Source organism: Drosophila serrata, unplaced genomic scaffold, assembly GCF_035046125.1.
Source record: "Drosophila serrata isolate PLE 108 unplaced genomic scaffold, ASM3504612v1 contig_160, whole genome shotgun sequence".
In the NCBI taxonomy this organism is placed as follows: domain Eukaryota; kingdom Metazoa; phylum Arthropoda; class Insecta; order Diptera; family Drosophilidae; genus Drosophila; species Drosophila serrata.
Window position 1 is genome coordinate 860314 of NW_028257058.1, and position 110385 is coordinate 970698.

General features: G+C 37.5%; 5 protein-coding genes and 2 long non-coding RNA genes across 43 annotated transcripts; 3 read left to right on the top strand and 4 right to left on the bottom strand.

Annotated features, from left to right (window-relative positions):
- Positions 1–11898: 11898 nt before the first annotated feature.
- On the bottom strand, positions 11899–22237 carry LOC110185443 (uncharacterized). Of its 2 annotated transcripts, none has more exons than XM_086826558.1 (4): positions 22044–22234; positions 21614–21787; positions 20337–20390; positions 11899–12873 (listed from the first exon to the last, which is right to left on the bottom strand). In XM_086826558.1, the coding sequence occupies exons 2-4, from the start codon at positions 21774–21776 to the stop codon at positions 12545–12547; spliced, it is 546 nt and encodes a 181-aa protein (XP_086682684.1). In that variant the 5' UTR covers positions 21777–21787; positions 22044–22234; the 3' UTR covers positions 11899–12544. The 2 variants fall into 2 exon arrangements, with proteins under 2 accessions (XP_086682684.1, XP_020809927.2); XM_020954268.2 differs by lacking the exon at positions 11899–12873 and adding an exon at positions 13040–20049 and having other exon boundaries at positions 22044–22237.
- A 296-nt stretch (positions 22238–22533) lies between these two features.
- Positions 22534–37293, bottom strand: anne (polyamine-transporting ATPase anne boleyn). Of its 7 annotated transcripts, none has more exons than XM_020954175.2 (10): positions 37063–37293; positions 35439–36787; positions 29785–30009; positions 28955–29024; positions 28662–28747; positions 28243–28604; positions 27672–28175; positions 25888–26088; positions 23934–25770; positions 22534–23500 (listed from the first exon to the last, which is right to left on the bottom strand). In XM_020954175.2, exons 2-10 carry the CDS (start codon positions 35863–35865, stop codon positions 22896–22898), a joined length of 4317 nt encoding a protein of 1438 aa, XP_020809834.2. In that variant the 5' UTR covers positions 35866–36787; positions 37063–37293; the 3' UTR covers positions 22534–22895. The 7 variants fall into 7 exon arrangements, with proteins under 7 accessions (XP_020809834.2, XP_086682687.1, XP_086682689.1 ...); XM_086826561.1 differs by lacking the exons at positions 35439–36787; positions 37063–37293 and adding exons at positions 30126–30165; positions 30803–30920; XM_086826563.1 differs by lacking the exons at positions 35439–36787; positions 37063–37293 and adding exons at positions 30126–30165; positions 30579–30640.
- Positions 30470–32977, top strand: LOC147644544 (uncharacterized). The gene is made up of 3 exons (XR_015270313.1): positions 30470–30976; positions 32141–32266; positions 32341–32977. It is a non-coding gene; the product is annotated as an uncharacterized LOC147644544 (long non-coding RNA).
- On the top strand, positions 37269–55072 carry LOC147644545 (uncharacterized). Of its 2 annotated transcripts, none has more exons than XR_015270315.1 (3): positions 37269–37485; positions 53452–54082; positions 54156–55072. It is a non-coding gene; the product is annotated as an uncharacterized LOC147644545 (long non-coding RNA). The 2 variants fall into 2 exon arrangements; XR_015270316.1 differs by lacking the exons at positions 53452–54082; positions 54156–55072 and adding exons at positions 38783–39030; positions 39094–39711 and having other exon boundaries at positions 37348–37485.
- A 10435-nt stretch (positions 55073–65507) lies between these two features.
- On the bottom strand, positions 65508–79923 carry gw (trinucleotide repeat containing adaptor protein gawky). Of its 21 annotated transcripts, none has more exons than XM_086826584.1 (11): positions 79784–79909; positions 79678–79718; positions 77468–78111; positions 75893–77334; positions 74604–75041; positions 72504–72815; positions 72255–72442; positions 71952–72120; positions 71672–71889; positions 71322–71610; positions 65508–67162 (listed from the first exon to the last, which is right to left on the bottom strand). In XM_086826584.1, exons 3-11 carry the CDS (start codon positions 77937–77939, stop codon positions 66455–66457), a joined length of 4236 nt encoding a protein of 1411 aa, XP_086682710.1. In that variant the 5' UTR covers positions 77940–78111; positions 79678–79718; positions 79784–79909; the 3' UTR covers positions 65508–66454. The 21 variants fall into 21 exon arrangements, with proteins under 21 accessions (XP_086682710.1, XP_086682717.1, XP_086682713.1 ...); XM_086826591.1 differs by having other exon boundaries at positions 77468–77996; positions 79784–79903; XM_086826587.1 differs by having other exon boundaries at positions 77468–78108; positions 79784–79903.
- Positions 79075–102211, top strand: Ank (Ankyrin). 9 transcript variants are annotated; one of them, XR_015270318.1, is made up of 13 exons: positions 82616–82716; positions 83015–83136; positions 84737–84844; positions 86900–88010; positions 88137–88240; positions 89940–90887; positions 91730–92060; positions 93215–93308; positions 93370–93594; positions 97863–98283; positions 98345–99469; positions 99561–99665; positions 99741–102211. XR_015270318.1 is itself a non-coding variant. In XM_086826576.1 (12 exons), exons 2-12 carry the CDS (start codon positions 83035–83037, stop codon positions 99758–99760), a joined length of 4755 nt encoding a protein of 1584 aa, XP_086682702.1. In that variant the 5' UTR covers positions 79075–79323; positions 83015–83034; the 3' UTR covers positions 99761–102211. The 9 variants fall into 9 exon arrangements, 8 of the variants coding, with proteins under 8 accessions (XP_086682702.1, XP_086682704.1, XP_020810007.2 ...); XM_086826576.1 differs by lacking the exon at positions 82616–82716 and adding an exon at positions 79075–79323 and having other exon boundaries at positions 97863–99469; XM_086826578.1 differs by lacking the exon at positions 82616–82716 and adding an exon at positions 80334–80356 and having other exon boundaries at positions 97863–99469.
- On the bottom strand, positions 80907–82500 carry Zip102B (Zinc/iron regulated transporter-related protein 102B). Its single transcript, XM_020954329.2, has 3 exons — positions 82219–82500; positions 81896–82160; positions 80907–81797 (listed from the first exon to the last, which is right to left on the bottom strand). Exons 1-3 carry the CDS (start codon positions 82315–82317, stop codon positions 81289–81291), a joined length of 873 nt encoding a protein of 290 aa, XP_020809988.1. The 5' UTR covers positions 82318–82500; the 3' UTR covers positions 80907–81288.
- Positions 102212–110385: the final 8174 nt, after the last annotated feature.

The window sequence follows — 110385 nt, forward strand, 5'->3', positions numbered from 1 at the left end:
TCTTCTTTCAATATGTTTTTAATGTTTGACAGGAAATGCTTTGATTTGCCTGTAGAGGGCGCAGTAGTAGGGGCACGGGGAAACGCTAAAAAAATAGATATATTCGCAACCGCAGATAAGCTATCAACATCAAAAGTAGTCAATAACCGAGCTGGAACCTCAACGCATGTTGTGTAAAAATTTGGGCTTAAACGGTTCAGAACTTTTCGAGTCTATGAAGGATGTAGACACGAACAGAGCATTTTTATATATATAGATATTGTATTAATTCATATTGATCGAAGTTCTTGATTATTTTTTTTTATCTCATAATTTTATATTTCTTTTTTCAAAGTTATTGGTTGCGTTCTACCGATAGTCCTGCTAAACACATATGATCACTAATCATAATAAAAGGTTTCGTACATTTGATCAGCCAAAATAGTATGTTACCTTTTTGCGATACTGATGGATTATATCGATAAGAATAAAACTAACAAGAAAGGAAGCTAACTTCGGCACGCCGAAGTTTATATACCCTTGCAGATAGAACTTCGATGACTAGGAATCCATACAATATTAATTATATATACTTTTGTTAAAAAACGGTGAAGTAATACCTGATTTTATTTCATTCACCTATACATATTATATTTGCAGTTTTACATTCACAGATTTGCATTTTGCTCTACATCAAACGATCGTTTGTATGGATCCTATATGATATAGTCGTCCGATTTTCATGAAATTTGACACAAAATTTAAGACTAATATAAAATGGCTATCCTCAAATTAAATAAAAAATTGTTGAAAACTAAAAATATTATAATTTTTAATTGTATTAATTTCTCGATAGTGCCTATGTTAAAATTAAAATAAAATTTTACACAAAATTGTAGAGTATAATAAAATGACTATGTCTCAAATTTGCAAGTCTGCTGAAAACTAAAAATGTTAAAATTTTTTTGTAAAAATCTTCCGATCATTCCCATGGCAGCTATATGATATAGTCGTCCGATCTGGCCCGTTCCTACATATATACGAGTGAGAGTATATAGAAGACTAACTACAAAGTTTAACTCAGATAGCTTCAAAACTGAGAGACTAGTTTGCGTAGAAACGGACAGACGGACAGAAGGACAGACGGACAGACGAACAGACGGACATGGTCCTGATCAAGAATAAATATACTTTATCATATATGATCGGAGGTGCCGCCTTCACTGCGTTGCAAACTTCTGACTGAAATTATAATACCCTGGAAGGGTATAAAAATAGGCATGTAAGCATGAGGAAATAGCGTCATCCTTAGTTACTCTTTAATTATTAGTTTTTATTCATTGAATATCTTTTTATTTATTAATTAGTTTCTGTAACCATAAATGCAGGTGCTTTTTAAGAAAAGAAGGAGCCACATTAACCACCATAATATTTTATGAGGTGTCTGGTTAAAATCTGCCGCTTGGACAATTTAAGAAATATTTTATAATGACCCTAGCTGTTTTTCAGGGATTCGTACAGTTATCTTATAAGCAAAATGAAATGAATGTTGGCGGAACCCCGATAACGACGACATAAGAGGTAACAAACAGAATATTGATTTCAGCATATATGAAACTCGCTTGCTTACCTGCAGTATAAATTGAACAATAAAAGAATCATTATGTTGCGTAGAAATGACCGCTTTCAATTGAACATTATAATATATATCTCGAAGGTCGGATTGCATTAGCATACGATCAGCGGCCTCCAATAATATCATATCATTTTTAAATATATCGATCAGCCGCAAGTTATTTTCCTCGAAATTGGCTTGAATCTGCATTTCATATGTATAGGTAGCTATAAAATACGATATAATACATTTATATTAATAACTATATATATTTTTAATTGAACTAAATACTTACGCTTACAGGGTCGATCCGGAAACATTCGTCCAAAACTTGCGCGACACACACACTGAGTTTCTTCCAATTTAGTGTCATTATTTGTTATAGACACACATATTTCATTCTTACTCGACTTACAGGATGGTCGACAATCATTGTCGGAGCTAGTTTTCAAATAACTTTCAGCCCTTGGCGGGTAATTAATAAGAAAAGCTTCGTATTTAGTTTCAGTATTTGTGAAGTTTTTAAATTCTTTTTTATTCACATTTCCATGAATGTTTTCCATTAAAGTGCTTGTTTGTTTAATAATATCCGCGTTCTGTGGTGTGTAATCTGAAGCTATTAATTCACTATGATTTAAGGTTACAGTTTTGGATAATACCACATTTTGTAAAGGATTATCTACTGTTATTTGATTACCGTTTTTATTTTTTGAAATTTGAGACGATGAATGTGGTTCGTTATAATTTACAGTTTTATTTTTATTATTATTGTTATTACTAGGACTATAATTATTATTATTTTTATTTCGACTATTTTTATTATATTTATTATGCGTGTTCAAATGAATATTTTTTAACGCTTTTGTTAACAAACTTTGAGTTGTGGTTGGTTTTAATATTAATGTGCTTTCCATACCGATCGTTTTCGTAGGCTTTAATATATTATAATATCTGATAGATTTCCATGTATTTTGTACCTTTGTCGTAACTAATAAATTCAATGAATCCTTTCTTGATAATTCATATGATAGGTTTTCAGAGGGCTCCAGTAATTTAAAAGTTTTTACTGATGAAATAATTTTTGTTGAATTTGGCACAACTTGTGGATCCCAAATAAATAATTCCTTTGTGGATCTAAGTAAGGCTGCATCAGTTACTGGCCTTACTTTCAAGTATTTTGCATTATTCTCAACTGTTTCAATTAACGGTATTTGCATTTCGAACACCTTATTCGAAGTCAAATTTTTGGGTTTTATTGTTTTAATGGCGCTTAGCCTGGTGAAATTTAAGTATGGCAAAACATTAGAATTCCCAACTGCATATTTTTTACTTTTTTGTTGAGTGTCTGATAAATTGGTAATGATAATCGTATTTGCTTTGTTGTTTTTTTGGACTTTTTGACTCAGATTTGTGGTTATGGAAATCCAATCATTTAATAGGGGTTTCTCATCCACAAATTTAATTCTATTTTTCAATATTGAATTCATAAAGTGAAGTGAATCATGAGAGTAATCGGCATTTTGATCATCATAGTTTTCTCTATGAGTTTCTGGAATTTCCTCCAGTTTCGACAGATATGGATAGGTATACTTGGTTATACCTATTCCTTTAATTGTATGTTCAGGACTCCTTATATTACTTGAGCTTGTTTTATATTTAAGAGAAGTTGCTAAGTCCTTACTTTGAAGAGTAATATCATAATTTTTCGGTGCCAACAGTGGCGTTTCGAAACTACTTATGTGTTGACCACTAACATCTGTAGTGTGGGGATCCATTTCTCTTTTAAATGTTATGGGCGCCGCATGCATATTAATTGTATGACTAAGGACACCATTTTTTAGATTTACCCGCTGAAGAAGTGTGGATATAGTGGGGCTAAAAGAATAAGGGGTAGTACTTTGTACTCTTGTGCTCAAAATTTTTGAAACTCGATATATATCAAGAATTTGATTGTTATAAAAGGCGGATTTCTCTTTAACAGACGCATATGGATCCATACTTTGTTGTATAAAACCAAGGGATGATTTACTTAATGCAAGAGGTTGTTTAAAAATTGGAATTGGTGGTGGCTTCAATTGTATATCATTGCGAATAGTAATAGATCGTAGATCCATAAGGGGTATACTGGGTATAAACGTGGCTAAATGACGATTGCTTAAGGATGAATAATACCCGGAAAGAACTGTTCGTCTTCCAAAAATAACATCTGCACTGGCTGTTATCACTTCACCAGGTCTTATGGGTATTCCAGTATTAAGGAAGCCATTTCCATAAGCTAAATCCAAGGCAGGGCTGTTTTTAGAGTCGTGCCTATGGAGCTTGGGTGGTTCTATATGTAAGAAGGTATTAATTCTTAATTTATTTATATTCTCCCTTCGCCTACTGGTTACATTTAAATATGGGTTTTCTACTTTGCTTTTATCTTTTATGGTTTGTTCTAAAGGTATATAATAAAGCGTACTTTCCGGCATTATATTTTTTGTATTCTTTGAAATTGTTTTATGAGGCTTTTCCTTGACGCTCGTCTCTACCATATTTATATACATTAATGGTTTCTTTAATAGTAGCGCCGCAGCAGTTAACATGGGTCTTAGTTTTGCCAAATTAAAAGTGCTTATAATTTTAGAATGTGAATTTAACAAGTTGTTGTGCAGTTCGGAAGGTTTTATTTCTGTTCCTAATGGGTTATTGTGTTTAATAAGGTTGGTGGCATTATTTGAAACAAAAGTATGACTTTTTCGAATATCCTTTGGTAGTTGTAAACTTGATAAAGAAGTGGTACTTAAATATTCCTTTGAACTTTCAGTAATTTTTTGCTTTAAGTTTAAATCTAATAAATAGTTATCACTAACAGTAAAAACATTTCTAATAACCGAAGTATCAGTTTCTGTAGGAAAACTTTCATTAAGTTTATTATAATTGATCTTACTAGTTATAGAAGTTGGTTGAATATCCTGTTGATATTTGTTAGGAAAAAATTGAGTTTCCGTAATAATAACTTGAGTGAGATAATTTTCACCCGTAACAGTTGTCAGCTGTTTTTGTGATACATTATCATCATATACCGTTCGCGTAAATAATATCCGACTATAATAGGTATTTGTATGAAATGATGGTAACAAGCTCTCGGATTTATGTAAATCAGAACCCGTTATAGTATTTGTTATAGTATATTTAGAATTGATCACTAAAGGAAGCGAATCCTGGTTCTTATCAAAAGTGTTATAAAAGTGATATGTGGTAGGAAACACGCCAACAATAAGCTCCGGAACCTGTGTAATATATATAAGGGGCATATAAGTCCGAAATAATATCTCAATATATATACATTTTCTTACCTTGGAGAAAGTAACATCAGGAATTAAATGGCTATACATTTTTTCTTCTGTCAGGCTATTTGTAACAACCATTTTCTTGCTCTCAACGTGTGTAGTGCCATTTTTTACAAAACTTGTACGATACGCATAGGTTGTTAAACAAATTTTGGTAACAAATGAACTATCATTTTCGGGAATTATCAAATTGTTCTATATTTTTGGATTAAAAATGCAACACATTAGTTATCCGAAAGACATATATATATTTTTTAAACATTTTCCCTTGCTAAATTTATTATAATTTTAGGAGAAGTAAAGTCTTTTCTAACACTTAAACTAAATACATTCTTTATCAGTGTCAATAGTCGAGCCGATATAGCCATATCAGTTTCATGCAAATCAAGTCTGTTTGCCCTAACAAATAATAAGAAACATTAACTAAGATCTATCAAACTATTTCAACTTAAAGCTTGATACTGAAATAAGGTAAATCTAATTGAAGAATGGTGGTAGCGAAATGGCTATGCTCTTGGCCCTCGCGTTACACGGACTCTTTTAGCCCGAACTCGGTCTTACACGGGTACAGTCAGTCAGTTTTCAACAGGTTTTTATTAAATTTTAAATATAGTTATTTTATAATAATCTAAACTTTTGTGACCGTTATTTATTAATTTAATTTATTTATTTATTTATTTATGAAGTAAATAGCAATGACTGCCATTCTTAAATTATATTGTACCCTTACCTCTGCACAACAAAAGGGAGTGTTTTTTATCGATGCTCCGACTCACATCAGATGGGCAGAGGTAGGGATAGGTAATTTAACAAATTATGAACATTAAACTCGATGGACAATTCAACATGTAACAGAAAAGCATACTTATTGTACATGGAACATAGAACACGGAATGGATCATGCTCGTCAATGTTCGTCTTACAGACGTTAAGGGCTATTGGACGAAAATGACGAGAAGGCCTTACAGGGACTGCGGGACGTAATTTGTTTAATAAATACGTGGAGCAAATTTGATCATTGAGTAGTTTAAGGGTGGGGAGGCTTAAAAGTCTTAGCCTGTCGGCATACGATGGAAGTCGACGGTCCCAGCTTAATCCACGCAGAGCAAACAAAAGAATTGTTTCTGAACAGATTCAATAAGATCTAAGTTTCAATAATACTTCGCATATTGAGGTGACCACACACACGAACAATAATGTATAAGGATCATCATCAAACTCCTTTGACCATCGCTTAACAAAGGCGAAAACCCCTCGAGCATTACTAATAATTAGACTAATGCGGTCATTAAAATTAATGGTGGACTCCGAGATCTGTTACCGTATAGATGCGTTCAAGATCGCACGCACCTATAGAGTAATTGGCGAGCAGGCAATTCTTCCGGTAAAATGACATAAATTTGCATTTGGAGTTGTTGAGAAAGAGGAGATTATTAATGCACCAGGATTGCATGTTATTAAGGTCAGTTTGCAAAAGGTTGTGTGAATGAGAATTCGTCAATGGCAAACAAAGTTTGACGTCATCTGCGTACATCATCACACTTGAGTGTAGAACCACTTCAGGCAAGTCATTGATAAAGAGGCCGAACAGAAGTGGCCCAAGGTGGCTCCCTTGAGGAACGCCAGAAGTACCAAAACCCCGTTTTGAGGGAGAGCGCTTAAAGGCAACACGTTCACTACGGTTGGATAAATATGTTGCAATCCAGTTAGTCAATAAAGCAGGGAAATCCAAAAGCGTAAGTTTTCTTAGTATAGTAGGTGATTTACCGAGTCAAAAGCTTTGCTGAAATCGGTGAAGGTAACGTCCGTTTGAATTTAATTTGCAACCGTTTCTAATGACAGCACAAAATTCTAGAAGGTTTGTAGACGTTGATCTGTTTTTCATAAAGCCGTGCTGAGAGGGGGACATAATTGACCGACATTGGTGCTGCAGCTGCGCTGTAATCAGAAGTTCGAATAACTTCGGAATAGCACTTAGCTTTGCAATTCCTCTGTAGTGTTCGATATTAGACTTACTGCCCTTTTTATGGAGCGGAATAATGAAAGATTCCTTCCAACTTTCTGGGAAAAATGAAAGACGAAGCGACATCTGCAAAAGAATTGACAGAGGTCGGCATAAAGCACCAGCACAGTGTCTCAAAACACAGCTAGGAACGCAATCAGGACCAGAAGAAAAGGAAGGTTTTAGTGTCTTGAGTATATATAATTTATTTTGTATTAATTCCTAGTAATCGAAGTTCTATCTGCAATGGTATATAAACTTTGGCGTGGACCGCTTGGGCAAAATAAATTTCGTTGCTAGTAATGGATGGTTCGAGAAATTTAAAAAGAGGTCCTTTATTCATAGCCTCAAATTTAAGGGCGATGATGTAGCTGCGGCCATTTATCCGTAAGAAATTCAGGGGTTCATTATAGAGATTGAATTCCTGCCCGACCATTAAATGCGGATGAATCTGGGCTTTCTGGAAAAAAATGCCAAATCGAACTTTTTTATCAAAGAATGAAAAGTAGCTGCCAGCTTAAGGCACAAAAATATAGTTTTAGACTTATGCTGTGTAAAACTGCACCAGGCGACTTTCAAGTAAAGACAATGTTTATAAGTCTAGACAAGAGCAAATTACTCGTTTACTGGAAAGTAAATTCCTAAGCTTTGGTAACTACATAATTATTTGAAGACTGGTTCTTGATTTGTCTTATACCTAAGATCAGTGGTCGGTTTCATAGGCCAAAAATAAAAAATCAATTTTTGAGTTTTGAGTTCAAATGTGGCGCGCCTATTAATCGATAAAACAAAGCTTCGAAATCGATTATTTGTTTTGTTTTGCTCCATAAATTCGCGAAGAAAGAAGCGCGCAAAGAGACAGCACAAACGAAGCGTATTTTGTTTATTATAAAAGTTAAATTTAAAACACTTAATTAAAATGAATATTAAAGTTTTTATTAATTTTGTATGTTATATGTGACTATAACATTGAATGTTTGTCGACTGTATTTTTTCGAGCTCCGTTCAATTAAACATTACTCTTCTGCAAAGGTAAAAAATGTAAAGTCACTCTCGGCTACTAATTAAACTTTTTTGTAAAACATAAATTAACATTAAGTTAGTCTAATTTGCGATAAATCTGCTGCGAATGCGTTTGGAATCCGTTATAGAAGACCCCACACAGAAGCAGAAACTTTACTTAAATACAATTGTAAAAGATTTTCTGTGTATTGGAAGACATGCAACCGTAAAAAAGTTTTTGTAACTAGCAAATACTCCGATTGGTTATCAAAAAAGGACAGCATTTCTCTAATCTTGCAAGCAGAAGAATTAACTTAAAATCGAGGACGGCCTAGAATCAATTTTGTACAGTGTTCTCAAAGGACAAAACGACGTCGTGTTGGTGAAGGTAGAGAATTAAGTGAGTCAGCTGTAAATGATTTACTTTCCGCAAGCCTACAAGAAAAGACCTCAATTAAACCTGCTAAAACTTCTTCTGTAATCGACCTTATAACAGATGCAAATTTAACAGAGCACAGTACCTACTTATAAGAAGTTTCATCAACACAACAATAGATGCAGAGTTTTTACCGTGTTATGAAAGGAAGCTAACTTCGGCACGCCGAAGTTTATATACCCTTGCAGACAGAACTTCGATGATTAGTTATCCATACAATATAAATTATATATATTTATGTTAAAAAACAATGAAGTAATGCCTGCTTTCATTTCACTCACCTATACATATTATATTTGCAGTTTTACATTCACAGATTTGCATTTTTGCTCCACATCTAACGATCGTTTGTATGGTACCAATTTGATATAGTCGTTTGATTTTCATAAAATTTGATACAAAATGACTATATCTCAAATTTGATGCAAATCTGCTGAAAACTGAAAACGTTTTAATTTTTTATTGTATTAATTTCTCGATCGTTTCTATGGGAGGTATATGATATAGTTGTCCGATTTTCATAAAATTTAACGCAAGATTTTAAAATAATATAAAATGGCTATATCTCGAATCTGATTAAATTCTGTTGAAAACTGAAAGTGTTATAATTTTTTTTGTAAAAATCTTCCGATCATTCCCATGGCAGCTATATGATATAGTCGTCCGATCCGGCCCGTTCCGACATATATACGAGTGAGAGTATATAGAAGACTAACTACAAAGTTTTATTCAGATTGCTTCAAAACTGAGAGACTAGTTTGCGTAGAAACGGACAGACGGACATGGCTAGATCTACTCGGCTGTTGATCCTGATCAAGAGTATATATACTTTATATAGTCGGAGGTGCCTCCTTTACTGCGTCGCAAACTTCTGACTGAAATTATAACACCCTGCAAGGGTATAAAAAGAAAAGCTACACCGATAACATAACTATCACACAAAAATTCAGAAGCCAACACACACGCAAATTGTCTCGTGTTTTGACAAATACCGACTTCTTCAATAGATTATTATTAAGTTCTGATCCGTATATATCTGGGCAAAGAAAATTAAAAAGCAAAAGGTCAATTTAAGATGAATCAGTTTTCGATTTGCTTGAGTAACGATTTTTAGTTTATATTACCTAACATATTTTTTCTTTAACATACATATTTACTTATTTTTAACTACCATATTAATTCATCTGTATTTGTTAATCATCCTTTGTTCATTATTTAATTAATATAAAGTATTTCATAAATATAATCGTTGAAAAAAAGCTGATAAAATGTGTTGCGTGCATTTGTCAAATTTTATAGCTTTCACTGTTGATTCGATATTGGGGGATAGAAAGTGATTGATGGTGCTGATATTTTAAATATAATATTTTTACGCAATTATATTTCTACAAAAAAATTTCAAGTCGGTATCTCTACTAAAAGTATTTTTGGCCACCATCTCCACACGTCACCGACCACTGTACTGAGGTTGAAAAATACACATTAAAATAAAAGAAATTACACTTTAAAGCACTATTACTGATGGACATCCAAAAGATTTAATTCATCCGAATATTAAAATAAAATCTCGCCCAACTAATTAATACATCTTCACAAAGGTACAAGGTACCGCCATGGATCCCCCCAAAAATAAAGTCAACCAGGCTGACCCCGAAAACACAAGTTAAATACCTGGGCACTGTACTGGACAGCAAGCTGGCATGGAAACCCAATGTACTAGAGAGGGTGAAAAGGCCACCATTGCGCTATATGGATCCAAGAAGATGCTCAGCAGCACATGGGGTCTCTCACCCGCTCTGATGCACTGCTATACTCTGCTATACGGGGTCTTAGTGTGGTGCCAAGCCATGGAAAAGAGGACCTACAAAATGCTAATGGAAAGAACCCAGCGGCAGGCAATGCTCTGCATATCTGGGGCGCTGAGGTCAACCCCTACAAAAGCTCTAGAGACGATACTTGGAATTGATCCCCTGGACATCCACGCGCAACTGACCGCTGGAAAGGACACACAGCGCTTAGTAGCGCTAGGAAGTATGTCAACAAAAGGATACGGGCACAGTTCAATTGGTCGAACCATGAGCAGTGTATGTGACTACATGACGCCTAGAACTTGCCCGGATGTGAAAACATCAACATTTAGGGGACCTGAAGACTGGAAAACGGTTCAGGACCACGCTCGACACCTCAATATTTACACTGACGGCTCCAAGATGGAAGGAGGAGTTGGAGCGGGCATACACTGTACAGACGCCGAGATGAGGCTGTCGTATAAGCTACCAAGCCATTGCAGCATATTCCAGGCGAAAGTCTTCGCCATCAAGAAGGTGGCAGAGCTTGCGCAGGAAGTAGGCCGCCCATGTGAGGCGGTAAACCTGTTCGTAGACAGTCAGGCGGCGATTAGATCCATGCAATCGTCAGCGGTCAGTTCCAAAAATGTACTGGCAAGCAAGGACGCACTAGATAGAAGGAGTCGGACTGGCTATTGATAGAACAGAAAACGTCCCAGTCTCTCTAAGAACGCTCCAAAGCGGGCAGAAAAGCAGGTGGAGAGGAAACTCTGCGACTTGCATCTAAAATCATGTGCAAAGAGCGCAATGACAAACTCAGCCACTACGTACTGCATCTATCCCAAAAAAACTGCAGTGGGAATGCTTAAGGGTCACTGCCTGGCTGCCGCGCATGCAGTCATGCTGGGCATCACCAACAACGGCAACTGCAGGAAATGCGATGAATCTGAGGCAACCGGAACCTTGGAGAATCTCATCTGTAAGTGCCCAGCCCTAACGCAGGCAAGAGTAAAGCACTTAGGTGCCCCAGTACTGGCATCACTAGTAGATGCCTCCAAGAGGTCGCCAGGTGAACTACTTGCCTTCGCGAAAACTACCGCGATCCTAAAGGATTTCAACACCGCGTAAGATTCTCAAGGACCATGTGAAAACAACAACTGGATAAATAAGGGCCATACTGGCAAATGATTGGCCCCCTCAGCATGGCCGTCCGGTTTAACATAACCTAACCTAATTAATACATCACTTCTGCAGCCAATCAGGGTATAATTTACATATAGACATATTACACTATGCGCTCTATACGCTAGATTTGGGATACACTGATACTGACTCTATCGATGTAACTATTGCTTGGAAGAAGCTTTTTATGAAAGATAGCCTTGAGTTGGTAAACTTATCTTTAAAATAGATGAGGGCTGCTAGAGAAAATTATAGCCACAATTCGAAATCAGATTATCCGATCAATTTAACGATAGAAAAGCTCCAAACAAGATTCATTTAAAATTCAGATCCGTTCATTCAACGACGATTTAAGTTTAAGAGAGAGTTGAAAAAAATACTTTTGTCTTATAAGGGGTGCCATAAAACAGATTTCAAAGCCACCAAACAATTGAAAATTATGATTTTTTTTATAAGCAGCCACCAAAAAAGAAAACATGTTGAAACAAACTGGCTTAAAACATAAATGCCACCAAATGCATTTCAAATTTGATATGAATAAAAACATATGATCCTCCTACTTTTTAACATTTTAAAGTTTCTATAAAGGTGGGCAAGGGGGTAAGGTATTTTATGTTTTTTTTTTATTTATTTTTTTATTTTTTATATTGAATGAATTTTTTATATCTGAAGAATATTGTGCCAAAATGGCAAGGCAATTAAAACAAAATTGACGAAGTAATGACTATTTTTATACTTGCCGGATTTTCGTTTTAAACTGGAACTACTGCACCGACCCTTTTTAAATTTTAAACACTATTTCTGTACGTACGTAACGAGGTAACGCTGTCGACTTTTTCATCTTTATTAAAAATTTTGATTTTACAATGACAAATTAGACAATTTCTTCTCAAAAAATCGTGTTTTTCACTTCAAAGCTTTCGAAAAGATTCAAAAAATGGAATTAAAAAAAAACTCGACAAAGTTACCTGGGGTATTATATTATCTAATGAAGGAATTTCGGTTTTTTTTATTTCCGATGTTCCGGAACCGAGTAATGATTGGCACCACAATTTTCGATTCGAGATTTTTTTTTTAGAAACGTTCGTAAAATTGCCGTCCGGTTTAACCAAACCTAACCTACGAAGCCAAGTGACTTTGACTATGCTTTTCTTACTTATTTTACGGTTGTGTTCTTAATTTGTTTATTGTTTCTTATATACGTTTAATTTAAAAGTATTTTCGTACCTGATTGTTTAAAGGCAGCGTGAAGATCTTCATTTGATTTTGTAAAGTACTGGGCGATAGAGTCAACGGCTTGTGGTGTGCTTGTGTTATTAAAATGGGGTTTGCTTGCTGGCTAAAATTACTATAAATTTTTGGTAAATTCGCTTTTGACTTTTCCAAATTTTTTATTTTGTTATTATCACTAGCAATTATTAGTTCAACGCCGTTGGACATAATGTGAGTGGCTAGATTGTATCTCGCTTCATCCCAGATACTTTCATTAAGACGAACGCTGATGTCATCCTTGATGTACAGGAATTGCTTGCTGGAGCCTGTATTTATAAAACGTTACTGTTTACCTTATTAACTCAGTTTAAAAATCTATTTTAAAATTATATTATGCAGAATTGAAGTAAATTTTTGAGATAGTACCAAAAAAACACAGTTTTTTATATAAAATTCTTGTCCTGCCCTTGAAAGGTTTTAAATCACACAAACTTGGGTATAACTGAGTCAGCTTCTTTATTGTATATAAAAAAAAGGAATTTCAATTAAACATTTTTTTTTAATATATTTTTGTAATAGTTTATATTTATTTATTATAGTAAATATTAGTATTATATTTATGGTTATAAATATTTACAAAATACAAATTCAATTATATGTAAATGGTAAATGTATATTGAAATAACGTATTCTTTATTACTTCCAAACTTGGACATTATTACATATTACATTTACAAACCTCTTGTATATTTATTTATGTATAAAAAACTAATAAGCTAATAAACAAATTAAAACTTAAATAAGTAAAATGTAATTACAAATATTACAACCTACAAAATCATCGAATATACGTTTGAGAATGTTTGTATTTTCTTATTCGATGTTTTGTAATTTTGAAGTTATTTTTTTAAACCATAGTAAGAAATGTAGAAAAACCGTGTTGAAATAGAAAAATTTGCTGAGATGAGGAAATAGTGACAGAGCGATTCAGAAATTATTAAAATTGTAAATAGAATATAACTAAGATCTTGTGTGAATTTTGCTTTAAATTTTCTATTTTTTATCTGATTTATAGAACTACCATTATATTTGTTTTTTTCATTTAGAAATATGTAGTTGGTGTTTATGAAGGCTCCTGTAGGTATTTCCTTTCTGTATATTGACTAGTTTTATCGGACACCTTCCAAAGGGCTTGGGCAGTTTGCTGGCACTAATAATATTTATTAATATTTTTTAAAGTTATGTTCAAGCTTAAGAAATTGTTTTGCTTTTATTATTTATTAAACCAAGATTTATAATGGTTTTTTTTTCTGGTAGCATTGACTGTCGTGTCGATTGTGATAGCCAACGATCAACATCTCCCACAATGCTTTCTAATGATGTTGTTCTTCGGCTTAATTCAGTTGAATCTTCTTCGTTTGGGATTATCTCTTTGCGATCCCTTGATAATAGAGTATTTTCTGGTTGAAATTGATTCGCATTTGTTACATGACTGCTTAAATATGCTTGTCTTTTGTGCAATGAAGCCGAGTGATCATAGCCATTTACAGTCGATAAAACAGTGCTAAATTCCCCGGGTCTACGTCCGGATATATATAAAGTTACAATGCTTTGTTGGTCCGGTTCCAGTTGTTCTATAATCTCCATGTTTTGATTTTGTTTATGGCGTCTATTGTGACCTCCTCCCGACTTTCTAGACTTTTTTCGCGGACTTTTCGTCGGCTGCTCGGCTTCCGTTTTGATTAACAAATCAGAAAAATCTTCATTTATAGATCGCGTAGCATCCTCTAAGTCCTGTAAATTATTACTTAGGAATACCTGTGGCGACAAAGTCTTAGATATGGCTTGAGCTTCCTGCTGTTGTTGTTGTAAAAGTAGTTGCTGCAATAATAAATTATTTACTTGCTGAACAGACTGTTGTTGAATTTGACTCTGAATCACTGGAGCAGTATTAACAATAGTATCTACGCTATATTCCGTTGCTGTTATTACCTCCGCTGTTGTATCATAGACCGTTGTTAATATCTTTTTGCCTTGAAACGTCACTGGAAGTATAGTAGATTTTCCATCAAAAATCGTGGTTACATATGTGGAGGTGTGAGTTCGATATTCGGTAACGGGTTCAACAGAAGTCGGTACTATAGCTGGAAGGGCACTTGGATGTTGTATTATGGGATGACCTGGAAGGTTAAGGTTACCCAAAAGTAATTGGGATAATAATATATTAGCAAGAGGAGCATTTGCCGAGATTTGTGGCTGGACAGTCGTTACTAGATACTCAACCGAATACGCAGTGGATGGTAAAATGTGCGAAAATGAAGTCTTTCTGCCACGAATAGTTGTTGGTGTAAATATAATCGTACTTGTTATGGATTCATGTAGCAAAAACTTTGTATGCTCTGTAGTTCCAGCATTGTTTACACTCGTTTCTTCACGATTTAAATATAACGAAGTCAATCCATTCGGCCCTGCAAATTGTGTTACTTGATTTTGTCCAACAATTTCGGTGCTGGTTTTAGCAGTAACTATATTTTTATACTCGGTGACGTGTCCATTGATTACTGGTATCATTACTTCGGCAGGTAGAAAATGAGTAACTGTTATTGGTTGAGTTTCCTGATTAATGGCTGGTAGATCTGGGGAATAGTCATTACGATTACGACCTCGACTCCCTCCTCTTCCTCTGCTCAATGCGTTATTCGAGTTGGTATTACGGGAACGGGAAGTATTTATAGATAATCGGCCATTGTCAAAAGTTTTTTTATTATTTCCAAAGTTTCCATAATTTTTAAGTCTTCGATTATTTGAAGTTCCTGTACTTGTAGCTGTACGCCTCAAAGATGTACTTCCACTGGCAGGCTGACGACGAAAGTTGCTACGTCCTGTTGTTGTCCCTTTGGATGTGGGAACATCCGTCTCTCTCAACGTAAACTGTGGGCGCTTTGAGGTGGGTCGAGTGGGACGTATGGACTTATGATTTATAATTGCTGTTGTTGTTTCTGGCGTGTGAAATCTAGAACCAAATCTAGAACTAGTCTTCCCCCTTGGATTGAGTGTACTGTCGTCGAGGGCCTCTTCTACTTTTTGATTTGGACTTATAGCAGTAACGTTCTGGCGACGAAAACGAAAGCGACTTCTACTTAGAGGATCTACTTGACGGCGAACTCTAAGTTTAGTTGATCTCTTTTGGTTTTGAAACGTCTGTTGATTACCGTCTTCATCGTCTTCCGAAGAATCATCGTATTCGGAATCAATACCAGTTAAACCTTCATTTGTATTAGACTCCAGAGGATCAATTTCTTTTTGTGACTGGAAAAGACCTCGGGGTGGAAATAGGCTATTTTGGGGCCTTGATCTATTTTGAAGGCCAGATGGTCGTTGGAACGTGAAGGATTTTGGTTTTGGGGTTGTTGTTGATGTTGTAGGGCTTGTAGTAGGCGAAGGTTTTGATCGTAACGATAATAGTGGGTTCTTTCTTAAAGAAACTCCAGGGGAAACGCCAGAATTTTGTCTTGTTGTTGGACTGAAGCCACTGGGCTTATTTATTGGGCGTCGAAACCGGAGCAATGGATTTTGGTTGCTTCTCGTTTGCTTTTCCTCTTCGTCCTCTCCGCTTATTTCCTCCGTTAAGTTTCCTTCATCTTCGTTACTAATCTGACTAGAACTCGAGACCGCTTTTGATTGTGCGTTTATGGACAAAGTTGATCCCAAACTAGTTGGCCTTACTCGTAACTTGGGGTTATTAATTATACCAGAAGCCCGAAATCCTGGCGCTATTGATGGACGAAAAGATATGTTTGGGCGACGAGAACTTGTAGCGATAGGATTGGATCGTGAAGATGATACAAAACGGTTTCGAGAAGGTTGGAAAGAAGCCTGGCTACCAGATTGATCAATGGAATTACTTAACGATTTTGATGGACGACCGAAGAGGCGTCTTGAAGATTGAGACAAGTTGGATTCGCTTGGATTTATAGGTGCACTAGAAATAATGCCACGTCGAGAAGAGATATATCTACCTCCAGAAGATGACTTTAAAGCCGGAGTAGCAGTAATTGTTGGTGTAATGTCCGATCTGGTAATTATGGTGGCACTACTTGGGCTAAGAGTTTTCTGTTTTGGCGCATAAGAAGGACGATTTCTTGAGGCAAATGGTCTTATCACGGGTGCAAATGGACGCTGTGGCACGTCTCCTCTAGTAACCTCGTCATCTTCTATATCCGCAATATTTTCTTTATTTCCTATTAAGGACTTTGTTAATTCAACTTTTTGTGTTTCCGGTTCGATTGATGATTCTTCAACACTGGTTGCTATTACTAATTCATCAGTTTTAGCCTTTTCATAGAGAAAACTAGATGTACTCTCAATGATCTGTGCATAACGATTATCGATGATGGTTCCAATAACCTTTGATTGATATAATGTTGTTGTATTATTTTGAATACGTTTACCCTCAATAAGCCGAACCAATCCGGTTTTATACATTTTTGAGGTACTTGAACTATATATTTCATCGTCTTGTGTGCTTAAATTAGACTTTTTAGCTTCATCGACATGTAAACGGGAAGTGCTGCTCGTAACTTCAATATTAGAACCATCAAGGTTCATTGAAGAGACAACTTCAGTGGTAAAATACAAAGTGCTTACTTCATCAGCATCTATGATGTGTTTATAATCATACAAAATAACATTGGGATTTTTAGTGATAGGTATTATTTGCTGTTCGGTTGAAGTTACGGAAATGCTGGGTTCAATGTCTGATGGAGTTGAAAGGTAGGACGTTACCACATTGGTAACAGTCTCTAAGTTAGAAGCAATTATTGTAGAATTGGCTTCATAGGAAGTTGTATAATAGGTATATGTTGTATAATAAGTGGTAATATCAGTGGAGGAGCTGGAGGTATGAATTACATTACTAACAGCTTCGGTTGTTTCGTTTGTAGCTTTATAGGGATATGATATTTCAGTACCATTATTCTTGGGTTGTATAACATTATATAATGTCTCTTCCCGGCTTAATGTTGTAATCTCACCATCTTTTGCCAACTTTGTCCAATAAGTGTAAGTTGTAAAATAGGTAATAGGAAAGGAGGCATCTTCAACACTCAAATGTTTCGTCGGCTTCAAGGTTTCAGTAGCCACATTAGTCACAGTCTCCAAGCGACTAATAATATTTGTATCATCGCCCACATACATGGTGGTATAGAAGGTAAATGTGGTAAAGCTAGTTTGTAAAAGCAACGTTGCCGATGGCATTATTTCATCATGATCATTACTCTCAGAGCTAACCTGATCGTCCAGAGGTGTTTTCTGAATAACTCTGCTTAACTCTTTATGATTTTCACTTGTATGTTCTACAAGATTTACTTGACTGTTCTCATAAGTACTATTTTTTTCGATTGAACTCAAAGTATTACTATCAGTTAAAAAATTTGTAATCACTTCCGTTCTGGACGTTATTTCCGTATCATTATTGGTAAATATGGATGTATAATAAGTATATGTTGTAAGTAGAGTTTTGGTATATATATTATCATCTAAATCAATGTCAGTTATTGACTCTAAAGACATTCCAGTTTCCGAACTTAAAACGTTCACAATATCCAAAGGTATTGTATACTTGGTAGAAATTGATGAGCTGTTAATATCCTGCTCTTCAAGTGTATTTTTGATCGACACTAACTCCGTTTTTCCCACATCAAGTGTTGAGGAAATGATATTTGTTATAATCTCTGTATGGCTAGATACCGTTGTCTGTGAGCCCTCAAAAAATGTAGTCAGATATGTGTAGGTCGTGTATAAAGTTTTATAAATCAAATCAATCTCCTCATTATTGCCATCGTAATCATCATCATCCTCCGTCTCAGTCGTAACATCATAATCCTCAACATTTTTAGCTGTGGTCTCATCTAGATCATCTATTAACTCTGTGGGCATTAACTCTTCATGCATAGATTGTATTGAAGTATCTACGGATGCCATGATAGTATTATTCACGACTTCTTCTGCAGCTTGAATGCAATAGTATTTTGTGGTTTCAACAACATTAAAGGCCAAAAATGGATTGGAATCGTTACTAGCTTGGATTGATAATGATCTTGGTATTTGGGTAAGAAATACTTGAGATGTTAAATGATTGTGATCACACGATGGCTCATTCAAATCATCTTGGCTTGATTTAATAACTGATGAATCAATTATACTATTTTCCAAAACTGTAGTTATAATAGTTTCAAGCATTTCTTCTGTTTTTGTTATTTCAACACTCGCATTAGAGATTTGGTCAGTTTTAAGTTCTACGAAATTCGTGAAAGGATCATCATCAAGAAAAACAGTTGTAGCACCACCGTTTTTCTGATTAATTATTATGTGTGAACTTTTATCGCTTGGAATTAATTTTGATTCGGATTGTGTGCTTAAAATTTCAGTTGGCATCACATGGACCATTTCCTGTAATAATGATGTACTAGCCACAGGTTCTTTTAGCCAAAATGTACCTGAAACTCCGTCTTCTAAAGAAAATATACTAGCTACACTTTCTTCTGAAGATAATGTACTAGCTAAACTTTCTCCTGAAGAAAATGTTCCAGCTACACCTTCTTCTAGAGAAAATGCACCAAATTTATCTTCTTCCAAAGATACATTATTAACACTAGGTGTTGTAGAAAAGGTTATCTTCTCAGCTGAATTCGCACTGGGACTCGAGTTTAAAAATAAATCAGATTCCAGACTTAGCGTAGGCTTGCCTTTAATTGACGTTACGTGTCCAAAATTTAAGCTGCTTTGCGTGGAGCTCGGTGAAAAAACAATGACACTGTCTCCTACTATTGTAGTAAAATCGGCGAATCCATAATAGGTTACACTGGCCAAAACACGTTTTGAGCCAGGAGATTCCACATTTTTTGCAATACGGTGTTGTTGAATTTTTGATACATTTTCGTGGAAATGCCTAACATTATTATTAACAGTAAATGTTTCCAAGTGATCTGTTAATTTAGTTATTTCATCCTTCGAATTTTGTTCCGTCGATGTTGCAGTTATATTGTGGTTTGCAAGTGGCTTGTTGACTTGAACCGAACTAATTGAATCGTTAACCGAAGATAAATAGTTTGTGGTTTGGATTCCAACAAAATCCGTATTGCCCACAAACTCGTCAAGATTATCGTCTATATCCTGCCAGTCGACCACGTCGTCCATGTTGAATAGTTCGTTGTGATTCTGCAGAGACAGTGTCTCGCCCCCTTCGCCAACCCAACTGGTGACCACTGATGGTGCCAGTAAGTGTTCATTGTCATAAAAAACTCGAGAACTCTTTTTCAAATACTGCGCGTAAAGTTGGCCATTATTTAATTTGGTCCCAACCACTTTTGTGGCAAATTCCGTTGTTATTCCACTCTGTATGAATGTCCTTACTGTTGAAGTTAAAAGACCAATTTGGGGTCGTACAGTCAGGAATCGTCCATGGTGAGCACTATTATTTACCAAAAGTACAGTAGTTACATCTTATATTGGTATAGATTTTTTGCAAAATATAGGAATTAAGAGTAAACACACAGACCAAAATATTTACATAGTTTTAACAAAATGTACATAGATAAAAATATTTATGAAAGTTAAGAAAATAAGTGTTCCAGAATGTACATCCCAAAAAGATGGTGAAATCATAGAAAGAAAATAGAGAAAATGTGAATAAGAAATATATAGTTATTACCTCTATATTTTATTGCCGAAAAATATAAATAATGACTTAATTAAAGTCTGTATGTACGAAAATTCGTAGAATTCTTACCATCAGCGCCGAGCGCTGGCAGTATTGGTGTTGGGGTCACTTGATACGATTGATCTGAAAATAACATAAAACATTTAAAGAACAAAAAATAATTTTGGCGAATCGTACACTAAAGCTAACTTTATAGATTTATCTGGCAAGTAAAACAAAATATAGCACCCAATATCGAAAATAACGTTAGCGGAAAGTTCAAAATATGGGCAATTTTCCAGGAAGATTAAAAAATTATAACATAAAAATTTGTTTTTTTTTCGCGAATCTCACACAAAGATTACAAAAAGGCAATATAAAAGGCACAAGGACATATGCGATAACCAATATTCGTACAGTTTTAGTTTATAGTATCGCTTTCTAAAATGTCGCGTGCGACCGGGACTAAAAATTAATTTTTAAAATAACTGCTTAATATTTTAAAGTCAAACAAAATACATTATTCAATAAATTTATTACATAATTAATTACAAATTATTGCATTACAATTTTTCATCACGTTTCAAATATTGTAAAATTAAAATAAAGTCTTGGCACATGTTTTTTTTTTAGTTTGCAGACGTACGAATATCGCATTCGACATTAGAAAATTATTCATACATATATAATAACTTGTGTTATAATATTGAAAACTATAAGAAAAAAGATTACTGTTTTTATATTTACATATATTTACGACTATATATGGGTCCAACATATGTCAGGAAAATTAAATGAAAACTTATGAATGCGTTAAATTAAATGCATTATTTAAATTGTCCAGTATTTTAAAAACCTTGCAGAAAAGTACTAAATCGATCACAGGAAAAATGTTATGGGTATTGGAACGGAGGTAGTTAAGTGTTCAATGCATCTGCATTAAAAACTTTAAGGCACTTTTCTGAAATATGCCATTTTGAATCCTGTACCCATAGTTTTAAGTCTTGGCACACAACTTCAAGTTATTGTAACTCTAGAGTAATTCTCACGTCCGAATTAATTTTTTTTATTATATGTTTTATTTAAGAAAATAACTTCTTTTTAATAATAAATATGGGATTAGACTCAAAGTTTTATAGAGTTTGCCTTTGTCAAACTTAAAAGTTGATTTCCCATCTCTTGTGTTAAAAATTCCCATAAGTATTTACCAAATTGAGGTGGAAGACCAACGGTTCAAAAACCGGTTTTGCTTGTGTATATATAATGTGTATATGGCAAGTCTTTCTCCGTAAACCAAAAGTTCGAATATTGGTCTCACTCAATTTCTAAAAAAATTAAATTTATTTATAAGAGCGCAGTACACTTACCGTTTATTAGGGAAGCTGCACTGTGATGTCCTATAGTTAACATTAAGCTCGTTAACAGAATTAGCGTCACTTTATTACGCTGACTATTAAAATTTAATAATAGTTTCATTGTGCTGATTGGTCGATAACCAGTTATTCCTCTGGTTTCACGTGGCTCTAACATTTTTATAGTTTCTTTTCGAAATAAATAAAATAACTTTTAGTATTTATACTTTTTCATAAGTTAGGTAAAGGCGTAATCTAATCCACTATTATATCAGACAGGACTGCTTTGATAAATGATTTCAAAATTCAACTTATATTCGTTAAACTAGTTAGTTATTAACTTGGCTTTTATAAATGTATAAGTTATAGTGATTTGTTTTGGAAATGTGACTAGCAAGTATCTGTCATATATAAATAATTAAGTCTTGACACAAGCCTCTCTTACAATTTTTGGAGGAGGAACCACTCAACGACCATCCGTAGAAGCGAAAGCCAGAGAACTGATTTCCCTGAGACGAAAATACAAAAAAAACTCATCCGGTTTATTGCTTAGCTTGAAACCACAAATGTGGTTTGTCTGGTTTTGGCCAACCAAAGCTTTATACCTCCATTCCCAATCAAACAATTGATTACACTAACAGCTTTAACGACTTTAAGTTGCGTAAAAATAGCATATAACAATGTATGTATATAATAATAATGAACATGTATTAATTTATAAAAGATTCCTGTAAATGGCAAGTTCAAGAGAAAGTTAACTTTTATAGGATAGTATTCAGCAATAGACATTCCTTGTGACGAAATGACTTATAACACATTGTATATAGTTTTATTGGGTTGAAAAAAAGATGAAAAAAACGCCTTTGAGCTTATAGCAAATACTTACTATTGATCAGTTAATATTAGAAATCCATTCAGTAAATGTGAGCTCAAAGTTATTTGTGTGCATTTATTTTATTTAACAAGAAAAATCCCTACTTCTTAAAGTTAAATAATTAAAACTAATATTAATATGAATAAAAACAACTTTAATTTATTTTGTTGGTATTCATACATCCAAACTGATTTTACCAATATTACATTTAAGCCATTTCGTATTTACCTCAATAATTACCTGCCTTTAAGTAACACTTAACAAAATAAATTTTAAACACTAGCATATTTAAGTACAAAATATTCTTGATTACAATGGCAGAAGCTTACTCTAAAAATCATACAGCTAATAATAATACGTTGAATTCTTCTTCAAAATGAACTGTTTTCCACATTAACCTACGTATTATTTAGTTGACGATGCCTAAAAAAATCCTGGAAACTTGCAATTTTGCGGCGGATCATTGCTTTGCTCGGCTCCCAAATTAACGTAGTGCTGTTGTTCGTCTTCCCATTCAATTATATCATTGGGCTGCTCGTAAACCTCATTTATTGGCGGCCAATTAACATTATTCAATACATCATACTCAAGTCTCATGTACTTTTGTTTGGATGTTATCCAGTTCTGATCACGCTTCACTTGATACTTTTTAAACACCAAATATTCAACGAGAAAAGTCTCCACAAAAACATGACATATAAAAGCTGCCAAGCCATATAATAACATCACATAACGAAAACTCATTACCGGAGGTACGACTAGTTGAAAAAAATCGGCTATCCATTGGCTCGGATAAACAGTTAAATAGATAATTACACATAAATTTATAATAAATGCAAAACATAGTGGGTAGTTTGACCATAGTGGTTTACGATACGGTGCACCTTTTGAGAAAACAAAGGCAAGGATTATATATTGGAAACTGGAAATGCAAAACATGGTATAGTTTTCATAACATCCCAAATGCTCTTCATCCGACTGGGGCTGAAAGGGTTCGAACCAGGGCTGAAGATGCAAGTGGAACCACCCTGAAAAGAGAATGAAATTTAATTGATTATTAAATAAAATTCGATTAAAGTTAAAGAAAAAGAGAACCCATTACACCAAAAGGCGATAGTAAATCGAAACTATAGCCAAATGTTTGTATATTTACATATATGTATGTACAAATCGACTTCGCTGCTTCTGACACGTCGTTTCAAATATGCGTATACCATATCAGAACGTTTTCAAAGTATTTACTTGAATATAGTTAGATACATTAAATAAATGAAGTAAAATTTTAAAATAGATTTTTTTTAAGTTTATCTGGCGTATTAAATAAATGTTATAAAACCGACTCAGAGTATTTTGTATTTTGTACATTTACATTCCCATTTCCCAAGCGATCAGTTATGATATGCGTTATTTTAAGGACTGCATTAATTTTTTTTTAAAACATTAATATTGTATAATGCTTACCCGTTACCTGAAATCCGGTTACCACAGTTAGATGCAGCAAGAGGGAAGCCAATGGAGTTGAAGATATCAAGGAATTCAGAGGGACCTGCTTAGCCAAATTACCATCAAATGATTCCGTTTTGCCAAAAAAGAAGGCAAATATGGATATCAAGCCGAGATCCACATAAAGATACTGTTTATCCGTTAGATTCGAATCGATTGAATAGAGAATCATAACGGAAATAAATTGAACAAGCGAATAAGCGGCCATATATTTAAAAATGCCAAAAGATGTGACCAGCGCCGCTCGTCCTTCTTTAATCACATTTATGACAGAAGCAATTGTTGGACTTCGTGAGGTAAATGGTGATGCTATCGAAGATTCCGTTTCACTAAGGGAGATGCCAGCATGAGCAACCTTAAGAGCACCACAATCATTGGCTCCGTCACCGCACATGGCCACACAGTAATCCAAATTCTGAAGCTCCATTATTAACGCCTGCTTTTGATCCGGTGACATTCTGGCATAGATAGATCCACGAGTTAATATCATCTGCAATTTTTCTGGAAAATGCTCTTTTATAATTTGCCAAGTTTTGCCATCCATGGCGAAAACATATTGCTTCCTCCAGCTATTATCATCCTGAAGTTTTATACCCACTTCCACATCTGTTACATCGTTATGTGTCCAGGTTTCTGTGGTTTTAACACTGGCCAAACTTTCACTCGTGGGAAGGACAGTGATTGTGCTCGATGTACCATCGTTATCATCATTCTTGGCTAATGAATAAGATGATAAATTCATGGTCAGTTTTCCATTACATTCCACATGCGATGGTGATATTTTACTTCCCAGATCCAAGGTATACTGCAGCCTAAATTGCTGATGCAGACCTTCATTGGAATTATTAGTATGTTTAGAGGAACCAGCTCTCGCAGTTTCTGCTGGATTAACATTATTAGTGTGGCCCACTGCATCAGCGTGAACTGTTATAACAGCTTGCGAAGTCGTTACAATCCCACAATCCCGAGCTACACTGATCGCCGTTAAAATATTATCACCCGTAATCATTATAGTGCGTATCTTTGCGGCATTTAATGCATTAATAACTGGCGCAGTATCCGGTTTCAGGCGATTCTCGAGTATTACGAAACCCAAAAATATTAAATTCGATTCAACGTCCTCCCGGGCTAGTCTCTGAACTTTCGTATAATTCATTTTAGGTGATAAAGCCTTAAAGGCAATTGCAATAATTCGATAACCTTTTTTGGCAAAAGTCGATAGTTGTTGCGTATAGTCTTCAGGCAGACTCTGAGGTATACACAATTTCTGTAGCATCTCTGGTGAACCTTTGCAATAAACATTAAAAACTTGTGAGCTAAGACAGCGGGTAAGTACCGACATTCGTTGTAAACTGGAGGTGAAGGGAAATTCCCGTACGATTCCATGATCAAAGGTTCGTTGAGTATGGGAAATTCCAACGGAGGCCAATAGATCATCAACCGAAGATTGTCGCTTAATTTCTTTGGTAATGTTTTTATCATTATCGGTTTCGTTATCGTTTACTATTCTTGGTTGCCTTAAAATGGTTGGATAAAGCAAACCGTATTTCTCATTATCTGGTATATTGCTTGAATCTTCTAGAGTCCAACCCGTGGACTGGAACATCTTTAAGTCTAACGGATCTCCCATCATAGTGCCGTTCATTACGGTAATCGAATGACAAGTGACCATTCCAAAAAGAAAATGATCGTAAGGCAATCGTTCGATGTTCTTTAGTGGAATTTGAAATTGATTGGTTGATGATTTTGGTAAAACGCCCCACATATCTAGGCCATCTTCGGTTAGTGTTCCGGTCTATAAGTAATACATAATATAAAGATAAAAAATGTGTTAATGAAAATACAGAGATGGAATATCTCCTGTATTTCGTTTGGTTTAGATACAAAATGATGACTAAACTAGATTACTAACCTTGTCAAAGCAACAGCAATTGATGCTTCCAGCCACATTGATCGATCGTGGCGATATGCAAAATATTTCGCTAACCTTTAAACGTTTCTGTGCATAGAAACGTCCAACCGTCATAGCTGCTGGGAGGGCTGGAGGAACAACAATGGTGATCAAATCCAAAGATTCAACAGCTATTTTAACAGGATCTGTGCCACGTAATATCTGAAAATGTATTAAAAAATTTGTTTAATAAGTATTTCTTTAAATTGTGTTAGTAATATAAAATAAATTATAAGAAAAACAAGAAAGGAAGCTAACCACGGCACGCCGAAGGTTATATACCCTTGCAGATAGCACTTCGATCACTAGGAATTATATTTATGTTAAAAACTAATTAAGGAATGCCAGTTATCATTTCATTCACCTATATATTTTACGTTTAGCACTATAATTGGTCGATCGATTTTGGGCCCTTGTTCGTTTCCAAGATATTCACTAAAATGTAATAAATTTCGCACGCGACAAAAACTGATTTTGATTTAGCGAAGCGTGATGATATATGATATAGTCATCCTAACTGGCCCATTCCGACATGTATACGAGTGAGAGTATATACATATGTTGATACTGATCAAGAATACATATACTTCATTTGGCCGGAGGTGACTCACTGCGTTGTCTGAATGAAATACCCTGAAAAGGTATAAAAATTGGTGCTGTTTTGAGTTTATTAGAACGTCAAAAAATATTGTTCTTTTTATTCTGTCCTGTTTTATACTGTCCAATCGAAATATTGCCAAACAGATAAATCCAAGGGCATTTGGAAAAAAATTGAAAAGGAAAAAAGTTACTATATGTTTTAGCGATTAGCTAAATTGTAAGAATTGCTTCGAATTTGAATAAATCTGCCGCAAAGACTAATTGGCTGGACTAAAAACAAGCCTTTTAACTGCTCAGCGTAATATCAGAAATGTAGAACACCTAGAACACACTATACCTTATAGTCGAGAAAGGGAAATAATGGTGTGTGGCTATAGAGAAGAGCTGACATTATTTTTTCCGATCAGCAGATGAACGGGAATTTCCTCTTTAGACAATTCTCCCTATTCTTGATTGATTATTGATCAGCATTAACAGCACAGTAGAGCTAGCAGTGTTCGTCAATTGAACGTTGATGCACTACGGTCAGTATGTTCAAGTGGCCCGTATGACACCAGGCACGTGCCTGTTTGGGTTAGGTGTTAGTAGGCGCGATGAAATATATAGGACAGAATACGAGGAAATTGACTACCGGCGTCAATTGAAATTGAAATTGATTTACTAAGTGTGTTAGTATTAAAGATTTTAATTTGGAAAGACTTATATGAAACTTAGTACCTTAGTTTTAAATGAAATGTTTTAGTTAGTTTTAAATGAATGAATGAAACTTTACAGTCGGACCGGGATGAATTGGATGACTATGTCACAAGCTGTTATAACAACGATCGGATATTCAACTTTGTTTTTCCAAATATGTTTATCTACTTCGAGGCATAACTACATTTATTGTTTTAGAATTCTTGTTTTTAATGAACATCGGACGACTATATCATATATCTACCATAGGAGCAATCGGTAAATGTAGAGATGTTAAAATGGAAATATAATACATATGTATATGAGAATTTTATAATAGTTGGATTTGAAAATAAACATGTATAATTTATATTGTATTTGGTATGAAAAGGTTGTTGTAATCTGTAAGGCTACTGTCAGTATATGCACAGATTATCTACGACGGCAAAACACTAAATTGAGTTACTTACTTTGGTCACGAGCGTATAAATAAATCCAATGCAAGCGATTACGGCTAGAAACTGTATAAACTTGTACGAATCCTGCTCGAATTTATAATCCACAGGCGGCGGATATAAAATAGATCTAATTAGCTCTCCTTTGGCCGTTATATTTCCAGTATTTATAACAAAAGCCAATACTTTTTTTGATCCAATATACCGTGTTTGAATAACTTTAGTCCCACAAAAGAGCGTATGTCGCGCATGTTCCTTTTTGTCATATATAACATCACGTTTTGAGGGCAATGGAGTTTTAGTTACCGGCACACTTTCGCCAGTAAGCATTGATTCATCGAGTATGCAATTTCCAGACAACAATACGGCATCGCATTGCATTGTACATCCAGAGGATGGTATTTCAATAATATCTCCGGGTACTAACGATTCCGTTGGCACTGCCTTGGATGAACCGTGCGGGTCCACAACCCAAGCGTTGCCAGTATTGTAAACAGTTTTGATCAGTACGTCTTGATTCTGAGTGATGGAAAAGTCATTATTTATAATCTTCATTATATATAATAAGCATATATATAACATTTACCTTTTTAGTTTGCAAAACGGAAACAGTTATGCCAAACATGGACATTAATAGTATAACGCAAGCGTAATAATAGTAATCATATGTAAACCATAAGATCACTGAGAATATTTGAAAAACATAAAATGGATTTAAAACTTCCAGGAACAGCAAAGTCTTGGCATCGCGTAGCGGTACAGTTATAGCATTATCGCCAAATACAATACGTCGCGAGAGCTGTTCATCCAAATGTAATCCTCTTTGTTGATGATAATACGAGCAGGAAATATTCAAGTCCAAGCCATTAATCCGGCGAAAAGAATTTTGGGAAATATCCCAAGCGTAAACCAATTGTTTACATCGAAATATTCGAAGGGTTGAACATCCTAAAATCGTAATTTACATATATTATACAATTCACATTATTAATTAATGTGCCATACTTTTAAACTGCGCTGAAGTGAAATGGACAGAAAGGTCCAGGGAATTTTCCAAATCCATGCGGTTGTTTTCTTTGGGCAATAAGTTTCTGTTAAAAAAAGAGACAAACTGAGTTTTATTTATACTTAACGACAACAGTAATAAAACAGGCAAACAGGTTCATTTAACCTCAACTAGTAAAAAAAATTACAATGTTCAAAGGTCATAATACTTTAGAATACATTATTAGCAATGCTCATAGCCGAGTCAAAATATTTTTCTTCGTAATCTGTGAAACGTTAAATTATTAACTTACCTGAGATTGTGTCCGTTCAAAACCTGAATACGCTTCACATGATAAAGTTTGTGTTTGCCTTGATAGTCCTCTGGAGGGAAAACAAATGAAAAAGGATATATTATTGTTTTATTACCACTCTACAAGACAATTTCGACCGTTTCTTTCAATTTTTTTTATAGAACGAATATGTTTACCAATAAGTTAATGAAATTTGGCCATGTTTTTTGTTCAATATTCAAAATATCATAATTTATGCGATAGCGATACTTCTGACCCCCAGCCACTCCCAGTGTCACCATTTTCTTGCATATTCCTAGAAAGTTACTTAATAACTTGTTTAAAAAAAAGTTAAGCAAGAAAGGAAGCAAACCTTAACACAACGATGTTTATATACCCTTGCAGGTAACACATTCGATTAATAGAAATTAATACAATTCTACAATAATAAAAAAAAGGGATATATCTTAAATTTGAATAAAGTCTTTTGAAAACTGAAAGTTTTAATTTTTAAGTTTATTAATTTCAAATTATGGAATTAAATTTCCACTCGTTCCTATGGCATCTATATGATCTTTTGGTCCATCCGGCTTGTTCCGACTTATATACGAGTGAGAGTAGCTTAAAAACTGAGAGACTAGTTTGCGAAGAAACGAATCGACGGACATGGCTAGATAGACTCGGCTGCTTATGATGATTAAGAATACAACGTATTTAGAAAAACATCGAATTGTTATAGCTTTTTAAATTAGCTGATTTAAATATTAAAGAAAAGGGATTTTAATATAGCAAAACGAAAATCTGCAATGGTGCATTTCCCTCATGTGTAGCTTTGTTTGTTTTTTTCATACCTTTTATCAACACCTGTTCCGCTTCCTCTAAGGAACACTGGGAGCAAGTGGCAAATAAGTACAAATGACGCCACCAATGCAACACGAGACGCAAGATACCAGCGGTTAAAAATATACATATCCAGCACAAAGTGGTTCGTATTCGAGAGCGCCGGTAACCTGAAATTTGCATTTGGTCCTCCTGACCTGGATTTAAAATTCCGCCGGTTGTACATGGTTCAGAAGCTAAAAATATTAATTAAATTAAAAAAGTTAGCTTCTGTAAAGTTTAGGTATTTTTTATACATAAAATCTTTTCTTGAACATTTCAACTTTTTGCATTTGTCTGAAGAATTGAATACCTTTCAACGTGTTTCTGTTAATCATGGTACACCTGCCTCGCTACCAAAAAAGCAAATTTTTACAAAGAAATCCAACGATCTTTGATTTTAAAAAATATACACAGAACATGGATGGCATATGTATATATATATGTGCATATGTATGTATGTATTTATTACTGTTACTGTTTAACGGCAAGGTTATGTTACACGGGACTACTTTAAAAAGGGTATTACAATCAAATGGGTTTATTTTTTATGGAAAATAAGTGAATAAGTCTATGTAATACAAACAAAGGTAATACAAATAAAACATATGTATATACAAAGTCGACTAATTAAGGCGCCTTAAAGAACCGATCAGCGAACAGTTCGCAACGAGCTAAAGTGAGCTACAGCAAAGCGTTTAATCAAAAAGGCAACATCAATAGATAAAAACGGAATGATAAGAGTATAGAGCGAGCGCTAACGCACACACTTGTTATTATTTGCCAAGACACTTGTGTATTGCTTATAATTTTTTTTATTTCTTCTTATGTATACGTATTTATGTATGTACATATATACATATGTATACATATATGCATATGTATGTAACATGTATGGAGAAGAGGGACTGCCGACCATTTAAATATTTTATTAGTATTTTAAAACAAAATTTCTTTTCCAAGTCAAAATATGATAATATGTATATTAACCACAACAATTCAAAGGAACAATAAACATTTTAATAAAAATTAATCGCGCTTTATATACACACAACGTCGACAATAACAAAGCAATCGTATTTATCAATTAATAAACTAAAACATGCATATGTATATGTACATTCATATGTACATACATACATGTTAATATTTGTGTACGTTTGGGTAAGTGTACAAAACGCCGTTGATCACACCGAAAAAACTTTGACACAACAATTTTACATATGTATGTATTTATTTGTGAATAAACATGGCAACACTTTTTAATACTCTAGATGAGACTATAATAGTTATGGTATAGAAACTGCTTAGACGATATTTTCAGTCGTTCAGCTACCCGAAACCGCTGAATATATCGACTGAATTACTGAAAAGGCAGTGTGGCTTTTTTTTTTTTGCTAAGTTTGCGATAAAATGGCTATATCCCAAATTTGAAAAAAAAAAAAAATTAAAAAAAATTTCTAATTCTTTTTCTTGGGAAAATTTACCGATTATTTCTATGGCAGCTATATGATATTGTCAGTGAAGGATTAATCTCCGACCATATAAAGTATATATATTCTTGATCAGCAATCTAGCCAGGTCCGTCTGTCTGTTTATACGAAAAACTAGTCTCTCAGTTTTATAGCTATCTGAATAAAACTTTGCAGTTAGTCTTCTATATACTCTCACTCGTATGTATATATGTCGAAACAGAATGGATCGGATCAAAAATTTTTTAGAAAAATATCACTTTTCCAGTTTTTAACACATATTCATCAAGTTTGGGATATACCCATTTTACATTATTCTACAATTTTGTTAAAAACTCTGCAAGTCAGCTGTTTGCTTGCTCAACAAAAAATGAAAACTTGCAAGTCATTTGAGCTGCTACGACTCTGGTTATTCTTAAAATTTGTTTTCAGGCCCAGTCAGTTATTTTTCGTGCCCATGTATGTTGTAGATCATTGCTTCTGAGCACTCTGCGGACAGTTTCGGTGTATACATTTGCTCCAAGAAATGTGGCAAAAGCGATGTTAATTTTGGGGGCTGATAAATGTTGGTTTTTCCTGTTTTCTTTACGAATTTTTCTCTCTTCTCTAGTAGTAAAAGCCTTCGGAAGGCTACGTCGCTGAAGATTTTCCAGGGAATTTCGCGATTTCAGTCCTCTCTTACTCTCCTTATATGTATGTATAAATAAACAATATATTGTTAAAAGTTAAATCTATCTTTCTTTATATACATCTCAGCTCGCAAATCAGACCGGTGTTGAAAATGTTAACGAAAACGATTACATAACACGGTATCAAATGGGCCGATTGATCTGTTTGGCGTATCTTTGGTTTTCAGATACTCGAAAGAGACCCTGCTCTTATACATTTGGCAGTGCATCTTGGAAATTGACAGCGTGTTTATTTGACGGAAGAGACTGCTCTACAACGTGCATCGAAAACCACTTAAACTGAGTTTTTCCAAGTATGTAACCGTCAAGGTATTCCTGGTCAATTCGCAAAGACATTAGTGTATACTGATGTGCCACGATATTTTAGATGGAATAAGCAGTCAAAAAAGTGGGGACCACGAAAGCGACGTTTTCTGGTTGAAGGATAAAACGGCAATTAACGGGAAATACATAAATACAGTCCATCCAAAGCAACGCGAATGTTTCTTGCGGTTATAGTTAGTTAATGTCTCTGGACCCACTGGACCCTTCCAATACTTGCGAACAGTGAATGGCATTATGAACTACACATATCATAATGTGTGTTGCGAATTACATTTGCATTACATTACATTACTTGCCGATGTAGCATTAGGTTCCTCTTCTCATCAAATTCACCAATTATTTGCCATATTGACGACATGTCTTCCATCTCAAGCTTCTGTCCTCTGGGACAAATATAAAGATTCCATGAGCAACGACATTCCGCATCGCATTCGGATCGCTGATAAAGATCCTAATATCGATTTTTAGCAGGAAATGTATAACGAGGCGCTCATAAAGATTGAAGATATTTACGTTATGTTTTTGAATATGCCACTCATAACAATCCATTGGCACTATCATTCTCCGAGCAATTGCTCAATATCATTGCATAATAGGCATAGATAATTATGCAACATGTTCAAAACGGAAGATGGTTTGATTTAATATTAATATTAAAGCATATTTATATGTATATTTAATTTACAAGCTTATTAATTATATTTTGCTTCTAGAACGAGCTATTTTAGCTGCAAAAATACCGATGTTGACGCTATTAACTTCAAAATCAAATCAACAGTCATTGTTACACTTGGTACACCGCTACCGATCATGACGAAGCAGTCAACTATCCTGTTGAACATTTGCATTTAATAGATTTACCAGGAATGCCACCACATAGCTTGCAATTGAAAATTGGTTCATCTATCGTTCTGCTTCGGAATTTAAATGCACCTAACCTTTGCAACAATATTGAACGGTAAATTTGAAGGTGAAGTTGTTCTCCTGCCGCGAACTCCAATGACCCTTCAGACTCACCCCTTCCATTCAGATGTATGCAATTTCCAATTCGCTTGACATTTGCAATGAATATTAATAAGTTACAAGTTCCAACGATAATTTCAGTCAGAAATTTGCAACGCAGTGAAGGAGTCATCTCCGACCATATATATTTTTGATCAGAATCAACAGCCAAGTCGACCTAGCCATGACCGTCTGTCCCTTTTTAAAAAAACTATTCTCTCAGTTTTAAAGTTATCTCCATGGAACTTTGTAGTTAGTCTTCTATATACTCTCACTCGTATATACATACATAAATACATATGTCGGAACGGGCCGGATCGGACTACTATTTCATATAGCTGCCATAGGAACGATCGAGAAATTAATACAATACAATACAATTATACAGATTTTCAAGTAATTAAGGATATAGACATTTTGTGTAATTATAAAATGGCTGTGTTCATTTTTTGACAAAATCGAACGACTTTATAATATAGCCGTCATACAAACGATGAATATAAAACTGTACATATAATATGTGTAGGTGAACGAAATGAAAACAGACATTATTTTGATATTTTTTAACATAAATATGGATAAATTATATTGTATTAATTCCTAGTGATCCAAGTTCTATCTGTAAGGTATATAAACTTCAGCGTGCCGAAGTTAGCGTCCTTTCTTTTTCCAAAATGAAGTCACTTTCTCAGTATGGGTCTTTACAAAAACAACTAAGGCTTTTTATACCCTTGCAGGGTATTATAATTTCAGTCAGAAGTTTGCAACGCAGTGAAGGAGGAACCTCCAACCATATAAAGTATATATTTTCTTGATCAGAATCAACAGCCGAGTCGATCTAGCCATGTCCGTCTGTCCATCTGTCCTTCTGTCCGTCTGTCCGTTTCTACGCAAACTGGTCCTGGCTGGGCCGGATCGGACGACTATATCATATAGCTGCCATAGGAATGATCGGCAAATTTTTACAAAACAAATTATAACATTTTTAGTTTTCAACAGAATTTAATCAAATTTGAGATATAGCCATTTCATATTATTCTATAATATTGTGTAAAATTTTATGAAAATCGGACAACTATATCATATAGCTCCCATAGGAACGCTCGAGAAATTAATACAATCAAAAATGATAACTTTTTCAGTTTTCAGCTGATTTTTATCAAATTTAAGGTATAGCCATTTGATATTAGTCTTAAATTTTGTGTTAAATTTCATGAAAATCGGACGACTATATCTTATAGGTGCCATACAAACGATCGTTTGATTTAGAGGAAAAATGCAAATCTGTGACTGTAAAACTGCAAATATAATATGTATAGGTGAATGAAATGAAAGCAGGTATTACTTCATTGTTTTTTAACACAAATATATATAATTTATATTATATGGATTCCTAGTCATCGAAGTTCTATCTGCAAGGGTATATAAACTTCTGCGTGCCGAAGTTAGCTTCCTTTCTTGTTAATATTTGCATTTGACAGGAGCTGTTTCCTTCTGCCTATGTATAAAGCCAAGTTTCATTTAGCCTTATTGTAACAAGTTTCCTAGTTTCGAGTTGGTTTATCAAAAGTTTCAATCATTATTTTTGAGAGCAGCAGTGTCAGATTTGCTCTTTCGAACAATAGTTCTTTCCAAGCCCTAAGTCGTGTTCAAAGCCTTTGCTTTCGAATATTCTTTTGGGTCAAATAAAAATAACTTATATTGACTATTGCAATGACATTGTAATGCACTTAATAAAAAAAAATCCATGATTTCACCTATTTTAAATTGATTCCTTTAGATTACAAATAATCCTACCTATTTGAGCTTAAATGTAGTGAAAATAACATAAATAAATTAAATTACAAAAAACATAAAAATAGAAGAAATGTGATAAAATTAGCTTTTTACATACAAATTTGTTATCAAAGTGTGCCAATTATGTACCTTTAACCGAAATTTCCTGCACGAACTTAAATAAAACAATAACAAAATTTTTTTGTGCCAATTATACGATATACATACATACATACATATGTACATACACGTATGATAAGGCTTAAAATCCGATATGGACGGAGAGACTGACAGACTCGGCCGGTGATGTTCATATGTAGTTATTATTGAAAATTACGGCTAAGTACTCTAGAATGTACATACCATCGACAAGACGGTGCGAATCCTTTAAATATTCATATTCTTCGACATTTTGGTCTAAAATTTCTTCAACTTTGGATTCACTGTAGGCATCGTGATGATGTTCATCGTTAGTTAATAATGTTATTGGATTTGTTTTTGGCGTATTGTTAACACGTCCATTAAGTAAAGTATTATTATTTTCCAACTTATTCTGGTGTCCCACATCCCGCGTTTGAGCTGATGATGAATGCCACCAATTAAGCTTCAATAATTTGTTTTTTGTAGCTATTCCAGAGAGCTCAGGACTATTTTGTTCAGTGTCGAAGTCTTCTAAGTCTCCAAATTGCACATTTTTAGTGACGACTTTCGGCGGTATTGAATTCATTTGCAATGCCTCACTACGTGTAGAGGCAATGTCAGTGACACATAAGTCGTCATTAGTAATCATATTTTATAATAATATAATTATACAAAACTAGGAAAAAAAATATTAGTTTCGCTTTCTACGAAGCTAGCATTGTTAGGTATTTTTTCCTAAAGACGGACCAAAATTTTTTGACTGAACCGTAGTGTCAGCTGAACACTTGCTCTTCCGTAAATATTATTACTATTAAGCAGTTTAGACGATCGCCAACTAATTCCATAAGATTCATTTTAGCACTGTCTCGCTTACTTAATTTATGGAAGAGTATGAAATACTTCCAATGGACAAAATTCACAATTTTAAAGCGCGTTTTCTTGCGCTGCTTTCGTTGTCTCTTTCCACAATAATCTGGGGAGAGTTGATGATTAATCTGTGTTGGATTGTTGGCTGCTTCTGCTGCTAAGGGACTGCTACTGCACCAGCTCCTCCTTCTTAATCATCCCAAACATCATCCAAAGACTCCTCCTCCTCCGCTGCCCACGCGCTTCTCAAAATAAAACTGCTTGATATACTCCTTTTGTAAAATTGCCAAGCTCAGACTCGTCACGTTTGACGGTTGGAGTATCCCGTCGCTGCTGCAAGTCAAGTAGTTGACAGTTAGTGTGAATACACTATAATAGCACCACTTGAACAGCTTGCTTTTTTCCAGTTGCTGCGCCAAATTCATTACGATATTCGATATTCGGTGGAATATAAACTTGTTTCGTTATATTTTCAATTATATATATAATTTTAGTCCGCTGTTGCCTTTTAGGTTTTATAAATTAGAAATTGAATGCCACGTTGTGCAGAACAGTCTATAATTGGTATTATTTTGGAGATTTTTACCTTCCAATAATACATTTATATTACGACTAACTTCTCTACAAGTAGAGCTACATGTCATATTAGCAACGGAGACCATGCAAAGGGCATGTAATCCAATGATTATTTTACTTCTTTTAATCTGAAACGAAAATAAACGAAGTTGGTTAGCTTTTCACATATAATCACATGTTTACATGACGTAATTCAGAATTTTTTTTTAATGACAAATCATGGCATATCTATATCTATACATCTTTACATGTATACATCCTACTTTCACATACATTTACCTTTATACCACTCACTCTGTACATTAAACTTTTTCAAGGAAATATATACGTACATACTATGTACATACAAAACAGCATTAAAAAAAACATTAACTGCAGCGTACTACTCAAGTCATAGACCCACCTGGTTTCGAATGTTAGACACAATCAACGAATGTGAAGCTTTTAATTGAAAATATGTATGAATCCATGCAAAATATTGCGTTTGGTTATAAATTGAATTAGAAAATCGATATCGAATATATGTGCTCCCTAATAGTGATGATGAAAACATCGATGCATCGAGAACCTATACTTAGTACAGCGATGTTTTCCGGGTTTCCGATTTTCTTGTTAGTATCGATGATTGATAAAATATCCGTCTCCAAATTACCGAAGTCGGTGTTGCATTTACATACACATGAAAAGACTACTCTGAAAGCAGTATAGTTTAAATGTTGTTCCTATGAATATTGTACTTTTGTACTGTACTTTTATATTTTTACTACAATGTATAATATCAACAAAATAGAGCGGCTGCTTTAGAAGCAATAATATTGTTATAATAGTAAGTCCCTATAAAAGATTTAACAAATCATTTCACATAAATAAAGTAATAAAATTAAACTTGACTTTTTTTTAATGTATTAGAAAAAATTCAACGAGCTTTTTTGTGTATTTTTCTTGACACCGATGTTCTTCTTAGAAAAGATTTGTTGACAGACATCAGTACTTTTCTAACTTATGTTTTGAAAGTGTAGTTAAAAATTTTCTTAATACTTGTATAAATTATCTACACTTCAATAGCGTCGAATATATTAGCCTCTGTACTTCTAATTTTTTGTGGTCAATTCTGCTTTTTAATGAATATCTTGGTACTAACATGGGATAAATATTCTTCAAGCGGCAAAACTCCATATGGACAATTTTCCAGAAAGCTTCACCGCGGCCAAAAAATTAAAAGTTCTTAAAAGCGAGTATTTTTAGCATGGTTACATCAAAAATTTATCGAATTGATCACGATTAAAAGATTCAAAAAGAAATTTCGAAATAATCGATGTCAAGCACGCGTAAACGCAATTTATGTTATTTGTATACAAAAAGGGCATGTTTGTGTCTTGATGCAAAGTCAGTATAAAATGCAAGAGGATATATGCATAATTCATTACAAATTATTGTATTAAAATTTTTCATCACGCTTCGATAAAATCAGAGCTTAAAATGGTATCTTGCAAATGTAACATTAGTGTTTGTCGCGTGCGAATGCAGTTAGTGAATATGAACAAGGGCCCGATCTTAAAACCAAGAGCAATAAGTTTCAAATTTTGTAAAATTAAAATAAAGTCTTGGCACATGTTTTTTTTAGTTGTAATTTTCAAAAAAGGCTCCGAAAAAAAGAAAAAAAATTTTCTTAGCTCTCGCGCGGGTACTAACTTGTGATAAATATTGTTAACGAAAAATTTAAAGCGTTGCCGGATCAAGAACTAAACAGCTGTGATTTAAGGAGCGAAATAATGAATTGTATATATATTTTTAAAACCAAGATAGAAGGCATTATCATTCTTGCATGCAGCTTTTTTCTAGTCGGCAAGAAAGATGGAATAAGAGCATTTATGGCAAGGCAAATATTATAAAATGTAATTCACAAAAGGCATTTAAAATACGAAAATAATCAGTTATTGGAAGTCGACGGCGTTGGTGACTCTGGTTATTTGCCTCCAGCTTTTTAGCTGGACATACATACATTAATAAAAATTATTACAATATTTACAAGAACATTTGAACATTTTGACAATTTTTTTTTGATTACACTGGTTACCGCGCAATATATATATTGATTTCACTATCTACGTTCTACTATCAAGACTGCTGGATTGGATACTAGATGACCCGAAAACCAAGGCGTCTTGGAAGCCCGGAACAGCTGCACCGATTGGACCAATACATTCTGGACGGCTTTCAACGAAAGAGTTACACGATGATATCCTTGATATCTTGATATTCATCAGTCGTTTGACAGAGTCTGGCAGCCTGGCCTGATGTCAGAGGTCAAGAGTCTGCACCCTCAACTTTATGACGCAATCAGCAGCTTCCTAAGGGTTGAACAATACAGGTAGTCCATGATGGAGTCAGCTCCTCTTACAGGACTCATTAAGTTTGGGAACTGTGCATACAGGTGGAACGTGGCTATTAGTCGTGGGATGTGGGCAATGGTCACATACGCGCTAAGGAGAGGAACTAGCCCTGGAGCCTTCTTTCATGGCCAGCTTCTTCCGCAACACAAGGAGTTCACTTACCTGGGGCTAGTCCTCGATTCCCGGCTCACATTTGCATTTGCTTATCAAGAAAACCAGGGACAAACTTGAGGAAGCTGCAAAGCAAGTACGTTGGCTCACTGGCTCGAGGAGCAAGCTCAGTTTAGAAACTAAGAGAAGAATTTACTTGTCCATCCTTGCTCCTAATGGGAATTACGGGTTTCCCATTTACTGAGCAGCGTCCAAAACAAACTTGCTGAGGATTAAAGCGTCGCAAGCTATATTCCTGGGGCGGATTACCGTCTCGGAATGGTACATCCGAAACGCTGGCATCCACCGAGAGCTGTTAATACCGTTGAAACACCGAGCAAGGCTACAAAAGCACCCTAACCCCCTGGCAAGACACATCACCACGGACCATATAAGACGGAGACTGAGAAAAATCCCATTAGGACAGCTTTTGGCCCGAAAAATATTATAAAAACAAGTAAATTTAACAAACACAACTATAAATAAAATGTTAAAAAATTTAATAGTTATAAGAATGTAATAGACATTTAACAAACTGCTTAGGGGGGCGATCCTGCCCGAATTGGAGGCCAAAGATTTAACACGTCGCTGGCGAAAAATTAGCCCGTCAGTGTTGAAAATATAGGCGGGGCGTCGTGGTATATTTTAGGGTCAGCTTTTATTCGCTGCTTACATGAGAATAAAAACTTAACTTAGAACCGAGCTCCCGGTCGCTTTGCATCGTTAAAACGAGAGCGGGAGATCGACAAACTTAACTTAACTTAAGCCGGGGACAGAAAGCCCACTCCTGAACAGAGGCGGCACAGTGGGCCCCTCACGAAGTGGGCCCCAACCGAAGACGGTGCTTTGGGCCACTGGCAGTCCATTGTGGATCTTCAGAAAGACGGGCTGCATCACTCTCGAATACATATCCGCGCCTAGGACCACGCAGATGGTCGCCGGTAGATGGAAACAGAGTGATGTCGCGGAAGTCGGCCCGCACCGTCTCGCTTAGCTCCCAGATTGGAGTGCGGATGAGCACGTGAGGCTCAACCTTAAACACCACGTCGATACGGAATTCCTTTCCGTCTTGAAGCCCGCAGTAGCGATGAGCGCGGCCGTGTCGAAGGTGCGCGCTTCGATGGCAATCCGTACCAGCGCGGTCAGACGCGCTGACGCTGTGTCGCTGCAGCAACGTTGACAGCATCGGCTCTGCAGGCGCCCCTGGGCAATGCTGGACGGTTGGCTTTGAGCGACGGACGATGGTGTACGGACGGGGGTCGACCGTGGAGTGGCGGAGGCCGTCTGAGGAAAGGCTACAGATTGCCGAGAAGGGGCGACGGCGTCCCGAGACAGTGGTCGCTCGGATAGGTGAAGCAGTGTGTGATGGTCCTGGCCACACGTTTTGCAACAGTACCCTCGCTGACACGGCATTTTCGTAGTGGGTGGATCCCCCTGCAGACTCGGCAACGGTAAGATAAGATACCTCGAGTTCATCTGCCTTCTTGTGTGATGGCGGTGTGTGGACGCGGAGTCATCGTGCTAGGTATGACACTCATCCCTCAGGATAGTCTGGACAAAATTGCGCTCGCAGACCTCATCGGCTTCCGGGACGATACGTGTCGGGCCTTCCTCCACCTTCCAGAATTTCGCGAGGAGCGGATCCAGCGACTCGTCGTGGCCGCAAGCCACTCCTGTGGAAAAGGCACTTACACTGCGGTGAGTGGCAGGAGACACAGGGCTTGTCAGCACCCATCCGAAAATAGTCCCTTGTCCGAGAAGCGACCCGCAGATGTAAGTTTTGGAGTTGCGTCAATTTGGGAGCTCTCGAAGAACTTGGGATCTGCCAGGGGGACGTCGCAAAGCCCTTGTAGAAGGTCTCGCGGAATCGGATACGAGGGCAGATTGCCAGCGGAATTACATATGCTGCAGTCTTTAATTGTAGCCCGGGTCTGGCAGGTGACCGAATTTGAACGTTAATGAGGGCGGTGCCCAATAGGACGGCTCCCGAGCCGGAAGCGAAGCACACTTTTACGTCGGAGTGTTCTTCTGAGCTACCCGAACCTCTGGAAGTGGGCGCGGGTTTGTGCCTCGTTGACGCCGACGGACTTGGAGCGGTTGCGAAGGGGTTACCGTGGTGTAGATGAGTGTGATGCCGGCTATGGCAGGTGGAGTAGCTGTGGGCACACGTACAGTCTCGTTGCTGATGCCCTCGTGCAAAACAGTTTAGGCAAAGCTGCTTCCTCTTGATGTAGTCGGATCGACCATTCACATCCATTTCAAGAAAACGTTGACATAAGCGATCGGGGTGATTCCCGCCGATCTTGGCCGAACTAGCTCCGAACCACGAGGTCTGACGTCGTCGATGTGGGTGCAATGACGCTCTGTCAAAAAAGCATCTTAATCCCTCCATATTGGAATTTCCGCTTTGTTGTGTATGGATTGCTCCCACAGCTAAAGTGTTATGTTGGGAAGCTTGGAGGACCCCATATTCACCAGGATGCAATTCCAAGAGTCGACTTGAATCGAGGACATCTCTAAAGCTGTCGGTAAGCTCTTAATGGTGCCCTGCAGATCCTTCAGCGCGACTCCGCATTCCTGAGGCACAGCCTGGATATTGAAGAGGATCTTTAACTGGCTGTTGACCAACAGTCGTCGATTTTCGGGTGGACACTGCTAGCCGCCAGAGCAGACTGAGAGGCGGCATGTGATAAATAAATAAACGGAATTGCAGTAGCTGTATTTTGACTCCAGCACTGTCGAGGTGGCCTAGCCGTCGTCGGACTCCGAGTGCAGTTCAAAGCTGCTCTCATACACACACTGACACTGTCTGTTGTGGCAAAAAACCGTTTAAGAGCGACATCTATCGCATTTTGCGCCATTTTGACAACTGACCGAGTTCATCTAGGCGAGGAAACAGAAACAGTGCATCGACGGATTCGTCGCTTTTTGCACTTGGAATGGCGGCAGCAGCCCTTGGCTTCAGTTGAGACGCCCGCGGAGATGCGGATTGGGATTGGATTGGATGCGGATTGGGAGAACAGTCACACTAATGCACTGTCTGGATCGACAAAAAAAACGGAGATGACGGACGAAATTTATATGGAACTCGGGATACGGGTTTAGGCAATGCGAATGACGAACAAGCGGACTAGAGCTCACTGACGGCTGGAGGATACGAATGGAGCCAAAAAAAACGCAGCCGAATGGAGGTACTGAGCTTAGATATGTATGTATTGTGAGTTATTGAGATGGGGAGATTTAATCGCGGGCTTGGTTGTAGAGAAAAAACTCGCTAAGTTATACCGACGGCGAGCGGTGCCTATATGATGGCCAAGAAATTAAGCGGCAACAACAACACGCACGGTCTCTGCGGTGGCGATGTGGATACTAAAAACAAATAAGCAGAACAAGCGCAGTCGCATCTGTGTGGATTGAATTTGGATGTTGGTTATGGAGGTACTTGTCTAACAAATGTTAATCTCATCAACTGCAAGTCGCAAATGTTGAATTGTTCCGAGCCGAAAACCTGGATTTAAAAGATCGGCACTTGGTCGCGAGGAAAAGCTCTCTACGTTATGCCGACGGCAAGCGGTGCCTATGTGAGGGTCCCAAGAATCGAAATGGCAACAACAACAACACGGCCTCTTCGGCGGCGAAATTGAAAACAATTAAAACACTTGCGTTTACGTTTGGATTTTGTTGCTATTGTTTCGTTCACTTTCAATTTTTTTTAAATTTTATTATCTGGATTAGTTCCTGGAATCGTTGTGAATAGAAACAATGTGTCAGGGCACAGTGGAGCGTCGAGAAGTGGACTGTATTAAATTCCGCGAACAAAAATATGGGCATATATGGGCACGGCACAAAAGACGACAAAAAAATATCGCGGCAGTGGCGGACTGTTCGCCGAACAAGGTAAACTCCCGAAACAATTGCACACCGGCTGTTCGCACACAAGCGGACACCGATGGAAGTTTTTGAGAAACGGAGGCGAATAGAAATTGGAGTTCCTCAGCTGCCTTGGGGTCAGGAAAACTCGGACTGGGAGTTGACACGAATGAGTGCGGGAGTGCGACCGAAATTGAGTGTTCGGCCCACTGTTGCAGATCGGCAGCGAGGATAGACGGAGAAGAAAAACTCGTACTTATCTTGGCGGACAGATGCCTGAACTGCTGGTGACTTGGAGGATATCCTGCAAGAAATCCGGCTCGAAGGACCAAAATGTTTAGGGGGCGATCCTGACCGCAAAGATTCGTTATTGGAGGCCAAAGATTTAACACGTCGCAGGCTAAAAATTAACCCGTTAGAGTTGAAAATATAGGCGGGGCGTCGTGGTATATTTTAGCGTCAGCTTTTATTCGCAGCTTACATGAGACTAAAAACTTAACTTAGAACCGAGCTCCCGGTCGCTTTGCAGCGATAGGCAGCGAAGGCTCGGTCCTGAGCAGAGGCGGCACAATGGGCTCCTCACGAAAACAGAAACCAACAATATTTAAAAAAAAAATCACATTAAAAAAATATTATAACAAGAAAGGAAGCTAACTTCGGCATGCCGAAGTTTATATACCCTTGCAGATAGAACTTCGATGACTAGGAAGCCATACAATAAAAATTATATATATTAATATATAATATATATATTTCATTCACCTAAACATATTATATTTTCAGTTTTACATTCACAGATTTGCATTTTTGCTCCACATCTAACGATCGTTTTTATTGCTCCTATGTGATATAGTCGTCCGATTTTCATAAAATTTGACAAAAAATTTAAGACTGATATAAAATGGCTATATCTCAAATTAATGAAAATCTGCTGAAAACTGAAAACGTTATAATTTTTAATTGTATTAATTTTTTGATCGTTCCTATGGCAGCTATGTGATATAGTAGTCCGGTTTTTTTTTATAACTTTACACAAAATTGTAGATTAAAATAAAATGGCTATATCTCATATTTGATGAAAATCTGGTGAAAACTGAAGAAGTTATAATCTTTAATTTTAATAATTTCTTTTATTTCTTTTAAAATCTCTATGTATCAAATTTTATGAATATCTGTTGAAAACCGAAAATGTTATACTTTTTAATTGAATTAATTTCTCGATCGTTCCTATGGGAGCTATGTGATATAGTCGTCCAATTTTCATAAAATTTTACACAATATTGAAGAATAATATGAAATGGCTATATCTCAAATTTGATCAAATTCTGTAGAAAACTAAAAATGTTATAATTTTTCAGGTAAAAAGTTGCCGATTATTCCTATGGCAGCTATAGTCGTCCGATCCGGCCCGTTCCTACATATATACGAGTGAGAGTATATAGAAGACTAACTGCAAAGTTTCATTCAGATAGCTTAAAAACTGAGAGACTAGTTTGCGTAGAAACGGACAGACGGACAGACGGACATGGCTAGATCGATTCAGCTGTTGATCCTGATCAAGAATATATATACTTTTTATATTCGGAGGCGCCTCCTTCACTGCGTTGCAAACTTCTGACTGAAATTATAATACCCTGCAAGGGTATAAAAATAAGTACATATAACAAACACACTATAAACAATTTAATAGCTATAGTAATAAACAGACATTTTACAAACCAACAATATTAAAATTAATTCATTAGTGGACTAAATGACTGAATTGTTGAAAATAATGGCGATTTATCGCGATACTTAGCTGATATTTTTAGCCGGATGGAACGACCAAAAAAAAAAAAGGCGACTACATTCTTGAACAAGTAATTTCGAAAGGTCTAAAAGTCAAGGGATAAACTTTCAAGAAAATAACTAAAGAAGCTTGAAAACTGAGTTATTACTAATTGCATGCCCGAATTTCTTTACTTACAGTTATGTAAAGAAGGACTACAAATTATTATTTTATTTTTCTTCAGTTAGATTTTTTTTTCAACCATTGATATTAATATTTTAACGATTATTTTTTGCTGATCATGATAAACGAACAGAATGTATAGTACTATCATAAAAAATCTATCTGTAATTAGTGATCATATTGTTTTGCTAAACACATTTTTTGTAAACAACTGGCTCTTTTAAAACTTATGACTCTTTCACTATTTCAAATATTTTCATTAATTCAGGCGTATAGGAAATACCCTGATTATATTGAAAAAACAATACTAACCCCAATTAACCTCAGCTTCAAACCTCTTAAAGTAAATCCTTGCAAAAGGATTAGACACATGTTGTATATTAGGCATGCATCCAACTTGAACAAAAACCGCTTCATTGGAGGATAATGCAAGTTAGGATAGGTAAGGTTAGGTTAAGCCGGACGACCCTCCTAAAGGGGGCCAATCATAGGCCATAATGGACCTTATTTATCCGGATGTTGTTTTCACCTGGTCTAGTGATGCCAGTACTGGGGCACCTAAGTGCTTTACTCTTGCCTGCGCTAGGGCTGGGCACTTACAGATGAGATGCTCCAAGGTTTCGGTTGCCTCAGATTCATCACATTTCCTTCAGTTGCCGTTGTTGGTGATGCCCAGCATGACTGCATGCGCGGCAGTCAGGCAGTGACCCTTAAGCATTCCCACTAGAAGTCTGAAGTCTTTTCGGGATAGATGCAGTACGTAGTGGCTGAGTTTGTCATTGCGCTCTTTGCACATGATTTTAGATGCAAGTCGCAGAGTTTCCTCTCCACCTGCTTTTTGCTCGTACGTCTGCCCGCTTTGGAGCGTTCTTAGAGAGACTGGGACGTTTTCTGTTCTATCAATAGCCAGTCCGACTCCTTCCTTTGCCAGTTCGTCAGCGATTTCTATGCCCTGGTGGCTGGGCACCCAGTAGATCCGCACTGACATTGTCGTGCTCAGGATATCTAGTGCGTCCTTGCTTGCCAGTACATTTTTGGAACTGACCGCTGACGATTGCATGGATCTAATCGCCGCCTGACTGTCTACGAACAGGTTTACCGCCTCACATGGGCGGCCTACTTCCTGCGCAAGGTCTGCCGCCTTCTTGATGGCGAAGACTTCTGCCTGGAATATGCTGCAATGGCTTGGTAGCTTATACGACAGCCTCATCTCGGCGTCTGTACAGTGTATGCCCGCTCCAACTCCTCCTTCCATCTTGGAGCCGTCAGTGTAAATATTGAGGTGTCGAGCGTGGTCCTGAACCGTTTTCCAGTCTTCAGGTCCCCTAAATGTTGATGTTTTCACATCCGGGCAAGTTCTAGGCGTCATGTAGTCAGATACACTGCTCATGGTTCGACCAATTGAACTGTGCCCGTATCCTTTTGTTGACATACTTCCTAGCGCTACTAAGCGCTGTGTGTCCTTTCCAGCGGTCAGTTGCGCGTGGATGTCCAGGGGATCAATTCCAAGTATCGTCTCTAGAGCTTTTGTGGGGGTTGACCTCAGCGCCCCAGATATGCAGAGCATTGCCTGCCGCTGGGTTCTCTCCATAAGCATTTTGTAGGTCCTCTTTTCCATGGCTTGCCACCACACTAAGACCCCGTATAGCAGAGTCGGACGCACCACCGATATGTAGACCCAGTGCATCAGAGCGGGTGAGAGATCCCATGTGCTGCTGAGCATCTTCTTGGATGCATATATATTTGACTTGTGTTTTCCGGGTCAGTTTATTTTTGGGGGATCCATGGCGGTACCTTGTATCTCTTTGTGAAGAGAATGAGGTCCGTCTGATCCGCATTGATATTGAGTCCTATCTTGTCCGTCCACTAAATTCAATCTCCCTGAGCTAAGGGTCGATGGACATACTCCCGTGATAAATATGCTTATGTCGTTAGCATAAGCTGTTATCTTTGGGGCCTTCCTCTCGAACCTTCTGATTAGGTCGTCGATTAGATTCCATAGGAGGGGCGATAGGACTCCACCTGGCGGCGTGCCTCTGTACGCTCCTTTTACCGTGGAAGCGGTGCCCCAATCCGATTGTACCCGTCGGCAACTTAATAGATTTCCAATCCAAAAGTTGATGACGGGGTGCGTGTTAGTCGCTCCTAGGCGCTCCATTATTGCGTTTGTGCTTACATTATTGAATGCCCCGGATATGTCTACGAAGACTCCGAGCGCATATTCCTTGTTGTGCAGGGCTCCCTCAATGGTGGCTACTAGCGAATGCAGCGCCGTCTTCACTGATTTTCCTTTTGTATATGCGTGCTGGTTAGTTGACAGTGATCTGCCCACATCGTTTCTGATGTATAGGTCCAGCGGCTTTTCTAGCGTTTTGAGTAAAAAGGAGGTGAGACTTATCGGCTTGTAGTCCTTTGGACTGACGTGGCTGCTCTTCTCTGCCTTAGGCAGGAAGACAATCCTCTAAGTCCTCTATTGGATTAGGATACAGCCCGTACTAAGACAGGCTGTGTATATTGCCTATAGCCATGGAGTAATGTCTTCTTTGGTTGCCTGCAGCATGGCTGGAAATGTTCCATCATGTCCTGGTGCTTTTATTCCCGCGAAGGAGTCTATAGCCCAGTGAATTCTTCTAGAGGATATGAGTTTATTTGGGAGATGCTCTTCCCTGGTTCTTGTTAGCATCGGTGATCTCTGTGCAGCTTAGGAAGTGCGCGTGCATTAGTACTGTTAAGGCCTCTTCGCAGCCCTCAGTCTAATGCCCGTCGTCGCGTTTGAGCTGACTCTGTAAGGTGGGTTGCTTTGAAAGCAACTTCCGTAGTCTAGCCGTTTCTGCGGCCGACTCTATGTTGGAGCAGAAGTTTCTTCAAGAGCTTCTTTATGCCCTGCGTGTTTCCTTCTTGTCGTTCCTTAGCAGGATTTGTATTTCTCGTTGATTATATTATCCTCCGTCTGCTTGGCGATTTTAAAGAATTCTCTGAGGTTATCGCATTGGAGCGAGAGGTCCGTGTTCCACCAGGATGGTCTGGTCCTTTTCTTGCTTCTTGAAATCGGGCATAATGCGTGATATGCATCCAGTAAAACCTTTGAGAGGGTCTCTAAGGACTTTTCTAAGTCTCCATCGGATTTTACTATGCCCGGACTAGTCGCGAGCTTACGAGAGATTATATCTTGAAACTTTTCCCAGTTAGTGTTCCAGGGGTTCCTAAGGACTGTTGTTTTTAGAGAGTAATTGAACTCGCATTGGAACTGTATGTACCTGTGGTTTGAAATGAATGGTCTCCCCAGGACCTTCCAGTCTGATACCATGATACTTTGTCCCGCTACGAGTGTTATGTCTAGCACATTGGACGAGGTGGAGCCTACAAAGGTGTGTTCCGCCCCCACGTTTGCTATATTAAAATTAGTAGAGAGAATAAAGTCTAAAAGTGACTCACCTCTGTCGTTTAAGTCGGGGCTTCCCCATACGCTGTGGTGCGCATTGGCGTCTGCACCCACTATAAGTTGCTGGTACTTTGGGCCGGGATCTACCAGACTCCTGAGTTATTCCGGTGGAACTGGCCTACCGCGTGCCATGTAGCAGGAAGCTACCATTAGGCGCTTCTTCTTGCTTTCTAGCATCACCACTGTCAGGTCGTCCGAGCTGTAATGAGGCATAAGGTTAGCTTGAAGACCCTTCCGTACGAGTACGGCGGTTCTGTTTCTGCTTACCGATGGTGTGTAGAACGCGTTGTAGTTTGAGGATTTTAGTCCGGCGACGGTATTGCAATCCATGGCTCTTAGACTAGAGCTACATCAGCAGACCCTTGGTCCATGGCAATTAGGAGTTCCCCCGACGCCACTCGACTGGTTGACTATTATCGTCAGGTCACCGTCTTCCTCCTCATCGGACTCATCCAGCGTTAGTTCCTGGGCGTCGTCAAAAATGGTTTCCAGACCAGCATTATACTGCGCCTTAGCCTTCTTTCCCTCGCTTGAACGCTTCGGCCCGTCTCTGCGCAGGGAGCTGGTGCCTGGTTCTGGCCAGCGAAGAAGGCTTTCTTCCTCTTCTTTCGAAATCTGCACGGTCTCCAAGTCCGAATCTTTATAGACAGCGGTACCCGTGCGGCATAGCCTTCTTTTCGTCGTGACATTGGCAGTACCGTTACAACTGACTTGACCTGCTCCCGTCAAATCAGAGGTGTGGCCGCTGGCGACACGCAGAGAGAATTGCTCCCCTCTGTGCCCGCCGGTGGTAGCTGTCACGCCTTCCCCCGACGTTTGGGCTGCCATCCCAACTCCGGTTGCCTCTCCTGTCTCCATCCTGTGAAAAAATTGTTTTTTTTTTCGGGGAACCACCCACTTGCGTTTTATGCCTGCATCGGCATCGTGGGGCAGAACCACTAGCTACAAATTTGCGTCCTGCAATTGGCCAATAACTTTGCTGCAATGTGGCAAGCAATGCTTGTGATCCTGCATGTAAATATTTTCTATGAAAATAAACGACGGTTGCCTTTGTGACTGAATGATCCTTGGGTAACAATATCGGTTGCCTCTTATCGTAGTCCAAGTTTGAGCTCTGAAGACTTCCGCTAACGCGAAGTAATCCATAGAATCCAAGCAATGGCCTTAGTGAAATCCGTTTGCTTTCCTGAGGGCACGGCTTGCCCTGGCTAAGAACCCTATACTCTTTGGCAAAGTAAAGCTGTTGGATACTCCTCAGAAGCAGTACAGTACCAAGGCTGATCTTCTCAACCGAAAGAAGGCCTTTTAACGGAACAGCTGTGGCTTTGAAATTGGCAATGAAACGATAAATGTGTTCAAATACGCGCTGCAACTTATCAAAAGTGTTTATGAAGTTTCAGCTCCAACTAAAGTTGCGAATCGACGCTCTGGAAGATCCTTAACTGCCTCCAGTAGAGAGGGCCAATTCGACGAGCTTTGAAGAGGGAAAGAAAGTCCGTTAGGCCAAACGAAATGATCCTACAATTCTCTTGGGGTACATCCTCGCGACACTACTTCTGCCGGGTTTAAAATTGTCGAAACGTGATGTTAAATCATGTCTTTTGTTATCTCCTGTACTCCCTCGGGGGCTGGCGAATCCATGCCAACACAATAGATGAGTCAGACCTGCAATGAAATGCGTAGTCGAAATCTATACTTTCCTTGACGTTTACTTTAAGATCAGCCAATAATAGTGCTGCTGAGAGTTCCAATCTTGGAATTTTCAAAGGCTTCAAGGGAGCTTCTTTTAATTCTTCATTAACCGCCGATAGCAAATATAAACATGCTCTATACGCTGATAGGCCAGCATCGCAGAATCCATGCAATTTAACGGAAGCCTGTGGTTGCATTGCGAATCGTGGTGTTCTGGAAGACTACCAATTTAGTGGTCAACTCCTCTCACGACGAAAGAATGAGCTCTGGCAATACGTCATCCCAATCCTTGTTAGCACTGCATAAGGATAGCAGAAAGATTTTAGATTTTGTACTGATTGGTGTAATTAGTCCAAGTGGATTTTGCAATTGTTGACAATGCAGTTCATTTGGTGGGTCGATGAGTTGTCAGTATTTGAGAGAAATTAAATAGGAGCTGATCAGACGCCGGATTCCAGGCCAATCTCAAGGCCTTGGCGATGCCCGATGCATCGTGGAGTTCTATTAACTGATCCATGTCGCAGTCAGACTCCCGGATTTGCGGATTGAAAAGTACCCTCGCGACGGTAGTTCCAGACAACGAATTTCTCTCACCTCTTATTCACTTGATCACCAACAGAAATTAAATCATCCTCATAGAAATCCCTACGAAAAATTTGCTCCAACTGGGAATGATTCCTTCTCATCATAAGAGTGCTGATGCATTACTTTTATACCCAAGAAGGCAGCTGGCTTTACTACGGCAGCAAGTGTGTCATCATCAGAATGATTACTAGGATCCTTGACGATGGCAGCTAAGACAGACTTATGAGTTGACGCACTCGGCAGCCCTCCAGACACGCTCCAACCAAGTTTGCAGTTCTGAAGTCTAAATGAATTTGTCCCGTAGCAATTATTTCGAACAAGAGGCCAGCACCAATTAGATTTTCTATTCGTTCTGATCGGTTGAAATGAGAATCAGCGAGCGATATATTTTGCGAAATTTTCAATGATGTGGCATTTATATTGAAATGGGGCTGATAATCAGTGATACTATTAGTCACGACCGCGGAGAATGAGGCACGATAACTTGCATCCCGGGATTTTGCTAGAATGTCGACTGCCTTATCAGAATTCAAGGAAGATTCACGAATCCCAGCGACCTAGTGTATGCGACTTTCGATGATTCAAATTTAATTGGTTCGCTAGGAGAGAAGTTGTGAGGTTTAACGGAGACGCAGAGTCTAAGATTGCTCGGCCAATATTTTCTCCAGTCCTATTTCATCCATACATATATAATAGCGCTTGCAAGCAACACGTAATCAACGGGCAGAATATTTGTGGGTTTTGGTGGAGGGTTTGAATGGCGACAACGTTGGGATGATGAATGTGAACATGATACTAATGCTGATGAAGATGATGTTAATGGCATGAGAGTTTAAAAGTGCATCGGATGATAGTGATTAATATGCAACATGAGTGGTGTTTCATGCGACAAAATATCTCCAGTGCGTTGATCTGCGTTGCTTCAAGCTATGGCCCTTGCGCAAACAGTTTAGGCACAGGTGCAACTTCTTTGCTTTTTTAAATCGAAGATTCAGACTCAAATTTAAAAATCGAAAGCATTTTGCCAAATAATGATCCCTAGCATCACAAAATATACATAGCGGTAGATTTGATCTAGTAGCTGAAGCAATGAATGTGTTTGAGCTATATTTATGCATGTTTTTTTCCACCTGAGTCCTTGATCCAGCTTTCGTGCGACGATGTGAATTAGCAATCCATCCAAGATTTGCTGCGTAGTGGGAAGGGTACGGATTGTTCGCAAATGCGAACTCATGCAATCGCTTAGCTCCTGAAGACCTTTTTCGATTCCTTTTCGACCCCTTTTAACCCAAATATTGCCTGTACGTGTGCCTGAAAATTTAGAACTTTATTATCAAATCGATTGGTCTCTAGACCCATTCCGCCTAAATTTGACCTTAGATATTGTAATTTGTCAATATCGCTTAGCTCCTCATCATTTAAAATGACCATGGTGAACGTCGCAATAAAATCCGGCCAATCAGAATAGGATCCATGGAAACGAGCTATCTACTGAGTTTTTTTTTTTAATTTCTCACTTTTGCTTATAATGTTTGGCACAACACAGATTTATTTACACGGAAATCAGCGGCCGGCTATGTCCACCCAAGTAGTTCTATATGTATGTTTGTGTGTGCGTTTGCTTGTCTGCTTATGACCGAATGCCAGTAAGCGACAACACAGTAAAGCGATTTGTTTAAACAATATTAAACAGCGACCACGGGGTTGCAGACTCTGAGCCAAAGTATCACGTCCTATTCTTCTCTCGTCGGATCTGCAACAACCGATCGAACGCTTGGCTTCAATATATATACGCTTACTATGTACCTATGCTTAACAGATAAGGCGACAGAAGAAGCAGAGAGAGAGCAATAGACAACAAAGAGAAGAGCGCCTAAAAGCGCAGCAGGTGCAGCGCATAATCAGGCGAGAGCGGTCTGCTCCGAACAGAGGCTAATAGACTTACTTAATAGACTTATCACCTATCCGATGCTCAGCATGCATACCGGAAAGGTCGATCAACAGCAACAGCACTACTTGTAGTAGTGGTCAGCTTTTGACATGGGATCAAAGACACGACGGCACATCGCCTGATTGCTGACCGGGTCACATTGATTACCTTACTTGATACAACGACGTCAAAAATGGTGACCATGGCCTACCAAGAAATGTGAAGGCGGATGTCAAGGATGGGACAACACAAAAGATCGAAGTTACTGTGGCCGAACTTCATTTTTGCCTTTCTGTACTATTCAGAATGGGAATGAAGAAGTCTGTGTCTCTTTAAAAGTACAGAGAGGATGTGATCCAAAACGGAGCCAAGCTATAATTGGGGGTCAGGTCAAGGAAAAGCAACACCACTCATAAGTACCATACTAATATTTAAATCAAAAGTTTGCAACGCAGTGATGGAATCATTTCCAACTACATATATGAAGTATAAATATTCTTTATCTGCACCAACAGCCAAATCGATCTGGGCCTGACCCTCTGTCAGATCATCTGTCCATTTCATCACAAACTAGTGTGACATGATGTTATTTTGATTCTTTTCGCTCTAGTGCGCTCTAGGCACATCCAAAGAACACACAAACGAAGAGCCGGCGGCGGCCATACGGATCTTACCAGTGATTTTATCACGGCCACACTAAAAAGAGATTTTTTTTTTCAAAATTTTTTTTCCACATTCCTTTACTTTCGCTCACGTTTTATTCATTTCTTTATTTCCAGCTAATAATTCAATAGCTGCGCTTCTTCTCCTACTGCCTTAGCCAGTTGCTTTCACCTCCCTATATGGCCTCGGACCGCTTTGAAAATTGCGACATTGAAACGGTTGTTTTACATTAGTGTATAAATCGGTAGGATTCGAAATTTCGACAACAAATTAATATGATAGTTATACGAGATACCATTTTTATGACTATTTTATTTGGCTATTGATTGGAGAGTAAATATATAAATGTAGTTATTTAATATATCATTAGCATTGTTTAAAGGTGCCAACACCCGATGAACCGCATCAATTTCTGCAAATATATTTCATTTCGTCGATGGTGGATCAGCTGAATGTGCTTTGCAATATACAGTTAACTCAACTCAACTCATGCTGTGGTTAATATCTTCAAAACAGCATTGGAACGAACGCCATCGGATACGTACAAATTTGTTATAAGAGCGGATTGTACCCCAACAGGTGAACATGTGCACTTACCGTTAATGATGTTGCTGCAATTATGGTTTGCGATCCAACTAAATCGCGAGACATTGTCGTTCAGCAAAGAAGCAAAATCATTATCATATCTTATCATTTATTGACAAGGCAAGACGGATACTACATCACGTTGAAGATGGTCGATTACAGGTAAAATATTCGCACACTAATTCTTGTAATTATTATTTTCCATTAATTTATTTTTTTTTTTTGCGTTTTCAAGCGTATCAACAAATAAAAATCTAAGCGCAATGAATTACTATGCGTATCGTATAATGAATGCCATTCTGAAGTGCCGTCGGCTATATACACCTGCGTGATGTTATTCATTCAGATAGTAACGTCTGATTGGACGTCTGACGATTCTCCCATCATCTTATATCGGAAGCCAACGCCACAGACACGAATACACTCAAGATGCCAAGACGTACGTGCGGAATTATGGACCTCCGGTTTTTTTTTTTAAGTTCACATGCAATCCGAAGTGGACGGATATTGAATGTGAGTTGGAACCGGGCAAAAAACCGCAAGATCGCCAGGACATATCGCCAGAGTATTTCATCACAAACTCAAGGTTACGATGGATGTGCTAACTAAGTATCAAGTTTTTTTTGACACACGGGATTATATGGTGGAATGACAGTAGCGTGGACTACCGCACGCTCATATCCTAATTTGCTTGGAGCATGTTGGTTGGATAACATCTTATCAGCGGATACAGTTACGGATTCCCATCTACACGACATTGTGACGACACAGATGGAGCATTGACCGTGCGGTGCATTAAATCCATTATCCCCTTGCATGGCTGAAGGAAAGTGCACAAAACGATATCCGCGACCGTTAGTTGCTGAAACAGTCACTGGATATGGATGGATATTTTTTAATCACCAAACGAAATGTTACATAAAACGAAGCCATTTGGTGGCGAAACGGAGCTCTCCGTGTTTGCTAGACAGTTAATGAAATTGCTCATCAAGAAATTTTAACACCTGGTCATTTTTTGATTGGAAGACCGCCCTTAGAAACCAAAATGAAAAAATCGAAAAAATAATCGATAGATCACGAAATCCAAAAATTAATATTTGCATTAACATTTCAAAAAAGAAATATATGGATATGGAAAGTTCCTAATACGAAGGGCCAATTGAGTTATTATTGGCCGAGATGGCTTTTGGGAAAGGTGAAAAAGTCCATAAGGGGACTGATGTTAAGGTCCCAGTGGCTACACTAAAGATGCAGGAAGGATTTATCACAAGACCCGTTACCAAAATTTGTCTCTTGGAAAGAATAAAGTCTTTTGACAAAAAGAAGCTGACCGACCATGAGCCAAAAAGACAAACTAGGGCAACATCAGTAATTTCCAAGATCGGTTTTGTCATGGCGATGTTGTTGTTTATATTGAGCTGTAAATTTTCTAGGGCATTGCATACAAATTTAAAAACAAGTTCAAGGATACATAAAACTACAGTAACAGATTAGGATCCGCTAGAAGATGTTGTAAGTACTTTTTGATATTTATAATTTGAAATGTACTTATTTTAGAATGATTACAAAAAGGTAACGAAAAAGGTTTAAGAAAGGCTTCATAGCTTTGAAGAGCAATGTAGTCTAGTTTTAAATAATATGCAATTAGTTATCGGAACTAGAAGAATACAATAAATAAATGCAGTCAAGATCCTGCATCAAGCGTGTCCCATTTTCCCGTTCGGAAAACACAGACAAGACTCTCTGACAAACCTTAAACTTTGGAGCCTTCTATATTTCAATCGTTCATTGCCATCTTTGTTTACATTTTCATAGTGAATGCTCAAATTTTCACAGCCTAGAAGAATTCAGAGTTCGCCTAAGAACCGGCAAAACAAGTCCATCAAATTTGAATGAACAACCGATAAGGAACAAAATGCAAAATTTCGGAACGGCAAACCCTTATGAACCATCCGTTCAACGGATAGAGGAGGCAGACGGGTCTTTGTGAAAAGACCCTATAACTTAAATTCATTATACATATTATACACGTTTTCAAACTATACCTGACCTGTTAGATTTTAAAGTAGTAACCAACTGGAGCCCCATGCAGATGAATTGCCGCTACGCGGCTCTCCCCTGATCAAACATTGGAAGACGTTCTCGCCTTTATACAAGGGAAAACCAGAGCTGATAAAATAAAGATTAAGGTGGAAAAGTTTAAATTTTCTTACGCTAGGGATATTTCATCTTTTAAAACAAATGTCCCTAACGAACTCTTTAACACTATTTGCTTTACCAACTTCTGGCCAGAGTACGTTGTTGTTAAGGAATTCGAAGCGAAGAAAAAGAAAAAGCGCCCTGCAGGAATAACTCTTCCCAGGCCTGATCATACCACTGCGCATTCTACGTCTTCCAATCTCGACCCAAAAAGCTAACCTACTCCCTATGTATTTCCTAGCAGAATGCAAGAGGCTTACGTAGTAAGCTTCCTAACTTGTGTTCTAAAAGCCTTTCGTTTGCTTCTCAGGTTATTGTGCTCACAGAAACCTGGTTAAAGCCGGAGATTCTGAGATATCGGCTAGATCGCGCGGGGATGGAGTTCTTATAGCGGTTGACTCCTCACTCACGTCAGAATTATTAACTTTCGAGGAATGCAACGATGTTGAATTCCTCTGTGTGAATCCATCTATCAAAGGTAGCCCCATTTTTATTACATGTTCCTACATACCTCCATTCTCGGAACTTTCTATTTATTGGAATCACCTTTCCGCTCACATGGTTTCCAGTAGACTTTTGGATAAAGACCAGTTGGTAGTCCTAGGTGATTTTAATATCCCTGGTGCTATTTGGTGCTCAAATAATTCCACCAATACTCTCCTAGCTTCTACACAACATGACTTTATCGCTGGCTTGTTCGACATTTCGCTGTCTCAAGTCAAGCATGTGCAAAATTCATCTCTGGTCCTGCGAGAGTCAATTTAGCAAGGGTGGCGCCTCTGACGCAGCCCGAAGATCCATATCATCCTACTTTCGATGTGACTCTTGATATTGGATCTGACTTACAGAATATATCTGACTGTCAAGCCAAAAAAGTTCTGTTTTCACAAGACGGACTTTGAACGGCTGAATATTGGTATATATGAGTTCAATTGGTCCGATCTATGTGCACTGACATGGCAGTTGCCGTGGATATTTTTTACAATGCCATGAATTAATTTTTTACTGAATGTGTTCAGTTTTACCATCCGCCAATCTCGAATAAACCGCCGTGGTTTACTAAAGAATTGAGCCGACTTAAAAATACAAAATCTAGGCTGTATGCTAAATTTAAATTCACCGGTTCTTAATCTGCCCTTTCATCTTTTTTTATCAGCTCGGTCAAACTTTACTGTGCTGAACGCGCAGTTTTATAAAAACTATTTAACTCGTTGAAGGGCCCAGTTCTCACAGGACCCAAAACTTTTTTATAACTTTGTTAACACTAAACGTAAGCCTAAAACAAATCCTCGCTTTCATCTGGTAGCGCGCCAGTAATAATTTCCTCTTACTGTTTTCTATATTTCCTATCGCGCCTACTAACACTTAACCCAACAGGCACGTCCCTGGTTTCATACGGGCCACTTGAATGTACTGACCGTACTGCATCAACGTCCATATTCATTTTAATATAGGGCCAACAATCTGCCGTAAGCTGTATGTTTTCTGTTATTGAACAGCCCAAAATAGTTCTTAACTTATGGTTGGGAAGCTGAAGTTAACGCAATGAAATACCATTAAAGCGTATAATCAGCGACTTTCTTTTGAAATTTTAATTTTTTATGTCAAATATAAACATGCTTAATCTCAAGACCATTTATACATTAGTCAATAAAATTGCCCATCAAGAAGTTTTAACACCTGGTCATTTTTTGATTGGAAGACCGCCCTTAGAAATAGTCGAACCGATGCAAAATAAAAAAATCGAAAAAAAAATACGATAGATTAAGACTTATTCAAAAATGGAAAAATTAATATTTGCATGCACTTCAAAAAGAAATATATAGATATGGAAAGTTCCTAATACGAAGGGCAAATTGAGATATTAATGGCTGAGATGGCCTTTGGGAAAGGTGGAAAAGTCCATAAGGGGAATGATGAATTTTCTAGGGCATTGCACAAAAATGTAAAAAACAATTTATTTAATAGAGAGGATAAATAAAAATACCGTAACAGATTTAGATCCTCTAGATGTAGAGATTGTAAGCACTTCTTCGAATTTAAAATTTAAAATGTCCATATTTTATTTATATTTATATTTATACTAGCTGTACCCTGCCACGTTTCTCTGTGGCATATTGTGGTTAAGAGGGCACTTCTGAATACATCAATGTTCCGGCAAAATCATCTTCCTGGCATAAGGTGAAGAAGGCAGTCAGAGTTGTCGCTGGCGGATTCAGGACTCTTTCTTGCACATTTCTTTCTGTGAAATAGATACGTTGACCATTCTCCAAATGGACTGCCAAGTGAACTAAAGCTGGATAGCGTTCATGAATGGGGAACGAACAAATTCTCCATGCAACCTCGTTGCTGCTTATGTATCTTCCAGCCTGGTATTGAGATATTTCATCGACAACTCGCTGTCACCATTTTCTGTCTGAACACCAAAAACTGCCATATCGCTGCCTTTATTCACGTACTTGCAGATATATTTAATCGATTTCACGGAATTGCAATATTCTACGTTGATGTGCGCTTTGTATGATTTTGACAATAGTGGTGAACCACCCAACGATTGTCTACCTCAATATCACCAATTCTCATGTTTAAAGTTGCCGAAGTCCCTCCATCATCAGTTGACCGTCTCCTATACAGAGGATATCCATCTTCCCCTGTTACGGTGTTGGCTGTAAATGCTCGACGATATCGCTTGAAACACTTCCCGTCTACCATGCTTGTTGAACTTCGGTTGAGGGTACCACATGGGCCATGGATCATGTTCTTGATGACAACTGCATGCAAATCTGTATCAACCTCTGCCCGTGGAATCTCAGCGCATATCACATTGTCAATTTCGTCTGGAGTAATTTTATCATACAGCCAAATCAGTATGTGCGCATGCGGCAATCCTCTCTTCTGCCATTCTACCACCGCACAGATCCAAAAACTCCATGTTTCACAATGAAATCCATCAGTGACTTGAGCTTTTGTCTAAAAACACGGGCTGTGATGTCATGCCTATCCCTATATGATTGTCCAGGAAATAACAGCTGTACTATCTCGTCCCAAGCTGGATTGCATGTGAAGGTGATAAATAAGTCTGGACGGCCGTAGCAACGAACATATGCCTGGGCATCTTGAGCATATTCATGCATGTGGCGTGGACTACCTATGTATGAGGATGGCGAAATCGTGAGCTTTCCAACGTTGGTTGTATTACGGTCATTCATCACAGCATCCCGCAAATGGATATATTCCTCGGACCGAAGTTTCTTCTGATTCAATCGGAGGAACAGCAAACGTTGTTTCAATTTTTGCATACATATCGACAATGTACTGATGAAACAACTGACGACATTTCAATATATGATTGCAATCGGTCCTCCGAACCATTAACCTGTATGAGTAAAAGTTCATCGCGCAGCCGCGTCTCTCGGATGGAGGCCCGTTCTTCGTCAGTCATATTCGTAATCTTACGTCTTTTTGCTTCTGTATTGCGAATACGACGACCCAATCTCGACTTCTTTGGTGGCATGACTTCGTTTCTTACTGAACCTGAACAAAAAATAAAATTTGTATCTCCAATTTCTTCTTTCAATATGTTTTTAATGTTTGACAGGAAATGCTTTGATTTGCATGTAGAGGGCGCAGTAGTAGGGGCACGGGAAACGCTAAAAAAATAGATATATTCGCAACCGCAGATAAGCTATCAACATCAAAAGTAGTCAATAACCGAGCTGGAACCTCAACGCATGTTCTCTAAAAATTTGGGCATAAACGGTTCAGAACTTTTCAAGTTTCTTCTTTCAATATGTTTTGAATGTTTGACAGGAAATGCTTTGATTCAGCTGGCTGCCTGTAGATGGCGCAGCAGTAGGGGCACTTGGAAACGCTAAAAAAATAGATATATTCGCCACCGCAGATAAGCTATCAACATCAAAAGTAGTCAATAACCGAGCTGGAACCTCAACGCATGTTGTGTAAAAATTTGGGCTTAAACGGTTCAGAACTTTTCGAGTCTATGAAGGATGTAGACACGAACAGAGCATTTTTATATATATAGATTTTGCAGCACAAAGCGCAATAAGGCTGAATGCAAGCAATTGCTGGAGGGAATACGGCGCCGGGCACGGCAAGATTCTTGGGAGCAGCGACATAAATACTAACGTTAAGAACGACTACATGATCGCGGAAATAAAATTTGGGAACGCATTTTCGACCTCATACTGACAAAAATACAAGTACAAGTACAAGTACAAAATACAGGTACAAGTAACATGGGTACCGGGACACAACGAGATCCGAAGAAATGAGAAGGCAGACGAACTAGCCCGTGCAGGATCGACAGGGCTAAGTTCAGACTTCGAATTACGGATCTCTCTAAACGCGATCCAGACAAGGATCCATGACTACTTCAAGCAGATAGCTAACAAAGAATGGCTAAGTAAGAGCCAGCACAGAAGGTCAAAAGAATGTTGGCTGACGTATGACAAAAATCGATCCAGTGAACTGTCATCCAACAGCAAACGGGATATCAGCTGGATCACGGCAGTCACCACGGTACATTGGGCGATCGGTTTGCACGCCATGAAGTTGGGACTGCCATGCAATGCAATCTGTAGAAGCTTTAAGCAACCTACTGAGCAAGAGACACCGGAACATCTGCTTTGCTTCTGCCCAGCGCTGAACCACATCAGACTTCGCCACTTTGGTGCCTACCAGATGGAGTCACTGGGAAGTATAGGAAAGCTGAAAGTTTCGGCAATCCTAGGTTTCCTTACTGACTCTGGCTGGTACTGATAGTGAACAACAACAACAAACAGAGGGAGTGGAACAAAAGGAGCTTAGCTCTAATTGGAGGCCCTAGTATCGGGCCTCAGGACTGTAACCTACCTACCATATTTTAGCATGATTACAAAAGGTAACGCGCTTATGGGGGGATGAGAAAAGTTTACGAAAGGCTTCATAGCTTTGAAAATCAATGTAGTCTGGTTTTAGATAATATTCAAAGTCAGTTATCGGAACTAGAAGAAAACAATAAATTGATGCAGCCTAGATCCAGACGCAAGCGTGTCTCGTTCGAATTTATGGGTTCAGTGTACCATATTTTACTTGAAATAATGAATGTCTTCGCCAAAAAGACGCATATTTTCTAAATCAGCCCGCCCAAGCTAGTTTTGAGTTTAATTTCAAGTCACCTTTAAACCTAACATCCGGCGCACGTTGCGCAATATCCCAAAGAGTTTCCGTGTTTTTGATAATCGAGTGTAGCAACAGTTAAAACCGTCCCGTACAGAGCCGGATAACTCTGTTTCCACTATCTCCGGTGGCTTTAACACCGCAAGATAAATAATATTTACATTACTGCTGCCAGTCATACAGTGATGTTATGCGAAACTAAGTTCGCTTCTACTGCAGTACTGCAGTACGGTACTACAGGGTTATAATTCCCTTACGTGTATTAACTGTGTTCCGCTTGCACCCTGCAGAAATTCATCAACGTTTCATCAACAGTCAAGGGGGTGATGTTGATTTTTTATCGATGACAGGCCATACAAACTGTTGATTTATTTAACATGGGCATGTCCTAGGCCGCCATCAATAAAAATTCATCAACAATTAATCGATGATTCATCAACAATTCATCATCAATTCATCGATGTTTCATCAACAAATTTGTCAACGGCCAGGCCATGGTACTGCCGACGACTGCCGTCTAGACTACCTATTGATGACACGCGGTACTGCAGGGAACAAACATACATTTGGAAAGCTTCGTGGTATTCTGCGCCAATTAGCGAACTCCTCAGCTTAATATACAAATACTAAGCAAATTTTGCGCTATTAAAAGTTCCCAAGAATCGGCGAAGTAGTCAAATTTTTTCCTAACTGGCAAAGAACGGTGACACAGTGCCGACGAGACACTTTAAAAAAATTAAATCCAAAATACAAATTTTAATTTAGCCGAATAACTAAAAATTATTAGCACCCAATTACTGCCACACTCGTTACCTAATTTATAGCTAGTCTAGTAAGATTTGGCGGGATTTTTTACACAATTACAACGAATTTTTCGTGGTGTTCCAAAGATCAAATCAAAGGATTTCAAATAAGTCTAAAATTATTGTCAAATAATTATTATCTTTTTTATAGGTATACTACGATTCCAATTGGTTCTAAAATTTCAAATCCAGCTTCGACACTTATAAACAGAGCTCGCAAATAACTGTCGACCGTTTCTCGTTGTCTGCAAATAAGTGTCTTTTCCTGACACTTTACGAAAAAACTCAGAGAGCAACCGAAATAAGGGAGCTTAAATGAGCTCGCTCGCGCTCAGAGCGAAACCGTTTTTTTTAATTCTGTTTTGTTCTGGTTGTTCCAAGACCGTTTTGTCGTGTTCAGTGAAGCAAAAAGTCTTTTGCATATGTATTGGTATACACTCACACGCATAGGCAAGCAAGTCGTTAAGCGTCTGTATTGCGATCGTGAATTGAGTGTGTGTGAGTAAATGCAAAGACCGTTTGCGTTGAGTTTTTCGGACAATCGGTCTTTTGCTGACTCTCATTGTGCGAGCGTTTCTCGTTTCGCTCTTTAGGCAATGCTCATTGAAAGAGCGACACACAAAGATCTCAACGAAAAACGTTCAACAGAAAAACTAAAAGAATACAGCAAGAGTCTCTTGCTCAGAGCGAGAGCGAGAGAGTATGAACTTTTTCGGTTGTGCTCGCAACGAGAGCGCAAGAAAAAAATCGGTCGACAGTTATTTGCGAGCTCTGCTTATAAACCATTTCGAATATATAAATTTAAAATAATAAATTTATTTTACCTCTGACAGTCTCAATCAGTTCGAATCAAAATTCTGCAATCCAAGAGCGCCCATTCCACCTCAGTATACGTGCAAAACTCATCTTTACCATCTTCATCTTTACCGAGCACTATGGGAGAAAGAGCACGAAGCTTTTTCGAAGCTAATTTCAGTTCAATTCCTTTCCGTCTGGGTGTCGGCTTCCTCCGTGCGATACGGAAGTTTTCTCGGGCGATTACCTTCGCTGTTTAGCTGTCTATATAGACAATCCTGTGCTTACACCTGTAGAAAAGTTGTTCTAGTTCCATAGGTTCCAATGATGGTTTCCGCTCAGCCTGGGAAAACCTAACTGAGCGTTTCGAAAACAAACGATCGCTGGTGAACAATCAGCTGATAACGTTATTGAACATAAACGAATCTTAGGCAGCTTTTAAGAAGCTGGTCCTTCTACTGAGAAACTTCCAAAGCTGATGATTGCATTAGGGTAGCAGAATATCCCAAATAAAAACGAAATTTTTTACGTGGCTACAACTTAGTTACAACTTAAAATCCTTAATCCTATGCGATTTGAGTATACGTCCAAGCTTCCGTCAGATGACGATTGACGATCGTTTGTCTCACATTCAGAAAAAGATGTTGTGCATATTATTTGCAAAAGGTCATAGACTCCACGATTGCACAAGCGTCCACAACTGTTCAATATGCCACGTCGGCATTACATTTTGCGGTATCCAAGCAAAGTTCCGATTCCTACCGATGCTTCAAGGATAGTATCAGCACCTATCCAAAGGATATCCTCGTTCTCCACGTGAGCTACTACTTCACCCTATGCCATCAATAACTGGGTGCCTAACGGCGACATGCCATGTTTGCCAAGGAAATTATCCTCTATGGAATTGCAACTTAGTGGTGAGAAACGGATCCAGGCAGTCATCGAAAACAACTACAGCGTCAACTGCCTGGCCCACCACCATTCCGAAGAATCTTGCCGCAGTTGCGACCGATGCCAGTCGTGTGGACAGGATCACCACACTCTTCTAAATGTACATTAGCGTTCCCGCATCCCACGCTTTTCCGAGCTAGTCGTTCCTAATGTTCTTGCTGCGGTATACTCGCAAGGGGAAAGAGTATATTCGCGGCAACAGGGCGCTTCTTTTTAAGAGGCATTGTGATCCCGCTACCAGCCTCGAAATGTCCGGACGCTCTCTCTCCCTTTCTATCAGTCCAAAGAGCTTTAAGTTCGCTCGCCTAAACTAGATTTAAGATTCATGTTATTAGTTCTAATTTACCTTCAAACCAATTAACATCCGACGCACGTCGCGCAATATCCTGAAAAGATTTCGTGCCTTTGTTTATCGAGTGTGGCAACAGTTAAAGCTACCCCCTCCACTTCAATAGATAAAGATGACAGAGAACAATTAGAAGAAAATATGAGGAACTTATTAGATAACCAGAACAACCTTGAAAAGCTTATTCAGAAACAAACATTAGTAGTTGATTCACTACTTATTTATTAAAAAAAAAATCCAAATTTTAGGAGTATGCAAACAAGAATTGAGAACATGACAGAAGTTCATATAGAAAATTATTATGTATATTTCAGAATCTCCATACTCGAGATCAAATCGGTTTTGATTTAAATAAAACCAAAGGCACGACTTTGCCAAAAATAGCAAACCACTCTGTTAACAGTAATTGGTTTGTTAATCGACGATAAATTAAACATTAGAACTAGGAAGCCTCTGTTTAGTAGGCATTTGTTTAAATTGCATCTAAGATACGGCCTTTAAGGGGGTAGACCACCCTAAACGTATGAAAATTAAAAAAAATTGTAATTTAAAAAAATTAATTTCGACAAAGTTATTAAGCATACAACTTTTTATTGATTGGAATATGAAAGTACATAAGTTGAACTAAAATATACTTATTGGAAGAAAAAAAAATGCACTTTTTTAGGGAATGGTCGTATGGCGTACATGCTGCACAGCACTTTTTTTTATCCGAAACCCAAAAACAAAATTTTTTTTATTAACTATATAAGTACAGCTATAGCATGACGTAGCCGTTTTTAGAAAACAAATTTTTTTGAGCAAATGGGAGTGCTGGTTTTAAAAACTTATATTTAAAAAGAAAAATCATATCGAAAAAATCCTACGTAATATCATAGAGAACGTTATAGAGAAGCTGTCCAGCGGTCCAGCAGTTTTAAAGAAATCATGTACTGCGTTTTAAAAAATGTAGTTTCGAGTCAGCCGTCAGCCCTCACTTCTAATGGCTGTAATATCCACAAATAATGAAAGCCCCATAAAAAAAAAACAAAAAAAAACTATTTTTCAAAAATGTCAGGGTCTACCACCTTAAACGATGGCAACGAGGCCGCTGACAAACTTGCGAAGGAAGGACCAATGGCAATAGAAAACGTTTCAGTCTACGAACGTTCCAAAGCGAGTAAAAGTGACGGGCAGACGCATGAGCGAAGCAAGAATAAGGAACCTTGGACGCCAGGTGAACTACTTGCCTTCACCAAAAAACCTTGATCTTCAAGGACTTTAAAAGCCCGTAAAAATATTTCTGGAAATTAGCCAAAGTAAACGCAATAAAAAATTTTAACTTCATTGATATTTTTATTGTGATTTTTATATAATGTATAACCGAAATTTTTCGTTTTCGGTGGGAATGCTTTAATGAAAGCAAAACCGTAATAAGATTATAACTTCCTATAATGAATATAACACAGGTATTTTTTCCTTAATTGGAGGAAACACAAAAAACACTCATGAAATAGTTGTTATTTAGGCATTTGTTTTTTTTCGATTGGATATGCACACAAGCAGCAAATATAGGACGTTGTAGCCTTTTACATTCATACATATATATATGTACATCATATGCATCCTTTAGTACAATTCTCTGTTTTGCTCCTATGTCAAGGCTTCAGAGATTATGATAATTAAATTAAGACGGTGTCCCTGAATTATATGCTACCGCGCCACATTCACTCGACTTCAGTTCGTTATAGGAAAATAGATATAGCTACATACATTTTCCATATAACACACATATGCATTAAGAAGTATATATAATGTCAAGATGCGTACATTATATGAGTTTTTAATGCACAGACATTATATTTTATACCTTGCCGAGAATTTCTATATTTCCATTTTAAGAATCAAGAGTCCAATCACTTTTACTTAAATAGGAAGGTTATGCTTGCTTGCTTTAAAGTTTTTTATATATATATATATCTTTGATTAAATGTTAACTTACACAGATACAAGTTTTGTTTTAAATATCTATGAACGCGATGAAGAAAAATAAATTTACGGGCATCATACAAAAAATTCTAAGTCCATTTTCGTCTATCAGTCGGATCCATATTATATATTATATGTATGTATAAATACATATACGTACATATATTTATACATACATATATGTATTATATTTTTCATCTTCACAACATGGTCTTTACTATTGAATCATTTTGAAGCTTTTGTTGGGTTTGTGTTTTATGGTCACAGAATGCGATATAGTCAAAGATGATCATTTTAATCATCAACAATGGAATAAACAAGAGATACATAATCAAAGTCCGCTTCTCGGCCGGATGGTCTTGCTTGATTTTGGCTAGTTTGGCGCCATTGCGAATTATTTGTGCTGCTGCTGCTGCTGTTGCCTACATTGCTAGAAGAGTTTCCACTACTCTTTGAACCAGAAACGGTATTTCCACTTCCCACCGTTCCACCGCCATTATTTGCTGCATTAACCGAACTCGTACCTGTGCTGGTTACACTTGAGACATTTGAAACATTTCCACCTCCACCAGCAGTAGAATTAAGTAGATTCGAACTGCTCACACTAGAGTTTGAGTTCGCATTGCTCCCAGAAGCACCGTTTCCACTGTTACTGCTATTGCCATTGCCACTGCCGCTGTTGCCATTTCCGTTGGTGGTGACGGTACTGCTATTTGATTGAGCCGAAGTGCTTGTATTACTTCCAGCACTCGAGTTTACCGAGGGAGTAGATCCGTGTTGTTGTGGTAAATGCTGCATTATGTTCTGCACTTCGTTATCGCTTGGAGATTCGGCAAATATAGTTGTGTTGGCCAGAACACAATTGTTTAAAGCCATTTGCGCCTTGTTGGCCTCTTCGCGCGTTGCATATTTACATAAGGCAATACCTTGGCTTAGATACAGATGAAAATTTATAAGGGGACCATGCTGCATACACAATGTACGTAATGTGGGCCCATCAATCTGAAAAATTGTAGATCTTAAAGTTAGTAATTGTTCAAGATATTGTTATTAAAAAAAAAAGAAATGATAAAAACCAAAGACGTCAACAATGTTCCATTTTGGCTTGTTTCGCCTACTAATAAATGAAGATCAATAATTTCAGTTTCAAAATGCAGTTTTAAAGTGGTATTTGAAAAAAATGGTTGCCTTTCTCCAACCGTTGAACGGATGGTCCATATGGTTTTAACGTTCTGAAATTACCAGAGCTCGCAAAAAAGTGTAGACTGTTTCTCGTTGCCTGGAAATAAGTGTCTTTTCCTGACTCTTTGCGAAAAGGCTCAGAGAACAACCGATTTATGTGTTTTTGAATGAGCTCGCTCGCGCTCAAAACGAAACCGTTTGTTACTGTTCTGTTTTTTTCCGGTTGTTCCAAAACAGTTTTGTCGTGTACAGTGAAGTAAAAGGCCTTTTGCGTATGTATTGATACACATTCACTCGCTCAGACAAGCAAATCGTAGTGTCTGTTTTGCAGACGAAATATATATGCGAACACGGTTTGCATTGAGTTTTTTGGTCAATCGGTCATTTGCTGACTCTCATTGTGCGAGTGTTTCTCGTTCCGCTTATTACGCACTGCTCATTAAAAGAGCGACATATGTACAAAGAGTTCAACGAAAAGCGCTTAACATTAATACAAATTAATAAAGACAGCAGGTCTCCTGCTAAGTGCAAGAGCACGACAGTATGAACTTTTTCGGTTGTGCTCGCAACGAGAGCGCAAGAAGAAAAGCGGTCGACAGTTTTTGCGAGCTCTGCCTTGTTCTCCGTCTGCTTTACATCCGAATTTGATGGACTTGTTTTGACGATAGTATTTCGGTGCAACTCTGAAATCTCCTTCTTGTCGGTGAAATTTAGAAATGACCATTTACTACGAAAATGTAAAGATGACAAGAAACTAGTGGACTATGGAAGGAGCCAAAGTTCGAAGTATGCCAGTGTTTTCTGGTATATTCTAGCCCTAAATTGTCTCGAATTGCTACTTTTTATATATTTCCCATTTCTGCTTTATTTTGAATAGATTTTGTGGCCTATACCACAATGCACACTTTTTGTTAGAGAAAAATCATTCGAGAACTTCCAAATCCTTGTCATCTAATGTATAATCTAATTTTCCTTGAGTTCTCGATTTGTTGATCTTGTGTTTATTAACTTCCCATTCACTTCGCGTGTTCATGCAGCTATTCAAATTTGTGTAGTTAATTGAGTTTATTTCTCAAAACCTGCAAAAAGGCCTTTTCTGCAGGGGACTTTACAATCAGCTCCTGGCTGTGCTACAACATCATGCACGCCAAGTGTATTGGTGTTGCACGTTGGACGTTGGACGATGTGAAGAAAAAATCGGCATTTTATCAAGTTTTCGTAAAACTTTTGAAATATTCTTGGCGCTGGACACCAATTTTAAATGAGTCTCCGAGGCGCAAAAAAAACACTATTGGTGGGCATGTAGACGGACCCGGAACGGGCTCTCAGCAGCAGCCTCCTTCCTCACAGTCCTCGACCTCAGCATTAATTCCAAGAGTGCTGAGATCGAATGTGCCGCAGGAGTGCTCGCACCGCCGTTTTGTCCCCTGAGGTGTCGCAAATATTGACCCCTCAAAGTCCCGTGAATACTGATATATCTGCCCAGGGTGTTAGTCCGGGAATACCGGGATATTTCATCTTTTAAAACAAATGTCCCTAACGAACTTTTTAACACTATTTGCTTTACCAACTTCTGGCCAGAATACGTTGTTGTTAAGGAATTCGAAGCGAAGAAAAAGAAAAAGCGCCCTGCAGGAATAACTCTTCCCAGGCCTGATCATACCACTGCGCATTCTACGTCTTCCAATCTCGACCCAAAAAGCTAACCTACTCCCTATGTATTTCCTAGCAGAATGCAAGAGGCTTACGTAGTAAGCTTCCTAACTTGTGTTCTAAAAGCCTTTCGTTTGCTTCTCAGGTTATTGTGCTCACAGAAACCTGGTTAAAGCCGGAGATTCTGAGATATCGGCTAGATCGCGCGGGGATGGAGTTCTTATAGCGGTTGACTCCTCACTCACGTCAGAATTATTAACTTTCGAGGAATGCAACGATGTTGAATTCCTCTGTGTGAATCCATCTATCAAAGGTAGCCCCATTTTTATTACATGTTCCTACATACCTCCATTCTCGGAACTTTCTATTTATTGGAATCACCTTTCCGCTCACATGGTTTCCAGTAGACTTTTGGATAAAGACCAGTTGGTAGTCCTAGGTGATTTTAATATCCCTGGTGCTATTTGGTGCTCAAATAATTCCACCAATACTCTCCTAGCTTCTACACAACATGACTTTATCGCTGGCTTGTTCGACATTTCGCTGTCTCAAGTCAAGCATGTGCAAAATTCATCTCTGGTCCTGCGAGAGTCAATTTAGCAAGGGTGGCGCCTCTGACGCAGCCCGAAGATCCATATCATCCTACTTTCGATGTGTTTCTTAATATTGGATCTGACTTACAGAATATATCTGACTGTCAAGCCAAAAAAGTTCTGTTTTCACAAGACGGACTTTGAACGGCTGAATATTGGTATATATGAGTTCAATTGGTCCGATCTATGTGCACTGACATGGCAGTTGCCGTGGATATTTTTTACAATGCCATGAATTAATTTTTTACTGAATGTGTTCAGTTTTACCATCCGCCAATCTCGAATAAACCGCCGTGGTTTACTAAAGAATTGAGCCGACTTAAAAATACAAAATCTAGGCTGTATGCTAAATTTAAATTCACCGGTTCTTAATCTGCCCTTTCATCTTTTTTTATCAGCTCGGTCAAACTTTACTGTGCTGAACGCGCAGTTTTATAAAAACTATTTAACTCGTTGAAGGGCCCAGTTCTCACAGGACCCAAAACTTTTTTATAACTTTGTTAACACTAAACGTAAGCCTAAAACAAATCCTCGCTTTCATCTGGTAGCGCGCCAGTAATAATTTCCTCTTACTGTTTTCTATATTTCCTATCGCGCCTACTAACACTTAACCCAACAGGCACGTCCCTGGTTTCATACGGGCCACTTGAATGTACTGACCGTACTGCATCAACGTCCATATTCATTTTAATATAGGGCCAACAATCTGCCGTAAGCTGTATGTTTTCTGTTATTGAACAGCCCAAAATAGTTCTTAACTTATGGTTGGGAAGCTGGAGTTAACGCAATGAAATACCATTAAAGCGTATAATCTGCGACTTTCAAAAAGAAATGTATGGATATGGAAAGTTCCTAATACGAAGGGCAAATTGAGTTATTATTGGCCGAGATGGCTTTTGGGAGAGGTGAAAAAGTCCATAAGGGGACTGATGCAGGAAGGATTTATCACAAGACCCGTTACTAAAATTTGTCTCTTGGAAAGAATAAAGTCTTTTGACAAAAAGAAGCTGACCGACCATGAGCCAAAAAGACAAACTAGGGCAACATCAGTAATTTCCAAGATCGGTTTTGTCATGGCGATGTTGTTGTTTATATTGAGCTGTAAATTTTCTAGGGCATTGCATACAAGTTTAAAAACAAGTTATTTAATAGAGGATACATAAAACTACAGTAACAGATTAGGATCCTCTAGAAGATGTTGTAAGTACTTTTTGGAATTTATAATTTGAAATGTACATATTTTAGAATGATTACAAAAAGGTAACGAAAAAGGTTTAAGAAAGGCTTCATAGCTTTGAAGAGCAATGTAGTCTAGTTTTAAATAATATGCAATTAGTTATCGGAACTAGAAGAATACAATAAATAAATGCAGTCAAGATCCTGCATCAAGCGTGTCCCATTTTCCCGTTCGGAAAACACAGACAAGACTCTCTGACAAACCTTAAACTTTGGAGCCTTCTATATTTCAATTGTTCATTGCCATCTTTGTTTACATTTTCATAGTGAATGCTCAAATTTTCACAGCCTAGAAGAATTCAGAGTTCGCCTAAGAACCGGCAAAACAAGTCCATCAAATTTGAATGAACAACCGATAAGGAACAAAATGCAAAATTTCGGAACGGCAAAACCTTATGAACCATCCGTTCAACGGATATAGGAGGCAGATGGGTCTCTGTGAAAAGACCCTATAACTTAAATTCATTATACATATTATACACGTTTTCAAACCATACCTGAGCTGTTAGATTTTTAAGTAGTAACCAACTGGAGCCCCATGCAGATGAATTGCCGCTAGAAGAAGTCCAAGTTGCATTTGTTGTTTGGCCACCTCCACTTCGTGGGGTCTGCTGTAGCCAGCCATTTGCTGTTGAAGAAGGTGTGGACGATGTGCTACCGACACCGTTGCCAGATTTATTTGCAGCGACAGTCAATCCGGGCGGCGGACCCCGCGACGAAGATTTATTTAAAGGGCTTGTCCAAAGCTCTGAGGTGGCAGCGCATTGTTGAGTGTTGTCCGACCAACTATGATTTCAAATATAATTGTGTAATTGTGCAGATTAATAAATCAAAAATCACTTTTTACCTTGGAAAATTTTGATTTGGATTAAAACTCCATGTAGATGACGATAAACTTAATGGCGGCAAGTCAGTCGGTGAGTTTTTGCTTGTAGCTGTCGTTGTAGTATTGGTGAATAATATGTTGTCAGCATCTTTTGGCGTCGGATTGATGGATAAGGGAGATCGTGCCACGCTACCAGGTGTAATGCTGGGATCATCTTCTATGCTCTTAATCTGAGAACCCTTAGAAAGCAAACATCTGCTTGGGATATGCTTTGAATTTATTGAAAAGTGTTGAGTATTACCTTCCAAGGTTTCCCCGGCTCAAACTCTTGTACCAAATCGGTGTATGCAGTTGCTGCTGCTGCTGCCGAACTTGGCTGCTGATGAGCAACTACTGACCAGTCTTTATTCTCATTATCAGATGTAGGATCGGGCCAACCGTCAGCTATGTTGCGACCAGTTGACCAAGTACTAAGAAAGAAAATAATAATTAGCAAGTAATTCATTATATTGATTATTTTCACTCGATTTTCAGCTCGCCGATTTTTGAATTTCTTATAAAGTATTTAATATAATGCAATCTAAACCATTTTGTTCATACTCACCCATCATTTTGTAAGCCCAAGGAGGTAACATTGCTTGAATTACTTGTCAAATTTTGCTTTGTGGCACCGGGAGCACGTGAAAAATCTGAACTATCCGGATTTATTATGATATCCTTGTCTAATACTGGAAGCTTCCACTGATTTAAACGGGATTGTTGATTGGACGCACCTTGGTAGCCACCAGATGACTGTATAAAATTATTTCCAATTATTTTAATAATAATATGAAATTATTAATTATTTACTTGCCTTATTTAAATTGAGCTCGGTAAAGTTATTTTGCAAATTATTAATCGCGTCGTGACCCCTAAGATAATCATTGTTAGAAGTATTCATATGTGCCGGGGGATGTTGTTGCGGTTGTTGTTGCTGTTGCTGCTGTTGTGAATTTGGTTGCATATTTTGCTGCTGTTGTTGTTGCTTAACATACACCGCCTGTTGTGCATTTATTTGGTTTTGTAAATTTTGAATTTGCTGCTTGTACTTGGAAATGGCCACATTAACCGCCATTGGATTTGCATTCCCGCCACGAGCAAGCGACTGCTGGGCAGCTTGAAGGTGCTAATAAAATAAATAAACAATATATAATTAAAACATGAAAAGAAGCTAACTTCGGAATGCCGAGGTTTGTGTACCCTTGCAGATTGCAAATCGATCACCAATAATTAGTACTATATATTTTTATAAGTTTCAAACCGAAATTCTAATATGTTGAAAACTGAATAAGATATACATTTTTATACCCTTGCAGGGTATAATAATTTCAGTCAGAAGTTTGCAACGCAGTGAAGGAGGCACCTCCGTTTATATAAAGTATATATATTCTTGATCAGGATCAATAGCCGAGTCGATCTAGCCATGTCCGTCTGTCCGTCTGTCCTTCTGTCCTTCTGTCCGTCTGCCCGTCTGTCCGCCTGTCCGTTTCTAAGCAAACTAGTCTCTCAGTTTTGAAGCTATCTGAATGAAACTTTGTGGTTAGCCTTCTATATACTCTCACTCGTATATATGTCGGAACGGGCCGGATCGGACGACTATATCCTATAGCTGCCTTAGGAACGATCGGAAAATTTTTACAAAAAAAATGTTAACTTTTTCAGTTTTCAATAGAATTGGTTCAAATTTGAGATATAGCCATTTTACTATACTCTATGAAATTTTATGAAAATCGGACTACTATATCATATAGCTCCCATAGGAACGATCGAGAAATTAATACAATTAAATTTATAACTTTTTCAGTTTTCAGCTGATTTTCAAATCATTTTCAAATTTGAGGTATAGCCATTTTATTTAAGTCTTAAATTTTGTGTCAAATTTCATGAAAATCGGACGACTGTATCATATAGGTGCCATACAAACGATCGTTTGATGTTGAGGAAAAATGCAAATCAGTGAATGTAAAATTGCAAATATAATATGTATAGGTGAATGAAATGAAAGCAGGTATTCATTGTTTTTTAACACAAATATATATAATTTATATTGTATGGATTCCTATTCATAGAAGTTCTATCTGCAAGGGTATATAAACTTCGGCGTGTTAGCTTCCTTTCTTGTTATTTTATTTTTTAATTTTCCTATTGTTCCTTGGCAACTTTTTGATATAGTCGTACTGCTCTTTCCGACTTACATATATATTAACAAGAAAGAAAGCTAACTTCGGCAAACCAACGTTTATATAGCCTTGCAGATTGCAATTCGATCATTAGTAATATAACACAATATAAATTATATAATTATATCAAATAGTTGCCATAGAACGATCGTTTACTGTAGACGAAAACGAAAAACTGTGACTGTAAAACTGTAAATATAGTTTATATACACACAAATATAAAAAATGTTTTTATCAATGTAATGCCTTCTTTGGTTATATTCACCTATACATACTTTATTTAATACATTTTATTGTATTATAATTATATTCTTTATTATCGAATTGCAATCTGCCGGGTTATACAAATTTTTGCGTGTCGACGTTAGCTGCCTTTCTTGTTTCTATTAATTTCCTTATTATTCCTATGGCAGCTTTCTGATATAGTCGTCCGATCCGACCCGTTCAGTCTTATATTCTAGTCTGACAATATAGAAGACTAACTGCAAAGTGCCATTTAGAAACCTTCAAAACTGAGGGTCTAGTTAGGGTTGAAACGGACACGGACGGACAGGGCTAGATAGACTCGGCTGTTGATGCTGATCAAAAATATATATACTTCATAGAGTCGGATATGACTCCTGTCTCTTTCTTCGCAATGAATGCAGAACAGTCAGTGATCGTAACGAGACTTCTATATCGAAGTCCGTTAGAAACTTTTGTACAGCTGTTTTAAGTTTTCCCCCTAAACTTACCTTAATATTGCTAAGTAATTGGTTCAACAGATTCAATGTTGTTTGTGTTAGCGGCTGAGTTAATATCTGACTGGATATGAACCCGCTGTGAATGGCCAATTGTATTTGCTGGCCTAACATCCGTATCTGCTGTCCTGACGGCTGTTGATTGTTTGTATTTGCCGATGTTAAATTAACAGGAGCTACGCCTGCCCCTGCTGCTACGCCAACTCCAACTCCAGCTCCTCCGACCACTCCTGCTGCATTTGATGTATTTTGTTGGCCACCAAATCCCACAGATACCACCGAAGATACCGCATTTCCAACAACCGGTTGAGGGCCATGTGGTCCTCCACCTTGATTTAAATACTTTTGCACTTGCAAGGCGGTCATATTGTTGGCATTGTTATTGCCACCGCTAGTAACAGCTGTATTACTCATATTATTCATTGGATTATTCTGCAAGAAAATAAAAAAATATTCTGGGTAAAATATGTATCCGAAAAAAAAATGAAAGGAAGCTAACTTCGACACGCCGAAGATTGTATACCCTTGGAGATTGCTAATAGATCTCATTAATAATACTATATAAATTACATATATTTATGATAAAAACTAAGGAAGTATTGCCTTTTTTTAAGTACAGTCTCCTTTACATATTATATTTATAGTTTTGCATTCATAGTTTTGCATTTTCCTCAGCTATATGATATATCTAATTTTCATAAATTATGAATAAAAAAAAATATATATGTAGCTCCTGAGTAGATGAAAATTATTACAAAACTATGAGTTATAATTTTTTTTTTTTGAATTAATTTCTTAATTGTTCCTATGGCCTCTATATATTATGGTTGTACGAATTGTATAAGATTAAAACAGAAATTCTATAATAATGAAGTGTCTATGGCTCAAATTAGATGAAAATATGTTAAAAAAATGAAGTTATATTATTTCAACAAATTTTCGATCGTTCCTATGACAGCGATATGGAATAGCTGTCCAATCCGACCCGTTCCAATTTATATACGAGTGAAAGTATACAAAAAACGAACGGAAAAGTATCATTCAGATAGCTTTTAAGCTGAGAGAGTAGTTTGCATAGAAACAGACAGACGGACATGGCTAGATCGATTCGGCTGTTAGTGCTGATCAAGAATAAAGCTACTTTATAGAGTCGGAAGTGTCTCTTCACTGCGTTGGAAGCTTCCGACTAAAATTATAAAACCCTGAAAGGGTATATAGAGTAACAAAAGGAAAAAATCGAACTATGGCTAAATCTGCAGGTGCAGGCCTTTTTTTGTGCTTACATGAGAAAACCCTATTGAAGGCTGCTGTCCTCCGCTGCCAACAACTGGATATCGTCCAGCGAATCCGCCTCCTCCACCACTCCCTCCTGTCGCTGTGCCCGAGTGGTCGGAGTAGGAGGATCCGACAAGCCCGTCATCGTGTTGCTGCTGTCGCCGCCACCCGTCCATGGCCAACGATGATGTTGAGGATGTTCCGATGCGCAACATATCGGCTGCCTCCTCAATATTCATATTCGCTGTGATTAATGCGCGTTCGACATCTTCTTTTTTGAAGCCATTCTCGACGAGAATTCTATACTGTTTACTTTGCTTAATCATATCAGAGTTGATCACATTAACCATTCCAACGAGCTTTTGCTGTTGTTGGGTTTTGCCAATGATTCCACTAACCCCATGTGGATTCCAATCGTTGCCGAGTTCCACAACACCATCCATAGTTCCAACACCGGCACCGCTCCATCCGGATGTAGATGCTTTGCTTGGCTTATTATTACTTCCCCAATCGCTCCAAGATTGATTGGCCTTCTCATCCGACCAATTGTTGACAGAGGAAACACTACTGGTTGCGCCATGGGCATCATCACCCCAAGTATTAGTCACTACCCCTGAAGGATTCCTTACACCACCGCTCTGCATCCACATATTACTATCCGGTTTATGTTGTGCTGCTAATCGAGATTGTGGTCCAACTACAACACTGGTCATGGGATTAGCTCCAACTGTTGGAACATTGCCACGCATTAAGTGGCTGCCACGTCCACCAATTGAATCCGTCATATCCTTCCAATGACCACCACCGCCGGCAGCAGCTGGGGTGACAACACGACCTTGCTGCTGTTGTCCCCACAACGAGGTACCATCGTCATAGTTGGGTATACTTCTTCTTTGTGGCGGTGGTGATGGCTCTTCCCATCCTGAAATCTGCTTCGATATGTCTTTCACAACACCAACGCCCTGGGTTGGTGGACCCCACTGCGAGGTTATATTGTTAGATACGGAATTGGGACCAGGACCAGGACCTCCTCCAGTGGTTCCAACTCCAGTTGGAGCTGCCATTTTATTCAAGTTCTGCATATTTTGGCTATGCGAGATTTGAGCATGGTGTCCCCACATTTCGGATGTGCCATTAAGACGACCAGAGATTCCTCGGGGATCACCGCGTATGGGATCTCGCATTGGATCAACAATCATGCGAATATCGCGTGGATCGTTCGAAGATGCTCCTCCTCCTCCACTGCCATTACCGCCACGATGATCCACCACCACACTGCGAATATCCATCGAACCGGCGCCAGCGCTGTTTCCTCCACCACCTCCTCCAGCCAGTGGACGAATTTCACGAGGATCGCCCCAACCGTTGCCTGTATTTGTGGCATTGCTGCCACCGCTCCCAGGAACGACTCCACCTGGAGTTCCTGATAGGTTTCCAGAACCACTAGCACCTGAAAAAGATAAAAAGGGTTAGGGGGTTGAACTTGTCACAGTCTGCACATCAAATGTGCGCATCTAGACCTATTCGTTTGTTAATGATGGTAATAAAAAATAAATGAATGAGTGTATTTAATGATATCTTACCAGCTGCTCCAATTCCGACGCCAATCACATTTTGTCCCCACTGTGGTGGTCCACCAGATGAGACAACGACACCACCGGGTCCCACATTTACTCCACCATTACCGCCGCCTTGATTCACGACTTGGCCCACTGTCGGTCCAGATCCGGCGACGTTATTGATCCCCGATGACCCTCCCGTCCAAACACTACTACTGTCCGCTCCATCATCATCTTCACCCCAAGTTCCGCCCAAGTTGGACGATGGCGTATGACCCCATGAGGGCTTTGGAACTTGCTGAGCCGTTGGCTGACCGCCATTTCTTAAATTCGACTCCCACAAGTCGGTACCATTGTTAATGCTGGGCTTCCACATAGGCGGTCCACCGCTTGCATCCTTATTGGTTGGTTCCGGTGAACTGGGCACTTCCCAATTTGTATCCTGATTGACATGCTGACATCCCCACCCATCTTGGGCAAATAGTGCTTCGCGCATAGTGTTAAAATGCTCCAACTTCAACTGCTGTTCTTTTGCTTCATCAACTATTCCAGCCTTAAATAGGTTGAAAACGTCATTATCGATGGCAATTATTGCAATTTTTAAAGCGAACTATCAGAATGTTTTATATATCTTGTTCCTTTTGCTTGTTTTCTCCCTTTCTTGACTACTGTTTTTTAAATAAATAGAATATTATAAAAGGCAAGATCAATCAATAAAGTAATAATAAATAAACTGGATAAGAAATCAAATGCTTAGATTTTTACTATTTGAACTTTTCAGGATTTATTTAATACGTCTTTTAGTATCCCGACTATTAAGGTGTATACATTATTTGGAAAGATATGTACGAATAATTCGCTCTGTACATATGAATGTACATGTGTACATTTATTTAAGAACCATGGCATACACACAACTATTTTCGGTACATACGTATGTATGTATGTACACTTATGTATTTATAAGGAGCTTATTTGACAACTCTGGTCACAGGCCGCGTCGCGTCATTGACGCAATCAACCTATTTTAACTCTACCTTTCCTTTGTAAAATATACACACTTAAATACATATATGTACATATCGTAATGGCCAGTAAACATACTAAACATACTATTCGTAAATGCATCTACCAAAATCTAAATGAACAAAATTGTTTATTACACTTATAAACGTCTGTATTTGTACACATATATATAAATACATTCCTGTATAAGGCTATGTATGTATGTACCTATGTACACAAGTTAATTTTCTTCTGTTAACTTAGTATATTTGCGTGTCGCTGCTACATGTACATACGTATGTACATACACATACACAAATACAAGCAAAGACCAGAAAAAAATACAAAATGGAGATCCGAACCAACAACAATAAAAACGAAGTGTTTTTAATACGGTAAAATCATTAGATATAAAATGTATAACAATTAACAGTAGGGTACATTTGGCTTTTAAAATAATTGCACATTTTTTGTGCCTAGTATCAAAACTAAAAATTGCTTATTTTCTACGCCTGCCTGTATGTATGTACATGTATATACGGCCAAGCCACTTAAGACGATTTCAGTGTGTATAGGTAGGTAACAGACGTGACATACACACACAAACATAACGGAATCAATACGTTTTTATTTTTAAGTTTAAACGACAAATTTCAAATATTTTATGTTTAATATGTTTCTTAGCAATGCATACAAATTTATATAAAATATTACATTTGCGATGTAATTTAAAGGTTCCGACGGTACGTTTAACGACGGGGACGGTACAAGTTACTAGTGTTTTCAACGAAACACACACAGCTTTGATTTTGCTTGCAGTGATGCCACCTGGACTACAAAGAAAGTGTTTAAAAGTGTTGTCTATAATGTACATTGTAAGCCAAGAATATTCGTATTTATTGTTTACACAAGTACTCATTTTAAAATTTAGGAAAATAATTATCAATTTGTCGTTAAAGTTGCCATACATACATAGTACATACGTCATTATGTAAAAAATTTAGAGCGTGGCAACACTGTTTTTTTTTACGCATTTTTTACACAGAACTTTAAAACACTTATTTATGCACAATGCACGAATATAACAAAACCAGATATACGAAAATCAGTACATCAAAAACGATTTATTATAATTAACTGGAATTTGTTTAAATCATTTCCAAAATATATCTAAAATTAGGTTATGTTTGGCAACCAAATTCGCATGTAGTATACATACACATACATACTTTTCTTTTTAGTGTTTGTATATTGAGTTTTCGGAACAATGCTAACACAATAGTAGAACTACTATAATTAACTAGATCTGGCCGTAAACATTTGTTGAGTACTCACATCGCACTCACGAACAAACGTAAAATCGCTTCAATTAACTATTCATGTGTCTTTGCTCTAAAATAAAGGCAACCTCGAATACATGAAAGTACTTCCTCTTATTAAAACCGATATTCTTTTACGTCCATAAAAATTGTATAGTCTATCGATAGTTATAAAGCGTTTCAACTTGAAATGTAAAGTGGAACCTACGCATTGATATCATTAAGTAGGTAGATACGTGATATAACGCGAAAAGCGCAGCCCTTTCCTACTCAAAATAGAACCGAAACAAAATAAAAAAATTAATATAGTTGTTGTTTTGGCCACTATCTCTTCCACATAGGTAAAAACAACAATAAAACCTATATATGTATGTAAATTTAATTATAAGGAATTATTTTTTTAATTCTAGTACAAACAGTGACGAAATTCGAATCCAAATTATTTTAAACGAAATTGCCAGATATTTTGTTGGGGAACGATTGTGAACTATGAAATTTAAGAAAAAGCAGTCAAAGGGATCACACTAAGTCAGTGTTGCTTTTCCTTGACTGGAAGATCGATAAAAAAAACTTAAATTCTGGGAAAAAGGTAAACAAAATCAATTTTTAAAAACATATACATACATATGTATTTGTTGGTTTTAGTCCAATGAAATTTTATTTTTTATATTTCTTATATTATTAATTCTAATATATATTAATAATTTCATCAACTTATGCTGTTAAGTTCTGATGTTCATAGGATAATCCTGTGCCAATCATTCTTGAAAATATGTTGGGAAGTTTGTTTTTGTTAATCCCGTTTCCTGAAATTCGTTTTAGTGTTACCAAAATAAGCTATTTTTAAAATTATTTTTACAGGAGTTCTTGTTGTGTTGATGGATCAGTCTACGCTTCTTTGCTGATTTGACGGGGAAAAAAAGTAATTTGGCAACAGTGACATTAACTGTTAAAAATATTGGTTAATCAACTAAAGTGAAACCGTTTTTGTTCAATAAATAGGTCAAACGTTGCGCTTCTAATTTTATGAGATTTGTGTTTGAATAATATTTGTTTTAAACTGGCATGCATTCTAGCGGAGGCCCATCTTTGGAAAAGCTTAATACTACAATAACAGTTACATAAATTATAACCATGTATTTCAGGAGTCCTCGTCCAATTACTCATTTATTTATATAATAACATTTATTTTTTTAATTTATTTATCCTTACAACGTTTGTTGACAAAAATTTCAGACAATTATTTAATATTTTTGTTTTTATAAAGATGGTTCACGACCGAAATAAAATGGAATTTTGGTTCATACAAATTTGTAAGTGAAATATTGTTTACAATAGTTAGCTTAACAATTTCTGGTTTGTTCGCCGTCTTTTTTAACGATACTATTGGCACCTAGGAGTTTATTGATTCTATTTTTCTCTTAAAAATTAAGGTATATGTATATTTATTAAAAAAAGTACATTATTGCATATAAACCCTTATCTTAAAAATGTTTTAGTTAATAAAATGTTTAAATTATTTTAATGCTTATGTCCAAAAGTAATTATTAGTGGTAGCAAAGCACCACAAATCATTATAACTAATTCGCTATATTTTAATGCTTGTATACTGTTGCTACCAGTATTGTCACTAGTAACAATATCCCGCGGTGATTCTTCTAATAAGCGATAATCATGCTGACGAGGTCCACCACCACCTTGGGTGAGTTCAGGTAGGACATGCACAGTGGCCACGTATAAAAATGTACCAGCTGAAAAAAGCATGGCAATGCCCGTTGCATTGACTGAATTTAATGTCTCTTTTTGCTCTTGGCCAATACAAAAAAATGTTAAAATCGCTAGCAATGGCGCCGATAAGGAAAAAACTGCCAGATGCTGTCTAATCTTTTGTCGATCAACTTTTTCATGTAACAGAAAAGTTACCAGACCAAAGGCGGCAGGTGCCTTGTGAAGCATTATTGCCAAAAATACAATTATTTCCACTTCTTGATGGCTAGTCGTGGCCGCGGCACCCAAGGCAATACCGTCAGCTAAAAGTTAGTAAATAGAACATTGAGAAATTATTATCATGTTACAAATATTTAAGGAAAATCCATCCTATTAAATCAGAAACCACGAAATTTTATACCTGCCGCATGAACCACCAATCCAAGCGTTAAAGTAGTTGCACCATTTTTAGTTTCACCTCCAATACTACTCCGTCGCTGTGATACGTCCACTAGCATCATAAAGACAAAACCCAGCACAAGGGAAAGCCCAATTTTTTGTGAATAATCTTGGTGTTCGACGGCGCCCATAGTATATAATGAACGAATACCTTCTGGTATAATAACGGTTAGAGCAGTTCCCACCAACAGGCCAGCGCCGAGGATAGTGACACTTTTTAACTTTTCCTTTAAATTAATAAAACTTCGTTTATGTTTATTTTATTTCTTATGCACTGATACAAACCTCACTTAATTTCATCAACATAGGTATACTTCCAGCGAGATAGGAACCAACCAGCATAACTATTACTAATAATATTAATATTATTGTCTCTTGCGTCATGATTTATAGTCTTTTTAGTTATAAACACCAAACGTTTACATTATTTTGCCAGCTCAATTAAAAATTAGTGATGTACATCTTTGCAAGTATCGTAATATCGGGAGTCACTGTCACGATTTTGAAATTGTGCGTTTAACAGCAAATCGTGATCATATGTCAAAAATAATAATAATAATACAAAAACTATATTTAATGTTTTAATGTTGACAATAATTTGTAAATATTGTAAGATTAACTTTCTCAAGTCTCTACAGTCGTCGTCTTGATAAATAATTATTCGCAAAATTATGTTGATAACTTTATTTTAGAATTATCGATATGTTGCACCGATATATTTTAAAAATGATTCCATGTTATCATACTTCTGTGTAAATTGAGCGTTCGGTGGGGTTTTGTCTGGTGTGTTATTATATTAAGTCTAATTGTATTGTAGTCATAAATTTGGAATAAGAATTTCTACTATTGAGATCATTTGTTGGATGTGATACCATAAAAACATTTACATAAATATACATACATATGTGTGTAAATGTATGTATGTATTTCGTGCAAAATATTTATTTTGAAAATATTGTGGCACTTGCACAAATGTAAATGGGTTTTATCCTACTTGTATCTGTGTGTCATAAAAATGAACAATTATGCGTGCACATTGCTAATATATGTATATTTAATTTGGTTTGTGGCAATTTTTCAGACCTCTTTGACTAAACAATCATGACACTTGGCGAGGTTCCGAAAACCAGTGAAAAGTACAATGCTCGGGAAATTAATAATGGAGTACATGTAAACGACCAAATTAATGATAATATAAAGCAGGTAATTAAAATGTATACCATTACGATACCTATACATTTTTACAATTAGTATATATGTGTATGTGTGCATTTGTGTGTGGGCGTTTCCTGTTAGTGTATCTATCAACTTAATTAGAAATAGGTTTAATTGATTTTATGTGTATACATATGTATATAGATGTTGTATGCCATTCGAAGATTTACTTGTGTTACGGGCCTGTGTGTATACATATATGTATGCATATGTGATGCTGAAATATTTGGGCTATTACGTCATCAATTAAAATATGCAAATTTTGATTTTGGATAGCAGTTTCAAAGGCAAGTGTAAATACATATGTACATATTTACGTACATATAGTACGTCATATAGTCAATAGTCAACCAGCCTCAAAAATGAGCGTTTTCATCGCCATTTTTGTTTGTACTTATAAAAAACTTTAAATCCAAATTTTAACAAGAAAGAAAGCTAACTTAGGCAGGCTAAGGCTTCTGTATCCTTGCAATTTTCCATTACAGCTTTACAGTAACAGTCTTGCTGCTTACACTCAGTCTTGCATTATCCTTTACATTAAACGATCGTTTCTATGGCAGATTTTTAATATAGTCGTCCGAACCGTTCCTTTCCGACATAATAATTAATATATAATAATATATATATATATATATATATAAAAAATTGTGAACATTTTTGGAAATCTCAAATAAGTTGAGAACGGCTTAAACGATTTTTTCATTACCCCACGCTTTTAACTCTGAATTTAGTGATCTTGTTTATAATTATATACTATTGCTCTAAATTTATAAATTTTTTGTTTGTAATTATAAATTATTTTCTTCTTTTTAGTTCGGTTACTTATAAAAGCGTTTTTTAGTTTTTTTTAAACTATTATTTATTTCTCTCCTAATTGCTGCTATTAGGCGATAAAACATTAGACGACGTACAAGTGCTCTATTGTGAGAATTGTTTATTTTTTTTAATAAAGTCGGCTTTTAGACCTCGTAACATAATTAAACACAAGATGAACGTGCCGATCAAAATTGCTGCATTACTGTCACATCGTTAGAAAGCAGTCAAACTGCACATTCCTGCTCCCTTTCAATCTTCTTTCGGTTGAAAATCCTATGTGCACAATGACCAAAAATTGGGCGACAGCAAAACTGATGGGAGACTGTAAAATTGCCTTGGAACCAGTAGACCGATCGATGAAGATTTAAGAGGTGTTTCAAGATTATTTGGTGCTCTCCGAAGATTTTCGTCAAACCCCAAAATCTTCAGCTGCCGACGAGGTTAATGCTTAAATCTTAAATGGTTTTCCAGTTTAACTAAGCGGACTCAAATCCTAGTTGGTTTGGCTTTCGAGTTATTTATCTCATGCTGATTGTACATATTATGTTCCCAAGTTGGAAAGCCGAATTTTATGTTTATTTGAGCCGGAAAAATTATATAAAAAATTAAATCCTCATCTGTCTGATGAGATTCAAATAAATAACAGAAATTGTAGTTATCTCCGTTGAATTATCACTATGGAGTTATATATGTAAAATATTAATTAGGGTGTAACAAAGTTCGCCGGACCAGCTTGTACTTATATAATATTTTAATATATTTTCCATTATAGAACGATGCCACTATATCATTTCTGCGAGCTGCTCGCAGCGGAGACCTTCGAAAGGTGCTTGATTTTATAGAAAGTAAGGAGATTACGGACATTAACAGTTCCAATGCGGTGAGTGTAAAACGCATCTTTGTCATGCCGAAGTTTATATACAGTTGCAGTTTACAAATTTTTGTCAAGTGAAGGTAAAAACTCACTGGATATATGTATATAATATTTATAAATATATAACCTATTTTGATTTTGATCACATTTAAAAAAATTGCAAACCGTATATAATAACCAAATATCAGCAACCCTGAGGTACATATCGATCAGTAATACAAAATTAAATATACAAAAATATTTACGAGGCGTGTTCAAAAAGTAAGGTGACTTCAAATTTCGCGGGCAACATATTTTCGGATATCGATTTTTTTGTTTTCTTATGTTTGTACACTCTTCCCCAACATCTGTACCAAGTTTCGAGTGGATCCCTTTTTTTGTTTCGTTGTGAGAGGCGTAATGGTTACAAATTGTTTTGCGTGCTTGGCGATTTTTTGCTATCGAAAAATACAGTTTTACTCAGAACTGTTTCGGAGCACTTCATTTTATATTTTACACAAAATTTGATGCAAATCAACTTGTAACCTTTACGCCTCTCACAACCAAACAAAAAAGGGGATCCATTTGAAACTTGGTACAGATGTTAGGAAAGAATGTACCAACATAACAAAACAAAACAAGAAAGGAAGCTAACTTCGGCACGCCGAAGTTTATATACCCTTGCAGATAGAACTTTTATGACTAGGATCCATACAATATAAATAATATATATTTGTGTTAAAAAACAATGAATTAATACCTGCTTTCATTTCATTCACCTATACATATTATATTTGCAGTTTTACATTCACAGATTTGCATTTTTCCTCTACGTCAATCGATTTGACACAAAATTTAAAACTAATATAAAATGGCTATAACTCAAATTTGATGAAAATCTGTTGAAAACTGAAAATGTTGTAATGTTTTATTGTATTAATTTCTCGATCGTTCCTATGAGAGCTATATGATATAGTGGTCCGATTTTCATAAAATTTTACACAAAATTGTAGAGTATAATAAAATGGCTATATCAATAATTTGATCGAATTCTGTTGAAAACTGAAAATGTTATAATTTTTTTATTGTAAACATTATCCGATCATTCCTATGGCAGCTACATGATATAGTCGTCCGATCCGGCCCGTTCCGACATATATACAAGTGAGAGTATATAGAAGGCGAACTACAAAGTTTCATTCAGATAGCTTCAAAACTAAGAGACTAGTTGGCGTAGAAACGGACAGACGGACAGAAGGACAGACGGACAGACCGATAAAGAATATATATACTTTATATGGTCGGAGGTGCCTCCTTCAGTGCGTTGCAAACTTCTTACTGAAATTATAATACCCTGCAAGGGTATAAAAATCGATAATCGAAAATATGTTGCCCGCAAAATTTGTAAAGTCACCTTACTTTTTGAACACACCTCGTATTTATATTAAAAAAACAACTTTGTTTAGACTCACTTATTTATATTTTATTAACTGTTTTACAAATAAAGTTTTTTTTCTATAATGTTTTCCGATAATAATAAAACCGGAAATCTGAAAAAATAAAAAATGACTATTTCTAAGGAAAAATACAAATATTTTAACAATCAGCAGTTATAATTTTTTTTTGTATTTTCGCGATGGTTTTTATGACAGCTATATAATATTGTTGTCCGATTTTTATAAAATTTAACCCAAATTAAAAAATGGGTCAAAATTGCAACATTTTAGGTTGAATACAAATATGTTGAAAACTGGCAGTTATAATAATTTTTCTAAAAATTTGTGATAATTTTTATAGTTGAAGAGTATATAGAAAACTAACTGCAAATTTTCATTTAGATAACTCCAAAACTGACAGACTAATATCCCTACCCGCAGACCGTCGGACAAACGGACATAGATCGATCGATTTGGTTGTTGTTGCTAATCAAATATATATACATATACTTTTTATTTCTGTTTCTCCACGTTGTAAATTTCTGACAAAAATTAAATTATTTTGCAAGGATATAATTTAATTTAAAGCCCCGTTTCTCCTCTTTTTATAATATTCTAATAGTCTTCTGATATAACCTTGTTTCAGAATGGTCTTAATGCCCTTCACTTAGCTGCCAAAGATGGCTATGTGGATTTATGCAGTGAGTTGTTAAGACGTGGTATCAAGGTGGATAATGCTACAAAAAAAGGAAATACGGCCCTGCATATAGCTTCGTTAGCGGGGCAACAAGATGTAATACAGCAACTTCTATTGTCCAATGCTAATGTAAATGTTCAGTCTTTAAATGGCTTTACGCCATTGTATATGGCAGCTCAGGAGAATCATGATAGTTGCTGTCGCCTTCTTCTGGCTAATGGCGCCAATCCTTTACTGGCCACGGAAGATGGCTTCACCCCTTTGGCAGTGGCCATGCAGCAGGGTCATGATAAGATCGTAGCTGTTCTCCTCGAAAACGACATACGCGGTAAGGTTCGACTCCCGGCGTTGCATATTGCAGCGAAAAAGAACGATGTAAAGGCTGCAATACTTTTGCTACAAAATGATAATGCTGATATTGTCTCGAAGTCTGGATTCACTCCCTTGCATATTGCTGCTCATTACGGTAATGTGGATATCGCCACTCTGCTTTTGGATAACTCTGCCGATGTTAATTATGCGGCAAAACATCAAATATCGCCTTTGCACGTGGCCTGTAAATGGGGCAAAGACCAGGTTTGTCGGCTACTACTCTCGAGAGGAGCAAAAATTGATGCACCAACGCGGGATGGGCTAACACCGCTCCATTGCGCCTCCCGTTCTGGTCATGTTAAGGTCATTGAGTTGCTTTTGAGTCAGAAAGCTCCAATATTAACCAAGACCAAGAACGGGTTATCCGCTCTCCATATGGCCGCCCAAGGGGAGCACGATGAGGCAGCGCGTCTTCTTCTGGACAACAAGGCTCCCGTGGATGAAGTAACCATTGATTATCTAACAGCTCTTCATGTGGCAGCTCATTGTGGTCATGTTAAGGTGGCCAAGCTATTGCTGGATTATGGTGCCAATCCAAATGCTAGAGCTCTTAATGGCTTTACGCCCTTGCATATAGCGTGCAAAAAAAACAGGATAAAAATTGTTGAATTGCTAATAAAGCATGAAGCTAATATTGGTGCCACCACGGAATCGGGTTTAACGCCTCTGCATGTTGCCAGCTTCATGGGTATGTTCTACTAAGTATCTACTTCTTTGTAGTATCTATTTAGTAATTTATTAAAACTTGTTTATTCTTATTTTTATTAATGGAAGTAGCCTTATGTTTTGAACTCTCTCTGAATTATTCTAATAGGCTGCATGAATATAGTAATATATTTACTGCAACATAATTCCAATCCGGATGTACCAACATTACGCGGCGAAACAGCACTCCATTTGGCAACACGAGCCAACCAGGTATTTAAGCAATAAAATAATAATACCCGGTACCCAAACGTTTGGGAATTAAATAAAAAAACCCAAGTATTTTCCAGCGGGACGCCCAGTTCAAATAGATTTAAAAAACTGACATCTCCGTCTACAGATGATTAACACATCAATGATGTGAAGGAATTAATGCTTAAAAATCGTCATTTGACTTATAGAGACCTTATGGATATAATCAGAATATCTGAATTTGGTGCGTTTTGGGGCGATTGAGGAAATAAAAGTTGACCATCGATCTTTAATAATTACTACAGTATAAAGAATATACATTTATATTAACAAGAAAGAAATTTAGCTTCAGCACGCCGGGGTTTAAATACCTCTGCAGATAGAAATTCGATCACTAGAAATTAATATGATATAAATTATGTACATTTATGTTTAAACAAACGAAGTAATGCCTGCTTTTATTTCGTTCACCTATAATTATTATATTTACTGTTTTACAATCACAGATTTCCACTTTCCTCTAACGATCGATTGTATGGCTTTATGATATAGTAGTTAGATTGTAGAATAATATAAAATATAATATAAAGCTCAAAGTTGATGAAAATCTGTTGAAAACAAAATAAGTTATAATTTTTGTTGTAACGGAACCGATTTATATACTAGTGGGAGTATATAGAAGACTAACTGCAAAGTTTCATTCAGATAGCTTCAAAACTGAGGGACTAGTTTGCGTTGAAACGGACAGACGGACATAGCTAGACCGACTACCATGTTTTTGTGATTTTTTTTTTCCCGACGACACAGTTAAAATGTATTTATTCAACAAATGGTACATTGAAGAATAACATTCGAAGAATGTCGAATAAAAATTTTATGAAGAAATATTAAAAAATATGGCAATGGTAGCAATTGTCCGGACGTGTCTCGAAAAAAAGTTGAATTGCGGTGCCAATCATAACTCAGTGTCGGATCATCGGAAATTAAAAAAAACCAAATTCATGCGTTAGAATATAGAATACCCCAGGTAACACTGTCGTTTCTTTTTATACCCCTGCAGGGTATTATAATTTCAGTCAGAAGTTTGCAACGCAGTGAAGGAGGCACCTCCGACCATATAAAGTATATATATTCCTGATCAGGATCAACAGCCGAGTCGATTTTGAAAATCGGACGACCATATCATATGGGTGCTATGCAAAAATGCAAATCTGTGAATGTAAAACTGCAAATATAATATGTATAGGTGAATGAAATGAAAGCAGGTATTACTTCATTGTTTTTTTAACGTAAATATATTTAATTTATATTGTATTGATTACTAGTCATCGAAGTTCTATCTGCAAGGGTATATAAACTTCGGTTAGCTACCTAACAAGGTGTCAGCAGTACAAATTTCGTCGCTGCGCTTGCGAACAGGAGCACACACATATTCACGCACACATACGCACTTGCTTGTTCTTTTGTTTACTCATACAAGAAAGCGCTATTTTTAGATTTTTACGCTTTTAAATTTGTGAAAGCAGGGGAAGCCCCATTGTCGTTTGGATTAAAATATTTGACTCATGTTGCAAAAACAAATGTATGGTCATAAGTCATCTTATAGACTGTAATGTCTTTGCTTGTAAACTTTTGGTACCGGGTTAAAAAAACATATCAATATATATATATAAGTGTAGGCTTGTATAAAATATATAATCTTTGTAATTTGCTTTTCAAGTCTGACATCATACGCATACTTCTTCGGAACGGCGCTCAAGTGGATTCCATAGCCCGCGAGGGACAGACCCCGCTCCATGTTGCCTCTCGCTTGGGTAATATCAATATTATAATGCTCATACTTCAGCATGGTGCGCAGATTAATGCTGAGACCAAAGATAAATACACTCCGCTCCACATAGCAGCTAAAGAAGGTCAGGATGAGGAGGTAATCAAACTGCTCCTTGAAAATGGAGCACATCTCGATGCTGTTACCAAAAAAGGCTTTACTCCCTTGCACTTGGCAAGTAAATATGGCAGAGAGAAGATCGTATCACTTTTACTAGACAAAGGAGCAAGCATAGATTCTCTCGGTAAGAATGAAGTATCACCTTTGCTGGTAGCTACACACTACAACCATCAGGCGGTCGTGGGTTTACTCCTAAAGAAAGGTGCCTCTGCCAAGTTGTGTGCTAGAAATGGACAAAGTGCCCTACACATTGCTGCCAAAAAAAATAATATGGAAGTTGCGCAATTATTGTTACAAAATGGAGCGGATGTTGACTCTATGAGCAGAAGTGGGTTTTCGCCATTGCATTTGGCGGCACAAGAGGGATACATTGATATGGTTCAACTTCTGCTTGAATATAGTGCCAAGAGTACAGCGGCTAAAAATGGACTAATACCTCTGCATTTAGCCGCACAGGAAGGTCATGTTCATGTCACACGTTTACTCTTGGATTATGGCTCTCCGATTTCACAGCGTACTAAAAATGGGTATTCTCCATTACACATTGCCGCGCATTATGGCCATCTTAATTTGGTAAAGTTTTTACTTGAAAATGATGCAGATATCGAAATTACAACTAACACTGGCTTCACGCCATTGCATCAAGCGGCGCAACAGGGTCATGTCCTGATTATTAATCTTTTGCTGCGTCACAAGGCTAATCCCGAAGCCTTAACGAATGTGAGTATTAATTTAGCTTGAAAAACTTCTCATTCTAGAGGGTTAACTTTATAGTAACGTTTCCACTTTAAATATCTAATAGACTTCTGCATGAGTACACGTAAAACGGGAAATCTAATCTATTATTCTAGAAGTGGATAAACTTTATTACCTGTACAGTATTATTGAGTTTGATTGAATTACCCTACCCTGCATTGACAGACAGTGTTTTGAGTCACATAGTTTTACAGCTTTAAATAAATACATAACATACATAACTTACTAATATTCGATTCGGATGTTACACTGCTTGTAGTGAAGGAGTAATTTTTGACGTGGTATATGGCAAGCATCAACAGTCTAGACGATCTAGCCAAGTCCGTCTGACCTGTCCGTTTCTAAGGAAACTTGTTTCTCATTTTTGAAGCTATCTATCTATATAAAACTTTCCAGTTAGTTTTCTGTATAATTTCACTAGTATATAAGTCGGATCGGACGACTCATATAGCTGCTCTAGTAACCATCGGATAAATACAACAGAAGAAATTATAATTTCTTTATTTTTCAACATATTTTCATCACTTCAAAAATTCCGATTCTTACGGAATTCCGGTTTTAATGTTATGACCAAAATTTTCATCTGCAAGGGTATAAAAATTTCGGCTTGGCGAATTCAGCTTTTTTTTTCTTGTTTATTCAATGTAATAGAAATCAAATTGAAATCTTATTAAAGAAACCATAAAAGCCCATTTTAATTCTTTGATTAAAATACAAAAATGATTAGGAACCTAGATAAATAATGTGTAATTTCAAATTACTAATTTTTTAATTAATTTTATTATTACATATTATGTTCGGAATAGACCGGCAAGACAGCTTTAGATATTGCCAGCAATTTGGGATATGTGACTGCAATGGAAACTCTAAAAATTGTCACAAAAACGTCCGTTGTTGATATAAATACTGGTGTATTTGAGGAAAAATTCAAGGTATTATCACCGGAGATAATGCATGAGACATTATTATCCGATTCTGAGGATGACGATGCAGGGGATGATTTTTTGGATCATAATCATTATAAATATATGGAAACGGATGACCTGAGAGCTAATTGTGGAGGGGCGGACCAGCAAAACTTTGATACTACTAATCCTGATCAAATCGATCATGTCACGTCGGAACATTTGGAAAAAGGTAATAATTTCATAATTTAATCAATGTGGTAATCATTTAATCATTTAATCATTTAATCATTTAATCATTTAATCATTTAATCCTTTAATCATTTAATCATTTAATCATTTAATCATTTAATCATTTAATCATTTAATCATTTAATCATTTAATCATTTAATCATTTAATCATTTAATCATTTAATCATTTAATCATTTAATCATTTAATCATTTAATCATTTAATCATTTAATCATTTAATCATTTAATCATTTAATCATTTAATCATTTAATCATTTAATCATTTAATCATTTAATCATTTAATCATTTAATCATTTAATCATTTAATCATTTAATCATTTAATCATTTAATCATTTAATCATTTAATCATTTAATCATTTAATCATTTAATCATTTAATCATTTAATCATTTAATCATTTAATCATTTAATCATTTAATCATTTAATCATTTAATCATTTAATCATTTAATCATTTAATCATTTAATCATTTAATCATTTAATCATTTAATCATTTAATCATTTAATCATTTAATCATTTAATCATTTAATCATTTAATCATTTAATCATTTAATCATTTAATCATTTAATCATTTAATCATTTAATCATTTAATCATTTAATCATTTAATCATTTAATCATTTAATCATTTAATCATTTAATCATTTAATCATTTAATCATTTAATCATTTAATCATTTAATCATTTAATCATTTAATCATTTAATCATTTAATCATTTAATCATTTAATCATTTAATCATTTAATCATTTAATCATTTAATCATTTAATCATTTAATCATTTAATCATTTAATCATTTAATCATTTAATCATTTAATCATTTAATCATTTAATCATTTAATCATTTAATCATTTAATCATTTAATCATTTAATCATTTAATCATTTAATCATTTAATCATTTAATCATTTAATCATTTAATCATTTAATCATTTAATCATTTAATCATTTAATCATTTAATCATTTAATCATTTAATCATTTAATCATTTAATCATTTAATCATTTAATCATTTAATCATTTAATCATTTAATCATTTAATCAATCATTTAATCATTTAATTATCGTTTAATAAAACATTTTGCTAGGTCCCTAAGTGCAAATTTCTAACAATTCTTTTTTTTTGTATAGAAACAATGCAGCTACAATTGCAAAGCTTTAATGGTTCGGAAAATCGAAAAAATTTAGATAATGTGCCCATTGTTCGTCCTCCAATACATTTGGGGTAAGCTTCAGTTTCGGTAAACCAAAATTTAATGCTTATGGTAATATATTTTTTTATATAGATTTCTGGTTTCGTTTTTGGTGGACGCCCGTGGTGGTTCGATGCGCGGCTATCGTCATAGTGGCGTCAGAATTATTGTGCCGCCAAAAGCCTGTTCTGAACCAACCCGAATCACTTGCCGTTATGTGAAACCGCAACGAATAGCCAATCCGCCGCCTCTAATGGAGGGGGAGGCTCTAGTGAGTCGTATTTTGGAAATGACACCTGTTGAGGGAAAATTTTTAAGGTAAGAAAATTTAAAAACCTTTTACTATAACACCAATATAGAGGCTTAATTATTTTATTACACTATAAACTATGGCGCCGTTCTTATTTCATCTGCTGTTTCACTACGTTCATATTTTTTCCATACTCATACTGACCTAAGATATAGGGGTCTGCAAGTTACCAAAAATAAGAACGAAATTTTATTTAGTTTAGTTTAGATGTTTCTTACGATCATTTTTCCAAATTCCAAATACCAAATCAAAAAATGTTATTTTAGTTTCCGTCTGTCCGTCTGTGAATAAGACATATGTATGTACATATGTAATTTTTTTTATCAGTATCAAAAATCTTTTTTAGCTAGGCATGTTTGTCATCCGAACGTCTATACCAGATATCATATACATAGCTGTAATAGATATTTAATCATTTAACAACATTTTTAAAAAAGATATAGCTTCGATGTTTTCAATATATATCCATCTAAACTAATATTTCCGAGCATGTTCTCCCTCTCTAGCTCTTATATTATCCTTAATTGTATATGCGTAGGTGGTCAAAAGAATTTACACAACGACCATTTTCACAGTCGAATTTCTTTTAGTTGTCATTCTTGTTGTTGTTGACTGATTTCCCTGAAATTTTCTTTATCGCTTAGATTGATCTAGTCAAAAAGGAATTCGAAAGCTAACGGTTCATAGAAAAATTCTATAATTAAAAGAATAGATGCATCTACAGTGCAATATTCACACATAATTTGTTTTGGTCTTTAATAAAATTTGTTTTGGTATCTATGAAGGCTTTCAATTGGCTGGAATTGAGTTTATTAAACTATATCCAAAATAAAGACATTTTTTTTGGTTTCAGCATTGTCCTATGAACCGTTATCTTTATAGCCTTGCAGGGTATTCTAATTTAAGTCAGAAGTTTGCAACGCAGTGAAGGACGCACCTCCGACCATATAAAGTATATATATTCTTGGTCAGCATCAACAGCCGAGTCGAGCGAGTCATGTCCGTCTGTCCGTCTATCCGTCTGTATGTTTTTTCGCAAACAAGTCTCTCAGTTTTGAAACTATCTAAATGAAACTTTGGAGTTAGTCTTCTATATGCTCTCACTCGTATATATGCCGGAACGGGCCGGAACGGATGACTATATCATATAGCTGCCATATTTAATTTTCAGTTTTCAACAGAATTTAATCAAATTTGAGATATAGCCATTTTATATGACTTTACAATTTTGTGTAAAATTTTATGAAAATCGGAATACTATATCATATAGATCCTGCTGCTCCAGGGTCATTGTAAGAGGGTACGCAAGAAATAATTCATCAAGGTTGAGGTGCGTAAGTGAGAGCTCTTAAGAACGTATCGGCAGCGGACAAAGTTTCGACACTGACCGTTTTAACTGACCCTGTTTGGTTTTAAGTGTTACAACCCGGACTAATGCATCCGTCCCTGGGTGCAACTCGACGACACGACCTAGTAGCCATTTTTGCAGCGGAAGTCTGTCATCCTTGATAAGGACAAGGTCGTTGAGCTGAAAGCCTTCAGTCTCCTGACACCATTTGGGCTTCTGCTGCAGATGGGCTAGCCAGTCTCGACTCCAAGCCTTCCAGAAATGCCGTATCATCGATTGGTGGACTAGAAACTGCTCTGCGAAGAATGTAGTTTTACGACCTTCCGTTGCTAGTTGTTTCGTTGTTTTATCGACTGAGGTTCCTTCTTAAGGACAGCGTGATGTGGGAGTACACAAGAGTCTACATGCATATTGGTGGAAGTATTCCTTACTGAACTGCTTTCACTGCCCACAGCCGGCGCTATTTGCCCGAGGGTACCGTTCTGGACTGCCCGACAGAAGTCCGATTAAGCGCCATTTGATGATGTCTTCCTAGGACTATGGCTGCGCCCAGCTAGGTTTTAAGGGGCAACCGTACTATATAGTGGCGTGCTACGACTCGGCAGGCAGGAAGTAACCGAAGGGAGCACGTATGCTGAATCAACCTCAAAAGAAGTTGCCGAATGGCATCTGTAAGATGCGTTTGGGTTTTGATCCGACATTGACCGCCAGATCTGCTAAGATATGTCCTCCATGGCCGCTGTTGCACTAAGATGCGGCGTTGAAGGCTGGGTCATTGCGTGGCTCAACGGTTGGTTATGAGCCATTACTGGGAAATGCAACAGCGTGTAATGGCGCTGCCCATAGGCTTGGCAGCTCTTATTGCTGGTGTAGCATGCGAATTGCTCAAACATTTATTACATAGTTTCGCTCTGCTCACTATTTCCTTCCTCCGATAGCAGTCCAAGGCCAGAAAGGTTAAGCAACGACGCATAATATGGTCGCCACCACAGTGATAACAGGCGCTATTCGCCCGTCTTAAGCGCTCCTCTGCACTATGCACTCGCACTCGTTGGTAGATTCTGGGCCATTGTTGGAGTCGTACGACGAGCTTCGGTTCTCAATCGCATCCATTATGACCAGGCGATCATTCAAAAATGATTCCAATTCCTTGTAGGTTGGAAAGGCGGCGCCCCTTTCTTAATGATGCTCCCACGCGTTATGGGTCTCCTTGGGAAGCTTGTGTCATTATCGCGCCCTAGTGGCAACGACTCTTTGAGAAAGTGCAACCATTGCACAATACTGAAATTATTGTTGTTGTGTATAAGGCTCATGAAGGGGTCATAACATCCTGGCAAACTCACACACTCATCAGAGAACCAGGGAACTGCTATCTGTGGCATGTTCAGTCGCACTACCGGGTCGGCGTCCCCATCTGTTGGTGGCGGCGGTGCAGGAGTCTCGGGTCCATGTTTGTCCAAGTCCTCCGCGATGGCGCAATAGGCATCCATAAAGCGCTCCTCGAAAGGAAATTCTTCCCGGCATAGCTTGAGCCAGCAAACCCTCCTAAATTCACGATCACAGAACTCGTCTCACGAAACGCGTTCCTTATTTCTTCCACTTGCTACAGACGTTTCTTTAAATAAATTCTCGATTTTTCTCGAATACTGCTTAAAATTCTGCAAAACCGTTTTAAGAGATTGGTAACGATTTGCCTGCAAATTTTTTATCTGCTCCAACGTCGGAGCCTCCGTATCACATTTCATGCTGCCGAACGTCAAACAGACTTAGAGCATATCACCAACCCAAAAATAAAAAATAATGTAATGAGAAAATTCGGTAAATTCTTGTCTCGCACACAACTTGGTCATTTACTCCGTTTGCATACAAGATTCCATCCCCAAGAAGCAGCGAAACAGAAAAAGAAGAAGAATTCCGTGACCTGCAGCTGCGGCGCCTATGTATCGCCGATTCCTTTCCCGTGCTTCGAGAGGCCGGGAATAAGCACAGAAGACGAGCATCTCGAAAATTCCGCCGTTGCCGTGCCTGTGTAACGTGGTCTTCTTTTCAGGCAATTCGCCGCAATACACCAAATTTTCGAATTCAAAGTTTTCACTCATGGGCCACCATGTATAGTTGTGTCCCCTTGTATAGCTAACAAGAGGTCATTGTATGAGGGGTTCCCAAGCAATGTCAAACACTGCGAGAATATATTCAAGCTTTATAATTTAAATTAGGTATATATACAAAAGCGTGAGTGTAGATAATTAAAGATAACAGCGTTAGATCGGCGGCGTGTGTTCAGCAATTCAGACTGCTCTTTTTTTGTTTCTCCTCCGTTCTCCCTCGTATGCACCAGCAACGAGCGAGCGATCGGCTGAACGCCGCTCTCCCGCACAATGGGACAAGCGGCAAACCGAACAGCTCCCATAGGAACGATCGTTAGATATGAGGGAAAAATGCAAATTAGTGAATGTAAATATAATATGTATACGTGAATGAAATAAAAACAGATGTTACTTCATTGATTTTTAACATAAATATCTATAATTTATTGTATTGATTCCTAGTAATTGAAGTTCTATCTGCAAGGGTATATAAACTTTGGCGTGCCAAAGTGTGCTTCCTTTCTTGTTTGTTTTCATTTTCTGCTTGTTTCTGCATATCCGGTCAACAACTACAAGAATAATAACTATAAAAAGTTTGGCGGTGAAAATAATTGAGAATTTGTGTAAATACTTTTGACCACCCCTGTTTCATTTCAATGAAGACTAGGTTTGTCAGTTTTCATATTATCGGGGCAACTTGAGAAAGTAGAAAGAAAAAAACAAATTAAACAATTTTTTTAATAATGCTTTGTTCATCAGAAATTAACCAAAAAAATTAAGCTATATATTTTCTTTTTATTTTAAATAATACTTAAATTTATAATACAACTTTATTTTAAAGCCCCATAACCTTAGAAGTACCCCACTTTGGCACTCTTAGAGAAAATGAACGCGAAATTATCATACTCAGATCCGATAACGGCGAGAGTTGGCGCGAACACAACTTGTACGAGAGCGAGGATGAGAATAAAATTATTACCGATACAATCGACAGGCAGATAGAAGATTTGGCAACTAATCGCATAGTTCGCATTGTAACACAGAATGTTCCACACTTCTTTGCCGTTGTTTCACGCGTCCGGCAGGAGGTGCACGCCATTGGACCGGATGGGGGAACTGTTTACTCTACGGCGGTACCTGAAGTTCAAGCGACATTTCCGCGTCACGCCTTGACTAAGAAAATTCGTGTCGGTCTTCAGGCACAGCCAGTTGACCTGGTTGGATGTTCCAAGCTCTTGGGACAAGGTGTTGCTGTCTCACCGGTAGTTACAGTGGAGCCACGTCGTCGAAAATTTCACAAAGCAATAACTTTGAGTATTCCAGCGCCGAAGGCATCTTCCAGCGGAATGGTAAATGCGTGTTTTGCCGGTGGAAATGCCGGCAATCCTCCAACACTACGACTGTTGTGTTCCATAACCGGCGGACAGACGCGGGCAGCTTGGGAAGATGTCACGGGATCTACGCCGCTATCTTTCGTCAAAGACAGCATTACCTTTACGACGACTGTGTCAGCCAGATTTTGGTTAATGGACTGTCGGAATATTAGCGATGCTAGTCGAATGGCTACTGAGCTATACACTCATCTAGCCAAGGTTCCATTCATCGCCAAGTTTGTTGTATTTGCCAAACGTATTTCCCAAACGGAAGCCAAGTTCTCGGTGTTTTGCATGACGGACGATAAAGAGGATAAGACACTAGAACAGCAGGAATACTTTACAGAAATTGCCAAGAGTCGTAACATCGAAGTATTGCAAGATCAAATAATTTATCTAGAGTTTAGTGGTAACATTGTTCCCGTTTTAAAAACAGGCGAGCAACTGAGTATCAAGTTCGAAGCCTTCTGCGAGAATCGATTATCGTTTATTGGCCACATTAAAGATCCGGAAATGCCACACGGACGTATCAATTTTATGAGCGAGCCGAAGGCCAAGCCCGATGAAGCTCCACTTAATCCAATTTGTTCTCTCAGTGTGGATCTTTATATTGAAACATTAAACAAAATAAAATTACTCAAAAAAACAGAGTATCAGCCAAATAATTGTAATAATAAAACGATAGAAACTGCAACTAGCAAAAACGAAATGATTATCGAAAATAAAATAGAATGTGGCAAGAATCAAAAACTTACCGAAAATGCTACAGCCGATTTCCGCCTAATCGACATATGTCGATATATAGGACAGGATTGGCCGCAATTAGCGATGGAATTGGATGTACCCGAAGCCGATATCGAGCTGGTCAAAGCGGAGTACTCTGGTGAGGATTTTGCCCGGCAAGGCATTATCATGTTGCAGATGTGGTTGGACCGACATGGCGGTACCGTCGCTGAACGAAGTATGCTAGCGAAAGCTCTATACAAAATCCACAGATCTGATATAGTACAGAAGTGTATTTATAAATCAGAGCACGAGAGTCCCATCACAACAGAAGGATATCAAAAGAACAGCGGTATGTCTGAGACGTTCGGAAAGTTGCAATATATTGATTGCGTGGAAATTAGAAAAAGGAATAATATATTTATTTTAATCTTTATCAACAGGAAATTCTGAACCAGAAGAAGAAGTCGGAGACTGTAATAAGGAATTAAACCATCCTTTGACAGGTACTGGTAAAATTCTATCGCAGGATGTAATTCTACAGTCGGGTAATAAAAGCTGAACTTATTAAACAAATTTTTTAATGTAATTTATATTTTCTTACATTAATGTTACTTGCACAGGTAATAATTTGGATGCATAGAATATATATATACTACATATATATGTAAATTGACTTCAAAACTAAGGAATAACGGACAATGTCTCCAATTTAATATATAACAAAAATGATTAACCGAATTACTCATATTTATTTCTGTTTAATATATGGGCATTTCCCGAAAAAGGTCTACCAGGATGCTAAAATTAAAAGTATAAACTTGTGAAGAATATAATCAACTTACAGCATATTTATGTTTTTATTTTAAAATATTTGAACCGAAACTCACAGGTACGAAACTCATAGGTAGCGAGTGTAAGTGCTGGCTTTTTATTCTCCTTCGTATTTATTTAATATTCGTTTTTTGATTACATTTTTGTATCCAGATTTTTGTAGCAACAATAAATTAAAATAAAAAGAAACTATAAAAAGAGATTAACAATGCTTTGACTTAACGGAATTTATTGCTGTTTTGTGTATCAGTCGCGATCCCATTAGTTGTCTTTTTCTCATTTCTTGATAAGCAGTCGGAATAAAAGTTTGAAAATTTATTCTCAAATACAGCCTATTGTTAGTTATTAAAAGATACAAAGCATTTTTGTGATTGTGGCCAAATGACAGTTCTTTAGCGATCTGAATATTGTACTTTTCGCCTTATATATACAGTGGCTCACAGCTTATTTCGAGCAAAGGTTCACTTAAAATTCAAACTCGTATATTTAACGAACTGTAAGAGATATAAACAAAATTTAAATGCAGTTTTGTTAATTATTTATTAAGAGACTTCATTATTTTTAAATACCATTAGATATCGCTTAAAACTAAAATAAAAAGTAAATACCGACTTTTTTCATGTCACAGCTTATTTCGTGCAAGTAACGTGATCTTAAATAATAATTATAATAATAAACATAATATTTTGTGTGGCCTCCATATTGCTTAATTACATCCTAAAAACGAGTTTCCATCAAAGAAACTATTTTTTCTGTTGATTTTGAATTCTTGGACTATTCTTCCAAGAGGCCTGTTTTGAGCGCATATTGGTCGGGTATCGACCTCTGGCTAATACCAAGATCCAAAATTGGCTACAAATTCCCAATGACGTTAAGGTCAGGAGGCTAGGCAGGTGTATCCATTAAGTGAGGGCTGTTCCATTGCATCCAGGTCTGCAGAAAATCTGATTTTTGCTTCGGGTCATTATTCTGGTAAAAATGGTAGCTTTTCTCTATGGCCAATTTCTTGGCGTCCTGGTCAAAGTTATCCTTCAACAATTGAAGGTACTTTTCTTTGTCCATTGTTCCTTCGATTAACGTCAAGATTCCAACTCCGGATACCGCCATGTATGCCCAAGCCATGATTCTATCGCCACCATGCTTGACCGTAGGTATTAGATTCTTATTGTGCAGCTCTGTAATTAGTTTACGCCAAGAATACTGCATTCCACCCGTCCCAATTTTGGCCAAAAATGTTGATCTTGGACTTGTCTCTGAAAATAACATCATTCCAGATCGATAACGGATGAGTTACATGGTCATTGGAAAATTTAAGCCTGCGCTTCTGATTCTTCTGCCTAATAAAAGGCCTTTTGCGGGCACTTGGCCATTAAAGTTGTGTTTCCGCAAGTCGCGGCGGACGACACATTTTCCCATTTCATGCTCAATATCTACTGTAAGTTTTGGTACCCAATTTTGGCGATTAATTCATTACTTTAATTAATTTTTGCGTATAATTCGTCGTTTCTCCAAATCTGTAAAGTTTTATTCTGAGCATTTTGGCCTTTATCTGCTAACAGATTTTCTCGGTCGAAGCATTGGATGATATATAGGACGGTAATAGAGCTCACGTTGACTATTTCAGCAAAATTAAGTTTAGTTTTTTAATTTTTGAAGTGATTTAGGACCAATTTGCTCTGCTTCATGGGGCCCATTTTAGTAAATAAAAAAAACTTTTTTTTCAGTATAACCAAAGGCCAAAAAGTTATAAATATATAAGCTGATATCTTCTCCAATGGATTGCAACATGAAAAAGTTATTTAAGATTAACAAATTACAATTTTAGTGTACTTAAAGTTCTTGCACGAAATAGGCTGTGACATGATTTAAAAGTTAACTAAGGGTATTTAAAAATAATAGTGTCTTAAGAAATGCCTAACTCCTACTTAAAAAAACTGCATTTTAATTTTTTGGTATCTCGTTCCGTTTGTTAGCTATAAGAATTTGAATATTTGAAAATTTTCAAGAATGAGTCAAAGACACGACAAGTCGCCAAAGCTTTCTTTTTAGAATAAAAATAATTCTGGTAAAAAAAAACCCTTGCAAAAATATTAATTTGAGTTATATTTTTCCCATTTTACGTTGTACTAATGTACCGTTCGCCATCCTGGAAATGCCCATATATAATATACATACAATAGTTGTACTAAAACAAATAAATATTTTTGGTTGAATAATGTACACTTACTAAAAAAATACAATAAAAAATTGTTACAAGCCACTTTGTTTTGTAATTTGTTTTTAATCTGTAGAATTCTAATAAACGGGTGTTTACTTAAGTCTATTTTTGTTATACCCTTGCAGGGTACTATAATTGCAGTTATAAGTTTGCAAGACAGTGAAGAAGACATTTCCCACCCTGTAAATTACATTTATTTTTGATCAGTGGTCGGCGAAAATCCTCAAGCTGAACCCTCCACGATAGCGCCGACAGGGCAATGGGCACTGTAATGCATTGCCGCATGCCCTTTTTTTTTTTGAACGAGTCCCACGCTCACCTCCCGCCCAACCAACCGAGGGGCCCAACCAACACAACCAAACGAACGGCACTTTGGCGTTTTAGGTAATAGAACGTAATAGGTAATTTAGTTAATAGAACGAGAAAATTCAGGATTAATTTCGAGCTAATTTTCCAAGTAATAAAGTTTTTAGTTTAGGAAGGCTTTTTATGCCATCAATATTATCGAAGAGGCCATTGAAATCGGTACACAAAACCCTTAGGGGTTTTCTTCAACGTCTCCTAGTGATGTACTACTAAGGGAATGTACATTCTAGATGTTAGTCTGGGAACATGAAAATTGAGCTGACCAAGTAGATAGTGTAAAAGGACGACGCCAAACATTTAGGTCAGTATCCCATGTTAAGCCTCGGAGGGCAAACAGCAAAAAGTTCTTTTGGACAGATGCGGTTACTATCGACTCCGAATTATGGAACCATACACCAATGAAGGACGAACTAACGAAGTAAAAAGAGTCTTAGTTACATAAGGATAATATAATTCCTTCGAACAACTTTTAATAAATCCCGGAACTCCTGCGGCTCTTTTAACAATGCAAGAAATATGCTCGGAGAACGAAAGTTTAGGATCTAGTCGTACACCTAGATCGTCAATAAGAGGTATTATTTCGAAAGCGCCGTCGTTAAGCATGTTATTGGCAATCAGGAGTGAGTCAATGAGAACAGCAGTCGACCATAGGGGCTACCTGGTGGGACGTCAGGTTTGACACATAGGCTATTGGATAGAGCATTTTTAAACATAACCTGAGTCCTATCGCTCAGAAAATCGAAATTCACTTAGAAAGATCATCAGCAAAAACCTATCTGGTTTTCGTACAAGAAGAGAATGATTAACCGAGTCGAAAGCTTTACTTAAGTCCGTGTAAATCGCATCGGTTTAAAGGTTACGTTATAAGCCTTTAATAAAAAATGAGGTAAAGTAAAGTTCGACAAGATTAGTAGTGGTTGATCTTCTCCTCATAAAACCATGCTGACATGGAGAAATGAAGATGATCTGCATAAACGTTGCAAGTGAGAAGTGATTACATTCTCGAAGAGTTTAGTGATTGCCGGTAACTTAGAGATCCCCCTATAGTTACTGCCATCCGATTTGCTAAATTTTTTGTGGAAAGGAATAACAAAAGATTTTATTTATTTATTCATTTTTTTGCGCGCGGTTCCTTTCAAATAAGTGAAAATTCTGAGGGTTCTTAAGATAAGGTAAACAACTTGAGTAGGAAGTGACAAACAGCCTCAGCACATATAATATACTGGTTTACTGGCTTAACACGTTAAAGATTCTAAATTACAAAGATTTCCTTTAAGATGGAACTAGAGATTAAGTTCGAACTGGACATAGGAAAAGAATATATCGGAATTGAAGTGGTTGTGGGAGAATATATAATTTCCTTATCATACTCCTCCAAAACGGCTTGACCGATTCTCAGGAAATTTTGTAAGCGTATTGAGTTGGTATGAGGATCGGTCTACATCTACATGCGGTAAGCGCAGCATTCATGTAAATGAATTGAACGTTGAGTTCGGTGCTAAGGTGTTTCCCTTTCGGGATATTTTTTTAACACAAAGTCTGACTACAAACAAAAAAAATTCCCGCAATTATTTTACGTTTTTCTGTTGAAACTACGTGGAATTCCTCTAAATGAAATTAGAAAAATATCTAAAGAATAGAATTCTATTAATATGAACGTAATATTATATTTTTAAGGTTAGGTTAGGTTAGGTTAAACCGGATGGCCCTCCTGAGGTGGTCAATCATAGGCCAGTACGGCCCTTATTTATCCAGTTGTTGTTTTCACATGGTCCTGGAGAATCTTACGCGGTGTTGAAATCCTTTAGGATCGCGGTAGTTTTCGCGAAGGCAAGTAGTTCACCTGGTGACCTCTTGGAGGCATCTACTAGTGATGCCAGTACTGGGGCACCTAAGTGCTTTACTCTTGCCTGCGTTAGGGCTGGGCACTTACAGATGAGATTCTCCAAGGTTCCGGTTGCCTCAGATTCATCACATTTCCTGCAGTTGCCGTTGTTGGTGATGCCCAGCTGCATGCGCGGCAGCCAGGCAGTGACCCTTAAGCATTCCCACTGCAGTTTTTTTGGGATAGATGCAGTACGTAGTGGCTGAGTTTGTCATTGCGCTCTTTGCACATGATTTTAGATGCAAGTCGCAGAGTTTCCTCTCCACCTGCTTTTTGCTCGTACGTCTGCCCTATCAATAGCCAGTCCGACTCCTTCCTTTGCCAGTTCGTCAGCGATTTCTATGCCCTGGTGGCTGGGCACCCAAAAACACTGCTCATGGTTCGTGGTTCCTGGTGCTACCTACCTTTAATTAATTATAGAACTCCAAGTCACCACACGGAAACTCGTTGAACTACGTCACACTGCCAACAGAAACAGAAGATAACTTATACAACTAAAACACTAAAATAAGTTCACGTTTACACATACACATAAAGTTTAAGCACATTAACAAGTAACAAACACATACTAAGTAAGAATTAAAATACAAGTTAAGAAAATACGGGTAGGCCCAAAGCAATTAAATTCATAAACCAATGACAGAGGAAAGGAGGCCTACAGCAATGGCAACAACAAGCGTATTAGAAGCTATCAAGGTAATAGACCTAGTAGAGATCATTCCCAAGTATGAAGGAGAGGCAGGAAAACTAGATGGTTTTATAGGAGCGGTTGAACAGGTATTAGGCCTCATAAAAGGAGAGGAAAGGTCAAACATAGGAGTAATCGCACTTAGGGCGGTAAGGAGTAAAATCACAGGACCAGCGGATAGAGTCCTTGACTTGGACGAATCTGAGTTGAACTGGGATCAAATAAAGAAAATATTGATTACCCATTTCAAGAATAAGAGATCCGAGCAGGACTTGATTATGGAGTTGACCCATATTAAGGAAAAGAAATTAGAGTTGGAAGCCCTATACACGAAAGTTATGACACTAAAGAAAGCTTTAGTGAGTCTATCCAAATCCAATGAACAGGGCATGAGAGAAGCGAGAAGACCAAATGGTATGAAGAAATGGCTTTAAACGCCTTCGTTTCAGCCTTGAGGGGACCGATAGGAGTAACGATCAGAAACATGGGAATACCCAATATAGCAAAGGCTTACAAGATTGCTTGTAGAGAGAAGAAAATAATCGAGGCAGGCAGTGGTATGGAAACAATAATTATAATAACTACAAGCCTAGAGAGGGCCAGCTAGCCATTCAGGCAGGTGGAGATGCAGGAGGCAGTGGTCAGACTAGGATGTCTAGGAATTCAAACTTTTCCAGACAATTGTATAATTCAAACAATTCAGGGCAATCGAATAATTCTGCCAATTCAAAACGGTCATATAATTCGAATAGCAACTCGGAGAGGAGCGGAAACAGAACGTCAACTGGTGGTCAGTTGCATAACATCCAAGAGGATGATGCAAATTTTTCGCAATTAGCCTCGAGCAGCCAACAGGATATTTAGGGACCAAGAGGGGCCACTCAACCCTACCCTATCAAGATCACTCCAAATAAAACAATAAAAATGTTAATCGACACGGGTTCCACTTTCTCTTTTATTCGCCCAGAATTGGTTCAAGCACAGTATAGGGAAGACCTACAAAATCCAGTACCGATTAAGACAATTGCACAAACTCACGAAATTCTCGAAGAAGCTAATTTAGCAATGTTCAAGGAACTAGGTGGAGTAGGGAAGATGAGAATGTTTCTTTTCAAATTCCATCGCTTCTTTGAAGGATAAATAGAGATGGATTTGTTGGACCAAGTAGAAGCTTTGATCGACATAAAAAATGGTTGGGTCCATGCGAGGGATCAAAAGTTACGGACTCAGTTCGCTACATATAGACCAAGCGAAATTCATACAATCGAAGCTGGGGCAAAGAGAGTGATCCCAATTCCAGTACAGGTACCCGATGGAGATTTTTTGTTAGGCAGAACAACGGTGAAGGAGGATATGATCATCTCAGAAGGAATTTATAATGCAGTGGCCGGAACGAGCCTGGTGGAGGTAGTAAACTACGCGGAGATAGACCAAGAGTTCTTTTTGGAAGAGCCGTTGAGTGTTGTACAATTCAAAACCGAACAACATTTCGAATTGAATAACATAGAGAGGGCAGTTAACGGAAGTAAAAGCATTCCGTTTCACAAGATTAGAACAGAAAACTTAAACAGCGAGGAGCTTAAAGAACTCCACAGAATTTGCAGGAAGTACCCGAAGATATTCCATGAGGAAAGAGATAAAGAGATAAGTTGACTTCACTAATGCAGTCAAACACGAGATTAGAACGAAGGATGACATACCGGTGTACACCAGGCCGTACAGGTATGCATTTCAAGAAAGGCAGGAAGTAAGAAAACAACTCGAGAAGTTACTAGCCCAGAAGGTTATTAAACATAGCCACTCACCATGGAGTGCACCGGTTTGGCTGGTGCCCAAGAAGAAGGATGCCTCGGGAGAGAGGAAATGGAGAATGGTGGTGGACTACAGGAAGTTAAACGAGAAAGTAATCACAGACAGATACCCCCTACCAATAATCAATGATGTATTGGATGGTTTGGGAAGATGCCATATTCATCTTTCCAAGTGAACGGACGTGTTTTTTTCTTGCGCTCTCGTTTTGTATTAAAGATTGATTCTAATTTGTGTACATAATTGGCTTTATTTTCCAATTTAGTTGTGCTGCTAGTGTTAGCTTTTGCATATTTTGCATTCCTTTTTGTGCCTTCTTCGTCTAGCTTTTGTTTGCGCCGTCGCAACAGCTAAACGTTTTATCTATCTATCTCCCACGCTCTTCCACTCTCTCGCTTTAGCTGTGCCGCTGCACTTCTTATCTCATCCGATCTCATTCGCTCTCCCGCTCTCTCGCTCTCGCTGAGACTCTTCACTTCTTTCTTAATAGCTCTGTCGTTATTTTTTCAAAGTACAAGTACAGTGGTAAGTCCATATAATGTCCGGAAATATTGTCTGTTTTGTCAAAACCTGCAAAAAGGCAATTGCTGCAGGTGACCTTACAATCGGCTGCTGGCTGTGCGACAACGTCATGAACGCCAAGTGTAATGGAGTTGCAGCTCGGACGGTGGACGATATAAAAAAAAAATCGGTCTGCGTTTCTGTCGTGAGGCCTGTCGCGATGTAGAAAGGGAGATGATGTCTTTCATGCGGCAAACCAAAAGCGGTTTTAAGGGCATTTTAACGAGTTTTCGTAAAACTCTTGATATGTTCTTGGCGCTGGACACCCAATTTAATAGCCTTACGCTATTAAATGAGTCTCCTAGGCGCAAAAAAACTGCTACTGGTGGGCTGCATGTAGACGGACCCCAACTACCTGCAACGGGCTCTCAGCAGCAGCCTCCCTCGGCACAGCCCTCGACCTCAGCATTAATTCCAAGAGTGCTGAGATCGAGCGCTATAAAAGATTCGGTATCCGAATATGCAGCGGGAGTGCCCGTACCACCGATTATTTCTGTTTTGTCCCCTGGGGGGTCGGAAATATTGACCCCTCAAAGTCCCGTGTTTAGAGATATATCTGCCCAGGGTGTTAGGCCCGGAATACCGGCCGACAATGGCACGGCAGATAACCAATCTGCCTTGCCAAAAGCCCTTATAGCTGTTCCACCAACGAGACATATTTTTGACTCGCGGCTCTCCCCTGACCAAACATCGGAAGATGTTCTCGCCGTTATACAAGGCAAAACCAGAGCCGAAAAAATTAAGATAAAGGTGGAAAAGTTCAAATTTTCTTACGCAAGGGACATTTCATCTTTCAAAATAAATGTCCCTAACGAGCTCTTTAACACTATTTGCTCTCCCAACTTCTGGCCAGAGTACATCGTTGTTAAGGAGTTCGAGGCGAAGAAAAAGAAAAAGCGGCCTGTAGGAATAACTCTTCCCAGGCCTGATCATACCACTACGCCTTCTACGTCTTCCAATCCCGATCCAAAAAACTAACCCACTCCCTATGTATTACCTATCAGAATGCAAGAGGCTTACGCAGTAAGCTTCCTAACTTGTATTCTGATAGCCTGTCGTTTGTATCTCAGGTTATTGTGCTCACAGAAACCTGGTTAAAGCCGGAGATTCTGAGCTCCGAAGTTTTTCCAGCTGTGTTCACGGTATATCGGCTAGATCGCCCTATCAGACGCGGGGGTGGAGTTCTTATAGCGGTGGACTCTTCACTCACGTCAGAATTATTAACCTTCGAGGAATGCAACGATGTTGAATTCCTCTGTGTGAAGCTATCTATCAAAGGTAGCTCCATTTTTATTACCTGTTCCTACATACCTCCACTGTCGGAACTTCCTATTTATTGGAATCACCTTTCCGCTATTCAGATGGTTTCCAGTAGACTTTTGGATAGAGACCAGTTGGTAGTCCTAGGTGATTTTAATATCCCTGGTGCTATTTGGTACTCAAATAATTCCACCAATACTCTCCATACACCTACACAACATGACTTTATCGCTGGCTTGTTCGACATTTCGCTGTCTCAAGTCAACCATGTTCGAAATTCCTTACAGCGCTTGCTCGATCTTTGCTTCGTCTCTGATCCTGCGAGAGTCAGTTTAGCAAGGGTGGCGCCTCTGACGCAGCCCGAAGATCCTTATCATCCAACTTTCGATGTGACTCTTGATATTGGGTGTGACGTACAGAATATTTCTGACCGTCCAGCCAATAAAGTCCTATGTTTTCGCAAAACGGACTTTGAACGGCTGAATAATTTTATAAACGAGTTCAATTGGTCTGATCTATACATGTGCACTGACATGGCTGTTGCCGTGGATATTTTTTACAGTGCCATGAACTCATTTTTTACTGAATGTGTTCCGTTAGATTATCCGCCAAGCTCGAATAAACCGCTGTGGTTTACTAACGAGTTGAGCCGACTTAAAAATAAAAAAATCTAGACTGTATGCTAAATTTAAAATCACCGGTTCTCAATCTGCCCTTTCATCTTATTTATCAGCTCGGTCAAACTTTACCGTGCTGAACGCACAGTGTTATAAAAACTATTTAACTCGTTGTAGGGCCCAGTTCTCATAGGACCCAAAACAGTTTTATAATTTCGTTAACACTAAACGTAAGCCTAAAACAAATCCTTCCTCGCTTTTATTTATAAATACTAATGCAAATAATGATCAGGCAATAGCCGATCTATTTTCGCAGTTTTTTCAAACAACCTATTCTAGCTCTTCGTATCTACACCAGACCTATTCCTACGACATACCCAAATGAAACTTAATTTTCTGTCCTAGCCTAAACGAAAGCTCTCTCCTTTTAGATCTTCATCGTGTCAAGCCAGTTTATTCGCCAGGCCCCGACGGAATTCCTGGCTGTGTGCTCAGATATTGTGCCGACGCCCTGTGCTATCCCCTTCTGAAATTGTTTACCTTGTCCTTGGAAACCTCCCACTTTCCCATTATTTGGAAGGAATCGTTTATTATTCCTCTCCACAAAAAAGGTAGCAAATTGGATGCCAGCAATTATAGAGGAATCTCTAAGTTGTCGGCCATCCCTAAATTATTTGAAAACATTATCACCCCTCACTTACAGCACCTTTGTAGATCGGTTATTTCTCCATGTCAACATGGTTTTATGAAGCGAAGATTAACAACAACAAATCTTTTGGAGCTCTCTCCTATATTATAACGGGCTTCCATAATAATTGTCAGACAGATGTAATCTATACTGATTTCAGTAAAGCATTTGACTCTGTTAACCATTCTCTCCTCGTTAGAAAACTCGATTCAATGGGTTTTCCAAGTGATCTTCTTAATTGGATCTCAAGTTATTTGAATGGCAGGACGCAAAAGGTCCTCTTTAAGAATAATTTATCCAATGTTCTAAGGGTTACATCTGGCGTCCCGCAAGGAAGCCATT

Coding starts and splice junctions, on each gene's coding strand:
- LOC110185443 (XM_020954268.2), bottom strand. CDS start 21,776: ATGTTAGAGCCACGTGAAACCAGAGGAATAACTGGTTATCGACCAATC. Junction 20,391..21,613: donor TGCAGCTTCCCTAATAAACG/GTAAGTGTACTG, acceptor TGTTATTTTCAG/ATCAATCGTATCAAGTGACC. Junction 20,050..20,336: donor GCCAGCGCTCGGCGCTGATG/GTAAGAATTCTA, acceptor TACCAATATAAG/ATGTAACTACTGTACTTTTG.
- Ank (XM_086826576.1), top strand. CDS start 83,035: ATGACACTTGGCGAGGTTCCGAAAACCAGTGAAAAGTACAATGCTCGG. Junction 93,309..93,369: donor CGTCCTCCAATACATTTGGG/GTAAGCTTCAGT, acceptor TTTTTTATATAG/ATTTCTGGTTTCGTTTTTGG. Junction 93,595..97,862: donor GTTGAGGGAAAATTTTTAAG/GTAAGAAAATTT, acceptor TTTATTTTAAAG/CCCCATAACCTTAGAAGTAC.
- anne (XM_020954175.2), bottom strand. CDS start 35,865: ATGATTACTAATGACGACTTATGTGTCACTGACATTGCCTCTACACGT. Junction 29,025..29,784: donor GGAACAGGTGTTGATAAAAG/GTATGAAAAAAA, acceptor TTTTCCCTCCAG/AGGACTATCAAGGCAAACAC. Junction 26,089..27,671: donor TTTATACGCTCGTGACCAAA/GTAAGTAACTCA, acceptor ATACATTTTCAG/ATATTACGTGGCACAGATCC.
- gw (XM_020954327.2), bottom strand. CDS start 77,939: ATGCGCGAAGCACTATTTGCCCAAGATGGGTGGGGATGTCAGCATGTC. Junction 72,816..74,603: donor AATTACTTAGCAATATTAAG/GTAAGTTTAGGG, acceptor TTATTTTATTAG/CACCTTCAAGCTGCCCAGCA. Junction 71,890..71,951: donor AGCCGGGGAAACCTTGGAAG/GTAATACTCAAC, acceptor TTGCTTTCTAAG/GGTTCTCAGATTAAGAGCAT.
- Zip102B (XM_020954329.2), bottom strand. CDS start 82,317: ATGACGCAAGAGACAATAATATTAATATTATTAGTAATAGTTATGCTG. Junction 82,161..82,218: donor TGTTGATGAAATTAAGTGAG/GTTTGTATCAGT, acceptor ATTAATTTAAAG/GAAAAGTTAAAAAGTGTCAC. Junction 81,798..81,895: donor ATTGGTGGTTCATGCGGCAG/GTATAAAATTTC, acceptor ACTAACTTTTAG/CTGACGGTATTGCCTTGGGT.